General features: G+C 42.5%; 1 protein-coding gene across 1 annotated transcript; it reads left to right on the top strand.

The window, feature by feature from the left end:
• Positions 1 to 245: 245 nt before the first annotated feature.
• LOC311233196 (beta-galactoside alpha-2,6-sialyltransferase 1-like) lies at positions 246 to 75,096 on the top strand (the record flags this gene model as incomplete). Its single annotated transcript, XM_084320120.1, has 10 exons — positions 246 to 316; positions 442 to 560; positions 24,505 to 24,606; positions 62,716 to 62,922; positions 65,637 to 65,987; positions 69,781 to 70,045; positions 70,852 to 70,949; positions 72,739 to 72,840; positions 73,264 to 73,438; positions 74,825 to 75,096. Exons 2-10 carry the CDS (start codon positions 549 to 551, stop codon positions 75,094 to 75,096), a joined length of 1,584 nt encoding a protein of 527 aa, XP_084176246.1. The 5' UTR covers positions 246 to 316; positions 442 to 548.
• Between the last annotated feature and the right edge of the window lie 31,944 nt (positions 75,097 to 107,040).

The raw sequence follows: 107,040 nt of genomic DNA, 5'->3' as shown, positions 1-107,040 counted from the left end.
GATGCGGGTCCTGTGCCTCGCTGCTGGCTGCGCAGATGATGCGAATATAGGAATCTAGGGATTTTTTTGTCGCAGCGCCCGCCAACTCACTTGCGCCGCGGTCCCTTCGATCCGCCCGACCCGCATAATTATTTCCCCCAGATGCTGCCGACGGCATCCGACATTCGGGCGGATAACAAACCCGGGGGGCCGCGCAACTGACGAGGAATACGGTGCTATAAATATTGGCGTTATTATTATAGCATTATTAAATTGACGTCCATGCCCCGCGATGCGCACAGCGGTAACCGTGTACGGAGGAGCATCACTTGCATCGGTGAGTAGGTTAATAGCTGCACACAAAGACATATATCTCATCTGTTTATATCTCTGTCTCAAGCGGTCTGTCCGATCAGTCAAGCAGCATCTTAAACATAAACCTGACTGTGATTTTATCCACAGAACTTGAAGCCATGGGGACTGCTGCTAGCGGGGAAGGAGATATGTGAGACATCCAGGTAGAACTCAGTCACTAAGCAACAACAGTAACCCTGACCAGAGGAGACAACATGGGCTACAAGGTAAGGTGCACCTCATTCCCGTTGACCAGTGGTTCTAAACCTGTCAAGCCAGGACCCCCCGAATTGTTACACATAGGCCGTAGACCCACATTTGACAAGACGTTTGATGTTAAAATATCTTAAGTCCAGATTCTATGGCTGATATACCAGTGGAGAAAGTAACATCACTTTCTCCACTCCTCCCATTGGCTCAAACCTTTAGTGAATGAAATAGATCATTAACTATTCCATTTTTTTCTGGGGACCCCCTAGAACCCCCCCCCCAAGGACCACTGACTGAGGGTCCCTGAAACCCCACATTGAGAACCAATCCTGTGTGTAGACGACTGTGTACGAGTAGTTGACCTAACTCATTTTAGAATAATTCTAACTACCTTTGAAATACATAGGAGGCTGGGATCACTGAATACCGTGTCATCCTCAGCAAGATGCCCACTAACACCACTAATCCTTATAGCAAGAATCAGGTCATACATTATTGTTATTTTATTACATGGCGTTTTCACATTCGCCGAAATGCTTGCTTGTGATTGGTCAATAGCCCCCCGACAGCGGCCATTATTTTTCAATAATGACCGCTGTTTTTTCAATAATGACCGCAGTGCGCAGCTGTTGGCAATCAAGCCCACATCAGTGCAGCAAATCAGACACACCTGCCGCGCTGCACTGACAGCGGAGTGTCAGCGGAGCCAGAACAGGCTGCCCGCGATAATAATAATCACTTTATTTGGGCTGACAGAGCCACAGAACAACTGCGATTTGTCAAATGAATTAGGTATATTGTTAGTAAGTTAGCCATGTAATAAGCGGGATAATGTATAGCCTACTCGGTCATTGTCGCAAAATAATTGACCTTCACTGACGTTTAAAACACCTCGGCGCGGCGCCTCGGTATTTTAAACTACGTGTCGGTCAATTATTTTGCGACAATGACCTCGTAGCCATACATTATCCCTTACATAACGGACCTCTGCCGAACAATAATGACCGCTGTGCACAGCTGTTCGCAATCAAGCCCACTGACACTGCATCAGTGCAGCCAATCAGACACCTGCCGGCTGCACTGACAGCGGAGTGTGTGTTAACGATGACAGCGGGAGCGACAGAACAGAACTGCGTCTGCATTTGATCTCGTCTTGTCGATGTAAAATGAATTGGGTATATTGTTAGTAAGTTAGCCATGTAATAAGCGGGATAATGTATAGCTATACTCGATCATTGTCGCAAAATAATTGACCTTCACTGACGTTTAAAACACCTCGGCAAGGCGCCTCTGTATTTTAAACTCCGTGTCGGTCAATTATTTTGTGACAATGACCTCGTAGCTATACATTATCCCTTACATATATATTTTTAAATACCACCAATATAAAGTGTGATATAGGCCTATATATTCTCACACAAATAAATAGCCGTACGCTTCAAATAACATCCACGTGAGATATTGTGTCTTTCAAAGATAATTAGATTAGATTAAAATGTATTGTCATCATACAGCAAAAGTACAACGAAAATAAAATTGGCATCCAACCAGTGTGCAAATGTAACAGTAAAGTGCAATAGTATTATAGTAATATACAATGTACAGGTGATTAATAAACTGAGTATGAAATATATAAATTAGTACTACTGTAGTGCTAATCAGATGTATGTACAGAGTTGTAACAATAATATGTACAGTCAGTCAGTGATACAGGTAAGACACTATGGTAGTAGTCATACTGGCCAGCAGTGTAACTAGTAAGAGTGGGTAAGGGATATGTAGCTACAGATATAAATATAGATATGTAAAATAATTATGTGCAGGTATAGACAGGTGGATAGATAGATATATGGTAAGAATAAATATATATATACGGTATATACAGCATTATTGTACATTCTATCATACAGAGGGGTTATGTGTATAAATAGTATATAGAATTATTTGGATTATATGCAGACAGACATGGATATATAGAATAATAATAGAAAAAATTATAGAAAAGCATTAGAATTTTGAATTAAATCATGAAACACTGTTTTAAAACTGGCCACACAGTTATGCATTCACTTTGCTGCCATTGTAAGGAATTCCTTTTATCAGTGTGCTATTGGCTGATAATACCGGCTGAGTGAGTTTATACATGTGCAACCCTAGATTACTGCTGAGGGGAAGCGCACACACAGCACACACATCCACACGCACACACTCACTTTAAACAAACAACACACTGCAGCACCCACTCTCCACACTTTAGAACACCTAAACACACTTTATATTTATTGGTAAAGAATTTGCACTACAACTCGTACACCTTACTGTAAATTGTACCTAAATTGTACCTCATCCCATTTCTGCTTTGCACTATATAGTATTGTATATTAGTAAATTGCATAGTATATTGTATATTGTATGGTAACTCAGTTACTTCTATTCTGCATCAAACATTGTACATATGTCTATACTGAACACTGTGACTTCTATTTTTACTTCTATTTTACATGCTATACTATTTTATTTCATACTTATCTTGTCTAGCACAGTCTCTGGAGCGTAACAGTAAGAAGCATTTTGTATAAAAGTATTCTGTACTGGGGCGGTGAGGTGGCGTAGCGGAGATTGCGTTCGTCACCAACCCCGGAGACGCTGGATTCTCCTGTTCGAATGCAGCTCACAGCTCCGGGGTTGTCACCAGCTTGGCTGGCCGTTCATACTAATACAATTGGCAGTATTAGAGGGTGGGAGAAGCTGGCGGGGTGGGTCCGGGTCGTTGTAAACAGCGACTCCTACAGTTCGGTCGGGGCGCCTGCTAAGCGCGGATAGGATCTAAGTGGGATAGTGTGATCCTTCCACACGCTACGCCCTCTCAGTGAGAGTCCGCGCTGCCAGGTGAAAAGAAGCGGTTGATTGGCTAGACGTGTGTCGGAGGAAGCATGTGATAGCCTCCACTCTCCCAGACCGACTGTGGGGGGTAAGTGCGCAGCGACCAGGAAGGGGATTGGGAATTGGCATAACGACTAACATTGGGATGGGAGAAAATCAGAGGAAAAAGGAGGGGGGAAAAGATTAAAAAAAAAAAAAAAAAAAGAAGTATTCTGTACTTCTGTATGACAACTATTAAAGAAACTTGAACTTGAACTTGAACTCTGACCCAGCCTAGGTACGTGTATTTCAGTAGCAGTGGACTGACACACTATCATACAGTCAGTTGGTATAATACACTGCAAATGCCCAGGGTGAAGGCGGCTGAGTGGCGCAGTGGGCAAGGTGCTCGCCACTAACGCAGGAGATGCTGGTATCGAGCCCAGCTCTGGGCGTTGCTACCTGCTTGGCCGGCTGTCATACTAACACAATTGGCAGTGTTAGAGGGTGGGAAAGCCGGTGGGTGGGGATTGGACTCCTACAGGTCGGTTGGGTGACGCCGGTGCGGCGGAAACAGGAAGTATCGGGGGCTCCCACGCGTTACTCCTCGCCACTGAGAGTTCGAGCTGCTGCGGTGAAAAGATGCGACAGGCTGCCTCCTTGTGTACCGGAGGGGACACGTGATGCAAGGCTTCTATCCTCACTACAGCCGACCAGTGGGAGGCATAGTCTAGCAACGTTCAAGACAGGGGAGGGAAGAATTGGAAATACGAAATTGGGATGGGAGAACAACTGAAAATGGGGAGAAAAAGTGGATCAAAACAAATGCCCAGGGTGAAGTTGAGTAATACTAGGATCAGAAGTGTCAGCTGTTGTGTGTTGAGTGACCCGTAGTATAATTGGGCATTTGACTACAGCCTGGTTTCATACAGGGCTGACCAGAAGGGCCATTATCTCATGTCACTGAAGGAGTTTCACGCCTTTGGTATTCTGCCGTTAATGGAAATTATTTAGTTGACTAGGCAGTTTCAAATAGATTAGATAGAATAGATTGATGCCTTGGGAATATTTCAAGTTGCCCCGTGGAAAAGCCCCATTTGGGTTTGAGTGAAAGAGTGGCTATTGTTCCTTCACATAATTAACATGGATGGACAGGGTGGAACTGTGAGCATGTGGCTGTCAGGATGGCCGAGTGGTCTAAGGCGCCAGACTCAAGGATATAATCCTTCCATAGTAATGGCTATTCTGACACATATTTTCCCCCAAGGGGATTAATAAAGGAACACTTGACTTGACTTTGACTTTGTTTATTACGCTATGTCCACACAGCTTATCTGTGCATGACGGCTACCCTGCTGAACTGCTACCCATGGGGACATTAACGTGTGTTGTCGGGCCTTATAAATAAATTTGATTTGATTTGATTTGACTACCTCGCTTAACTGCTGTGGCTTGTAGCACGAGTGTTGTAGCAGAGACAGCATTACTCATCTTTCTACATTGAATTTACCTTTGATAATGTGCATTCATAATAGAATGTTTATTATGCCTCTTCCTAAATATGTTTTATTCATGTTTTCACAAAGTAAGAAAGTTGTAAAACAAACATTAGTGTTCTGAGTATTTATACCTGTAACCGCCAAGCAGTTACACAGACCTCTATATCTGCTGTTGCGGTTTCATGTGTGCTATTGGTATCAGGAATTGTTTTATTTTTGACATAGGATAGCATAGGGAGTATAGCGTGTGGATATCATGGGGAAAGGGGCGCGCACACACGCACGCACACACTCACACACACATGACCTTTTTATTTTACCACTATGAGTAATGTTTGATAAGGGGATTGGGTTTCTTCATTGAGCACTTATCCTTATCATTAGGGCACAAGTATCTTGTGTTTTATTATAAATATGATAATTGATACCTATAACCACCAAGCACAGTCACACAGACCTCTATATATGATCATTTATACCTATAGCCACCAAGCACAGTCACACAGACTTCTATATCTACTGTATATGATAATTTATACCTATAACCACCAAGCACAGTCACACAGACCTCTATATATGATCATTTATACCTATAGCCACCAAGCACAGTCACACAGACTTCTATATCTACTGTATATGATAATTTATACCTATAACCACCAAGCACAGTCACACAGACCTCTATATATGATCATTTATACCTATAGCCACCAAGCACAGTCACACAGACTTCTATATCTACTGTATATGATAATTTATACCTATAACCACCAAGCACAGTCACACAGACCTCTATCTTTGTATGGGAATTTTCAATATAAAGCAAGAGTTTTGGTTTCGGCCTCTTTGTTTCTTCAGTGCCTGCCATATTCAGCCACTCTCTGTCTCTCTGTCTCTCTGTCTCTCTCTCTCTCTCTCTCTCTCTCTCTCTCTCTCTCTCTCTCTCTCTCTCTCTCTCTCTCTCTCTCTCTCTCTCTCTCTCTCTCTCTCTCTCTCTCTCTCTCTCTCTCTCTCTCTCTCTCTCTCTCTCTCTGTCTCTCTGTCTCTCTCTCTCTCTCTCTCTCTCTCTCTCTCTCTCTCTCTCTCTCTCTCTCTCTCTCTCTCTCTCTCTCTCTCTCTCTCTCTCTCTCTGTAACACCTGGTGCTGTCTCCCTCCCTCCCTTTTCTCTATCTCTCTCCACTCGCTCTCCCATAACGCCACTCCTCTTTCTGTGTGTGTGTGTGTGTGTGTGTGTGTGTGTGTGTTTCTCTGCGTTCCCCTTTCTGACTCCTCATATCATTTTTATCATAACCCAATCTAAATAGCCCAATGAAACGGCAAGTCGGCGACCTGCAAACCATATAGGCAAAGCTGCCTATAATATTCTCACAGAGACAGCAGGTAGGCCTACTCGTGCAAAAACAAATATTGCAGATTATCACAGATTATAGCAGATATAGCAGATATAGCAGCATGCAACTTGGAAATGTTGTTGACACAGCAGGGAATATGCTCATAATATTCCTAGATATGAACACTTTTGTGTTTGAACTGAAAGCATTCACTGCCCTTCTAGGCATGTCGGCTCCGTGGTATCAGTGTGGGATTGATTGATTGATTGATTGAAAACTTTATTAACAGATTGCAGAATGGGTACAATACAGTACAGCTCAATACACACAATGGGGGAAACTGTACAAGCAAAACTGTACATTGGAATATCGACGAAACCTTACTTGGTCCCAAGAAGAGGGTCTCATGTATGATTGGGTTAGGACATTTACTGTTCATTTACAGGGGCCAGTTTAGGATTGCAGTCTCCCGTAGGTGCTCTTTGAGAGTGGTTTTGAAAGTGGGTAGTGATTCACATTCCTTTACAGCTTTGGGTAGGGCGTTCCACATTGATGTGGCATAATTGCGAAATGTGTTTAGTCCCTTGTTTGAGCCGAATCTGGGTTTAACATGATTTGTGGAGACAAACCCTCTGGAGGTCGTCCTGTCCACTATGAGCCTGAGGAAGGGGTGTGGGTGCAAAGCTTTAGCCCATGGCACGCCATGCGCCCTCAGCGCTGACCTTAGTTGAAGGTAAAGAAAGAAGGACTCGCCGGGAAGATCATAAAATTCTCTTAAATCCTGAAACGCACGGAGGCCGTTCTTATCATAAATATCCTCCAGAGTATGAACTCCCCTCCCTCTGGTGTTGTGGTCGTGGTATTCACTGACCTTTGGGAAGTATTTTGACATGTACATGGGTACCTTAAATGGGATGTTGACAGCTGCTGCTCAGGAAAGTATAAGATCATGTTTTTCAAGGAACCATGGCTTCAGAGAAGTGTTTCAACTTTCAAGTGTTTACAGATAGGAGCGGCCCCACATCAGCTGACAAATTAAAGACCAGGATATGGAGTCACAGCGGTAGATTTGCAAGGAATGCCAACGCATGTTACAAGCCGAGGCAAAGCATGACGGTAGATGAACAATTCACACAGATCATATGGGCAAGTATGCCTCTAGAACACAAGAGGAACCACAACATAGATCATATGGGCAAGCATGCCTCTAGAACAGCGGTTCTCAAACTACGGGTCGCGACCCAAAGTGGGGTCATGGGTAGATGACAGGTAGATAAAAAAAATAAAAAATAAATTAAAAAAACTCTGATCGAGTTTTCCACCTGGCAGCTGTGTGTATTTGCTATGTCTCGCCCTTCATCAATGGAGGCCGACACATAGTATTCCAATACACATCTCACTACATCCTGCGCATTTATAATCGCGGGAGGGGGGTCTGGTCTTTTGTGTGTAACCTGGACTCGCAATGGATAGGTTTGTTGTCAGAAGCGGTGCCGTTTGGCCGCGATGAAATGGGCTCTGCGCATAACCAGCTGCTATACCACACTGAAGTGAGGTGGCTATCTCGAGGCAGAGTATTAAATCGCCTTTTTTAACTCAGAGAAGAAGCGCAGATTTTCCTTGTAGACAAAAACAACCCATTGGCAGAGAAATGTGCTGATAATGAGCTGGATTAAGACTCCGTTAGTGGCACTCCAGGATAATCAGCAGATGGGTATTTCCTGCTTGATGGCTTTTTGTAGGAACAGAATGTTGCAAAAAACTATTTTGTAGCCACTACAAAGGGCTCATTGAACAATTTCGGAGAGAGAGCACGGAAAATTTGGACAACTGGATCAAAGATCCGTTCATTACGCATGGCGCATAGCAGGCCACTGTCTGAGCAGGAAGCGCTCAATGGGCCAACAGATTTCCTCTTATTTTGTTCTTAACTAGCATTTTTTCTTATTTTGTTCTTACCTGGGATTCAGCAGTCTTTTCTTAGTTTTGCTTTTCTCTTAGGCAAGACCAAATTCTAAGAGTGGCCGAGAGCACTCTTACCCAGATAAGAAACTCTTACCCAGATGAGGGAAAAAAAAGCCTACCATTGGTCAATTGCCCCCAAATACGACTTAAAAAACCCCAGAACTCTTATGCAAACAGTAAAAATGTATAAATAAACAACTGACTTTGACCCGCGTCGCACACACTGTGTTCCAAATGGATTTGAGAGAGAGAGGGAGAGAGAGAGAGAGAGAGAGAGAGAGAGAGAGAGAGAGAGAGAGAGGGGGGGAGAGAGAGGCGAAAGGATGAGACAGCTTACATAACAACACACACGAGTGATGTGAGATGACCAAACATGTGATTATAAACACACGCCGGTTAAATCATATGCCTCCACACCTACAAGTTCTGAGCGCACTCTGGGTTTTAGCCACAGGGACCTTTCAGAGAGATAGATGACAGGTCTGGTATTTCCCACCACATGGACATGTGTGTGTGTATGTGTGTGTGTCCGCAGTAGGTGGCCAGGAGCGCGCAACTAGACTGTATAAATATGGAATATTAATGCAGTCTATTCCACTATATAGCTCTAGGTGCTGTATGATGACAATACATTTGAATCTGATCAAATTTTGGTAGCGTGCCAGAGTTACCTGTTGAATATGGGGATCCGCTCATGCAATGCAGACCCAAGTTTTGCACACGGCTCTCGTATTATAATGAGCTCGTGGGGCGTGTCTGTATGGAAATTAATTGAGCGAGAACGCGCAATTCAGTTTAGAATGAGTGGGATTCATCATTCAACACACCTGGGTAAGAACAGATTTGGACGTTAAGAACGGGTTGAAGAATGCGGCGGTGGCTTTTCTTATTTTTTCTCTTAACACATTGGGCGGCAACTATGAGTAAAGTCGGGTTATCTCGCCATGCGTTGAGCGCCAGGACCCCCGAAAACCCGAGTATACTCGGTTTTTCATCGTTATTTCTTTTATTCGATATTTCTATTCATTACAGGCACACGGACGTCGGGGTTAACATGGGGAATCATCCTGAGATTGCCAAAGTGCAACACCGGCCGCATCCTCCCAGGTGGCGGTATCGAGCACCCTTTAAAACCTTGTATCTTGGCCTGTGCGTTGATTAAATGTCTCCGGGTGGAATTTTCTTTGTCGGGCAAGTGGAGCGGTTGTCCCGATCGGATTGAGAAGCGTCAAATGCTCCCGATGCATGATGTGTGGCAGATTATGTTGGCGACACGATCGACACCAATACTGGGACTCGTGATCAGATAATTGGAATTTTCTTTTTGGGGTACATCCTAGTGTAGGTAAGGGCTATAATATCAATCCTGCTGTGATCCAACTATGACTTCACCTCAATCGCAACATGTGTAATGTTACTCCACAACGTATGCCATTGGTGACGATCAAAGTATCAAAAAACGCCCCAACCTTTCATGCATTCATGATGAAACATAATACCTATAATATAGATTTGATTTGAGAATAGTAGCATGTCCAGGCAAGAAACGGCAACGCTTTTAGTGAAATGCACGTAGTGCTGCATAGCGTTGTTTTCTGGGATTAGACAGGATCACTCTAAAACTATACTCATATTCACCACGGTATAAAACGGGAATGTATGGATGAATTTTTTTTTCTTTTTCACATATTGAACGATAGATAGTTGATGTCAAATGGGCCATAGTATTGTATCCATAGCTATAATATAGAATATAGAATCTACAAACAAGGTGACGCACACCTATCTTTTAAAGTGGGGCAGTGCTCATTAATCCCCAGCGGTCAATGAGTTAAGAGAACAATAAGAAAAGCCACCGCCACATTCATCAAGCCGTTCTTAACGTCCAAATCTGTGCGTACCCAGGTGTCTTGCATGATGAATCCCACTCATTCTTAAACGGACATGTGCATTCGCGCTAAATTCATTTGCATACAGACATGCCCGCCATCTCCTTATAAGGCGAACAGCCGTGGTTCGGCATCTGATCCCTTCAACAGGAAGTGATTTGCGACTGATCTCAAAATGACACACACACACACACACGTCTCACGACACGTTGTAAATATGCGTTCTATCCTGGGCAGCCAGCATCTAACTGTTCTAACAGCAATATATAATCCATTTCAGAAGCAGAACGCACGCAATAAGTTATAATAATAATAATAATTATTGAAAAGTTCTGGGTTTATAAAGTCGTATTTGGGGGCAATTGACCAATGGTTTGCTTTCAACCCATGAACTCCTTCCTCTCTCACCTTTTTATATATATTTTATCTACTAAAACTGTATTGTATTATATTGTTTGTTTTGTAAAGTGTCTTTGAGCATTAGGAAAAGCGCTATATAAATCTGATGCATTATTATTATTATTATGAATGGTAGGCTTTTTGAAATGTTTCTCATCTGGGTAAGAGTTTCTTATCTGGGTAAGAGTGCTCTCGACCACTCTTAGAATTTGGTCTTGCCTGAGAGAAAAGCAACAATAAGAAAACATTGCTGAATCCCAGGTAAGAACAAAATAAGAGGAAATGCTAGTTATTGACCGCTGGGAATTAGACGTGGGGCCAGCTCTAGCACTGCCACGCTTTAAAAGATAGAAGTGGATCACCTTGTTTGTAGAGCTATAACTATATTCTATATTATAGCTATGGATACAATACTATGGCCCATTTGACATCACCTATCATCATTCAATATGTGAAAAAGAATAAATGTTTCCATCCATACGTTCCCGTGTTATACCGTGGTGAATATAAGTATGGTTTTAGAGCGGTCTAGGGTAATTCCCGAAATGCTGAGTTATAGCCATATACGTCAATTCCACTATAGACGTTGCCATTTCTTGCCTGTACACGCTATTATTCCGAAATCTGATCTATATCATAGGTATTATGTCCCATCATGAATGCATGAAAGGGGGGGGTGTCGTTTCTGATTATTTGATTGTCAGTAACGGCATTCGTATTGAACACTAAAAACGCTGATCAGCTGGATCGGTATGAAAACCTTGCACAATCAAGCCAGAATTTACGTCAGATGACCCTTACCTGTGATCGGGAGTATTCCAAAAATAATATTTCAATTGTTTTATCGCCATCTGCTCCATCCGATGTCCATTTGGCACACGACATAACCCACCACAACATATGCATCAGATGTCCCGTAGACGTTTGGATGTGACCAATTGAACCTCTAGCCTTCCCTCTACTGAAAAACTGCGCCCGGAGACATTTGAGTGTAACACAGGGTCTGGAACAGGGTTTACTGCACTCTCGATACTGCCACCTGGGAGGATCTGGCAACATACGGGTCCCTGACATTGAATAGGATATTAAAATCGAAAAAAGGAAAAACTATCCAAAAACATAATATTACGTGGCCTGGCACTCAACCGCTGGCGAGCAAACACGTAATATTATGTGGTTGGCACTGACTGTGTTAATGCATTGCAACAACAGACACATTCTACAACAGGTACATTGGTCAACTAACATTACACCGTACAATGTGAGAGGTTATTTTCATTGTCTGGGCATATTGGGGGACAGACGCATACACACAAGAAATGCACATCAGTAATTCAAATCTACTCAGAAATGTTTGTCTGAAGTCTCTCACCAAAAGGACATTTGCATTTTCTTGATATATGAACTGGTATGACTGAGGCCTCGTTTAGATGTGCCTTTCGTTTATACGGAAACGGCGTTTTTACGGGGTGAAACCGCAAAAAAGTGAGACTACCTTCCAGGGTGGAATTCCTAGAAACGATATACCTTTGCGCTCTCATCTAAACTGTCAAACCGCATAAAACGATGAGGAAAGGGTTGTCAAGGCTCTCGTTGCGTGTACTGCTTACATCACATCTAGAAGCGTAAACAAAGCATGTCTGATTCTATCCATGGCGATCACCTGAAGGCTACATTGGCAGTACTTTTAAATACACAAGAATCTGTCCCGCGGCGTGACTGGACCCACTGTCTGTGAGTGACTCTGCTTTGGTCCAATCACATTCCCCACCCACAGTCGAATCAGAGGCAGAGTAGGGCGGGTCTTCACAGCACGTCATGTGACATATGCGCCAATCGTGTGACAGCGGGGCTCAGTCGTCTGGAGTCGTTACAGCCTCGTCTGCACGGAGAATTCCATCCCAAAACGATAGTCTAAACGCAAAATTAAAAGTGAAACGTAAGACGACTCTTGCGGTTTCTGTTCAGACTCTCTCCGTCTAAACGTAGCCTGAATGTGTGTACATATTTACAATTAATATATACAGTATTTATTTTGTGTAAAAAATTTGTGGTATTAATACGCCATTTGTGTTAACACACTAACTTTGACAGCCCCAATTTAAACAAAATGAGTTGTAATACATAGAATGTTAATTAAATATAGCTACAGGGCTAAATCTGGGCTATAAAAAGATACAATACATGGAGGGGTCTGTGTGTGTGTGTGTGTGTGTGTGTGTGTGTGTGTGTGTGTGTGTGTGTGTGTGTGTGTGTGTGTGTGTGTGTGTGTGTGTGTGTGTGTGTGTGTGTGTGTGTGTGTGTGTGTGTGTGTGTGTGTGTGTGTGTGTGTGTGTGTGTGTGTGTGTGTGTGTGTGTGTGTGTAAGCATTTTCCCACTTTGTAGATCTCTCTGGCTCTACGCTGTGTGAGATGCTCACTGCTAATGAACTACTTTACACGTCTGTCATCCAGACTACTGACTGCCTGGGGGGGCTGCTACATTACATCATGCATTGAGGACAACAAATTGACTCCAGGCGCGGTTAGGCCCGGCTGAAACTAGAGCGAGAAAATATTTAAATAAAAACATGGAAAATGAGGGCATCGTGAGGAGTTCTGGCGCTCTGGACGATCCCGGATGGCACAGTGCCAGCTGGGTACAAGTCACAGAAATTAACACTTGAGACGAAGAACCTACATAACTCTTGGATAACAGCATGTATTGGCAACTGTAAAGTCAATCCAACTAACTTGGTAATATCACGAGAAAGTACTCCACCTCTACTGTAATAATTATCGTTAAATCTAAATAAAACAAAATTTATGGTGTTTGGAAACCGCCGGATAAAAACAGACATTCAGGTGATAATAGATAATAATAGAATAGAAAGAGTATATGAAAATAAATTCCTAGGAGTGATTTTAGACCATAAACTCTGCTGGAAACCCCATATAGAATATGTGAGAGCTAAGATGGCAAAGAACATTATTAGTAATGTCTCACCTTATTAGTAAGGTGAGACATGTACTCAATCCCAACTCATTGCACACTCTGTACTGTGCAATGATCTTGCCTTACCTTGATGATGATCCGACCCAACCCCCCCCCCCCCCACCCCACCCACCCAACCACCTCCAATGTACAGTCCCCCCCCCCCACTCAACCCCACCCCACCTACCCAACCTCCTCCAATGTACAGTTTCTATGTCAAATGTATATACTCTTTTCTGGACTCTTTTTGTATCACAAACAGTACTGTATTTGCAAATCTGGTATGTCATAAATGTATAGATGTAGCAGTACTGTCTATCTGTATGTCGTGTATGTCATATATGTTATGATGAATTGAAAATGGGGGACCCTGATGTAAACAAGACGAAAGTCTTTCTCTGGTCTGCATCCCCTTAACAATTGTATGTATTGAGCTGTACTGTACTGTACCCATTCTGCAATCTGTTAATAACATTTTCAATAAATCAATCAATCAAAACCATTACTGCACACAGAGGTATGGGGTAACACATACAAAACAACCATAAATACATTGACTATCCTACAAAAAAGAGCAATAAGAGTAATAAACAATGCAGGATATCGGGACCACACACACACTGTTTCTACAATCACACATTTTGAAGTTCTGCAAGTTATGTACAAAGCAAGAAATAATCAATTACCGGTAAATGTAAGAAGCAAATGTCTGGATAAGTTAAGTCAAGTCAAGAGTTTTAATTGTCACGGCATACAAGTATACAATGAAATGCGGGTGGTCTTGCCCGCAACGATGTGCAATACAGTGGTACAACATATAATAGAATCCAATAAAAAAACAACATAAAGAGGGGGGGGGGGGATACAACCTCAGAGGACCATTGAACTTAAAAAACCTGTGATGAAAACCAACCTGAAAATAATGTGTATCTCCTCTTACACCCTGTGGAATGGGCTAGAGGATGAACTAAAATATTGTGAAAACATAAATCAATTCAAATCTAGACAATTTTATTTTTTTCGATAGGTACAGAAGGGAAGAGCAGCTTTAATTGCATATTAATAAAAAAATACATATGATACTGTATTGTATCATATTATAATTAATTTGTATATTATATTAAACTATATTATTTACATTATATACTATGGTACTATATTGTATTGTATATATCATGTACTATATATCTCATATCACATTATATATGTGTTGTATACACTATTATGTATTATATATACTATTATATACTGCAGGTATACTATACTGTAATGTGTACTGTAATGTGTACTATATGTGTGTACTGTAATGTGTACTATGTATGTACTATGTATGTATAAAAAAACAAATAAAAAAAAACGGAACGTAAGTCTTCAGGGGTAGGGCCCGACAAGCCTAGTGCTTCTCCCTAGCCCTTTTTGGACAATTGGACAATGCTGCAATAGCAGCTGGTAAAACGTTGGCGATTTATGGAATGACCATTGTTATGTGTCCAAAACCCAAAATAAAAAATAACTGAACTGAACTGAACTGTCTCTGTGTACAAAACATTCCAATTCACGGATTAAGTTATCATTAGGGCACAAGTATCTTGTGTTTTATTATAAATATGATCATTTATACCTATAACCACCAAGCACAGTCACACAGACCTATATCTATCAGTGTTCCCCTAGGATCTTTTTCAGGGGGGGTGGTAGGCCCCCAAAACTACTAGTGTTTTCGCGGGGGGCGCGTGTCACAGATACGTGGTGTCAACAGTGTCGTCATAGACGCGCACCGCGCAGTAAGGCGGTTGTTAGTATCGGTGCATTTCTCTACTGAGCTGGAATGAAACGATTGCACATAAATTAGGTAAATAAATATTAACAAGGTGATTGATTGAATGAAAATGTTATTAACAGATTGCAGAATGGGTACAATACAGTATGGCTCAATACACACAATTGTTAAGGGGATGCAGACCAGAGAAAGACTTTCGTCTTGTTTACATCAGGTTTCCCCATTTCCAATTCATAATGAATTGTAAGTAAGGGTGCAATTAGCACCGTGCAATCCATTCTTTGTGGATCTATCCCTGAGACTTGTTACGCGCGATTCTAGTCAGTCTCGGAGTTGTCTAGGAATGGATTTGGTAGTTTTTTTCTGCGTCTCCGTAGACCGTGCCGCACCACCGTTTTAATGTCTTAGTGAAGATTGATTTATATGAAAACCGATTTATGTATAATTTAGCTAGCTCACCAACGTTACTGTGATTAAAGCAAACTTAAAAATATATATATATTTATAATTTTATTTTATTTTTTATATAATTTTTTTTTAATAATTATTTCTGGAGGGGCGGGGCATCCCGTTAGCGGGGCGGGCCGTCCTGCCAAGGCAATGGTAGGGGAAACACTGTCTATATATGATCATTTATACCGATAACCACTGTGAGGATGTGGCCAAGCGGTGGAAAAATATACTCTAGACAGGTTGTCATCACCCGGTGGTTGGTTTTTATTCTCTCTTTATTTTTTATTCTTTCCAGTGGAAAAAATTGGCAAAAACGTATTTAACATAATTAAATAAGTGTTAAATACATCAGCAACCATTATAGGGCATGGGATAGCCCCATGACAACCACCAAGCACAGTCACATAGACCTATATCTATCTATGATCATTTATACATAACCACCAAGCACAGTCACACAGACCTCTATATCTATATATGGGAATTCTCTATATAAAGCTTTGTTTTTTTCAGTGCCTACCATATTCAGCCTCTCTCTCTCTCTCTCTCTCTCTCTCTCTCTGCATTCCTACTGTCTCTGTGCACAAAACATTCCAACTTACTGAAACAAGTTTGAAAAGATTGTACCTCTGAAAACTTAAATCTTCAATTAGTATTCTCGAGATTTTAAATCGTATTATGCAGGCCTAGGTTATTAAAAGGGGAATATATAAATCATTGCCATTGATGGTTTGTAGAATTTGTGATTTTAGCCCATCTTTTCGCCAACATCGCCTATATTAATATTATACATTTTAATTTGTCGTATGGGCTACATTTTTTATCAAACTGAAAATAATACAAATTAATTATATCTTTTCAGCGATGGACCCATAATGTATAGGAGCTTTGCTTCTGTCGCGGTGCAGGCTGTTGTGGGCCTGTGTTCAAGTTTAAAACATAATTTGTCACAAGAAAAGAGGGATATCATTCCAGGCCTAGTGGTTGAACCTTATAGAAAATGAAAGTTATAAGATATAAGGCAACCCCTCGTCCCTGGTTGTCATCCATTTCACCCCTAGTCCTACAAATGGAAATATGCAAAATGCTCTCTCTCTCTCTCTCTCTCTCTCTCTCTCTCTCTCTCTCTCTCTCTCTCTCTCTCTCTCTCTCTCTCTCTCTCTGCATTCCTACTGTCTCTGTGCACAAAACATTCCAACTTACTGAAACAAGTTTGAAAAGATTGTACCTCTGAAAACTTAAATCTTCGTCGGAGGTACTCAAATGTTCTCAATACTTTTTTAGCGCAGCAGCTCGCGCAGGTAGGGGGCAACTTAGTCACGTGACTCAGTTGGTATTGCTGATTGGCTCGAACACGGTATGTTTATAAACAAGAAACACGTCTATTTCTTTCATATTTTGAAAGCATTCAAGCTACTATTACGCCCCCTAGTGGAATCAGCTAGGCCTATTGTATATATGGCTCAAAAAGTGTCTACTTCTTGATAACGCATCCATTCAGGACGGTTGACACAGCCGTGGGTGTAACGCCTTGGATCAGATGCCTTCATATCCTGCTTCCAATAGCACTTCTTCATTATGTTACACCTCCACTCAAGCCTGAGCACAAGGGATAACATCTTGTTGTGAGGCCAAATTGGCATCAAACCGAATATACACATGCACACACACACACTCAAACAATCACACACAGTAGGGATGCACCGATATGAAGATTTTGGCCGATACAGATTCCCAATATTAACATTTCTGTTAGGGCTGATAACCAATATTACCGATATTACCAATGTCAATATGGTCTTTATAATAAAGTCATAATTTTTTCATCCATACATTTCCGTTTTATACCGTGGTGAATATGAGTATAGTTTTAGAGTGATCCTCTAATCCCAGGAAACTCCGGCAAACAGCGCTTTACTGCATTTCATTATAAATCGTGCCATTTCTCGCCTGATTATTGAATCAATCTGAAATCAATGCTAGATTATCGGTATTATGTTTCACCATACATGCACGAAAGGGTGGGGGGAGATCGTTTTTCTATGCTTCGAGCGCCACCAACGGCATACATTACACAGTACATTACAGACACACGCTGCGATCGCGGGGAAAAAAAATCCGATCAACGCAAGATTGATAACATATAGTCCTTACCTTCTCTCTGATGTACTGCAAAAAGAATAATCCAATTATCTGACCGCCATTCCAAATATCCACAGCGATCCTGTGTCCAACGTTATCCAGCATTGCACATGAACGGACGGGCGGGGACCCTTGTCGATGCCATCCCTATAAGCGCTTGTTTTGCCGGAGTGTTTAGAACCTGCCCCCACGCCGCAGCTCGGCCGAGAAAACAAACCACATCATTTCAAGTGGAGTGCAATAGCGGCCGCAAGACGTTAGGCGGCGGTATCGGACCGTTGCGGTCTCAGACAGAGTGCCACACAGTCCTACAGCATAGCAGGATGAATTATGAATGGAAATAGCGAATAAAAGAAATAACGATCCAATAATGAGTTTACTTGTTGGCAGAATTCGATTGGCGGGCTATAGCGAGTTAACTCGTTTTGTGCCGGTGGCAATCAGGCTCCACAACCAGGCAGGGCCAGGACGGGCTAACTGCCGTGGACTGGAGGAGCTGGGTTGTGGACTGTAACCAATTAATTTAATTATTTAACATGATTGGACTTGTTTCTTTTTCTTTTCACCACTTTTAGCTCTATTTTAGCCCTATTTTTTCTATATTTTATCCCTATGTATTTGCCCATCTTGTTTTTAACACATACCAATAAGTGTATGTTATGTATTAACTGTTTCCATTAACTGTTTTTACTGTTTTTAAATTGCTGTTATGCTGTGATGGACATCTGAATCTCCCCTTGGGGATAAATAAAGGTTTTCAATTGCACTTAAACCAAACCCAAACGTGAGTAAGTGAGAAATTCAGCACATCCAAACTTCGGCACAGTCGGCTCGATGTGTCAGGGGTTAATACCCAGGGAAAGCCTTGTGCCCCCACTGGTCAAGCTTTACACCACAGTAGCCTGAGCCTCCCTCTCTCTCTCTCTCTCTCTCTCTCTCTCTCTCTCTCTCTCTCTCTCTCTCTCTCTCTCTCTCTCTCTCTCTCTCGCTCTCGTTCTCGGTCTCACTCTCTCTCGCTCTCTCTCTCTCTCAGCTCCGATGGTTTGGTAGCTCTTAGTGCAGCGCTGCATGCTGACACATACATAATAATCTAGGCTAATTCCCCCTCACACAGCTGGGCCTTCCGTCTTGGCCAGTGCACTTAAATACCAGATTAAAACCTACTCACATGCCATGCAGCAACTCACAGAAACAGATACACACACACACACACACACACACACACACACACACACACACACACACACACACACACACACACACACACACACACACACACACACACACACACACACACACACACACACAGATGTGGCTAACAGGTGTGTGTGTGTGTGTGTGTGTGTGTGTGTGTGTGTGTGTGTGTGTGCGTGTGTGCGTGTGTGTGTGTGTGTGTGTGTGTGTGTGTGTGTGTGTGTGTGTGTGTGTGTGTGTGTGTGTGTGAGAGAGAGAGAGAGTGAAGGAGATTAAAGGTGACATCTTTAAGCAAATAGTAGGTGACATCACCATCTGTCTCAGACTCTGTTAGCCTCTAGGCTTTGTGCTGTGTCATGGTTTGGTATAACCATAGTAATATATAACTGACTGGACTGTATGCATCACTGCTGTGGCATGAAGACTTCCTGTGTTGCCAATTGTCCTGTCTTGTTTAAACTAAAAGGCTTTTTTTAAACTGACGCTTAAAATTCTAAATCCCCTGCCTTATCAGAGAGAGAAATGTATATTAGAGGACTTTGTTCACGGGACCACAGCTGCATGAACCACAGATGAAGCTAGGAGCGATCTATTAATAGTCCATTAATTTGACTATACCTGCCTCAAAGACTAGAGATTCGAGAGCAGCCGCAAAATACATCACCAGTGAGAGGTGTATAATAAGAAGAAATCAAGTCCAAGTTTCAAGTTTCTTTATTAGTTGTCATACAAAAATACAGAATACTTTTATATGAAATGCTTTTTTCCGTTTGCTCCTGAGAGTGTGCTAGGTAAAAATAGATAAAGTATAAAATAGAAAGTCAAGTACGTAAACAAAGTGTAAACAAAAAGTGTTCAATATACATATATACAATATATAATACAGAGTAGACATTTTTTTTTAACTGAGTTACAATACAATACAGTATACAGTACAATGCAAAAATGGGATGAGGTACAACTTAGGGTAAGGTGCAATGAGGTATGAATTGTAGTGTAAATCGCTTTACCAATAAATATAAAGTGTGTTAACACTTTCACTGCCCAAGCTTAATTCCTTTTTACCTCCTTGAATGCCCAGCACCACTTCAATGTTAACGTTAATATCGCCTAATCTATGTTTTAAATTATGGCTGTGTCTAATCTGCCCGTCGCTTATCAAAGACTCATTTTCCAGTCAACATTGTCGTAGCAGATTGTTTCATTTCCGTTTTCTAGCATTTTGAAAAGCACTCGTTTTCATGGAAAAATTAAGACATTCCATGATAATCGCCCTTTACTGGAATACTCTGTCTAGAACGTTGTCATTCCTCGGCCCATTCACGAATAGTTTTCAAATAAAGTCTAGATCATCGATAGTACATGTGTACGCACGCACGCTCTGGCCGCGAGCTGAAAATCGATTCTCCTATTTCCTGACCGCTCGCACAGTCAATCAGCCATATCACATAATCACATAAAAGCTTATATCTCCGTGAAAACGAGTCTGATTATCCTAAGACTGGTAACATAGATTCCTTACCTGAGATCAGATGGTATCCAAATGCATTATTCCAATTCCTGATTGCCATTCGAAAAAACCGATCCTTTTATTGATTCACCGTGTATACTGTAAAAACACATAATCCCCGCTGCTCTGAGGCTCACTAGTGGAGCTGATCGACCCCGGCTGCGTGAGTGAGAAGTAAAATGTGGAGTCAGGGATTTTTTTTCTCATTCATTTTCATTGAGTTCAATCCAAAAGGGTGAATTACCATCTGGGAGACGATAGGGGGCTCTTTTATCACATCTGAACGCCTGGAGTGGCTGAATTTCCAACGGTAGACTCGGTTGATGATCGCTAATAAAAAAAAAACAAGAAAATACGAGAATTCTCGTGAGTGGGCATTCAACCCGCGGGGGGTAAACCAGAGAAAACTCGGGTTGGGCAATCAAAGTGTTAAAGTGTCTAAAGTGGGTAAAGTGGGTGCTACAGTGAGTTGTTTATTTAAAGTGAGTGTGTACATGTGGATGTGTGTGCAGTGTGTGTATTTGATGGTTTGTTACATAGTGTTATTGTCGTTGAGCATCCTGATGGCCTGTGGATAGAAGCTCCTTCTGAGTCTCTCTGTACTGGCCATGAGACTCCGGTATCGCTTGGCTGACCGCAGCAGTTCAAAGAGGCAGTTGTTTGGGTGACTAGAGTCTTTGATTATTCTCTTAGCCTTACCCCTGCAATGCTTGTTGTAAATGTCTTGGAGAGTGGGAAGCCCACCTCCAATTGTGCGTTCGGCTGAACGGGCCACTCTCTGTAGTTTGCTACGGTCTTGTGCAGTGCTATTCCCAAGCCAGGAGGTGATGTTACCAGTCAGGATGCTCTCTATCTGCATGAGTAGAAGTTCTTAGGATCTTCTGACTCACTTTGAACTTCCTTAGGCGCCTATAAGGAAGTAGAGGCGTAGGGCACGAAATTGGAGCCCGCCACCCGCCATTGGCGGGCAGATTTTCGGTTTGGCGAGTAACACTGAGAAGTCTGTCCACCACATGACGGGTAACAAAATGAAAATAGTAATGTAAAATAATTTTAACTGCGGTGTGTTTTGGTCTTACGACAGTCGCCTTTTAGCAAATCGCAAAGCCTGCGATTTGGGATACGTTATACAGCGAGTTTGATTGAAGTTTTTTTCTTGCGTGCCAGTCATGCATGTGACACAAAAATGCGTCTTTTTTTTGGCCGGTAAGAAATATGCTTGGCGGGTAGAATTTTCCCATCTACCCGCCACTGGCCGGTGAGTCAAACAGTTAATTTCGTGCCCTGCTGTGCCTTCTAGACTACACTGTCAATGTGTGTGGTCCATGTCAAGTCCTTGGATATGTGGACTCCGAGGTACTTAAAACTGTTCACTCTCTCGACCGGCGCCCCGGCGATGCTGAGGGGGCTGTAGTCCCTGGCCCCTGACCTCCTGAAGTCTACAATCATCTCTTTTGTTTTGCTGACGTTCAGGGAGAGGCAGTTCACTCACAGCTGTTTCCAATCAGGAGGAGATACTGTAACACACACACGATGCTTCAGTGCTGTTGTTCTTCTATCTATGTTCATTTGGGAAATGTTTGCTGATCTGGAGCTGGGAATTACATTTGAAAATGACCCAGTGCAAAGAATTGCCCGTACTGAACATGATAGTGTGTATCATGAATGCAGCTTATAGCCAATAGCCAAAATCACCTACAGTACCATATTTCGGTCATCTGATAATATCAGTCCTGTGCGAATCGGCATCTCAGTAATTTGGGGTCGTAATTTGTCTTTGGTCACATGGGTGAAATCAATACAGGAAGGTTTTAAATGCATTTTCAGTGCAAACGTCAAATCAATCTGCCTCACCTCAGCATGGAGATTGACAGGCCTACAGTTCCATCTTGAAAAATATATTTCCATCCTAAATTGGTGCACATACTGTAACTGTTATTCAGGTCATTCTTTTCCCCCCCTGCTGGATTGTCATAGATTTGATTTATCATTGAAAACATATTGAAGTTCTCTGCATGATTCCATTTTCCATTACAATTTGAAACAATAATGTTTGATAACAGGTGAAACTATAGGCGTGTCGAGTTCAAACCTCATGCGACACTTCTGTAAAAACGCATCCTGTGCGAATGTGCATCTGGAGATCACAAAGGTTGGGGGGTAATTTTCTACATATTACTATTCCCATGCGGATAGGGCTTATGAGTGCAGAGGTCAGCAGGGTCCTCTTATGCTGCTATTTTGATCTCTGCTCAGCTCTTCGTTCTAGCTGTTCTGTCCCATGTGTGACTGAATCTGAAGGATTTATTCATCATGTTTTCATCCATACAGATTTTCTCTCTCTCTCTCTCTCTTTCTCTATCTCTCTCTTACACACACACACACGCACGCACGCACGCACGCATACACACACGCACGCACGCACGCACGCACGCACGCACGCACGCACGCACGCACGCACACACACACACACACACACACACACACACACACACACACACACACACACACACACACACACACACACACACACACACACACACACACACACACATAGTTTAGGGATTAATACAAATGTGTTTTCATGTATGTGAGAGTGATTGAGTGAGAGGTAGAGGATAAAAGAGAAGGAAGGAGAGAGTAAAGAAAGAGAGAGAGAGGGAGATGAAGTGAATGAGGACGACATGGCTGGAGAAACCCTGAAGAAAGGAGAAAAATTATGAGAACGGGGAGGGGGGGGGGGGGGGTGAAGAAAGAAAGCAAAGGAAAGGAACAGAGGTGAGGGGGGTGAAAGGGAATGAGAGAAAAAGAGAGAGGGAATGAGTGATAGAGGAAGAGAGTCACGACGGGAGAGAGAAAGATAGAAGGAGAATGAGTGCGTGTGTGTGGGCGTGCACACCCACAAGAGGGTAAAAGAGGGAGAGAGTGAAAGAGATGGATGGAGGGAGTGAGTGTACATACATGTATGTGTGAGTGAGAAGGGTGGGGATACAAACAGCTGTCTCAATCACTCAGGCCTCAGTGCAACCAGCTGTTTCTAAATCCATCTTTTACCATATTTTATGTCCTCATTCATTTCATCCATATCTGCGCGAGTGGAGAACCTGACTAAGTGCTTTTAATCTAATCTTTTTGGAAAGATTTGACCCAAAAACGGAAGGCAAATGATGCTTACTGTATACAGCAGTTTAGCTGGTAAACAAACAATAGGAGGACTTTCGAGGAATGTTTAGAATGGCCCATTTGTTCTTAATTTTGGAACAAACAATGGTTGTTATGTGCTAGGAATGCACAATATATCAGTGATCATATCGGTATCAGCCAATGATAGTGATTTCTTCATATATTGGTATCTGTCCGATGAGCAAAACTGGCCAGAGATATATCGCTAAACGTATACTGTATCAGCTGGTGATAGATTTCTTTATTGATTGGTCCGACGAGCAAAACTGGGACGATGTGATGATTATTTCTCTATCTAGCTGCCGTTTGTGTGTGTGTGTGTGTGTGTGTGTGTGTGTGTGTGTGTGTGTGTGTGTGTGTGTGTGTGTGTGTGTGTGTGTGTGTGTGTGTGTGTGTGTGTGTGTGTGTGTGTGTGTGTGTGTGTGTGTGTGTGTGTGTGTGTGTGTGTGTGTGTGTGTGTGTGTGTGTGTGTGTGCGTGCGTGCGTGCGTGCGTGCGTGCGTGCGTGCGTGCGTGCGTGCGTGCGTGTGTGTGTGAGAGTGTTTGTTTGGGTAACAGTACTTGCATGTGACAATGACGCAACACAGGATTGTGGGCTAACATTGTTTCAGTATGTAAAAAATTTGATTATCATAGAAATTGGTTTTATTCATACAGATCATATCGACATCAGTAATAACAGTTATCGGCCATAACAGAAATGTTAATATCGGTATCGGCCAAAATATTCATGACAACTTAAAAAAGTCTGTTTTCAGCTGCTTTTTAAAACTATTTACAGAAGGAGCCTGAAGAATCTCTGGAGCACAAGGACAAAAGGAAGACACTCCTCGTGTTCCCACGGCGACGCAGCGCAGCCGTGGGTATGCATCAGCAGATTCAGGTGACTCACTTACTACCTATCTAACTAACTAACTAACTAACTAACTAACTAACTAACTAACTAACTAACTAACTAACTAACTAACTAACTAACTAAAGCCACACTTCGACCAAAATTACCCTGAACTTTTAGTCCCAGGATGGTACTTTTTTGTTCCTTCAGCCCATTGCGTTTCCACCACGTTGTAAAGATATGAGCTCAAATGTATTCCAGTGTTTCACTAGAACACGGAAGGACAATGTTCTCCGATCAGATCGTCACGGTGATGAGCCACTGAGTCATGTGCTTACCTCACGTTTTGAGAGGTGTGATTTCAACTCAAAAGATGTGCATGTGCATTTTGTATGCGGAAACGAGTGTTGCCTACAACATTATGTTAAAGACAGAAAGGTCTATACAGCAGCGAGGACCTTTTGGCCATAACCATTAAATGACTTATTTCACAATTGAAGTTGGTTTGAGTCTACATGGTTCTCATTCCAAGCAACTAAATATCTTACTGATTGGACCTTGAACAATGAGGCAGCTAATAGCGATCTATTCAGTCTGTGTAGTATCTGCACTTGATTTATAATTTACTGTGGGAATTATAATTAGAATCTGTTTATTTGCAGAGTAAACTTTTTTATTATTATTAATTAATAAATGTTTACATATACCAGGACTTGATCCTCTGCATTTGAATGAAACCTTTATAGCCCCATGGGGGAATACACCATACAGTACATAAATGAAAGCACATAATATAACATAAATTACAAGTATCATAAATAATACATTGTAAAAATTAGCATAATAAATAATGAAAAGCCGATCCTAACTATTTAGGACCAGGGGGCAGCAACAGTCTGGCACCCACCTGGGGGACCAACTACACTCCTAATACCTTGGTCACGAGCAATGGCTGGAGTACCCAGCATGCATGTTTTATGCCTTAGTAAACCAGTGTTGCAATGGTATTTGAATGGGTTTCACTGACCCTAGAGCGATGGCCACTATTCAGTTTATTCTTTATTCACATTTCCCACCATATTAGTTGAGTGATGTAATGAGGTGGTTCGACTTGGAAGGACCTGTTCAACGCAATGTTAAAACATCACCACATAAATACTACCAAATCAACCACTAAACCAAAATTAATCACAGGCTATCATAATTACAGACTTGTCAGTACCTGACTCTGATTGTTTTAAACCAATGGATGTTTGTGCGTTCTTCAAAGTCAACGTTAATTTGTCACATACACATTACACATGTACAATGGCAGTGAAATACTTCCACTGCACCCGCCCCCCAAGACTGTGAGCATAAAAAAAGATAAATAATATAAACATATAAAATATAAAACTGATATCAGGAATATAGGAATAAGTAACAGTAAATTAGGGAATAGGAAAGGAGTGCAGTGCAAATGTGCAATAGGTGCAAATTAATAGATGTGAAAATGAATGGGTGTGCAAATGAACATGTTTGCATGATGCAGTCAGTGAGTAGTGTACAGGTAGTAGAGGGAGTCCTCATGGAGGATCTGGATGGCTTGGGTAGGTGGCGCTTCTCTTGAGCATCTCTGTGTTGTGGCTGGGGTAGCGTTCTCCTGACCTCAGCAGAGAGAAGAGTCCCGTTGTTCGGATGGCTGGCGATCTTTTATGATTATCTTGGCCTTAAGTCCTGCACAGCTTGGAATTATGTCCTGCAGGTTTAGGGAGTTCACCTCTGGTGGTACAGTGGGCTCAGCTGACCGTACCGCTCTGTGCGAGGCCTTTCAGTCCCGCGTGGTGCCGTTCCCTAAATCAGACAGGTGACGTAGACGTCTGGGGTGAAGCCCCTTCTTCACCAAGCTGTCAGTTCACTTCAGGTCCTTTGTGCAATGTGTATACGCTAGCGCTGTGGAAGATGTTCACCCTCTCCGCTAGTGCCCCCTTAATCCTGAGGTTGTAGTTCCTCTCCTGTGTCCTCTGACAGTCCACTATCAGCTCCTTTGTCTTGCTGATGTTCTGGGAGAGGCTGTTCTCCTGGTTCCAGGTTCTCCACCTCCTCCAAGGTAGGCCTTCTCGTCGCAGCTGTGTCGTCCATGAACTTGACGACAGTGTTGGAGCCTGTGTGTACAGGGTGTACAGGAGAGGGCTCAGAACACAACCATGTGTGTGTGTGTGTGTGTGTGGGTGTGGGTGTGGGGGGGGGGGGGGGGTCTGCCTGTCAGAAGGTGGAGGACTCACTGACACGGGGGCGGAGTTCAGTCCCAGCCAGGTCACTGAGCTTGGGGGTGATTATGATTAGGGCTGTCGCGGTATGACATTTTCTAACCACGGTTGTGTGTGTGGCTCATCACCGCAGGATGCAAGTATTAATTTGTTTATATATAAATGTTTTATTAAGACATGCAAGTTTACCCGCGATCGTGATAAGAAAATAATTCTAAGGTCGTAGGAGTCCTGAAACTATTTCAAACATGTTTGATAATCTATCCATTTGTCCCTCAACATTCTGAAATGTGATAAAAGTAGATGTTGCCTGCTCCTTTAACACGTTGAGTGCCACTCACGGCTTTTCTCTGGTTTACGAGGGTTAATTTTTTTTTATTAGCGATCTGAAATCATATTGCATCACGCGAGCCTACCGTTGGAGATCCAGGGACCGCCGCCGCTCTGATCTGAAAAAAGCGCCCCCTATCGTCTCCCAGATGGTAAATCACCCTTTTGGAATGGACTCAATGAAAGTGAATGGGAGAACGGATTTCTGACTCCACATTTTACTTCTCACTGATGCAGCCAGAGTTCATTCTGGAGCCTCTGAGCCGCGCGGATCATGTGTTCTACTGTATACACGTTGGATCTATACACTTATCGATTTTTTCGAATGGTGATCAGGAATTGGAATATACCATTTGGATACCATCTGATGTCAGGTAAGGAATCTATGTTATCAGTGTTAGGATAATCAAACTCGTTTTCACAGAGATATAAGCGTTTATGTGATATGTGATATGGGTGTTTTGACTGTAAACGCCATGAGGAAATAAGACCAGCGATTATCAGCGCGCGGCATGAGCGTGCGTGCGCACACATATACTATCGATCATCTAGCGTTTATTTGAAAACGATTCATAAATAGGCAGACAAATTACAACGTTCTGGAATATTCCAGTAAAAGGCGATTATCATAGGCATGTGTGGTTTTTTCCGCGAAAACGGGTGATTTTCAAAATGCTATCAAACGGAAATGAAGCGATATTAACGTTAAAATTGGCCGTGGATGGTGGCACTCAACGGGGTAAATAGGAAAACACGGCCCGGCACTGAAAGTGTTAAGAGTGATGCGTTGTGGAATATAATGGTCCACGCAAGCAGCGAATAGTCAGTCACACATCCCTTCTCCAACGTCTGCAAAACAAAGCTAACGTTATCCAGTTGACATTACAGATCATAATAGCTATGATAACGTTAGCCTAACGTTAATGAAGTGAGAGTAGGGAAACGTTGATGTAGTCAGAGTATGGCGGGGACCGTAGAGAGAGGCAGCACTTAATTTTTTTATTTTTATTTTTATTATCTTTTTATTATCTTTTTCCGATTTTTCTCCCATTCCACTGTTAGTTGTTATGCCAATTCCCAACCCTCTTCCTGGTTGTTGCGCACTTTCCCCTACTGTTGGTCCGAGAGGCCGGAGACTGTCACATGCTTTCCTCCAACGCCTGTGCAGCCAGCCTGGCCGTGCAGATTCTCACCGGGAGAGTGTAACGTGTGGAAGGTCGCACTACCTCTCTCCAGATCCTACCCTTGCTGAGCAGGCGCCCTGACCGAACTGTAGGGGTCGCTGTCCACAACGCCCAGGACCCACCCACGGCTCCCCTCCCCCTAACTCAGCCAAACGAGTTAGTATAGCGATCAGCCCGAGCCAAGGCAATGCTGACTCTCCGGGAGTCGAGACCGCAGCCTCTTGCATTGGTGACGAGCACAATCTCCGCTACGCCACCTGACCGGCAGCACTTCATTTGCGTGTAACATTAGTCAATAACAATATCACAACTTGTGTCATTGTTCATGGTGGAAAACGAGCTAACGTTATAGATAGCGAACAAAGCTAACGTTATCCAGTTGACATTACAGACCATAATAGCTATTGTTGGATTCTGGCAATCAGCCAATCTCATCTCATCATATCATTCGTCTCTCTCTCTGTTGTGCGTTGTGTTTTTTCTTGCAACCCCTGATAGTACATCCATAGTCATAAGAAACAACACTGCAACTTGATCCTTTTCTTGGAAAAACGTTGTTTATTCCATAAACAAAGCCTCGTCATCAGATGTAAACCAGTTCTGTATTGTCATTGTTCAGTCTTAATTCTCTTCTCTCCGTCTCCTGTCATTAGTCCGATGGTTCTGGCCTTGTCGTAGCCAACCACCATATCTGCTAGTGATGATGTGTCATCTTCTCCATTGCTGCACCCCCCCCCCCCCCCTTTGCGAGGGGAGGAGGGAGCCGTTTCAAAGTATCTGATCAACGCTTCTCCTCTGTGTGTCGTAGCTGAATCTAACTTACACCCGGAAGAACTCACATTATATTATTCTTGCCATAGCAACGACAGGCCCGCCCCTAGTAACCACTACCACGTGACACGCCCTGGCTCTTTGACCCACATCACTATAACAACGGCACCTCTGTGGTTACACTGCTATGTGACGACTGCCCAGCGCTGCTGTAGACACTTGACCTTGATGCTGTGGCTATCAGCTGTTGATGTTAAACAGCACAGCCTCATCTTTGGTGTTAGTCTGCTGCAACACACTCTCTGACTGCCAGCTACTTTTAAGATCTATAGATCCGTCTGAGTAGATGCTGTCACCCACCGATATATATACATTATATACATATTGAAAAACATAGACATCCTTCACTATGATAATGTTAGCTGTGGAGATGGTGGACTCATACAAGTTCCTTGGGGTACACCTGAACAATAAACTGGACTGGTCAGACAACACAGAGGCCCTCTACAGGAAGGGACAGAGCAGGCTGTTCTTCCTGAGGAGACTCAGGTCCTTCAATGTGTGCAACAAACTGCTGCAGTCTTTTTACCAGTCTGTTGTGGCCAGCATCCTCTTCTATGCTGTGGCATGCTGGGGAGGCTACATCAACTCAAGGGACACCAACAAGCTCAACAAGCTGGTGAGGAAGGCTAGCTCCGTGGTGGGAGTCGAGCTACCTAGACTTGAGGTGATGGTAGAGAGGGGGATGATAAGGAAGCTGGATGCCATCATGGAGAACCCCTACCACCCCCTCTACGACGAGCTAGTCAAGATGAGAAGCTCGTTCAGCCACAGACTCATTCCCCCCCGACACTCAACTAACCGCCTCGGACAGTCCTTCATACCAGCGGCCATCAGGCTCCACAACAGTGGGCAGCGACTAGCAGCCTCCAGGCTCCACAACAGGGGGCAGCGACAGCGACTGCTACCAGACATTGACCTGGGACTTATAGGAACCCAAGGAGGACAACCTACACTACCTTAGGCTTACTGCACCCTATGTGGATACTGTGATACTGTGAATAATGTATATTTCAGTGGATACCGTGATACTGTGAATAATGTATACTCAGTAGATAGTAAATTATAACACTACCTCATGCATACTGCACCTTATGTGACACTGTGAATAATGTGAATATTCCTCAGCTAGTCAGATAGTAAATTATATTGACCATATTGATCAAATTGTTTGCCTGTGTTGTTTTTTACTACCTGTATACTGTGTTGTTTTACTACCTGTACCCCCCCCCCTCCCCCCCATGCTGCTATGATGCCTGAATTTCCCCAAGGGGATCAATAAAGGAATATCTTATCTTATCTTATCTTATCTAACGTTAATGAAGTGAGAGTAGGGAAACGTTAATGTAGTCCGAGTGTGGCTGGAACGGTAGGGTAGAGAGAGGCAGCACTTAATTTGCATGTAACGTTAGTCAATAACATTAAGAATAGAGAGCTGCAAACGGAAATAAATGCCCAGTCCTTGAGAGAACGGTTTTCTGGTCTACTGTCACCACCTTACAGAGGGAATTACCCCCAAGTCTGGCTAGTTATAACAAGCAAGTTACATGACCGGCACTTCGGCCCTGGAGTGTTAGGAGAACACTCCCCTGTACTCTACTATGGTTCAGATTAATACAGGGAAATGTATACATGATTAGGGGCTTGAGTCCGGGATATGAAAATAAATCCTGATTTCATCTGTGAGTTGTAAACTGTATGGAAACGTGAAGTTAGCTCATGCTACTGGAAAACGGACGCACAAGGCAATCTCATCATTAAATGAACTGAGTTAAAATGATGACGGCCCCATATGGGTTTTATTTTTTTTTACCACGGTCGTCGCGGTTGTTTGTTCTTCATCCGCGGGTGCCTTGATAACACGCGGTATTGCGGTGATGTGGTTACCGCGACAGCCCTAATTATGATATTGAACGCAGAGCTGTAGTCAATGAACAACATTCTCCACACAGTTCCCCCTGCGTGTTAGATGGGATAGGGAGGTGCGCAGAACAACGTAGGCTGGCCACGGCATCGCGCACGGGTCTAGTTGAGTGGTAGGCAAACTGCAGCGGGTCTTGGCTGCTGGGACACGAGGAGCAGATCATGGGAATAGTCTGAGCCTCTCGAGTCACTTCGTAGCTACAGAGGTGACGTTGTTCAGGCAAGCTGGCTTGGTTTTCTTGATGAACAGGGACAATAGTGGACTTCTTTAACCCTTTCACTACCACATTACAAAGGGTTAATGCTTTCACTGCCACACTACAGAAGGTTAACCGTCTCCAAAATCTTTCCGGTATCACGCTCAGCCAGACAGGGTTGCCCTCTTAGTCCCGGACTATTCGATCTATCATTAGAACCTTTAGCACAATTTATAAGACAATCCCAACACATAGAACCAATAGTAATCAAGGGCACACAACATAAAATTAGTTTATATGCGGACGACGTAATATTGTTCATGCAAAACCCCAACACCACATTGCCGCATCTACTCAAGTTGATAGAGAACTTTGGTGATTTATCGGGATTTAAAATAAATTGGCCGAAGTCGGCTTTTCTTCCTCTTAACATCCGTGCAAAAAAAGACACAACCCTCCCAGGCGCGATACCCATGGTTAAACATTTTAGATGCTTGGGTGTGGAAATATTTCCCACCATAAGACAAACGGTGAAACACAATTACACAAAAATACAGAACAAAATCAAAGACGACCTGGACAGGTGGGCAAAACTTAAAAACTCAGTACAGGCAAGGGTATTGTGGGATATTTGTGGATATCCTGATGAAGAATGTCTCAGTCAACCGAGGCTTGGATAATAACAAGGGTTTATTAACCAAACAGATAGAATACATAGAGAGAATGGCTGAGGGGCTCTCCCCAGGTAGTCAGCTGAAGTGACCCAGGTAAAAGACCTTGATTGTGGTCGGGAGGAGCCCTTTATAGTTCAACAAAGGGGGTGTGTGGTCCCATTTGATAGGTCAGATGGGGGGGAGGGGGTACAGGTTTGGGGACACAGGGGAGGGGGGTGATTCCACAGAGAGGGGGGGGGGCACAGGTAAGGGGAACATATTTACATGAGGACATATTATACCACAATACTCACTTTTCTTTCTTATAATGTGGGTGAGATTAATGTATAATATACCAGGATTGTTTGGAACAGGTAAAAGTGGGGACCGATGTAATCCATCGGTTATCAGATAATGAAAAAAATAGAAAATAATTAAAATAATGAAAATGTTGGCCAATGTGTTCTGTTGGTTGGCCTAATAATTTAAACTAGTATTATTTATATACATGATTCATGACATGATCGACTGGACTGCGGTCTGTGTTATTTTGATATCAGAGATGTGGGAATAGATGTCACCCTTTTCTTTTATTAATCGCTCAAAATACCTATATCAATGAGTGGTCCTCATCTCTGATATCAGACAACAATTAACATAATCATTTGAAGCTATCGCTGTGCAAATATCTTGGCATACCTTCAGTCGTTCATGTCGTGACTCTGGGGAGCTAATGTGATCGTTGTGCATACAGGCATCGTAATAAACCAATTAAATACATGCACTGTCTGTGTGGTCAGAGTGCACAGGGTGAAAAAACAAAATTGTGTGCATAATTATTAGGAATAGGATTTACACATAAGGCTAATGTGTACAAAAACATTTTAACAACCGTTAACCTGGTGGTTAATAAAACTAACATGATTGATTATGGGAAACTGTTCAAAAATATATATATATATATATTTGCCCATTTTATGATGATTCTTGATGAAATTACTTAGGATCCAGTTGTATTTACCCTGAGTTTGAGTGTCACTTTCATCTGTGATTGCCTCAGTTTTGTTGGTCTTTACTTAGAATCAGGCAATTTTCTCCATTTCTTCTCTATAAATGAGGAGATAAAACGTCTTATGCATCGCTTCTGTATGTAATTCTAGTGCATATACTATCAATGGTTCACCATACAGGTGCAAAACAACGTTACATGTCCTCTTCTATGAGAGAATAAAACAACTGATTCTTTCTTGTCTGACAATACAATTTTGTAACCTAAGTAATTCAAATGTGATGTAATGTGATCATGTGGTCACTTCTTCCTTCAGCAATACATTTTAGCTCATTATTACTAACCATTGTTAATGCTTTCTCATTGATTTCTTTTCATCACATCCCTAGTTCATCGTTTTGCAGATACATACAATTGTGTGAAAAGTTTCCTGCTTGTGAAGGTATTAATCTGAATGATGTTGCGTCGTTGTTGACAAGGTGTTCTCTGTCGGTCGTGTGGCAGGGCCAAACAGTAACACATAAAAATTAAATAACTACATACAATAGACATTACCTTAGTGGCTAATGTGTCAAAATAAAATTGAAAACCGTTAACCTAGTGGTTAATATAAAAGGTGATTATGATAATCGTTATGCATTGTTCTGTGGTGCATACTATCAATGGTCAAAACAAACTTGGTGTCTTGGAACAATCCAACTGGTTCTGCCCTGTTTAACAATACCATTTTGCAATGTGACTCTGTGATCATTTCTCATTGTCATTATAAAATTGGTTAATGCAATCTTACTGATTGTATTTCATCATATTCCTAGTCAATAATTTTCCAGATACATATGAACTCTGTGAAACAGTTCTTGTTTGTGAATCTGACAGTTGCTGTGAAGTGTTGATCATCTGTTCTCGGTCTGTCGTGTGGCAGGGCCAATACATACATAACAATGTGGACAATGTGTGTTCAGAAGTATCTTGTTCCACAGGTCTCTGATGATGTCTCTTCTTGACGATGCAGTCGGGAACATTCACTGGTCGTCGTTCATTCAGAGGGGCCTACAGGAGGTCGCCGTCCGCTCCCTGTGTACCTTGTCAAGGGTCACCGGTAGCAGTCAACTATAGTGGTCTTTTCCTGCAGCCTATGTTGTTCTCCACCACCATCACATGTCTGCCACTGTGCTCACGTTTGGCCCCTATCAGGCCTAGAGACATGGTGGTCAGGGCGTTCTTGAACGTGCTGTGTGGTGGTTGGTCCCCCCCGTTCCTCGTCATCGCGGTACTAGAGGGGCGAGGGGGCGGGCGTTTTTGAATGTGTTGTGCTGGTTTCGCTGTCCTCTCCTCGTCATTGCGGTACCACTTGATGGAGGGCGAGGGCCCGCCGGTGTAGTGGCTAGTCAGTAGGACGCTCTCTCTCACACGGATGACAATCTTGTCATGGGAATCCACCTTGATGGTCGGGGCTTTGGTTCCCATCTGCAGGTGATGGGTTTGGTCTGCCGTGGTCTGCAGTGCCGGGGTGGAGGCCGTGGGTTGGATGGCGGCTCTCCCACGGTTGCTGTCGTCGTCCTGGTTGTGTCCGCAGCTCCTTGGCGGCGTCCCTGGTGGTAGTATGCTGTCGTGGGTCGCTCAGGTCCCTGGGTTGTGTTCCTCCTTGCCTGGTCGCATCGTTTCTCGTGGTTCAGGTCACGCGTCGTCTCACTCGTCCTGTCCTCTCACCAATTCATAATCTGAGGATGATGAAAACTGCCTTAGAAAACTCCTCACATAAATGATTCAACGCCTTTCTGCTACAGAGGAAAATCATTTAGGGTTAATTCAATTTATTGTAAATAAAATCACTTAATTGAAAATAGGAAATGCAAGCCAATTGCATTAGCAGTGATTCCTTGTGTCAAGAAGGTCACATTCACTACAATCTTATCAGATCTTGTATCTAACTAGATCTACCTAGATCTTACAGCATTAGGCTTTAAATAAAATTGTAAATGAATGGCCAAAGTCTTGAATTAGATAAAATAGTCTGTGATGTTAAATTGAAGTTGATCTTACCTCAGGATGCGTTGGGTGTGCCTCAGGATACTTACCTCGCCATGACTTCTCTGGCGTTCTTCACATCTCAGTGTGGCTCATCATGGCATAGGGGGAAAAAAACATAAAATCTAGACAGCCAGTTAATTTTGCATGAAAAACAATCATTCGTTTTGTCATCTAACCCTAACTAACCTTACTGTCATGCATTTGTCCTAATAAACTAATCTACACTGTAGCACTCAACACTAATAAAACTAACCTACACTGTGGCACTCAACACTTTGATGAACATTGTTACTCAGCTGATAGAGTTGTGCCCTTTTTGATGTCCTGTCATACAGTGTCAGCTAAATGATCAATGTACGTGTATACCTTGTACATTTAGATAATTGTGTTTCAATTTTGTGGTTGATATTTTGCAGTCATGGAAATGTATTAGTTGTTACAAGAATAGTCTAAGGAATAGTCATGCATGTTATTGGTTATAAACAGAGAATAGAATGAGGGGATTGTAAGTAAAGTTGTTTTCATCATTAATCTTTCATCTCGGGCACTTCTCTAATTCATGTGCCTCTTGAAAAGAGATGATGAAAACGACTGGTTAGTTATTGTTAGTATGGGAGTTAGGTAGATTTCCATAACTGCAAATTCATCACCTGTGTCTAATTCATGTTAATTAAGTGGTTCTCTGTTGCCATCCACCGCCAGGTGAGTTCATCAAGTCTGTGGTCACGAGTGTAGGCATTTGCATTGCTTTGTCTCCCAAGTGTAAATCTGCATCTAAAGCGATACTTCTTACTATACTAAGTGGAGATACTAAGTTGAGTCTCTATAGGTGTGGTCAGACTGGCTATTTGCATTGTCTTTCACTCCACATCGTCCTCAGCTGGTTTGAGTGTTCAAATGTAGATTACTTTGGGGTCTCAATTTAAATGATTGTAGCTGGTCTCACTTTGTGTCTTGTCTGTGTTCAGATGCAAATCACTGGAGTTTCAACTTTTGTGATACAATGTGTTTACACCCATTCTGCATCTTGACCCAGAGCCAGATCTCTTGGTTGTCTGTAAATACAAACACATGTTAATTTCCCACTCTTTTCTTTTATTTTGGGTGAATCCTCTTTGACTGTCTGTGTGCTCAACTGTTTTGCATCTCGCCTCAGAGCCAGATCTGTAAATACAAACACATGTTAATTTTCCACTCTTTTCTAAGACCATCTGAGTGGGTTCTCCTTGATTGTCTGTGAGCTTAACAAAACATCAGCTATTTCTCATCCATCCCGTCCTAGGATGTAATGATAGTGTTATCATTTATCAATCATATCGCATATGTACACAAGCATCATATGAATGTGGAACCACACATTTTGAATCATGTTTAAAAATGTCTTACAATGGAAAGGGCTAGTTATCTTTCATTGGTTCTTTAGATAAACACATTAACTCAAGTGAATATAACCTAAACATCTTACTTTTAAACATAATCTATGTTGTTTGTGTTCCAAGTTTTCAACATTGAAAGCTTATAAAGTCTAATCTAACGCTGTTTATGTGGACTACAATTCCTGTACTGCCATATACTGGGAACCGGAAGTGTTTGTTTAGCTCCCATGGTCAGTATGACCGGTACGCCCACAGATGTATTATAATTCTGAAACAGACATTGTAATTAGCTTTATGTGACTTATAATGTGTAAATTAAAGCACATAAACACTCAAGTGATCTGAGATAGTTGTAATTTACTGTAACTGAGATGATAGTTGTGTATGTACAGTTTCTACGTCAAATGACTCCCTTTTCTTGACTCCTTTTTTATCACAACCAGTACTGAATTTGCAAATCTGGTATGTCATAAATGTACAGATGTAGCAGTACTGACTATCTGTATGTCATGTATGTCATAATATGTCCTGATAAATTGAAAATGGGGGACCCTGATGTAAACAAGACTAAAGTCTCTCTCTGGTCTGCATCCCCTTAACAATTGTGTATTGAGCTGTGCTGTATTGTACCCATTCTGCAATCTGTTAATAAAGTTTTCAATCAATCAATGCATCTATATTTATGATTTTCATACTCACCGGGGACAGCTGTTGTGTTGACGTTGGATCCGTTACGTGTCGTCAGCAACCCGCATCTCGCCACCGCAACTCAACATTTTCCAATAGCAGCGCGCACATACATATACAAATAAAACATATACTACACGTGGATTTCACGCACCCTTGGCCTTGGGCACATTACACTTTACGTTTGCTTATGGATAGTTTAATATAAAATAATAACTTCACGGCGCGCATAGCGTGACGTCATCGCTCCATGCGACGTTCGTGCGTTCTCATTCGCCTCGGAAATAACGCTTTGCAATTCATACAGTATTTTTCCCACGAGCTCTCAATAGCCTGGAATTCCTAAACCAGCGTTTTGTTACCGAATGAACGCGCCTATGCATATGTGAAACGTAAACAAACTGAAACGATAAAACTATACTTCCCCAAATGGTTGTTCCCGTGGGCCGGTTCCGGAAATTACTATTCTAGTTCGTCGCGTGAACTGCACTTCAATGTTATTACCTGAACTTCAATGTTATTCTCTATATAACGGTAATAGTCTCTCAATGCTCGTCGCGCTATCCGCAGCCGGTTCTTGACTCAATAAAGCAACGCGACGGGTCCTATAATACTTGTGCACATACAAACGAGACTTAAACAGACAAAACAACAATAATACATATAAGTTAACGTGTGTGTATATCTGACTGTATTGGATCGCTGTACGTTTAGTCGGCCAACATCTGTTGCGACAAGGCATTTATCCCTTGATTTAACTACACATCGTTATTAAAGTCATAACGACCGAACCTGACTTCGAAATTTACCAGCGATATATTAGATTATATATACCTTTTAATCATACTCTCGGCCCCTTCAACCCGCGATTAACGTCCTGTTTAATGTACTTTCCGCGACTGATGTCCCGTTTAATGTACATTTACGTACTTTCGGGACATCGCGTAATCATGTACTAACTAGGACATCGCGTGATCATCTTCCCGCTATCTGTATTGATCAATTGGTTAATTTAATCCAAAATACATCGTTTTCAGGAATGGAAGAGATTGTGGGCTTAGTTTGAGGTCGAAACAATGAATATTATGACGCTACTCTGGTAATTTCTAATTATGATTCCATCAGCTTCTCGGTCCTACTTCCCGCCTCTTTGCAAAGGAATCACAGAACGTTTTTAACAGAGTAGCGTTTTCCAAGGATATCACATCATAATAAGCTCACGTATCTTCTTTTGTTGCCTATATTTTTAGTCTGCATCAGCTAGACTAGGGGTAGCAATCCAACAACCTGTACTGTGTGCCTTAGCTTTTGGTCGGCTCCGACTCGACCAGGAATAGCACTTCAACCTTTGTGCCTAAACTTTTGGGACTAGCACATATAACCCATCCTTTCAGAACCGCCTGATAAGGACCCAGGTGCACGCGCGCCCTGGTAACGATTCTCAATACAGATCAGATATATTAATGCACATTATTCTTACTCAGCCATGATCTCAATATTTGACAACATTCTGTAATATTCACCTGGCACAGAGAAAAGCGGGAAGATTTTAATTCCTTTCCATACATTTTTGGTCGACCAGTCTATTATACTCACTTTTCTCTGTATAGCTGAATGATACAGCACGCCGGGAGGACGCAAAAATCCGTCACAAGTTCGTAGACGCCAATTGTGGGATATTTGTGGATATCCTGATGAAGAATGTCTCAGTCAACCGAGGCTTGGATAATAACAAGGGTTTATTAACCAAACAGATAGAATACATAGAGAGAATGGCTGAGGGGCTCTCCCCAGGTAGTCAGCTGAAGTGACCCAGGTAAAAGACCTTGATTGTGGTCGGGAGGAGCCCTTTATAGTTCAACAAAGGGGGTGTGTGGTCCCATTTGATAGGTCAGATGGGGGGGGAGGGGGTACAGGTTTGGGGACACAGGGGAGGGGGGTGATTCCACAGAGAGGGGGGGGGGCACAGGTAAGGGGAACATATTTACATGAGGACATATTATACCACAGTATCAATAGTTAAGATGGATGTATTACCAAGAATCAATTTCATCAGCTCAATGCTACCGTTACCTCCTCCAGAGGGCTACTGGAAAAGATTACAATCCTCCACATACAAATTTATTTGGAATAACAAACCACCTCGCATAAAAAGATCCACCGCACAGAGAAATAAAGCAGACGGTGGCATGGCAGTTCCAGATTTTTTACAATATTTTAAGGCTTTCACATTAAGACCATTGAAAATATGGTTTGATCCCCAGGCTTTGGTATCTTGGAGAGAATTAGAAGAAAACATAGTAGCCCCACAGAGACTGAAAGACATAGCACACACTAAACTTTCAATCAAGCATTGTGAGCGGGAATTTGGCCCCATAATTACCCATGCAATCAGAACATGGCGGGAAACACAAAAGAAATATCCTAACCCTCAAAAATGGCATAATCACACTCCCATATTCAATAACAATGCACTCTTAATGGGAAAACGCCCTATAAGATTCCCTATATGGGAAGAGCAAGGCATACACTCATTAGGGGATATTTTTAATAACCAGGGCTTCTGCAGTTATGTCGAAATATGCACAAAGTTTAACCTCACCGAGTCCACATGGCTTTTTTACATACAGTTAAAGCTATGTCTGAGGTCTCACGGTGTTCCATTACTCATACCAATCGAACACCACAGATACCACAAATTTTTCTATGAAAGAGAAACATTGGGAGGTTTTGTATCAGGTTTTTATTATCAATTACTAACGTCCTCGTATGAAACCCTTCAACTAGACACTGTCTGGAGGAGGGATATACCAGACCTGGAAAATGACTTTGATTGGCAAGGAGCCTGGGCAAATGTCCGACTTACATCAAGGAACCCGGATCATCAACAAATCAATCTGAACTATATTCACAGGACATACTTGACTCCTATAAGGCTGTGCAAAATGGGGCTTAAACAAGACTCCAAATGCTCCCAATGTACAAATGGGGACGAAGGAACATTTATGCACATGTATTGGGACTGCCCACCAGTTAAGGCATTCTGGAAAGATGTGTCCCAACAATTATCAATACTCGTATCTTGGAATATACCTGTACACCCCTCGGTATTACTATTGAATGATGTTTTTGAGTTTGCAGTGAATCCACAGCTAAAGAGATTGGTTTTATCGGGTATCACAGTAGCTAAAAAGCTGATCGCATCACGCTGGTTTCAACCGGAAAAAATGTGCCGGAGAGTTTGGTTCCTTACATATCTCGATGTGATATATCAAAAAATATCTACAGCAAGAATTCTGGGTCTCAATGAATCCAAAATGTCAATGTGGGTAGAAGTGGTGGAGAGAATAAAAGCTAGCTTATAGTGGTAGTGTCTGGTTAGGAGTGAGGGATAATGGAGGTACTATCCAAGAGGGGGTCCGGGAGGGGGGGGTTCGAGCTGGAGCATATGTGTGTAGGGTTTTAGAAAATAGGTATTAGGGGTATATTCTATACTAACATTTATATAATAGTAATTTCGCGGGATATACACTGTATACGGTCAAAATGTTATTATAGACTATTTTTGTTTTATCTTGTTTCTGTACTTGCATGTATTTTAACCACCTTGACTGAAAGTTTCATTATGCATTGTGTGTTGAGTACTGACTTTTAATAAATTTTGTTTTGCAATAATAAAAAAAATATAAAAAAAAAAAAGAAGGTTAACCGTCTGTAGTGTGGTAGTGGAAGGGTTAACCCTTTGTAATGTGGCAGTGAAAGGGTTAAACGTGTGGGTATGAGGGACCGGGACAGGGATAGATTGAATATTTGCAAGCTTTGAAATATATGAGTGTCGTGACTCGTGAGTTAGCCGTCTGCTCATTATTATGTGCTCAGCGATTTGAATAAACTAAAGCCAAAAGGTTATTCAGTAGTATTAGCCATGTGATTGTAGTTCCCGGATATTATTTCCGCCTGTAATTTCTTTTATATTGAAATTGATGACTGAATTCATGTTTTTTAATGAAACAGTCACACCATGGAAAATGCACTGCCTGGCTTCAAAATGTAATATGGGATATATATGTTACAAGAATAACACAAATTCAGCACTTAAAGAATCATGTCATCTTTAAGCTCAAGTAAAAATAAATAAATAAACGAATTAATTAATTAAATAAATAAGTTACACAGTGTAAAAGAAGATGTGGTGAAATAACACAGGTGGCAATCAGGAGGCCCTCCTACCACCATTACGACAATATTGACCAGTTTTCATATTTGTGAATAAATGTTTTGCAAATTGAATAACGGACATACGCTTTTGATTAAAATCTTTGTGACAATTATACAATTGAACTGTTAAGCTGTAGCCCTATTTTCAGAAATTCCACCTAAAGGTACATGCCCAAGTAAATGGAAGATTGCTCCAGTTCTACAAGGTTAATTAGCATGTTCTTAGGTATCTAGGAACATCTAGGGACCTGTGGGTATGTATTCCCAGTGTCAGAAATATTGTGTCTGTTACTAGGCTTGAGTAAATTGTGATGAAACAAAGGAGAATATAAATTTGCATCAGTTAAAAATTTGCATCTTTGCCGGTGAATAACACCATGAAAACATTGAGGGTCTTTTGATTACTCCCTGAGCTCATTCAGCACCTTCTTGAGATCAAGTGTACAAAGAATCTAAGCAAATGAATAAAGGGAAGATGATTATACAGAAGGATTTGTATATACAGTAATAAATTATAATTCATTTTAATTATAAATCCATATTTGACCTTGAACTTGACCTTGACCTTATTATGGCCAGGGAAACAGCTCCTCTTTCCAATGGCAGTGTTAAATCTGGATTTAGTCATTTCCTCTTGGTTTTCAGATAAAAGAGAGATAGAATTAGCATTTTTTTGATAAATTCTTATTTTCGGTAAATCTTAAAAACATCGGTAAACGGGCGGATGGGTGGCACAGCGGACTAAGCGCTCGTCACCAACGCGAGAGACACTGGTATCAAATCCGGCTGTCAGCGGTGCCTCCGGTTTGGCCGGCCGTCATACTGGCTCGATTGGCAGAGTCAGCGGGAGGGAAGCTGGTGGGTGGTTCCGGGTCGTTGTAAACAGCGACTCCTACAGTTCGGTCGGGGCGCCTGCACAGCGAGGGAAGGATCTGGAGGGAGGTAGTGTGACCTTCCACACGTTACACTCTCCCAGTGAGAGTCCGCGCTGCCAGGTGAAAAGAAGCGGTGGGCTGGGCACACATGTGTCGGAGGAAGCATGTGATAGTCTCCGCCCTCCCGGACCGACGGTATGGGGTAGAGTGCGCAACGACCAGGAAGGGGATTGGGAATTGGCATAACGACTAACATTGGGTGGGGAGAAAAACTGAAAAAGAAGGGGGAAAAAGATAATTCAAAAAAATATATACATCGGCAGTGTTGGGCAAGTTACTTTAAAAAAGTAACTAGTTACAGTTACTAGTTACTTCTTCCAAAAAGTAACTAAATTACTTACTCAGTTACAAATTATAAAAGTAACTAGTTACTTCAGAAAGTAACTATTGCGTTACTTTCAAGATTTTTTTTTACATAAACAACATACACAAATCTAAACTATTTTAATGTTGCTGTGGGACAAAGTGAGACTAGCCTCCAATCAAATGCCATGTAGGCTATGTAGATATTATAATTACTATGTTTATATAGTGGATCATACAAATACAAACAGAATAGATGTTTTGGAACTTTTGATATGTATTGCCCCTCAACAGGCCACAACTGGGCAACATTAAATTATGCTTGTTAAGCACTATACCAAAAATAAATAACAAATATATACTGATTGATTGAACATTTTAATTAACAGATTTCAGAATGGGTACAATACAGTATGGCTCAATACACACAATTGTTAAGGGGATGCAGACCAGAGAAAGACTTTCGTCTTGTTTACATCAGGGTCCCCCATTTTCAATTCATGACATTTATGACGAAAGTCTTTCTCTGGTCTGCATCCCCTTAACAATTGTATGTATTGAGCTGTACTGTACTGTACCCATTCTGCAATCTGTTAATAAACTTTTCAATCAATCAATCAATGACATACACAACATACAGATATAAGAATCTAATCGAATCATCTAAACTAATCTAATCATTACATTTAAGACATGCATGACATACAGATATATTATATCTCTGAGCACCTGAAGCCTATTAAACCAGGAAGTGCAGCACTGTTGATAAGGCTGTCAGCACTGCAGTAGGGCCACTCAGTGCCCTGCGCTGCAAAGAGTGAACACAAAACGCTCATGGACCCGCGGTCTCATGTTGACTGAGTCGCTTTTGTTGTTCGTTGGATTCGTTTTTGAGCTCAAAACGTACACTACACGGACCGCGCTCTCATGCTGACTGATCACTGATCAGTGATCGCTTGTCTTGTCGCGCTGTGTGTCAGACTCTGGATGCTTTAGACACCCGCCCACCTCCACCTCTGATTGGCTTACCATGACATTGTATTCAACCTCAGCCAATCGTCAGCATGTATGCTTGGCTCGCGCACTGTCCACTAAACAAGGAAGAACATATTATTGCCTCTCGGCGCAGAGATATGTCTGATGAAAGAAACAGGTTCATTCATAGTAACGCGCCGCATTTTTTTGTAGTAACGGTAACGACGTTATTAAGATTGGAAGAGTAATCCGTTAGATTACTCGTTACTGAAAAAACTAACGCCGTTAGTAACGAAGTTACTTATAGTGCCGTTATTCCCATCACTGTACATCGGTAAACAAACGTAGTGCTGAAAATATACACGTTGACTGCTGTTTTGATAGGGTTAAGGTCTTTACTCTTGGCTACATTTGAAAAAGAAACACAACATTAATTAATACGGTCTGTATTGATAGATTTATGATAAAAACAGCAGGGTCCCCTAATTAGGTTAACCCTTTATTCGCCAAGGACGAGTTTCCACGTCATTCTCCGCCATGCGTAATCTGCCAATGACACCACAAGGCGTCTTTGAGATCAATATTTCAAAAATCTGTGATGGCAATCATATTTTACCCACAGAGTCTTGAGATCCCCTGTTGATCTCCTCTCAACTCTGCAACGGTTCAAGAGCGCCATCTGGTGGCCGATCGGCGGATCGCCCAAACTGAGCGGCAGGATGTGGTGCTCAATGCTCGAGCTCGACACAATGGATAGCGATCCGTTGCCAATAACTCGATAAACAACATGATTTGGACGTATATACTATTATACAACCTGGAAATGGATCGCATATATCAACATCCCATAATAGCAATCTTTTTGCTCCACGCTCATCACCCAACGCTACGAGGAGACTGGGGTGAGTTTCAGCCTGTTTGTTTACCATTTTCGATACAAACTGGTATGATCAATATATCACCCATACTACATGATTCATTTAACGTCGGCCACGGACTTATAAACCCCCCCCCCCCCCCCCCCCCTCCGGTCACCAGCAGATGATGAGGCAAGACGTTTAGGACCTTGTGCAATTGAAAGTTTTATTATGACGTCAATCGGTATCAAACTACATTTGATGATCTAATGTATAGGGCTATAAATCACGTTCTGCAGAATGCTGCAGAAAACGATAAAAACATATTTATACTTTAGACCGTATTTTAGTATGAATATGTGAATGAAAAATTAGAACGTTGCTACATCCTAAACGATAGATAATTGACATTGAATGGGCCATAGTAATGTCAATTTAGCAATACAATTTAAAAAGTTATAGCCCTGCAAAGAAGGGGAACTTCTCCATAGACAAATAGAGCTGGCAGAGGACGGTATAAGGATGTACATAAGCGTGGCAGAGAAATAATAATAATAATAATAATATGAAAAATCTTTTCCAGAAACCCCCTCAAAGGTTTGCTGTTGAGGCCTCAACTGTCAATCAAGGGCCCCCCCCCCATATTCCACACCGTGATCGTGCCCCTAAAGTAGAGTGTTACCACATTCCATTACAGATTATTTTATGTGTAGTTTTCTTTCCAAAACAAGAGAAGTACTACAGAATATTGAGTGCATGGTTATCACATGGCCAGGGTGGTAAACAGAGAGGGTCGTCATGGTTGTATAGGCACTCTGATGCACTGACACGCTCGGATCAATTCTGCCCCGCTTCTGCCCTATTTGACAATTATCTATAGGCTTGTAACTCTCTTTTGCTCTCACTCAGTCACATAGTCGCGCGTTGGAACATATAACGTTCTCTATGGAAAACTCCCAGCAACCTGTGTCCCATGTGTTACAAAGATGAACACTAAGTAACATTATATTTAAAGGAAACAAAGGGATGAGTGTCTGGCGGAGATTCTAAATGTCGAAGTGTCCCTTTAAGGGCGGCCTTGCGCTCATTCTAGCGGGAGAAAGGGGAGTTCAGAAAGGTCAACCAAGTCGACCTAGTTGTCGAAAAGGACACGGAATTCAAGAAAACGTCACAAGCATGTCACCATAGCAACAGCAGCAGACACTAAAGGGACAAAACTGTGACTTGCGGGAAAATGAGATTGAGAGGCTTTTATCTCCTGTAACATGAAATGAGGATTTAACAGTGGTCTAACACCCTACAGATTCCCTGAGACAAACTCTCCCCCTGGCATGATGATGTCCCTCTTACCTCCTAGTTGTCTCAGTGCTGTTCATGCTGTAGATCAATGCTTCTCAAAGTGTGGTCCGGGGACCCCCAGTGGTCCTTGGGGTGTTTCTAGGGGGTCACCAGTTACATTTTTACTATTATTTAATTCAGAAAAAGCCAGACCAATGAGAGAATGTATCGTCATCCTTTTCCAAAACAGGAAGCTCACAGTATAATCAGATGACAGGAAGCTCACAGTACAATATGTATATTCTATAGAATATATATAGAATATATACATATGAAGACACATCTGATTATACTGTGAGCTTCCTGTCATAGTTTTTTAAGGCTAAGACACTTGCCCCCATTGTATTGTATTGGAGCCTGGTGAGAGGACGCAGCACAGTCCTCTATGTTTCTCAATACCAAAGCAATCAGTGAAATGGTGGCCTGTACCGGTCAACATCATGCCAGATAATGTCTAAATAGGGCCTGGGTTAAAAAAAATAAACAAGGGGAAACCATCCTTTAAGTCTCAGAGACCATTGAGTGAACAGGCTGTACACTACTATGGCATGGCATTTTGATTGTCTGTGTGTATACTGTGATATATCCTGGTCTGGTTCTGAAGTATATCCCTAGGATAAGGGCATAAGGGCACGTCCATAGAATGGGAGCTTCTTGTATGCTGGTATTTCAGTCATTATCCCAGGAGGAGGAGTCTGACAGCAACACTTAAAGCTTTCTCCTCCCTCTAGTCCTCTTCTTCTCTCTGTTCCTTCTGTCATTTCATCTTCCCTCTGGGTTAACTGTATTCCACGGGTAGCTCGATTATGGCAAACATCATAATCATTGATTGAGATCACGATTATTTAACACGATTACTCGTTGATTTTGGAGACATCATGCATTTATTGAACTTTTTTTTTTGGATCAAATCCTTTTTAATTTTTAATTTTTCAAACAAGAAACAACACAACTCACAACACAATAAGTAACAATAATACATAAAAGACATCCAAGAACATAAACTAACACAACAATGATTAGACAATAAATTAGACAGATTATACATTTACATATATAACCAGTCAAAATAAGTTGTCACAAAGAAAAAGGGAAATAAAATATTTACTATAAAGGCGGGCTTACCGAGCCCCCTCCACCTCCAGGCCCGGCAACCGCAAGCTACAACCCCGGAGGACCCACAGCCCGGCCCCCCAGCGAGCCAAAGCACCACGCCTCTTTAGTGCCTCGACCCGCAGAGACCCGAACCACGGCCCCCCCCCAGTCCGAGCCCACGACCACCAGACCCAGATCAGAAGGGGGTCAGAAAATATACATAGGATCACAAGGTATGAAAAATAATAAATAAAACAAAAACACAAAAGACACCAAAACCACCAACATACATGAATATCGCTCGTTCTCCCTCCCACCCACCCCCCCCCCCCCTCTCGCCCCAGGACCCCAACGTGAGACATTCATATAATACCTTATTCAGTACTCAATTTCCAGAGTCATATCATGCGTTCTTTTAGTTTTTCTACCACAGCCAACCAGGCCGCGATATTGGCTTCATTAACACCTATGACACGTGCAGTGGAAATCTCCAAATAAATAACATCAAGATAGGTGAGAATCCATACCTTCGGACATAACTTATCTGGTTGTATCCAGTGTGAGGCAATCAACTTTTTGGCAGCCGTCAGGCCAGCCAAAATAAGTCTCCTTACATGTACAGAGGCTGGCAATTGAGAAACATCATTCAACAATAAAACAGACGGCAAGGCCGGTATGGTTAGAGAGAAAATCTCTGATAACTGAGTGGTAACATTTCCCAGAAGATCTCAACAGGAGGGCACTCCCAGTACATATGCATATATGTTACAATGGCACCGTTTGGATACAAGGTACATCGAGAGTCAGGTCTGAGACCCATTAGGTTAAATCGCCTGGGGGTCAAATAAGTCCTATTTCCCAGACTGCATCCCAATCAAAATCTATATCCAACTCAGGGATATCCTTTCTCCAAATCGTATCTAAGGGTAGGTCTTTATATGAGGACGTAAGTAAGTGCCGATAAAAGTCAGAGACGAAGCCTCTCGAATTCTCTCTGTCATAAAATAATTTGTGAAACCGGTCCCATGGAACTCCATGAGCCTTCAGAGCTGCCCTCATTTGTAAATAAAAGAAAAAGGAGTTTCCGGGGTGATCAAATCCGTTGGATAGGTCCTGAAAAGACCGGATACCAGAGTCATTGAAAATATCCCCCAATGTATGGATGCCTTTCCCCTCCCATCTAGGGTATCTAATGGGTCGTTGTCCAATAAGGAGCCAATTGTTATTGAATAGTGGGGAATGCGTGTGCCATTTATGGTGGTTAGTGCGTGCTCTCTGGGTGTCACGCCAAATCTGGATCACATGTGTGATCAGAGGGCCAAATCGTAATTTGCATTGCTTAATTGAAATGTTGGTATACACGACATCTTGAAGTCTATGTGGGGACACCATCTTCTCCTCCAATGGTCGCCAGGACACAGCTGCTTGAGCGTCAAACCAAGTGATAAGAGGTCTCAAAAGGTAAGCTTGAAAATAATACTTGAAGTCTGGAAATGCTAAACCCCCGTCTAGTTTACTCCTCTGTGCAGTGGATCTCTTTAAGCGTAGGCGTTTGTTATTCCAGACGCATTTATATGCAGCAGAGTGCAGTTTTTGCCAGTAACCAACAGGGGGAGACAACAGTAGCATGGAGCTGATAAAATTAATTCTGGGTAAAACATTCATCTTAATTATTGAGGCGCGGGCCTGTAATGAGTTCTTTAATTTGGACCACCTGTCAAAATCCTTCGTAATCCTGTCACCCAAGCTGGAGTAGTTATACTTTACTGTCTGGTTAACAGTTGGGAATATTTCAATCCCAAGGCATTTAAAGTGCTCTACCATGAGTATGTTTGCTGGAAGGATGGTTGCCTTCACAGTCTCGTTGAGTGGAAGGAAGGCTGATTTTGGCCAGTTGATCTTAAATCCAGATAGACTGCCAAAGTCATCTATTACTTGGAGAAGATAGGGCAGAGACGGCTGGGTTCTGCATAAATAGGAGTACATCATCCGCGTATAAGCTGATATGGTGATGTGTGCCCTTAATTGACACAGGGGATATAACCCGGGATTGTCTTATGTACTGAGCTAGAGGTTCGAGTGATAGAGCAAAGAGTCCTGGGCTAAGAGGACAACCCTGTCTAGAAGAGCGCAAAACAGCGAAGAGTGGTGAGCAAAGCTTCCCTGTCAAGATCATGGCAGAGGGACCTGTGTAGAGAACTTTGATCATGAGAATGAAACCCTCGCCCAATCCCATCCTTCCTAGTACTGCCCATAAATACGACCACTCCAATCTGTCAAAGGCCTTCATGGCGTCTAAGGACATGACAGCCGTAGGGGTTTCAACATCCTTACTGGCATCAATCACGTGCAGTAACCGTCGTATATTATCCGTGACCAGTCGGCCTCTTATAAAGCCAGTCTGATCGGGGTTAACCAGAAATGTCATATGCTTTTGAAGTCGGATGGCTAGCACCTTAGCATATAGCTTGAGATCGGCTCCGAGGAGACTTAAGGGTCTATAGCTGCCACATTCGGTGGGGTCCTTATCTTTCTTGAGTAGAACAGATATAAGTGCCATATTGACATCCCTGGAAAAATTGCCCTCCTCGACTGAGTGTAAAATCATTGAAAGTAATAAGGGACAGAGTACATCCCAGAACGCAGTATAGAGTTCCGGTGGAATGCCGTCCCAACCAGGAGCCTTGCCCCGCTGCATGTCAGCAATTGCTTCCCTGAGCTCATCTAGTGTGATAGGTTCAGCTAACCGTTTAGCGTCCTCCTCTGAGATTTGTGGTAGGTTAATTTGACTAAGATAGTCCTCCAGCTTGGCGTGATCAAAGACTCGTACAGGTTGGAATAAAACGGGCGAAATGTATCGTTGATTTTGTTGGGGTTGGTGGTTATCTCCCCCTGTTGGTTCTTAATGGCAGGGATATCTGCAAATTGATCGCTGGCCCGTATCTTCATAGCCAGTAGGTGACTAGGTCTAGAGCCATGAAAGTAGTAGTGTTGTCTTGTTCTGTGCATTTGAAATTCAGACTGTTGTCTTAAAATGGAGTTCATCTCCTTTTTCACCACTTTAATTTGGAGTTCCAGTCGGCTAGAGTATCTGTGCTGCATAGAAGACACCATTGTTTTATGCAGCTCTTCCAATTCTACTAACTTGGAGAGATGCCCCTTGCGGAGATTGGAAGCAAATAGAGTGGTATTACTCCTAATAAACCCCTTAACCGCATTCCACAAAGTTCTGGGGTCCTGTACCGATCCAGCATTAAACTGCAAGAATTCAATGAGCTACTCCTTAAATTGTAGGTTAAATTCCTCGTTCTTCAGCAGCGTTGAGTTAAAGCGCCATCTAGGGGCACGAGACGTCATTTTGCTGAGTGAACCCTTAAGGAGGATGTATTTGTGGTCTGACAGTGCAATGGGCTTCAAGTCAACGTCAAAGCTATCGAATAGTCTAGGGGAGGAGAAAACATAATCAATTCTGGAGAAAAAAGAGTAGTCTTGCGAGGTTGGGTTGAGTAACCGCCACATATCAATAACCCCTGTGTCTTTAGACCAGCCACATAGGGCCGCGGTAGCTTGCTTCTGATCATGGGTTTCAGCATCTCCGGATTTATCAATCAATGGATCCCACATGGCATTGAAATCAGCACCCACTATGAATGAGTACTCAGGTAGTTTCAGCATCTCTGTAGTGAGTGCAGTATAAAAGTGCGCGTCATACACATTAGGGGCATAAGCAGCTATAAGAGCAATTTTCCTGTTAGTGTATTCCATCTTCGCAATAGTAATTCATCCTTCCGCATCAGACCACACGTCTAACAGTTTAATATTCAACTTCCGCTTAGCCACTATGGCCACTCCCCGGGATTTAGTGCTAAAAGAAGAGGAGCTTATATTATGATACATTTCTTTTGCAAGTTTAGCATTGTCAGCTTTCAAAATATGCGTTTCACTCAGCAAAGCCACATCAACCTCCTGTCTTTTCAACCATGTTAGTACACTTGTGCGTTTATGTTGAATATTAAGCCCCCCTGAATTCCAGATCAAGATGTTTAAATTAGCCATAGTCCAACCAGGTTGCAGTATGACTGACATAGTCCAACCAGGTTGCAGTATGACTGAAGTAGAGCACCACAACATATACACATCCCCACGCTAAGGTCCTGTTGGGCGAGAGCAGACATACAGTAGAGCGAGCCAAAAGAAATAAAAAACAAAAATCCCTGTATCCCCCCTCCCCTCCCCCCCACCCCCCCATCAAATATCTTGTCCGATGTCGATCAAACATCATTTGGCACTGACCGGGTCACAGCAACCAAAACCACATTACGTAACTTAACCATTCTAACCAGAATTGTATATTGTAACGATTTAGGAATAGGGGAACCCCCCATTGCTCAACAGAGAGAATCAATCTATATCTATATAGAGCTCAGTGCATAGAACATTATGCAGACGATAAAGGCACATGAAACACAGTTCGTCCGAGCTGAACTTGAGTATAGTGAGGTACTCTTAACACATGTCGAAATAATACCACTGTGGCAATAAACCCCGATCATTACCGTGCTGCTATCGTTGAGGTAATGCAGCGTCGGTGACGGTCTTGTGTTCTGCTGTGATAAGAAAGAGAGTTAGAAGCATGCATTGTCCGCAGCGGTAGGATAGCCTTGATCTGCCACCCGCATACAGTTTGTTGCAAAGGGGGTCATCCCCCTCGGTTGAACGGTTCATAAGTGCATTTATTGAACTTAAAAAGAAAAAGGGGAGGCTGCGGTCTCGACTCGCGGAGAGGCAGCATTGCCTTGGCTCGGGCTGATCGCTATACTAACTCGTTTGGCTGAGTTAGGGGGAGGGGAGCCGTGGGTGGGTCCTGGGCCTTCCACACGTTACACTCTCCCGGTGAGAATCTGCGTGGCCAGGCTGGCTGCCGGCTGGCTGCACATGCGTCGGAGGAAAGCATGTGACAGTCTCTGGCCTCTCGGACCAGTAGGGGAAAGTGTGCAACAACCAGGAAGGGGGTTGGGAATTGGCATAACGACTAACAGTGGGATGGGAGAAAAATCGGAAAAAAAGAAGGAGGGGGAAAAAGATAATAATAAAAAAAATAAAAGGGGTATTTTTTTTTTACATTGGATTTCATTGAACCTTAAATATAATTCAACTGAAAAACAAAAACATGACATGGCTTAAAAACATGACCAGGTTGAAAGTCGATTATGTTATTTTCATAATCGTAAAAAAAATTTGGTTAATTGCCCAGACCTAAGTCAGTCCCGAAACGACCTCTCACTTCAGGGTCGGGTCAAATTGGGTCAATTCAGTTTGAATCGAATTCATAATGTACCCGGAAGGTTAAATGTTCATTCTCAAACATTTACAATTATTCATTCTAAATAATGATCATCATCACCATCCATTATCATCACCAATATCATCAATGATGATGACATTCAAAATGTTTGCCCTCATTTATTTCTTACAGTAGTAGGTTGGATGTGACAGCATTCTCGTGTTTTGTTCAATACCACCAACTCCTGTCTACTGATTTGATTGAATTGACAAATAATTTAACCCAGTTCTGTCTCTGCCTCTCCAACCATAGTCCATACAGGTGGTGACAAATTCTTAAAAGAGGCTCTTCAGATTTATTTACGTGGAGTAGAAAGTGACATGTTTTGGTATTCAGACCATCGTCAGCAAATCTTCTTAGGTCACACAACTCATATCATGCATAATAATGTGCATCAGCATACTGATTATCAATTTAACTTCTATGGAAACAATATTTATAAATGTACTATGGTCACATTATAGTCGCAGCCCAGTCGGTCTCTGAAGCAGCTTATGCCAGAGACACCATGAGATGCCAACCAGCAAACTTGTGCTGTGGGAACCAACACACGGGCATCGATCACGAGGACGTCCCACGTTAACCTACGCGGACGTACTCAGGAGAGATGCGGGAACAGAAAGCACCGGCGAGCTAGCCAGATGCATGGAGGATCGGGATGACTGGAAGCACCGATGGAGAGCCCGTCCGAGGACGACCTAGATAGATAGATAGATAGATAGATAGATAGATAGATAGATAGATAGATAGATAGATAGATAGATAGATAGATAGATAGATAGATAGATAGATAGATAGATAGATAGATATAGAATAGTTCCCTTCTGTCTTCCTCTTTGATCGCCCTCCTCTCTCCTCTCTTTCTTCACTCCTTTCTTCGCTGCAGAAAATAACGTGTCAAGATTATGTAAGGGATAATGTATAGCTACGAGGTCATTGTCGCAAAATAATTGACCGACACAGAGTTTAAAATACCGAGGCGCAGCGCCGAGGTGTTTTAAACGTCAGTGAAGGTCAATTATTTTGCGACAATGATCGAGTATAGCTATACATTATCCCGCTTATTACATGGCTAACTTACTAACAAATATACCTAATTCATTGTACACCATCGACAAGACGAGATCAAATGCAAACGCAGTTGTTCTGTGGCTCTGTCAGCCCAAATAAAGTGATTATTATTATCGGCAGTCGGCAGGTCTGTGGTCTGATTGCACTGATGACTGAGTGCAGCTGTGCATATGCTGAGCAGCACTGATACAGTGTTGTAGTGGGCTTGATTGCGAACAGCTGCGCACAGCGGTCATTATTGCTTGGCAGAGGTCCGTTATCGTGTGATAACGGACCTCTGACGCGCGCTATTGACCAATCACAAGCAAGCATTTCGTCGATTGTGAAAACACCATGTAATAATATTTCACGATATTGTTAAGTCAAATTATATCAGTTAGATATTCCTGCTGGTGTCGATATATTTCACTTATGAAATGGTTTCAAGAAATAAGATGAATCTCTTTCACTTGCTTCAAGTGAATGCCTTCAAATAATGAAATGTCTTATCTGCAAGTCAAGCAAGATATATATCTTGATAGTATAAGCAAGACAGACTTCATGCAAGATAAAAAAGGTTGTTTATGGTAGCTTATTATTTTTTGCAGTGCTGCCCTCTCCCTAGTTACATCCCGGCCCCAGGGCAGTCGCAGTCGAAGTGCCCCCCCCCCATATCTCCCTTTCTATTCACCCATTCATTCATTCCTTCTTGTCACAGCTCTCCAGTCCCCCCCCTTTCTCTCACAGCCTCTCTCTCTCTCTCTCTCTCTCTCTCTCTCTCTCTCTCTCTCTCTCTCTCTCTCTCTCTCTCTCTCTCTCTCCTCTTTCAGGGTTTGATACTGTATATGTTCATTGTTCTGTTGACTGACAGAATGGGAAAATGCTAACAGCATGGGGCAAGATCTTCATCAGAGCAGAGAAAGGGGGGGCTGTGTTCACTTTGGCAGCTGGTTTTGATTTAGGCTGCGGTTACACCTTTCGTTTCATTTTCGTATCATTGTCATATGCGTTTCGCCGCGACGTCGTGCGCCTCGAGTCACACTTTCGTATTTTTTTTAGTTTTTGTCACCTGAGCACACTGATGTAGTACACTGCCAAAGCAGTAGGTGGCAGTAGGTGGCAAACATGAAGGCAATTTCAACCAATCAGAACTTGAATGTGCCAATACACTTCCTGGAAGCTCCAGCAAAGAAAATGTCAACAAGGCAGGCGCCTATGGGCGCCACCATCTTGCCTATTTACTCAATGCAGCAATTCTTTTTCAGCAAAGCCTAATAAAAGTGCAATAAACAAAACGGATACATTCACTGTGTGTTCTGCCTGTCATTTGTTGATGAAACAAAACTAACATCCACACAAGTGACCACCAAGAGTGGATAGTTTAGTCTAAAAAAAGATCGGTAGCATTGTTAGCTGCATGCTAACGTCAATGGAATTTGCCATTATAACAGTATAGCATTGTGGCTAGAAGCTAACGTTAGCTCACGCTACTTAGCCAGCACCAAACTGATGATATCGGGAGCTATCAGTAGTTAGATAACATTAGAGACAACGCTGTGTGTATTAAACAAAGGTGAATAGATGACTGGGCCATTTTGTTTAATGCTTGTTAAGTTGAAAGATGAGCTTTGAGCTAACAGGGTTTGATAGCTAACACTAGCTCATGTTATCCAGTGGCAGTGCCAATCGGTAATGCTAGCAGAATGAATGGATGTAAACTTTATTTAACATATTGCATATGGGTACAATACAATACAGCTCAATACAAACAATTGTTAAGGGAATGCAGACTGTTGTAGCTTGGACTGGGGTCCTTATAACATAACAATAACTTGACAACACATAGTAGCTGCAGCTATTTGGTTTGGGACAGCTCTGCTGTCACCGGAAGGGCACGCAGATGGTATCTACTGCGCATGGGCGTTTTCGCAACAACGGCTCCGTGCTGACTACACGCTGTTGTCGGCGCGTTTTTTAGGGTTTCTCCAAAACGCAAACACAATTTCGCGTTTCAGCCGTATCCACAAAAAAACGCCCTTTTTATAAAATCATTGCAGTAACCTTTCAACAAGCACACAGATGATTATAGATGCGCTTCACTGCTTACATTTTTTCAGGGCTAGATCCACAAAGAATGGATTGCACGGTGCTAGTTGCACCCTTACTTACAATTCATTATGAATTGAAAATTTGGGACCCTGATATAAACAAGACGAAAGTCTTTCTCTGGTCTGCATCCCCTTAACAATTGTGTGTATTGAGCCGTACTGTATTGTACCCATTCTACAATCTTTTAATACAATTTTCATTCAATCAATCAATCTGCACGGTGATTGATTGAATGAAAATGTTATTATTATTTTATTCTTCTTTCCTCTCCTTCCTCCTTCTCCCCCTCCCCTCTTCTCTCCTTTCCTCCCTCCTTCATTCTCTTGTTTCATTTCCTCCTCCCCCCTCTCCCTCTCCTTCCATCTCTTGCTTCCTTTCCTCCTTCCCTCTACTCTCCTCTCCTCCCTCCTTCCTTCTCTCGTTTCCTTTCCTCCTTCCCTCTCTTCCTCTCCTCTCCTCCCCACTTCCATCTACTCTCCTTTCCTCTCCTCCCTCCTCACCCCTCTCCTCTCTTCTCCCCCCTCCTCTCTTCTCCCCTCTCTCCTCTCTTCTCCCCTCTCTCCTCTCTTCTCCCCTCTCTTCTCTCCTCTCTTCTCCCCCTCTCCTCTCTTCTCCCCTCTCTCCTCTCTTCTCCCCTCTCTCCTCTCTTCTCTCCTCTCCCCTCTCTTCTCCCCTCTCTCCTTACCTCTCTCCTCTCTTCTCCCCTCTCTCCTCCCCTCTCTTCTCCCCTCTCTCCTCTCTTCTCTCCTCTCTTCTCCCCTCTCTCCTCTCTTCTCCCCTCTCTCCTCCCCTCTCTTCTCACCCTCTCCTCTCTTCTCACCTCTCTCCTCTCTTCTCCCCTCTCTCCTCCCCTCTCTTCTCCCCTCTCTCCTCTCTTCTCTCCTCTCCTCTCTCCTCCCCTCTCTCCTCCCCTCTCTTCTCACCCCTCTCCTCTCTTCTCACCTCTCTCCTCTCTTCTCCCCTCTCTCCCGTCACTTCCCATAAATAAATGTATTTGGGGCGGACCACCACAATATTAGATAGACCCACCACAAATAGATAGGTGTAGCCTCCCACCCAGCCTACCACCACATATAAGCTAGGCTCATAGCCAGGCCTCTCTGCACACAACATTTAGCGCTGTGCCGGGCAGCACAGGAGAGACATCTCACAGGGCCCATTATCATATATCACTAGCAGGAAAAACAAACACACATTCTGGATTGTTCATATTTCTCAAATCAGTCACGGTGGCGCTAAGCCCAAAATGCACATTGCATAATGACGTTGAGGGAGAAATGTTTCTTCATCAAAACTTTCCATATCCTGAGAGTGTAGCTTGCTAAGTCAAAGACTTGTTGTTGTTGATTCTAGTGACAGGGATTCTAAAAATGTAAAGTGGGTGAGAATGCAGACGGAAATAGTCGGTGCTAATGGGAAGCTTTTATGTGAGTTTCTGAAGCTCCATTAACTTCTTCCGCCCGTGCGGTCCGTCGGCGGACTGCAAATGACATAATGGTCATAAATCAATATTTCAAGACTGTTCTATAGAACTAGCGATTTTAATTTCAAACGTATTTAAGTATAAACATCATGAACATGTCACAACAGCATTTAGAATGTATATTATCATCATTATGTTAGTTTAGGAATAGGTTAAAGTGTTATATAGATAGATTTTTTGGAATGTCTGTATATTCCGTGAGAGGCGACCATTTTGTAAAACCGGGGGAATGGGAATTGTAGTTTTTTTTTGGCCATTTTGTAGACATTTTTGAAAACTACACTTCCTGAAAGATTCTATTGGATTTAAGGTTCATAGTACTTTATGAATTATTTCAATAACTGCTATTATTCGGGATAATTCTACCACAAAAGGTAACGTTTATGACAAATATTGAAACTTAGTTAGTTTCTCTTCCCTATTGTTAGCATGTAGCAACAATTATATCTGAAATTAGTTTCAAAACGGTTGCACCCTAATCAAAATAAAAAAGCGACTTACAGTAGATTTCATTATCTGTTCTTATGCACGCCTGGTGATACTAAATCCAAATTGAACTTGGGCATTTGAAAGATAATATATGTATATATATATATATATATATATATATATATATATATATATATATATTAAGGCTGTCAAAGTTAACGCGGTATTAACGCGCTATCGCCCGATTCTATTAACGCCAGTATTTTTTTTAACTCACGATTAACTTTTAACACATTCAGGGCCATTTGGATCCGTCTAATATCACTCTAGACGGCCAGCATTTCTAAACAGACTTGCATAGTCCGTGAGGCTGTTTGTAGAGCTAAATCTATACTTTATAGTATTGCTATCTGTCCATTCTCATTGTCAATTGACACCATAAACCGTCCCTTCAAAATGGCTTAAAGAAATAATTTTTTCATCAATACGTTCTCATTTTATAGTATCTTGAATATAAGCGTTATATGGGATTTGGGCTAGTATATTTCCTGGAAGGCGAGATACAGGGCACTAAGCTACTAACATTAAATCCAATGGTATTTTGGCTATAGAGAAGCTACAGTTAAAAATCAAACAGCATATGATCGGTATGATGGTCCACCATGAATGCATGAAAGGGGGGGGGGCGGGGGACGTCGTTTCTGATTATTGATTACCAATAACCGCGTTAGCCTCAGTAGCCACATTCGCTGATCGGGTGGATGGCTATCATAACAAGGCCTGATCAGCGTGTAATTTACGTGAAAAAGATCTTACCGTGGGCCGGTTGGATCCCCCAAAGGATTTCCCAGTTATCGATCGCCATCTGGTAGACAGGCATTAAAGCGTTCCGTCTTGGGACGGATATCCGTCCATTTGATTTGGAGATTCCGTCATTTGATTCGGAGTCGTGACGGATTTTAACCTGAGCCAATCAGAGGCGTCAAATATCATTTTTTCCCCTACCGCGGCCGCACCAAACAGTCATTTGCGAGCAATCGGCAAATTCTCAGGCAAATGCAACCAACCAGAAGGCGAGATTGTTCTGAGTTTACAGCCCTTTCACCCGCCTCCGCTGTGCTCAGCACCAATGGGAAGCGCCCATTTTGAGACTCTCTAGCGTCTAGCTCTACTCGCGAGTAAACTTGACTCATCAACAACATGCGGCAACTTTTACGAGACCGTAAGTTCATTTGACTTATTCTAGTCTAAAGAAACATATATATTACTATTGCTATTGATACATCTAGGTAACGTGAATGCCACAAAACGAATGCCTTTTGTTAATCAGAACGTTATTTACACGACAAGCAGTGTGTTGTTGTCGTTGTTGTTGTTGTTGGTGGTGTTTCGTGTGTGTGCTTGCGCCGCTCGCTTTCTGATAAATGTATGAATGTTGATAAATCTAGATAACGTTAATGCCACAAAACGAATGACTTTGTTAATCAGAACGTTATTTGCGTTATCAATTGTTTTTAAGCTCAATAAACGTCTTTCTCCCATTTGTCCGGGAGATCTCTGGGTAACAGTACTGTATATTTGCATATCATATATGTCACAAATGTAACATTACTATATACCTGTATGTCATGTATGTCACTATGAATTGAAAACGGGGGACCCTGATGTAAACAAGACGAACGTCTTTCTCTGGTCTGCATCCCCTTAACAATTGTGTGTATTGAGCTGTACTGTATTGTACCCATTCTGCAATCTGTTAAATATTGATTGATTGTTATTAACAGATTGCAGAATGGGTACAGTACAGCTCAATACACACAATTGTTAAGGGGATGCAGACCAGAGAAAGACTTTCGTCTTGTTTACATCAGGGTCCCCCATTTTCAGTTCATCATAACATATATGACACACATGACATACAGATAGACAATACTGCTACATCTATACATTTATGACATACCAGATTTACAAATACAGTAGCCTATTGTTTGTGATACAAAAATAGTCTAAAAAGAGTATATACATTTGACGAAGAAACTGTACATTGGATGTGGTTGGGTGGGATGGGGGGGGGGTTGTAACTATACATTGGATTATCGACAACCTTACTTGGTCCCAATAAGAGGGTCTCGTGTATTAAATAAAGTTTTCATTCATTCATTCACTCTGGATCTTGTAAATCCAGTAGCAATACACACAATTGTTAAGGGGATGTAGACCAGAGAAAGGCGTTTGTCTTGTTTACATCATCAGGGTCCCCCATTTTCAATTCATAGTGACATTTATGACATACACAACATACATGACATTTATGACATAGGGACATACATGCCTTACAGGTATATAGTAATAGTACTGTTACATTTTGTCACATATACGATATGCAAATATACAGTACTGTTACCCAGAGATCCTAACAGTAAATATATACATATGATGAGGAGGAGACTGTACATTAGGAGGGGGTGAGTGAGTGGGTGGTAAATAAATATATACAAACGGTGGGGAGGAGACTGTCCATTGTTGTTGTGGCATAATTGCGAAACGTGTTTAGTCCCTTGTTTGTATGATAACAAGCCGTTTAGTTCATGGTTCAAAGTGGGGAGGGGTGCTAGCTCGCCATCAATCAGAAGCTAGCCACAAGACTTGCATTCACGCTCTCCAGCACACAACAGTAGGGTCTATAGTCACAGTCAGGACAGTAGGCTCGCTCTACAAGTAGGCTCCCTTAAAACGCTAACACTATTAAAAAAAAATACAGTAGAGGTTAAAATAAGAATATGACTTGGCCAGAAAAAAAGTTCAGTCAGGAGATTTTTTTTTGCTTTAATCCCTGGGTAGATCGATATGTCCATTGGCTGATCATATATATTCTTTTACTGCACACTGAAATCCGCATCCCAAAACGTATTCCGTGCTACATGCTATAGGCATAGCTTCAGGTTAGCAGAAAACTACATTGGAGATCCAGAAAAAATAAGACAACTTCTGCCACAGGAAACACTGCATTGTCGAGATAGCGCCCCTAAGAGGATCTGGCCGGTAATGCACTTTTTCGAATTCAAAGAGTAGGGTACTTCTGCAGTGCTGCTCGGTGACATCAAGTAGGTTATTAAAATGGAATAAAAGCCAAAACAACCTTGCCATGGACATGTTCGTGGATGGCCGGGAAACGGTTAAGAAATCTTTTTTTTAAACTTTTTTCTTTTTTTAATCTTTATTTTTTACTAGACTTCACTCAGGTGTATTATTGATGCTCTCATTGATACTATGTTTGTTTCTGAAGTGTGTGTGTGTGTGTGTGTGTGTGTGTGTGTGTGTGTGTGTGTGTGTGTGTGTGTGTGTGTGTGTGTGTGTGTGTGTGTGTGTGTGTGTGTGTGTGTGTGTGTGTGTGTGAGATATATAGAGAGAGAGGGGGGGTGAGAGAGATGAGGAAGGGGCAAGAGAGAAAGAGAGCTGGGAGAGTGTGTGTGAGAGAGAGAGGGGGGGGGTGTGATTAATCAGCCCCTGTGTGGGTGAATGTAACAAGTTCCTAACGTTTTATTTCCCCTATTATTTCATGCACACTTTATTCATTGTTTTAAATTATTATTTTCTTTTAAGTTATTTTGTGCATCACTCTTTTTTGAATTTGATGCAAATTTGCAATGCATGAGGATCATCCTTTTGTGTTAAATGGCTGCATAAAGCAAGCATTTGTTGACTCGCATGTTGATAAGAATATTAAAACTTGGAACTTGAAAAAGATCTGTTTAAGGTAAAACAAATATAAATTAAAAATAAAAATTAAATATTTTTATCGATTGACAGCACTAATATATATATATATATATATATATATATATATATATATATATATATATATATATATATATATATATATATAAATGTGCGAATTGGCTATAATAAGGTAATTTATAAGCCTGCTATTCTATATATATATTTTTGTATCCACTTTTTCTCCTTATTATCTATTTTTCTCCCATCCCAATTTCGCATTGCCAATTCTCCCCTCCAATTCTCCCCTCCCCTGTCTTGAACGTTGCTAGACTATGCCTCCCACTGGTCGGCTGTAGTGAGGATAGAAGCCTTGCATCATGTGTCCCCTCCAGTACACGAGGAGGCAGCCTGTCGCATCTTTTCACCAGACAGCGCGGACTCTCAGTGGCGAGGAGTAACTCGTGGGAGGCTCACGCTGCCCCCGATACTTCCTGTCTCTGCTGTACAGGCGTCACCCAACCGACCTGTAGGAGTCGCTGTCCACAACGTCCAATCGACTGGCCCAAGCCGCAGGCAACGCTGACTCCGCTACACCACCCAGCCGCCTGATATTCTATATTCTATAATAATATTTCAAATTGCATTGGTCCGGATGGGAGAATTCAGTACTGTATCTACAGAACCTTCTGTTTAATCATCTTCCTTTTATTCATTTCCTTAGATTCTTTGTACATATGATCTCACATTGAACGAGATCAGTGGCAGTTTTTAATGTTTGGTCATTATTAGCATGGTGTTATTCACTGTCAAAGATGCAAAGAAAAATCATAATTCATATTCTCCTTTGTTTCATCGCAATTTAAGCAAGCCTAGTAATAGACACAATATTTCTGACACTGGGAATACATTCACTGAGGTCCATAGATGTCCCTAGATACCAAGAATATTATGGACCTTGTAGAAGTGGAGCAATATTCCATTTACTTTTCCATTTATTTTAGGCGGATTTTCAGAAAATAGGCTCCAGGTGGAAGAGGTTAACTCACACATTAAAGGAATTCTCTGAAGCTCCATTAACTCACACACTAAAGTACTTGTCTATAAAGTTCCATGAACTCACACACTAAAGGATGTCTCTAAAGTTCCATTAACTCACACACTAAAGGATGTCTCTAAAGTTCCATTAACTCACACACTAAAGGATGTCTCTAAAGTTACATTAACTCACACACTAAAGGATGTCTCTAAAGTTACATTAACTCACACACTAAAGGATGTCTCTAAAGTTACATTAACTCACACACTAAAGGATGTCTCTAAAGTTACATTAACTCACACACTAAAGGATGTCTCTAAAGTTACATTAACTCACACACTAAAGGATGTCTATATAAATATTGTAACCTGGAGCTCTTCTCTTCTCTCAGGCTCCAACTTTGGTTTAGTGAAATAAAGCAGTACAGATCACTTTTCTTTCACCATATAAATGTGGGTTATATTCACATATATTCTTGCATAGTTTGAACTGTAGATGGAACACAAGCATTTTGGAACGTGCTTAATCCACCAGAAAGCAGAATATAATGTAGATAGAATATAAACAAACCTTTTACAGCCACACAAAATACAGCAATGAAAATGTCATATTCACCTGTTGTCTAGTGTTAGTACTTACTAGTTAGTACTGAGTCAGTCAAAATAGAGAATTAAAAGATGTCTCCATTTTTGGACCATTGATTGGGCCTGATTCATTAGACATTTTTGGGGGGGGGGGGTTCAGAGACAGTTTTATGAAGGATTTAACAGATTCTGCTGTCCCTCTCTCCTCCAGATACCCGGGGCGGCGATGGACAGAGTGAGCCTGCTGTGGCGCTTGCGTCGCCGGGCCCGCCGCGGAGCTCTCTGCATGGGCTTCTTCTGCGTCTCCATGGCGCTGCTCTACGCCCTCTGTGCCGAAAACAGCGTTCCCGTGACCGACGCCATCTTCGGCGTCCGCGCGCGTACCCGCGCACAGCCTCGTGCGCATTCTGTCATCAAGGTCTGTCTATAAGCTTGGTTTCATGTCGGCAGTAAGTACAGTAGTAATAATTTTGACAGTGACATGACAGTAGGTAATCCTTTGATGTTGTATTTCTGTACATTGTTTATCGTAAGCCGTTCATTCCCTCTTTGTGTGTGTGCCTCCCCCTGTCTCTCTCCCGCTGTGTGTGTGTGTGTGTGTGTGTGTGTGTGTGTGTGTGTGTGTGTGTGTGTGTGTGTGTGTGTGTGTGTGTGTGTGTGTGTGTGTGTGTGTGTGTGTGTGTGTGTGTGTGTGTGTGTGTGTGTGTGTGTGTGTGTGGCTGTGCATCCCCTAATTTCTATCTCTCCCTGTGTGTGTGTGTGTGTGTGCGTGTGTGTGTGTGTGTGTGTGTGTGTGTGTGTGTGTGCATGTGCCTTGTAATAGAATAATTGTGATCGAATATCAATTAATATGCTTGCATTACATGCCTCAAGAATACATTGGCCTTGACACTAACAATACTGTGTCTGCCTTCGTGACATCTTGGCATCCTGTGTTTTATCATGTGACCTCGACACGACCACAGGGTCTGACTTCGTTTACATCACTTTGCCCATGTACCATATCTGGGACCTTAATCTGTTTACAATTCGTATGACACCTCAAATGAGATAAACCTTTGATATACAACTAATTACTGTGTCCATAATGACCGCATGGCCCATTGTAATGCCTGTACACCATGGTCTGTGTATATTCTCATGCTAAGCACATAATGTCCTTTTGTTCCTATGATGTGAGATATGTACCAAGAGGTCAAACTGATGACACGAGACTCACATTGCGACACAAAGGTTACAACACAAGGCAGACTTGACCTTTTTACAATCTCTGCCAAGCAGAAGCATTCTACGAAACCCGCTGACTATAAGTGTTTTTACGACCCTCCAACTGTCAAGTTCATAGCTTTCACATCGGGCCACCTTCACTTCCTGAAAACACACACATAGACACGCACACACATGCACACACATGCATGTGCACGATAATTGACCCTTATGCGATCTCTGACAAACAGGGACTTCCTCTATGAAACTAACTGACTACAAGTGTTTTACGGCATGTCAACTGTCTCAAGTTCACAGGTCAAGCGATGTTGCGAGACAATGCAACACCTCACTTCCTGAAAACACACACACACACACACGCCCACACATATGTAAGCACACACACATAGCCGTGCACACACGCACATACATACACAAGCACACACACACACACACTTTCACTTCCTGAAGTCACACTCACACACACACACACTGTTGGAGAATGCTATATAAGCTCTGAAACTCCATCTGTCTATACACATGTTGGCATCTTGCTTTTGCTGTCTGTCAGTGTGTGTCCAGCCTTGTGTGGCTGCCCAAATTAAACCCAACGAACGTCCATTTGTTTCCGTGTTAATCTTTATTTCAACAGCTACACTTAAAAATTCCAATACAGCCTCCCCTCTCTCTGTCTCTCCCTCCTCTTATACTTCTATTTATTTGCCCTGAGACAGTTGTTTAAACAGACAAGCTTGTTTACATTGTCAGACGACAGGGCAGCTTGCTTCTTCTGAACAATATGCCCAGACAATGAAAATAACCTCTCACATGTACTGTGTGAGAGGGGGAGAGAGACTATACTGAACACTGTGACCTCATTTTCTACTTCTAATTTACATGCTATACTATGTTATTTGATACTATCTTGTCTAGCACAGTCTCTGGAGCGTAACAGTAAGAAGCATTTTGTATGAAAGTATTCTGTACTTCTGTATGACAACTATTAAAGAAACTTGAAACTAAAGAAACTTGAAACCTTCACATGTACTGTGTGAGAGGGGAAGAGAGACCTTCACATGTACTGTGTGAGAGGGAGAGAGAGATTTACATTGGACTCCATTCAGTTGGATTAGTGACACTGTGTTGATTCCACATAGAAGGGGATGTTTTTGTGACCCTTTATTTTTACCCATGTGAGGTTGGACACAATTACATTGTGTGATTTGCTTTAGAAGTGCAAGGGATCCAGGGAATGATCTTTGAGTAATGGAACATTTTGCTTACCAATGTACCTGTTGTACAATGTGTCTGTTGCGATGCATTGATGTCCATCATTTGGTTTAATTAGGGATGTCCGATATTATCGGCCTACCGATATTATCGGCCGATATTGGCATTAAAATGTGATATCGGAAAATATCGTTATCGGTTTAAATCTTTAAATATTTTTTTACATTTCTATAACCTTTATTTACCCAGGCAAGCAAGTAAGAACAGATTCTGATTTTATTTATTGTCAAAAGTATGCATAATGTTGTGTTAATTCCACAACAAGAGATATGTAATGTTAATTACCTGAAATTATTCTGTTTTTTGGGGGGGGAAACCCTGCATATATCGGTATCGGTTGATATCGGTATCGGAAATTAAGAGTTGGACAATATCGGTATATCGGTATCGGTAAAAAAGCCAATATCGAGCATCCCTAGTTTTAATGCTTAAAAAAACAGGGGATGTTTTTGTGAACCTTTATAGGAGTAAAGTTGGACACTACATTATACCAAATGCAATACTTTTTTTTCCTGAACAATATTTGTAATTTTTGTATATATAATGTATGTATGTATATGAATCTTTACCATCAACTGTGCATTAACTGCAGGTATTTGGGCCTTGACCACTGTTCTGTATGTCTCTCCCTCTCAGGTGCTGCGTGGTGGGGCCAAACCCATGTACATTGACCCTCAGAAGCTCCCAGGTGTCATCCCGGGCAACCCCCACCGTCCAATCCCTGTCCTCTCCTCTCCGAACCACACCCAGGAAATGAAGGACCCTGTCAAGAAAAAGCCCAGGGAGCGGGAGCCCTCAGGGTTCTTCGCTTGGCTCCTGCCACGCCCCTTCAGGCATGCCATGGTGACCCTGTTTGGGGGCCGTCGTCGAGGCAATGGCGACGCCGACTTCTTCGGGCCCCAGGGGATGCTGGGGGAGGTATGGGATGACGAGATGACCAGCAGCATGCTGGGGAGCCGTCTGAGGAAGGTCGTCCAGGGATATCAGGTGAGAGAGAGAGAGAGAGAGAGAGAGAGAGAGAGAGAGAGAGAGAGAGAGAGAGAGAGAGAGAGAGAGAGAGAGAGAGAGAGAGACAGACTGAGGAAGGTGGTACACAGCTATTAGGTGAGAGACAATGAGACAGAGAGTATAAAGATGCAGAAGCCCTTTTCACACAGAAATCCTGCAGTAATGCCGCAAAGAAGAACCTTCATTCTGCCAGATTTGGTTGTTCACATTGAACCACCACATGTGCATTTCGATGCGTTTAGCCGAGTCGTAGGCGGATAGAAGCAGTGCGTCTCGGGTTGTGGTTCTGAAATAGGTCTCCAAAGGTGCACGCATGCGGTGATAAATGTAATCAATTTGACATGCATAACTCATGATGGTGAGTTAAGACAAGCTTAAGGCAAGCTTTCTCTAGGCTTTTGAAAATGTAGGGGAGACCATGCCGGTCTTTTTTCCGGAATTTTCGCTGGCGCACTTGTCTGAGGACGACCAAATGATTAGAGACCAGAGTGTAATCTTCAAGTACATGGTGCTCTGTTTGAGCACAAAATTAAATTTTTTGTGTGGAGTCTACCACTATTTCAATATCGGTTAAGATTTGGAATATCTTCTCTAGTGTGTGCCAGTTGCCATTCCGTGTTTGTACCTTTCACACAGAACGTCAAGGCAGAATAATGGGGTAAGATATGAAAGGGGCTAGAGAGAGAGCCAAATGAGGAAGGTGGTACAGAGCTATCATGTGAGAGAGAGACAATGAGACTGACAGGGAGAGAGAGAGAGAGAGAGAGAGAGAGAGAGAGAGAGAGAGAGATCGAGAGAGAGAGAGAGAGAGAGAGAGAGAGAGGGGGGGGGGGCAGAATGAAGAAGGTGGTACAGAGCTATCATGTGAGAGAGAGACAATGAGACTGACAGGGAGAGAGAGAGAGAGAGAGAGAGAGAGAGAGAGAGAGAGAGAGAGAGAGAGAGAGAGAGAGAGAGAGAGAGAGAGGGGGGGGGGCAGAATGAAGAAGGTGGTACAGAGCTATCAGGTGAGAGAGAGAGACAATGACACTGATAGAAGAGAGAGATAGAGAGAGAGACTGAGGAAGGTGGTACAAAGCTATCAGGTGTGAGAGAGAAAGGGAGAGAGAAAGAGAGAGAGAAAGAGAGAGAGAAAGCAGCTGAGGAGTTGTGCACATAGCTATCAGGTGAGAGAGGGAGAGAGAGAGAGCAAATGGGGCACAGAGCTATTAAGTGAGCGAGAGAGAGAGAGAGCAAAATGGGGCACAGAGCTATTAAGTGAGAGAGAGAGAGAGAGAGAGAGAGAGAGAGAGAGAGAGAGAGAGAGAGAGAATGGTGCACAGAGCTATCAGAGAGAATAATAATCTGATATCTGACACCATTCTAATACACACACACACTCAGCGTACACAATATTAGGAACACCCTCCTAGTATTGCACCGCATCCTCCTTTGCACTATCCATATCTCCATTGTCTCAAGGTTTAAAAATCCTTCTTTGTCTTGTCTTATCTCCTTTATCTACACCTGTGGTTCTCAGCTGGTGGGTCGCGGATGTGTGTGTGGGAAAAGGTCTACAATATTTCTGAAGATGTGCTTTTATTTTGAAGGACATACGTTTGCTGCCAGCATTGTCATGACAGTAACATGTTCATTCAAGCATTTGTAAAATGCAATGACACCGAGTACATTAACTCATTGACTGACACGCTGTTTTCCCAAGTTTACTCCCTGGCATCAGCGTTTCAGACCATTTTGATGATGTTTGTAGACCCATCGTATATTCTATATTATAGCTACAGTATGGAGACATACTATGGCTCATTTGAAATGCTTATATTTATACTCCAACAGGGGACAAAACCGTTTATTTCTACATACATCCGTTCCTGTGCAATCCCAGTGGCCAGTTTCCCAAAAATCCCTGCTCATTTTCTAGTAAGAGAGATATCACGTCTTTTGTGAAGCATGCGCAGTTCATGCTTGTCAAAGGGCTCATATTGATACTAGGGGTGCACGATATAGATTTTTTGACCCCGATACCGATAACTTTCTGCTCCTCAAGGTCGATACCGATACCGATAACCGATAATATATATATATATTTATTGTATTATAATTTTTCTTTTTAATGTATATTCCTGTAGTTTTGACCTAACCAGATTTAGCATGACATGAGCGTTACTACTATGAACAAAACAAAGCCAAGAGAACAGTTGTGACTCTTCAAATAAAGTGACTATATTTATTTTTCCAAATAAATATAATTTGAGTCAATCACAAAATTCACAATCCGTCAATGTCATTAACAATGTGTTTCCCTGAACAATGAGTGAACTAAAAACCAACAGGTATTGTGCTTTGTCAGCAGATAAAACATTTGACGCTATAGGAGAGGAGACTGTTGTGGTCTTGGTCCATGAAACAACTATTACTTGGCATTTATAGGACAGCACTTCAGGTGACTTATTAGGTTGGATGTGTTATAGCTTGTTGCCCCTTTCCCTCCTCGTGGAACTTCTGCATTTGTTACAAATAGCAAGCAAACTGTTTTCCTCTGAAACTTTGAAAAAGTCAGACGACGCCATCTTTGTTTACTATCTGCTGCCTCTGAATGTCACGTGACTACGGCACAGCCAAGAAAGGGAGCGCTGGATTCGTGAAAAACTCCCTCTTCCTAAACCACACGCTATCAGTCGTACCACAGTACTGGCAAAACGGGAGGAGCCTATAATAAAAACAAGCGCCCTTTATCCCAATCCACCCACACCGGATTTCTTTTAACCAAAAAATGTATTATATATTATCGGAGCTATCAATAATGTTATCGGGTTTATCGGGATGACGTCATAATTGCTGATATCAGCCCGATAATTATCGTGCATCCCTAATTTATACATATTATTGTTCTATTCACAAAACCACCATGGGTAATCTTACCTGCTTCTCGACTTGGCATCCATTCCGGCTCATCAGGATTAGATCGTTGTCACAGGGTTACCATATCCATACACAAGGTGCGCCAGTGTCTTGTATCATAATAAAGAAAAATACATACAACAAATATACTCGTTATTGGCGTTCAACGCATGGGTGCAAAAAACGAATATACTTGTTATTGGCAGTCAATGAGTTCAATATGGGATTTCTTACATTGAGATCAAGAGAGAGGGACCAAAACCTCAGTGTGTTGTGTGCAGCAAAGTGCTGGCACATGAAAGCTTTTCGTTTTTAACAGTGCATGAAGCCATTCTGTATTACTGCTCTATTTTTTGTTAAATAAATTTGAGTGGTTAAAACATTTCTGAAATTTGGGAAAAAGATGGGTGCTGAGGCGAGACCAGTTTAGAACCACTGATCTACACTACAGCTCCCTTTCATGATATATGTGGATTTTAAAGGGATAGTTCAGCATTTTAGAACCCTGGCCCTATTTTTTACTTAACAACAATGTTGTTCATCGATAGAATCCTTTTTCAGCACAATCCATGCTGTTCCTCATACTAGCTCCGGCTAGTTAGCCACAAACCAATGCAAAGTCAATGGGATCAAGCGCCTGTCTGTACTTTACAAGCTGACTGAAGACATTTGAATTCTACTTTGTGTGAACTGTAGAGTAGGTTTCAGTTGAGGATCAAGACTTTCACCTGGTCAATCTGTTTCCTTGGAAGAGCAGATCGGTGTTAATAATGTTGTACATGATTAACTACGACACTTCCCTGACCACATCCCCCCTGCCCCCCCCCCCCCTTTCTTCTGTTCTCATCTCCGCCACTTCTCTTTTTTTCTTCAGGCGATGAACAAATACGGGGTTGAGTTCTCCGGTCCAGGCGGTACGGCCGGCCGTCCTAAGGCGAGCGGTCCTGAGCTTCTCTGTCAACTCAAGGAAAAGGTTGAGGTCCTGACCTTGACCCCTGACCTCCAGCCTTTCTCCACGCTGCCCTGGGTCTCCCAGCTGCCTCCTCAACAGATCACGTCGGACCTCGGACCGTACAAGAGCTGTGCCGTGGTGTCGTCAGCCGGTTCTCTCCGCTACTCTGGACTTGGCAAAGAGATAGGTAAGCAATGCCTAGGCTATTCTACCATAGTGTAGAATTTTACCAGGCAACTTAAAAATACCATGAAGTGAAACATTTCTTACTATCTCAGGTGCCTAGATGTCTTGTATAGCTATGTACAAATGCATGCAATACAAAAAAAATAAAAAATGTATTTCCTTGTATTTCTATATAGTGTGATGGTGGTGTTCAGACTCGCCAAGGTTCAAAAACAAACAAATTCAAATGGCCACACAAGTGCAATATCAATCAATACGAATATTTATTGATTTCAGGCAGAATATAGTTCGATGAGCAAAACAGGCTCTCGTACAAAAAGAAGGATTGTTCAATACTCAGAGTAGTCGTCCGCTACAGGGTCAGTACACAAGGGGGTTTCTCAGCCAGTCTAGGGTCCAGTACACAATGAACACCTTCCCGCCTTCACCTCTCCTCTCAATACCTCTCACCTTACACAACTCAATCTCTCTATCAATGCAACAACTCCAACCTCACCTCAACTCACCTCTCACTAACCTAGTGTATTTGTAGTGTGTGTGTCTGGGGTGTGTGTGCGCGTGAGATGTGGGTGAACTAATGATGCACAGGTGTGTTCTATCAGTTCTAATCAGCTACCTAATTGTTTCCACTCCTTCCGTGGCAATAATATCTCCCGTCCTTCACATATCCATGAGAGGGGGGGTGATATCTGCCACAATAGGAATTAAAAACTTGAACTAACCGATTAATTGATTGACTGATATGTGCCTAACTTTGTCTCACATCATTGATTTCAGTAGTTGATCCAATGTTTTACTGACTTGCAGACTCTCACGAGGCTGTGTTGCGTTTTAATTCTGCTCCCACGGTCAGCTATGAGAAGGACGTCGGCTCCAAAACCACGGTCCGCCTCATCAACTCACAGGTAACCTGCATAAATCCTGCATCCCCGTTTGGAAGGGCTGTCAATTTATGTACATTTTATATTTTAAACATGTAGGGAGTCTCCACAACCACTGCATGTCCCTCTTCGTACGGTGCCTGTTGGATTTAGCATTAAAAAAGGCTTAACGCAGTACATATAACGGTATTACAGCAGTGGTTCTCCACTGGTGTGGTGAGACGCACATTGGTGTGCCTTGAAGTCAGTTCAGTTGTGCCTTGATGTTTTGTTCAAATGTATCTTGAATGGTCCTTTACTTTATATGACATGTAAAGGCAATCCTACGAACCAAAGTTGCCTTGAGGCTCCAGGTAATGCGTTGTTAGTCCGACACGCTCCGAATTGCAGTCCAAAAGAAAAGATGATGCTGATTGATTGATTGATTGATTGATTGATTGAAAACTTTATTTACAGATTGCAGAATGGGTACAATACAGTACAGCTCAATACACACAATTGTTAAGGGGATGCAGACCAAAGAAAGACTTTCGTCTTGTTTACATCAGGGTCCCCCATTTTCAATTCATAATGGCATGTACTTTGTCAAATAAACGGGATTTATTGGAAAGCTAATCACAACAGCCACAATAGCTGCCTACCACTATAAAACAAACAAAAAGGGTTTTGTAAATTAACGTAAACTGTCAATCAAGTGCGAATCAAGTGCGGTCAAAAACTATATGGTACCACTCTACCTGGGCCTACCTGAACTCAAAACTACCTGCCATGATATAGGAGTGGTTAGGGGGAACGTGGGAAAAAATTGTGGTTGACCAGGTAAGTCTCCATCTTGGAATTCATTATGACATATATTAATAAACACAAAGCACAAAGTCCATAATAAACTATATGTATAATGGGGCAATACAGATACAATTTATCATCATAGGATTTGGCTCCTACATGACATTTACAAGCAATGTACTAGGTGTACAGATATCTGGTTACACAATTTTTTTTAACTATACTCTTTATATTCTCTTTCCTGGAAAAACAGCTGGGTATGTCTGAGTCATCCGTACGTTTGCTTTGAGTGAGCTGTGGGTGGCGAGCAGCAGCAGCCTGACCTCTGACTCAGATGTGTGTGTTGTTTGTAGGCATTCTCGGATGTTATAGAGAAGCTTTTCTGTGATTCTAGCTCTTCACAGGAATCCAGAAGGCCGGAGAAGCTTTTAGCCCACGAGAGAAGCTTTTTAGCCCATGAGAAGTGTTGTATCAAGGTTTAGTCGTTCTCAAGTTCAACAGTTAATGCATAACTTTTCAAGCACCCTTGAAGAAACATTTATATGAAGTGATATAAGAGTGTTATATCATGGTTATTGGCACTGGTGTGCTGCGGTCGTAGAATCAGCTCACCAGTGCCAGTAAACCACCATGTAGCACGACCTCGAGATACCCTTGTTATTGCCTATACAATGCCTTTTACATAATCCTTTCATTCGTAAGGTTAAACAAAGACAACAAACAAAGGTTTGAACCTCCACCAACAACAGTTAGCTCAGTTGCAATGTAAGGTACAAGTATCTTGTTCCTATATTGTGGACACTCATGGAATGTATCTCGTCCAATCATGTGTGTTTGGAACTAGATGTTATATAACAACCAATACTAAACAGTGCTGAATATCCATTTTGAAACAAGTAGACTGACCAGTATGACCAATCACCAATATTTATTTAAAGGAACATTATGGCTCTCCAGAGTTAGACAAGAAGATAGATTTGCTCTCTGTGTGTTTATAATGAATGATGAATTAATGATTGTGTTGTAGGTGATGGCGTCAGATGACCATCGGTTCCTCTCCAGCTCTCTCTACAGCACAGGTGTTTTGGTAGCTTGGGACCCCGCCCCCTTCTCAGCTGACCTCTCCCAGGTAAGGCTGAGGCAAGAAGCAGTGGTATAGTCACCCTGCTTAGCACACACTTAACAGCCTAATTGTGATTGGCTTGTTGTGGCCATGGCCCACTGGCATGATTCCCCAGGTGGACAATTCCGCTTTCAATGAATTTTCTATGGAAAGCGAGCGATTCACTGCTCAGAGCATGCTGGGATAGCTTGAGGGGAATATTGTGGGACAGAAGTTGAGCTCAAGTCAACTTTATGCAAATGACCACAACGTTCAACCTTTGTTTTTACAACATGGAAAATGCCTGAGCGAAACTGGTATTGTACACCATATGCATTGATCACAAACTATACAAATTGATCGCATTGAATTGGGCCATTGCGGCGTTATATTAGATGACTCACCTGCTCATCACCCATCTATGAATGAACAAATCTCTCCATCCTTCAGTGGTACAACAAGACAGACTACCCCATCTTCAACCAGTACCAGAGATACAGGAGGCTCCACCCACTCCAGCCCTTCTACATCCTGCATCCACGCTTCGAGTGGCAGCTCTGGCAGCGAATCCAAGAGAACATGGCGGAACCCATCCAGAAGAACCCGCCCTCCTCTGGCCTACTTGGTATGTAAAGGCCAGTATCCATAGCAATACGTTAGAGCCAATGTCGCAGGAAAAGAGAGAGAGAGAACATTATTTGATATATAACATACACTCAATGTATAAAACACTAGGAATTAACTTACATTTACATTCCTTCCTATTACTGAATTGCTCCCCTTTTTGCACAAAGCTAGACTGAATCACATGCTATCAAATGGGCCAAATGTTGTTTTCTGATGGAATCTTTATTCCAAAAAGGATTGTGTTTTTTTACAGTAAAATATTAGACGAAAGCAGCATAGTGACAGCAATGTTTCCTATAATAACATTAATAATAAAACACAAGATACTAAAAATAAAATTGCTGTTCCATTGTGACTTGATTAAAGGATCTGGTAATAAAACAGCAATTTATAAAGATCTTGTCAATGTATTTCTCATAATATCTTTGCATAGTAACCGTTGTTCTTCACATACAGATACAGCACTCAAAACTCAAACCTCTCATGCCTCTCTACCACTCTCTACCACTCCTCTATTGTTCTTGACCGGGCCAGATTTCACACCTCCACTTCCTCCCACAGGCTGGGCAGATTTTCATCTTAAATTTTTATTCGTCCCAAATGTCCCAGCCCCATCAGATTTCTTAGCTTTTTTCACTGTTTACTTATCATGCATTGCAACACTAATATATGGTCAGTACCCCAAGTCAGACTGCTCATATAAAAATTATTTTGGGGGTCTGTGGGCAGTAGCCCCCGACCCCCTCCCTGGGGAAGCACTTAAGTTAACTACTCTCCCTTTGTTCCCCCAGCCAACACCCCCGGAAAATTAACACCTGAGTAGACTTAAGTGGCACACAAGCAGCAACAAGCAGCAGACAAGCAGCAGAATTGGTTTGATTTTTGAGCGCTGCGTCTGTAGCAACCATTGTCTCCCCCAACGTGTAGGAAAAATTGCCATTCAAAACATTCTGCGCAAGGCCTCTATTAAAGATTCAGTAGGACTATATTGCACCTCTTGCACAAATTCCAACAAACCTCTACAGTACCTTTCTGCTTTTCTTTCCTCCTTTCCTTCTTTCCGTTCCCTTTATCCTTCTTTTGTTCACAGCAAATCTATCTCATTTATTTTTTAAATAAGGACACAAATTACATTTAAAAAGAAAGCTAAAGCTAGAGAAAACTAATCATTTACAGTTTTAAGATGAAACGACCAAGATTTTACAAGTGTGTGTGTGTGTGTGTGTGTGTGTGTGTGTGTGTGTGTGAGTGTGTGTGTGTGTGTGTGTGTGTGTGTGTGTGTGTGGGTGTGTGTGTGTGTGTGTGTGTTGTGTGTGTGTATGTGCGTGTGCGTGTGTGTGTGTGTGTGTGTGTGTGTGTGTGTGTGTGTGTGTTCTCTGCCCAGGTACACTTCTCATGATGTCACTGTGTGAGGTGGTGCACGTGTACGAGTTTCTGCCCTCGCGGAGGAAGACGGAGCTGTGCCACTACTACCAGCGCTTCTTCGACGCGGCGTGCACGCTGGGGGCCTACCACCCTCTGCTCTACGAGAAGAACCTGGTCAAACGGATGAACCAGGGAGCCGACCGGGACATCTACACCCGCGGACGTGTCAAACTGCCCGGGTTCAGCAGTCTGAACTGCACCCGAGCTCCCGGAGGTACCCCCAGACCCTGATGGCCCTGGCGCCATCCTGAGACAGCTCAAATATGCAGCAAAGGACATATTTTTTATTTATTTATCCAGGGAAGATTTCCTGAGCATGTACAGTATGCTCTTTTTCTGCAACGCCGCGATACACGCTCATGCAGTTCCACAAACTCACCCCTGGGAGCTGTGCCCCGGTGCCCACCACAGTCTGACACTTGTTGCAGCCGAGTGGAACAGATGGGTGGTTAAATACCTTGCTCAAGGGCACGTTGTGATGGTTGTTAAGGGAGGGGAGAGTGGTATTCATCCAGTTGCTCTGCTCCCAGATTTCCCTGCCAGTCCGGGTGTTCAAACCCACTTGTCTACCCTGTAGATCACCACTCATCAAGAGAAACTAAACCCTGAATGCAAGTAATGCATGGAGAACGTGTAATAGTAATAGCTGATGTACAAGCTTAAGACAATCTACATATTTTCTTTTAATGCAGGTTGGTGACTGCAAAGTCCTATTTTCCTGTCGACACTAAACTCCACCTAGGTCAAGACTAAACTCCATCTACTGTACTGTAGGTCAACACTAAACTCTTTTTAAAAAATTGGGAGAACTTTCTGTTTTTAACAGCTGTGAAGACGTCTCGGTGGACAGCAGCAGGGTTGGGTTCGATTCACTTTTCAGTTCAATGAATAAGTGAATTTTCTTTAAAATTATAGTACGGTATTGAAAAACCCATGGCACGAAATCAACTATTGATGAAGTAGCCTAAATATTGAGGAACATATGAGGAAATAAACAGCAGTTTACATTTTGTATCGATTGAATTGAAACTGAATCGATTCCCAAACCCTGGAGGACAGACATGTGGAAAACACTCACAAGTACTCACAAAAATATGACAAACATTATACATTTCTCCATGCACTCCATGCACACCATGTAACTAAACAAGAAAGACATTGCATGCACCTTATTTTTGACACTGCCATTTCGAAAGACAAGCTCTGCCACCCACTGTTTATTGTCACCGTGATGCGATGATCAGATGATATACTGCCCTTCAGAACGTGTATCTGTTCCTTTTTGGTAGCACAGACACTGGATAACCTTTTTGGACACAGGACCCCCAAGAAATGGCACGGTACACAACAAAAGAAATCGACAATGAGAAGGATGGATTCTGCCTGACTTGCTAGAATGTCCCAACATCATTTATTAGTATGTCAATGTTTTTCGACCACACTGGACTTTCTCACGACTTGACATATTTTCCAGAGATATCAGGAGTGAAAAAAGCTGTTGCAAACGTCATCTTATTAATAAACCAACGTTCATGAGTTGGGATGAACTAGTGAGGAATAAAACTCTATGATAGCAGTAGTACAGACACTGAAAACCCTACCTGCACTCAACAGATGTGCCTGCTACACAATACACAAAGGCCAAGGACAGAGGCTTGGGTTGATACATTTTTTATTCAGTCAATTCAGGAGGTGGATTATCTTCCCTATTTAAACTCTGAAACCTCTTGTCACAAATACCAGCCAATGAATGCTCTATCATTAGTACATTTCAATTTACATTTTGAATTGATTGAATGGAATGTTAACCACCCTGAAACCCCACCATAGAGAAAGGTAGCCTGTATCTTTAGTCATGAGTATTATGTAAGATGTAATGTATTAGTCACTCCACTGTGAGGCACTACAGTCCTGCTCTCTCTCTCTCTGTGTCTCTCTCTGTATGTCTCCCTCTCTGTATGTCACTCTCTCTCTTTCTCTCGCTCACTCTCTCAGCTCCTCTCTCTAGATGCACATATCTGCTTGCCTGCATTCAGCTGCAGCCCATACTCACACACACACACACACACACACACACACACACACACACACACACACACACACACACACACACACACACACACACACACACACACACACACACACACAATGTAAAATATGAAGACAAAAACATATACACGTAGGTGCAAACGTCAGTCATGAACATAAATACAAACATACAAGCAAGCTACATAAAATATACACAAGACAAATGCAAACACATTTACGCATCCATGGACACACCTGACCTCCTCCTCTATGACACACCTGACCTCCTCTATGACACACCTGACCTCTATGACACACCTGACCTCCTCCTCTATGACACACCTGACCTCCTCTATGATGACACACCTGACCTCCTCCTCTATGACACACCTGACCTCCACCTCTATGACACACCTGACCTCCTCCTCTATGACACACCTGACCTCCACCTCTATGACACACCTGACCTCCTCCTCTATGACACACCTGACCTCTACGACACACCTGACCTCCTCCTCTATGACACACCTGACCTCCTCCTCTATGACACACCTGACCTCCTCCTCTATGACACACCTGACCTCCTCTATGACACACCTGACCTCCTCTATGACACACCTGACCTCCTCTATGACACACCTGACCTCCTCTATGACACACCTGACCTCCTCCTCTATGACACACCTGACCTCCTCCTCTATGACACACCTGACCTCCTCTATGACACACCTGACCTCCTCTATGACACACCTGACCTCCTCCTCTACGACACACCTGACCTCCTCCTCTATGACACACCTGACCTCCTCTATGACACACCTGACCTCCTCCTCTACGACACACCTGACCTCCTCCTCTATGACACACCTGACCTCTTCTACGACACACCTGACCTCCTCTACGACACACCTGACCTCCTCCTCTATGACACACCTGACCTCCTCTATGACACACCTGACCTCCTCTATGACACACCTGACCTCCTCCTCTATGACACACCTGACCTCCTATATGACACACCTGACCTCCTCTATGACACACCTGACCTCCTCCTCTACGACACACCTGACCTCCTCCTCTATGACACACCTGACCTCCTCCTCTATGACACACCTGACCTCCTCCTCTATGACACACCTGACCTCCTCTATGACACACCTGACCTCCTCCTCTATGACACACCTGACCTCCTATATGACACACCTGACCTCCTCCTCTATGACACACCTGACCTCCTCTATGACACACCTGACCTCCTCCTCTATGACACACCTGACCTCCTCTATGGCACACCTGACCTCCTCCTCTATGACACACCTGACCTCCTCTATGACACACCTGACCTCCTCCTCTATGACACACCTGACCTCCTCCTCTATGACACACCTGACCTCCTCTATGACACACCTGACCTCTATGACACACCTGACCTCCTCTATGACACACCTGACCTCCTCTATGACACACCTGACCTCCTCTATGACACACCTGACCTCATCCTCTACGACTCTCCTATAGTTTCTCCCTTACAGTATGTCATCAGTCGACAGCATCAGGATGCAAATAGTGGGGAAATGAGACAAATTATGTTGCATATTACACACAAGTAGTTACATGCATTGTACCCACAATACAAAAACTACCATCAGTAACCAGTGACTCTGTAGTGTCTGATTAGTGTAAATCTAGGCTCTTATATGTGAGCCAGGCTGCTTGCAAGGACATTTAGTAGTTTAGTCTTGCCTGAGGCCTGTATAGCGAACCTTAATATCTCCCTGGACTACAGAGGGGAAGAGGAGGGGAGGTATGATTTAATTGTTTATTTTAAATGTATTTGACATATCAAAAATATATAGAAAAGGACAAATACATATTCAATGAAAGATGTTGGGGATAACCCAATAAAGTAGGGATAACTTATTGTTCTCTGTCCAGGAAGAGATAGCAATACAAGTCACAGATGACTATGGTACCATCTCATAGGCTATTAAAATATACATACATATACACATATACATCAATGCATATGCTTACATCAACACACTTACTGTACATACATACATAGGTTACTTACATACATACTTACACACACCCCCACCTATTACATCCATATATATACACACATATGAGGGCTATTAGGTGCTCCCAACAATGTGTCATCTATACTGTACCTATATACGGTACATACACACATCTACATACATACCGTACATACACACAGATCTACATACACACATACTTACACATATCTACATACATACCTACATAAACACTTACCTGCATACACACCTACATACACCCTGATACATTTATAGGTTATTCTCTAATTTTCCATTTCCCACATGCATGTTTAAACTTGTGACAGGACTGACTTGATTTTATCTCTACTGGAAGTCTATTCCACTCTACCGCTGCCATGTACAGATTACTTTGCTTGACCTGCTCCCACCTACAAAAGTACAATTTGCCTTTGTTTGTTTTTTCGCCAATATACGTATACAGCAGGAGATATGGGTTCACCCCAGGTGTTGGAAAAACAACAGGACAAGGATATTGAAAACATTTAAACAGACTTCTGATGGACTACAGAGAATCAGGAATGTGAACAAAACAGCAGGATGTATTTGGAGAAAATCGACAAGAAATCGACAAATGTGAGTCGTATGTCAAAAAAAACTAAGCACACAAAAAACATCTGGATTACCTGAAATCCCAGAGGAGCGGAACTGAAAAGCTGTAGTCTACTTTTCCCACAGTACAAAGAAAGTTGGCAGAACACTTTTAAAGATATTGTTCTTCTTTGGCACATGATGATAAAACTTCACCTTAGTTAGTCGACTGAGTGATGTGGACGTCGCACCTGGAGGAGGATGCAAGAACCAAATACAGCACTTCTAGTTTTCTGAATCATTTTAGGTTAGTATATTTTTACTGAGATGTTGATTTATTTCTTTCTTTCAGGACGCAATATAAGTACATGATTGATGTCATGTTTTGAGAAGAAACAAAAAGAAAAAAAAGATACTGTTCTTCCTTACACTTTTAACAGTATGTGGTGATGTATCACAGTGTGTTATGTTCGTAAGTAAAATAAATAAATAAGAGGTGGTTTTTGTGTTGGGTTGCTCCGATGCAATAATTTATTTTAATAAAGAAATTGTCAGGGTTAATCTGAAGTCAGTAATTGAGTACCTCAGACGAAGAACCATAATAACTCCGTTTTAAGTTTTCAGAGGAAATTCTTTTTCAAACTTTATGATCTAAAGATGGTAACTTAAGAGTGTTGTTCACTCGTAGTTAACTCATTCAGCGCCAGCGTGTACCCCCATCCCTGCTGTCTGCGCCACGCTTTAAAAGATGGTCATTTTCATGGTGCGTCACGATGTTTGCAGAGCTATATCTATATTCTATGTTATAGAAGTTTTTCATGTTCGCATGTTATCCCGTGGTGAATATTGTATTGTTTCAGAGTGATCCGGGCTAATTCCTGGAAGCTGAGTTATGGAGCGCTATGTGCATTTTGCGAAAGTCGTTCGCGTTGCTCGCCTGGACACGATACTATTTCCAAATCAAAGGTATATAATAGGTATTATGTTTCATCATGAAGGCATCAAATGGGGGGGGGGGGGGGGTCGTTTTGTGATGCTCTGATCGTCAGCAACGGCATTAGTTTTGGAGTACGTGATATATGATCGTTGCGACCGATGTGAAATCATTGTAGGATCAAAGTAGGATTGATGTCATTATAGTCCTTACCTGTGCTAGGAGGTATTCCAAAATGAATATTCCAATGGTCTGATCGCGATTTCCAGTATGGATGTCCATCGGGTCCTTGACATGAAATGGGACAAACTATGCATCAAGTGTGCTGGACGCGTTCCAAGTGGCTCGAATGAAGCCTTTCACTTGCCCGGGTCCCATTTCTCCACCCGGACCATATAAAATGTAACACACAGTGTGAAATAAGGTTTCAAATGGTAGGCGATACTGCCACCTAGCAGGATTCGGCCAGCATTGCAATCTCGAGGTCTCAGAATGAGTCCCAATGATACACCGATGTCCGTGAGACTGTATAGAATATTAAAATCGAATAAAAGAAAAAACTTGGAAAACGATTGAAAACCCGAGTATAGTCGGGTTCTGACGCTCAACCGCTGGCGAGATAACCCGACTATAGTCGTGATTGCCGCTGAATGTGTTAATAACCCTTACAAAAAATAAGGGTGCTCTTCAGTATAACAGAGCACCAATCCCTGAAGTTCAGTAACAGAGTACCGATCTGATCCCTCATTTTCATCCAGCAATGTAGAGTTATGGTGATATTTCAGCTTGGTAGAACTTTTTTTTTTTTCGGGGGTTCATGAATGTGCACATGCACACAGACACACACACATCACGTTTGTATTGATTTATCTGTCGACATTTCGGTCACAAGGCCTTTCTTAAGACATGTCAGTACACAGTAAAATTCGCAGTGTCAAATATGCAGTGTCAAAGTACATTGACTCTTTCAGAGTTATTACAACAACAGTTTGAGTAAAATGCAGACAGTGTTGGTGAAATATTTCGTAGTTAATTGGCTGGTGTCATCACTACTCTGGGAAGCTCCGCCCATCTCCTTCTCTTGAAGAACGTCCAAGACACGCCATTTTCTTCACGTCGCGGCAGAGGTAACTCGGCAGGTAAGTTTCTCCTAATCACATATTAATTAATTAATTCGGTAGCTATTGGCTTCCAGCAACTTGCAAGAGGTAATGTTAATGTTGTTAAATACAATGTGGAGGGGTGATTGTGAATTGTATCGTTTGGAAAGAAAGATCGATAAAAACACATGGCGATACATTGGCTTATAGTAACAAACATTTGCACGCCATGTTCTGAGGTAAATGTGTGTACAGTATGAAATCAATTAACAGTTATTTGGCATTTGACCAACATTATTATTTTGTTAAGTCCACAGATTTCGGCGACAGCCAAGAAGAGTGCACGCACGTGCGCCATTTCACATTGAGTGAGGCCTTGAACGTGAGCCAGCCCTTCGTGAGTTTTTTCAAATGTGTCTTGCTAGCTAATGTTAATGCGGGGAAATACCCTTGAATGATATAAGTAATCTGTACTATGAAATGGTGTGTTATGAGAGTGAGTGCATTAGAATGCATACAATATGGTTGATTGAGTTTATTGGAAGAAACACAGGGCGATACATTGGCTTAACAAACATTTGCACGCCATGTTCTGAGGTAAATGTGTGTACAGTATGAAATCAATTAACAGTTATTTGGCATTTGACCAACATTATTATTTTGTTAAGTCCACAGATTTCGGCGACAGCCAAGAAGAGTGCACGCACGTGCGCCATTTCACATTGAGTGAGGCCTTGAACGTGAGCCAGCCCTTCGTGAGTTTTTTCAAATGTGTCTTGCTAGCTAATGTTAATGCGGGGAAATACCCTTGAATGATATAAGTAATCTGTACTATGAAATGGTGTGTTATGAGAGTGAGTGCATTAGAATGCATACAATATGGTTGATTGAGTTTATTGGAAGAAACACAGGGCGATACATTGGCTTAACAAACATTTGCACGCCATGTTCTGAGGTAAATGTGTGTACAGTATGAAATCAATTAACAGTTATTTGGCATTTGACCAACATTATTATTTTGTTAAGTCCACAGATTTCGGCGACAGCCAAGAAGAGTGCACGCACGTGCGCCATTTCACATTGAGTGAGGCCTTGAACGTGAGCCAGCCCTTCGTGAGTTTTTTCAAATGTGTCTTGCTAGCTAATGTTAATGCGGGGAAATACCCTTGAATGATATAAGTAATCTGTACTATGAAATGGTGTGTTATGAGAGTGAGTGCATTAGAATGCATACAATATGGTTGATTGAGTTTATTGGAAGAAACACAGGGCGATACATTGGCTTAACAAACATTTGCACGCCATGTTCTGAGGTAAATGTGTGTACAGTATGAAATCAATTAACAGTTATTTGGCATTTGACCAACATTATTATTTTGTTAAGTCCACAGATTTCGGCGACAGCCAAGAAGAGTGCACGCACGTGCGCCATTTCACATTGAGTGAGGCCTTGAACGTGAGCCAGCCCTTCGTGAGTTTTTTCAAATGTGTCTTGCTAGCTAATGTTAATGCGGGGAAATACCCTTGAATGATATAAGTAATCTGTACTATGAAATGGTGTGTTATGAGAGTGAGTGCATTAGAATGCATACAATATGGTTGATTGAGTTTAATGGAAGAAACACAGGGAAAATGCAAGGAAGGCCCTGTTACCAAGCTGCTAACATTGGCTTAGTAACAAACATTTGCATGCCATGTTCTGAGGTAAATGTGTCCTACAGTATGAAATCAAGTAACAGTTATTTGGCATTTGACCAATGTTATTATTTTGTTAAGTCCACAGATTTCGGCGACAGCCAAGAAGACTGCACGTGCGCCATTTCACGTTGAGGGAGGCCTTGAACGTGAGCCAGCCTATACCCTTCGTGAGTTTTTTCAAATGTGTCTTGCTAATGTTAATGCGGGGAAATACCCTTGAATGATATAAGTAATCTGTACTGTGAAATGGTGTGTTATGAGAGTGAGTGCATTAGAATGCATACAATATGGTTGATTGAGTTTAATGGAAGAAACACAGGGAAAATGCAAGGAAAAAACCCTGGGTTATATAGCTCTCCTTTTTTTGTCTGTTTGCATCTGTGGGAAATTAGTGTCAGGCTTGAATATTCAGTGACTTTGTACTTATTATTTACCTTATTGGGGACATTGATCTAAGTAAAACATTTAATAATAACTTAACTTAGATCAATGTCCCCAATAAGGTAAATAATAAGTACAAAGTCACTGAATATTCCAGCCTGACACTAATTTCCCACACTTCCCTGTGTTCAAGTTGCCCACTCGTTGGTAACTCTCTTGCAGGCTTGCTGCAAGCATGCTGTTGAAAGTCCAACTGGGAGATGTCCAAAAGTTTGTTCGGATTACAGAAATAAATCTGATCGAGTTTCTGAGTGCAGGTAAGAAATTGGGATCATTGGGAAATTGTCCTCAATGTGATACTCAATGGTTATCCACTGGGTGGATCTGTGGCTTCATCTATTGTATTGCAGACAGCAATTATTCAAGATTAAGTGAATATTTAGTGAGTAGATTTAGAAATCACTGGATACATCCAATGACATTTCTGTTTATGCTTTTGTGCCCGTTTCTAGCATTTGCAAAGTTTGGTGTCCCAGCTGTAACGGAAGGTGTGAAAGTTTTTGACAGTTCGGGGACCGAATTGGATGACGATGTTTTTGAGGAGGTAGCAAGAGATGCATCCACTGGGGTGCTAATCATCAAATATGACACAGGTTTGATTACATTTGTAATATATATTTAATGAATAAGTTATTTGTCATGTGAAGCTTACATTCGATTAGATAAGGGACATCTTTATGAGGAAACTGTGTATAATCTTTTTATTTATTTATCCTGTCTCCACGCTAGCCTCATCTGAGCAGTCTGTCTCCACGCTAGCCTCATCTGAGTGGTCCCAACCATCATCCCTGGATTCGTCAGGGTCACAGCCATCATCCCTGGATTCGTCAGGATCACAGGATACTGTCATCATTTCAGAGGACCCTTCACGAAAACGCCATAGGCTGGATACAGAGGCCAAGCAAGTAAGAGTTGACACACATGTAATATGTATGCATCACCCTGTGATTCACAACTCAGAAATGCATGTTTTTTACTGTCAATGTTATGCCCCCATCTTTTCCATTGTACTGGTCGCGTGCCTGTAAGAATATTGTAGCTCACTTGAGATTGGATGGATCTCTCAAATTATCATCTCCACGAGTCAGAAGCATGCTAGACAGACCTCAGATAGGGTTAAAACTGATATTAAGGATACTTATCCTTTACCTTAACTTTGAATTGCAGTCTACAGTATATTCCTAACACTGAATTGTTTTTTGTGCATGTGCTTTTGTGCTTCAAGTTGGTGGAATCCATTCTTCGTGAGAAATCTGGTGGAGAACGCATAATAAATGAATACAATCGAACCAAGTCCTTGCACGATGACAACAGAAGGAAAATGGTGAACCTATTGGCAGCTGACTTGACAGAGAAGAATGGGTAATTAGCTCCTTGTTTTTAGTTTGTTCTCAATCTAGCTTTCCGATTAATTTGAAATCTAAATGAAATCCAGGGAATATGACTGAGAAATACATTCTTCTTTAATCTTAATCTTCCAGTACTTCACCACCCAGACATCTGAAGGAAAAGTATGCCAGAGGGATCGTGACCTTATTCCCCTACCTCAGTGACCCACACTCTAAGAATGGCTATGTGAGTTGCACACAGTAATGGTTGTGGCAATATTGATACATTTTTAATCCTACCAGAGCATGCTGTTTTTCACTTTTAAATGTGAAGTGTCTGTTTTTATTCCACCCTCCAAGGAGCATTATTATGATGGCCAGAGTGGCAGTGGATACTTGGCCTGGAGGATTAAAACTATTCAGAGAACCGCTGCTAAAGACAAACGATCATCATTTGGAGGTAACACTAATAATGCATATCTTGAGTACAACGAGTTGATTAACAAAACAAGCAGCATTATTGATTACTGTATACAGGGCCGTAGCCAGGGTTTAGAAAGTAGGGAGGTAATTTTTTTTTTATACAAACTTTATTATCTAGAGATCAACTTAAGGTCAGTCACTCACAAAGTAATTTACAGGACGTGGGGGCACTTACAGGTGAGTGGCCTAAAGAGTGCACCAAAGCCCTGTGGTCTCTTATGCATTTATAATTTGGTGAATGGGCTAAATGCATACCAAAATGAGTTATACAACCCAACCTATTCATTCAAAATGCATTATCTATAATAAAGTCACCTGTTGTTGGTAAAAAAAATAATTTTACTGAAGTATTAATATATTTCTCCACTTCTTGGCTCACTGAAAGTACACAAAATAAGGACAGACAAAGACAGAGACACAAAAAGCTGTACAATTTAAACAATACCATACTGGTAATGAGCAAATATGCGCAATTAATGCATGGAGCTGTTCCATCTTATTTCATTTGATACTAACTACTCAGTTCATACAGATTTCAAGTATCCAAATATCCATGATGAATATTGCATAAGGTTTACACAGTAAATAGATCACCTGTTTTATATTCATGCTCAGAGAGGAGTAATAGTTAGATCTTTATGTGTGATTTATATGTCAATTAAATCAATGGTGTGCTTGTTTGGTTGGGGAGTTTGACCTCGGTGGCCTCATAGCTGGCTACGGCCATGACTGTGTACCTGCAGAACTCCATCAATCAGGCCTTTGGTAGATTCTTTTTTTTTGTGTTTTTCCCCATATTCTGTAGAATCCTGTGGAGAACCATCTTGTGGAGGAGGACCAACTGCCAGACGAGATTCCCATGTTGTTGCAGAGACTGCCCTGAGCGAAGAGGAGTGCAAGGAAGCGATCTCACTAATGAAACATTCAGCTGATGAGGACACAGTGAAGAACAAGATGAAACTGACATTTGACTATAGGCACAACAAGGTCCTCGACCCCCAGCAGTCAAGCAACATACTGTCTGACTTTCCACGTTTCCAAGACGTCAAGGGCTTGGTAATTATCTATAGTTAGTAGAAAAGACTCACGCACATCCCAAGTGTATAGTCACGGGTGCTAGACTCAAAATAGATCTGTAATGTTGTGGAAAAAAAGTCTGCACACCGTCTGTAGTGTTCCCAAGTTTTAATATACTTGAACACAACGTTTCGGCCTGTGGTAATTATCTGCCATTATTTTGACCATTTTGTGACACTTGAATGATAGACTGTAGATGTATTGTACCTCAACTAGCACCCACTAACTTTGGTTGGCTGTGAAATCCTGAAATTGTCCCCCAATCACCCCTCTACAGGTTGAACAGGATTTCGTTCTGATGTTTGGAGAAGGTGTATCGGGCAAGCTTCTGGAAAAGTGGCCGACCACATACAAGAAAAAGATCATCCAACAATGCAGACGGCTTCCATCCACCAGTGAGCTTCAAGAGCTCCTGCTGATAGCTGATCCTCCTGAGGATGACACTGAAGTGGATGCTGACGTTGGTAAGCTGCTTTTGAGCAAACCATTCTTGTTGTTTTTCACTGAACTTCTGTGAAAAATGTACGAGGCATTTTGTATTATCAACCAGTCAAAAGTGTCTTCCCATTCACTTGAATGAGTGCATCCAAGCTTTTTACTGGTACTGTATATTCATATTTTGAGTGGCAGAGCTTCTTGTGATGAACTGCTGTCTTTTATCTTATTTTGTAAAAATACTGCTAACATTGCAGATGGACTGAATTTTGTTTATGGTCTACATAATTCAAGTGTCTTAACATCCAACTTGTATCGTTACAGGTTGGGACAGTGACCTCTCATCGATTCTACTGCTGTTGCACTTGATCCCACCCTCTGCTCAGGGGCGGAAGAGACCAGGGAAGGTGTCGGCGTCCAACGCGGAGCAGCATCTTGTGATCTTCAAGAAGGTTGGTATTTTCTCCTAATGTACAAATTTATAATTATAATGCTACAATCATGTAATTATTATTATTATTATTTTTTATATTCCCCCCCTCCTTTTTCTCTGTTTTTCTCCCATTCCAATGTTAGTCGTTATGCCAATTCTTAGCCCCTTTCGTGACTGCTGCGCCACCCAGCCGCCACAATCATGTAATTCTAATTGTTTCTCCATGTGTGTTTGTCTTCTCAGACTGGAACAAGCATCCAAGAGCATCTTGATGCCATCACTACCAGCAATCAACCCTATCTCCTGGCTGTTGGAGTGAAGAAGAATGCGATCCACCGGTTCTACATCATTCTTGACAAGAAGGCCATACCTTGCAAGTCAATCTCTTCTCTTGGTGCTTTAGATGAACTCTTTAAGGCACATTATGTGTTTGGCACAGCATACAACACCATGCTGCGCAACATGTACACGTTCCTCCAGACCACTGTGTATAGTATTGATGTTGGGAAAGTCAAGGAGAGTCCTCGTGTTGCTGAAGTTAGGGCGAGGTTGCTTCATTAGTGCATGAGGCTTCTCCTCCGCCATGAAGTGTTTTGATTGTCGGAAGGAGTTAGGTTGTACAAATAGGCTTGTTAGGCATTTGCGAATAGTTCACGGTTACGTTCAAGGAAAAAAGCTTCGCCTTAAATGTGCTCAGACTGGATGTGGCTATAGGTTTGGTACGTTTTCAGGTTTTAGGAAACATTTAGACAACAAACACACTGAGTATATTGACCAAGAGGTTGACACTGATGTTAATGTAAACAGTGTAGGAGAGGCGGTGATCGCTAATGTAGATGAGACCGCCACAACATCTGATGTCGATGCGACGGCCACATGTGGACTGTTCAGAAACTCTAATAGGAGCACTCTCGATATGTGTGCAACTGCTGTTGCACAACTCAAGGCTGCTGGAACCAGTCAGTCTACTGTAAAAAGTTTTGTCTCAACCATGGAAGAAGTGATTTCTGAGATTCATAGTCACGCTAAAGATGCAGCTCTACAGTGCTTATCTCCACAGGACACAGAAAATAAGAACAGCTTAGAACAGTCATTCCAAAAGTTGGAAAACCCATTCACACACTTAAATTCTGAGGCAAAAATAAACAAACACTTCAAAGAGAAATGGGGAAAAGTTGAACCCGTTGAAAAGGTGCTTGGCACAAGATTTGACAGCAGAAGAAACAAAACTACTGGGACATATGACCAGGTCATTGTAACTGATAAGTTTGCATATGTTCCCATTTTGGAAACGCTGAAGAGCATTTTTAAAAACCCAGAACTTGCAGACATGTTAAAGCCCAGGCACATGACTAAGGAAGGTGTGTATGCAGACTTGAGAGATGCCACCTATTTGAAAGAAAGTCCCCTGTTTTCAGTAGAAAAAGATTCCTTTCAAATTCAACTTTTTTATGATGACTTTGAAACTGCAAATCCATTGGGCTCTAAAAAGGGTATACATAAATTAGGTGGTGTATACTTTACATTAAGAAATTTCCCCCCAATCTATAATTCCTCTTTGATTAATATTCATTTGTGTGCTCTTTTCCATGCACAGGACATTAAGCGTTATGATTTCAATTTGATACTTGAGCCACTTGTCAATGATCTGAAAGTACTGGAGACAGAGGGACTTAAAATTCCCATGTTTAGACACGTAATTCGTGGTACCATAGTTCAGGTCACTGGGGATAACCTTGGCTTGCATGGTCTGTTTGGGTTTGTGGAGTCATTTGGGGCTCGGTATTGCTGTCGTTTCTGTCTCCTTGAGAAAGCTCGTTTTCAGACTGTATTCTGTGAAGATGATCCGGCTGTTGTACTAAGAACTGTTGAGATGCACGCACAACACTGTCAAACTATACAGACAGATCCAACGCTACCTCATATATATGGCGTGAAACGCAGTTGTCTGTTGAATTCACTTGAGTATTTCAACACAGCCACAAACTTCTCTGTAGATATCATGCATGATATTTTAGAGGGGGTTGCTCAGTTTGAGGTGAAACTTATTCTCAAGTACATTCTTCAGGAGAAACTTCTAAATGCTGAACAACTGGCTGGCAGAATACATGCTTTTGACTATGGTTACAATCAGCAGCGAAACCGTCCGCCAAGAGTCAAGTTGTTGGATGAAAGTACGGATTTGGGGTTGAATGCCACACAGTCTTGGTGCTTGTTGCGCAATATGCCTCTGATATTTGGTGATTTAATACAGACTGATGATAAGTACTGGCATCTTCTGCTTTTGCTTCTACAGATTGTTAACATTGTATTTTCACCAGTCCTGTCATATGGCATGACCATTTATCTCAAACATGTAATCACTGATCATCATCGGCTCTTCAAGCAGTTATTTCCTAGAAGCAACCTATTGCCAAAGCATCACTTCATGATACATTACCCTCGTAATATAAGGAACATTGGCCCAATTCTGCACATGTGGTGCATGCGTTATGAAGCTAAACATAACTTCTTTAAGAGACAATTAAAAAGCTTTAAAAACATTACAAAGACATTAGCCCAAAAGCACCAAAGTTGTATGGCAATGTATCGGGAGTCCTTTACCAAAGAAAGATTAACCATAGGTCCAGGAAAGATGGTGGCACTTGTTGAGCTCAAAGAAGGTCCAGAGATTGCTTCCTTATTTGGAGATGTAACCAGTGTTTTTTCTGCCAAGTGGATAAAACATCATGGTACAGAGTACCGCTGTGACTTGATTATCTGTACTGAGGTAGCATTTGAGATGCCTGTGTTTTGTAAGATCAAGACTATTGCTGTGAAAGATGACAGTGTATTGCTCTGTGGAAAACTGATGGAAACCATGTGTTTTGATGACCATTACCATGCCTTTAAGGTCAGACTGCATCCAGACGGAGTTGTAAAGGTCTTGGATATAAAAAATCAGCTGTGTTACTTTAAACCATTTGATATTCAAATGAATTATCGAACGACAGATTGCTCAAAGTATATTGTTCCATATTGCCACTTTATGCAGACCTGCTAATGTGATTGTTTTATTACTGCATCCAGACGGAGTTGTAAATAGGGTTGGGTACCGAAAACCGGTTCTAATAGCAACCGGTTCCTAACATCCGGTTCTGGAACCGGAAGTAACATATTTGCATTTCGATTCTTAATTTTTTATTTTTTTTTACTTTGTTAATTAATACCATAGTTGCAGTACAGCAACCAAATTAAACTGTATCAAGTCAACTGAAAATGTGAATAGTATGAAAAAATGTACACATTTTCAAAAAAAATCTGAACCGGAATCGTTCAAATCCAAACGATGCCCAACCCTATATAGTTGTAAAGGTGTTGTATAAATCAGCTGTGAAGTATATTGTTCCATATTGCACTTTATGCAGACCTGCTGAGGTCAATGTATATTTATGTTTTATTTTTTTATAAGCCTGCCTGACCCTGCCTGACCTGACCAACAATAAAATTGTTGAAATCATTTTGTGGTAACTTGTGATTTTTTAATGTATATTGTATGTAAATGCAATTTCACAAGAGTAAATTAAGTGTAAAATTAACACCAGTGAGGTTTATTTTCACCAATATAGTGTCCGGTTTCATTGACACTGTGCAGTGTTAATGGGTGTTATTTGCAGAGCTGTTTTTTCACTACTAGTGAGTAAATTATCAACACAGTACTGTGTAATGGCAACACTTCAGCAGAGTTATTTGACCTCAGTGTTAACTTTTAATAACTCAATGCAGTGTTAATGAGCATTGGAATTCAACTCAATCAGAGTTAATTTGTTATCACATAAGAGTAAATTATCAACACTTCTGAGAATAATAATTACACTCTCAAGTGTTATTAAACCTATAGTGTTAAGTTTAAATAACACCATACAGTGTAAGCGAGTGTTAAATTTGTACTCTATTAGAGTTAATTTAACTCAAAAAATTTAACACGGGAGCAAGAGTCGATTTAAATAACACCATACAGTGTAAGCGAGTGTTAAATTTGTACTCTATTTAGAGTTAATTTAACTCAAAAAATGTAACACAGGAGCAAGAGTCGATTTAACACTATTCGTAGTTGGAGTCATATACACTCTGGAATAGTGTTAAATTCGACTCTTTAAGTGTTAATTTGACACTGCGAATTTTACTGTGTAGGCCTAATCACTATTTGAGCACCTACATGAATTCTATCCCACCTGTAAAGACCCTTTCAGTCATCCCCCCTTCCCCCAGCTACTGCTGTAAGAGTTCTGAACAAAATGACCTATGACCTTTTTCCCACAGAAAAATGTGAAAAGTATTTAAAAACGTTCATTGTGTTCATTGTGACACAAAGCCAATAGCATTTTGGTATTAAACCCCATAGATGTAAACATGAACTTTTCTTTAACTCTATGTTAAAACCATTGAGTTCTAACAATGTTCTAACCTCTACAGTAACAGATGTATCAGAGTATCACCTGTTTAGCCGCTCTCCCAGTCATTTGGGGGAAATGTTTTAGGGATATAAATGTTTTTCCCCATTTGACAGAAACTCAAGTTGCTTTCTCTGACTCGTTGGGTCTTGGTATTGGATTTTAGCACTTGGAAAATGATCTGATAACCTATTTTAGACCGGTATCAGTCTGACGTCTGATATCAGTATCAATAATATCGGTGCAACCCTCCTGATTGATTTGTTGTTGTTGTTTTTTACTAAGAAGGGAACATTTAGTTGTTTTTTTCATTTCCTTTTATTAATTAATTCATGTATATATTACTTTAAACCATGCATGAACATTTCCACTGCCTTGGATGTAAATAGTTTTTTTTTAATATAAAGATATTAGCGCTCAGCACTCACTTGCATTCTATGACGTTTTTGTTGCATTCCTCATTTTCAGGAGTTTGTTTACGAGTCAACAACAAGAATAGGCAGAATTATTCATATAATTTAATAGATTTTTATAAAAAAATTTACCTTTATTTGAATCACTAAGATAGATAAGTAAACTAAATTACATGTTAAAGTACATGTTAATAAAAGCAACAGTTAAAATGTGTTGGATTTAGTAATAGCATGCCAAAATATGTGTTAATATAGCGCTAAAATATTGAGCAAGTACAACTCAATTTCACAAGAAAAATCTATTAATATTTTTCAATATCTGAGGGAAATCTATTTAAATTTACTAAATATCTGGGAGAAATATTTATTCAATATCTAGGGAGAATTTATTAATATTTACTCAATATCTTGGGGAAATGTATTTTCATTTACTAAATATCTGGGTGAAATGTATATAACCTAACTAAATGTCTGGATACAAATTATTTGGATTTACTAAATTAAACACATTATTTAAAAATATTTTGTTGCTTAATTCAACACATTTACACAGAAATTATTATTTACCTGTACCTAAATTAATTATGTTAATTCAACTTTGTTCCCATAATTTCTTTATTTAATTTTCTAATGTACCCATTATCATGTATTCTTGGTGCCATGGTTTACTTGAATTGGGTCAACAGATTACCATGCATAAAAATAATACCAGGTAAACATGTATTTATGCTAAATCTAAACATGTTTATTATGCAAGTTGCAAAGTTTAAACGTGCTAAATTAAAATGGACACACAACATTGGACCTACAGACAGTCCAAACAGTCACAACATTGGAAAAGGCCCAACACCAACACTTGACCTTTCCTAAACCTTTCCTAGCGTCCTCCTGACCATCACTGGCCTCTGGTAGGCCTAAATCAGAATGGTCAACAGTCTTGGTCGCAAACACGTCTTGCTTAAAATCACTCAAATAATAGCATACATGTCTTCTGCTTTTGTGTTTGAGAAATGCATTGTATATATTTGTGCGAAGTCACATCCTTTAAATACACAACCGGCAGTTTTGTGGCTCTTCAGATGCTTTCCAATATGCTGAAAGTAGTCCTTCTCTGTAGGACAATGGGCACTGCAAACACTAAACACTTAAAATTTGTGATAATTCCTGGCCTTGGAGTTTCTTCTGCTGCATGGTATCTGGATAAAATGTGTGTGAAGGGCACCCTGTGTTTTGAATGTGCAAGGGCAACAGTCATGTAGACATGGCTGGGGTTGTGCATGACCGAATGTTGCGTGTTGTAGTCTGTAATGCTTTAGTAGATTCCTCCTTGTAGTAGACAAAGATTGGCAGATCTTACACTGCCATCCCATAGTCCACGCCTATAGATAAGGGGACGAAATCATTAATTTAGTATAACTGGAAGCCTATACATCTAATAGAACTAATAATTGCCATGACATGCAAGAGATTGGGCTTCTTTGATTTTAGTATTGGTTGTGGTACATATTACATTAGTGAGTTTATAGTTTGCCTGATATCTCAAGATTCAAGATGATTATTGTTGCCTGTCGATGGCCGTTTCAGGTGACAGAATCCGTTCAGCGGTTCTCCCGTTACATGCCAATATGTGAAGCGTGGCCGAAGTACACATATTGTACAAATACCACTCCTGACTCTTGAGCATCTTTCTCCGTCAATCAAAGATTATTGGACAGGGTTGTAGTCATTGAGTGTGGCTTTCCAATGATACCCCATGTGGGGATGTAGGAATCAGGGATCTAGGTGAAAAGTCACAAGCGAAAACAGGAAGAGAAAAAACGCAGAATGAATTGAAGTATATGAGGAAAAGGAAACCAGGAACGCTACACAGTTTACCAGAATCACTCCTTTCTGAATGGATTTTTATGAAATTTGGACATGTAGGCCTACTACACAAGACTTCAGGCTATGGACCCAGGGTGTATTATCAGCTAATTTTGGGGGAAATACTACTTCTGGACTACTAACTACTACAGAAAAACGTGAGTAACAAGTTTTTCTACAACTCAAGTTCAGACCTATGTTACTCTATTTCATTAGCACTAAAAGTAAATGTTCTTTATCGTATCAGAATGTCATCTTTCAAAAGTGACCAGGCTCATGCTATAAGTATAAAGTATAGTATTTTGGTTTGCAAAAAAAGTATGCAGTCCTCAAAAACGAAAACTAAAATGACCACTTTTGGGGCCGATTGTTAAGAGCATAAAAAAGGGAAAGTACACCGTTTTGTGGCTGATGTTACTGCTTAGCTAGCACGATAGCTAGCTAGCAAGAACTGGTTGGCTAATATAGCCTAGCTAGCTAGCAAGCAAGCCACCACAGGAAACGACTCCAGTTGTCTAACGCCATGGCTAACATTAGTGCTATTTAGCCATGTAGACAGCAGCTGCCTGGCTGTTTGCAAGCGGTGGCTCGCTTGTTAGCTAGCTAGCTAGTGCATTAGCCAACAAAGATAGTGAAGGGGAGTCGGAATTCGGCACAACACCAGTCTACTTCGTCACTACATCCACTCCTACAACAATTGTACCACACAAATGTAATCTGCTAAAGCTCGCGCAATATAGACTTTATTGGACACATGAAATGGTAGAAGCAATCGACTCGGTTAAATGAGCGCCTCGCTGCAATACACTCGGATTGCACTCCTTGTGCAGGGTACCTCAAAGTATTCGGACTCGAAACGTATTGACTAAAGAGGCACAATCCGCTGGCTACCGTCAGATACACGAAATAAATACAAAATCTCCTGAAATGTAAAACGTATTAGGCTACTTTTAGCAGTATTTTATATGAATAAAGACATAGTGGTACTGCATTAACTTGAGAACAGGCAACAGGTTAAATGTAACTCGTAATTATTACTCACCTGAGCAAGGTTTGTCCACTTGTGCACCACGGTCTCAAGGTCGCTATCTCAGAAAGGTGAAATTGTTCGTTCTACAAATACAATTGGTACGACCGCAAGTCCGCAACTTTTGAAATGTGTTTCACTGTCACTGTCCATGTAGCGCCAAATGCCTTGGGCCGCCTGTACCACTACACTTGTTGTCTTTAGAGACATAGTGGTATGATCCTAGTCTGTCCTCGCATGTTATTGGCCACATTGGGGTCGTAAATTTTGTTTTCACCGTTAGTTGGCCGGAAGTTTACAGTAAGGTGAACCAAAGACCTCCTAATGAGTCAAATCTATCAGTTTTCTGCATCTCTGACATTCCTGATAAAATATAATTAAATTTCAATGTATCACAGCTAATTTTATTCAACCAAAACTGCGTAAAATGCTATTAATAAATGGTTGTGGTGACCAGACATAGACATAATTCACACACGGAACTGTGGTTGAGAACTTTGGTTCCGCATGGATGTTATACACTGTGACCATCCTATTACATTTCGTTCTTGCTTAGCGTTCTGCTCTAGTGGGATATTTACCTAGTTACTTAATGTAACCTTGAAAGCTTTCGCTATATGCACCTTCATTTGCCCGGGCACGCCCATTTCCGCCTATGAATATAAGGTGAGGGCCGTGACCGTGCTTCTTCCTTCCCTCTTAATTCATCCGGAAGTGTTTGGCTACAAGCGCACTTTAGACAGTGAATTGTATTCGCTTTTTTCTTGAATAATCCACTTTTTTTCTTGTGCTATTCTTTTTTAGGATGGACCTCAGGCCTCCACCAGCGATTCTCCGTCGCGACCTCCACCGTTCACCGTGGGGGCTCCCTGCTCCCACGTTCGTGGCGAGAGGGTGAGCCCCCGCTGCGTGCGGCGCTGAGTGTGCATCACCCAGAGGCCGTTGAGCACCCCTCTCCTATGAGGAGGTCCTCCGGCCCTGGCGTCCCCATCAGGAGACCCCCGACCAGCCCAGGCGCGGTCTCTTTGATGGCGGATGATCTGCAGCGCAAACTTTCCGCCTCTGCTTGCTCCAGCCATTCGGTGGTGAGCGAGTGTGGCGGGTGGTCTGACGACGGAGAACAGTACGCGGGACCGGAGGCTTTCGGTTCCGCGGAAGAGCTGGTACCGGAGGGGGATCCCCCCATTTTCCCTCCATCGCATCTGATGGAAACTAAAGATTACATGGAGGGGGCGGGGGGATTTCTCTTCAACGCCCCGGCGGAATCGGGGCCCTGGTTCCACGCCAGGAAGCCTTGCTAACGGAGTCAGGGTTCGAGTCCCCAGCTCCGTGGCGAGATGCCTCTTCGGCAGTGTCGGGGTTCGACACCCCTTCCACAAGAGATGTGAGTGCTGAGGAAGAGAGACAGCAGGTGAAGCTGCTCGCTCTCTTCCCCGAGCTCATGGCGGGGGCTCATTCCATTGCCGACTCCCGCGCCGACACCTATCCCTGATGCCATGGTGGGCCACGTATTCCAACGGAATGCCTACTGTGCCTGGCCTTCCTGGCCATGGGCGCCTACGTGGCTCGGGGACAGGTGGTGCCCCGCATCATGGGCCTGACCCCCTCCTACCTGCCGTTTATGCAGGTAGAAGGTCTGGTCAAGGCTTAAAGGGCGGCATGCCGCGGCTTGACAAGCCGCTGGCAGCCGTCCTTTGCCCGGACATGGTGTGGGAGCCGAAGAAGAAGCCATTGCCGAGGGGGAAGTCGGCCCGACAGCTGGCTATGTGGTCCGACCAGGCCTACATCGCTTCCACACAGTGCCTGGCGGCCACCACCAACATCGTGCAGCTGACGGCTTTCCAGTCTGGGATGTTGACACGTGGGGGAGACCTGGGTCCCGACCAGCGTCACATCCTCGCCCAGGCATTGGGGACGACCTTGCACTTGTCGCAGCTCCAGGCCATAGCTGCGGGGAAGCTCCGAGTGCTGGCCACCCTGACAAAGTGGCACCTGTGGCTGGAACAGGCATCGCTGGACGAGCGGACTAGACTGCCCCTCCTCCTGGCCCCCCTCTCCGAGGACAGCCTCTTCGGCTCTGCCATAGATGAGGTGACCTTGGCCTGCAGGGAGATGGAGGAGCAGCGGTCGGTCCTCTGGCACCACTTCCCGAAGTCGGGGACCAGGGAGTGGCCCAACCTGCAGTGCCGCACGGCTGAAGCCGGCTTTGGATTTTTTTAAAGCAATGAGGTGGCCATATGCGTGCATATGTTTAGCTGTACATTAACACACGACTAAGGGCACTGCTTCCCCTTTCACCTTGTATGTTTTCTCTTTAAGTGGTAAGGTAGAAAATATGGCGGGCGGCAATTCTTGCTTTGAAATAGGAGCTGCTGGGACTCAGGTGGACATGTTTTTACAAACGTAGTCTCAGAGCCCACGGTTTTGGTGGTTAGCTATCATGTTTGGCTTTTTCAAAGCAATGAAGCGGGCATATGCATGCATATGTTTTTGGCTTGTAAATCAACACACAGCTAGTAACACTGCTCCTTGTTTTCACCTCGTATGTTTTTACGTTACGTGAGGTTGGTTGGGGAGGGGGGGTGGGGGGGGGGGGTAAACCCTCCCCTTGGGGTGTGTAAAAGTGTCAATTTGATGAAATACTGAGGTGGCTTAAAACAAGCGCTCTCATCGCTCGGGTATCCCCTGTACGATCCAGCGTGATGACGCATGTACGTGGGACTCTGCTCTGTCAGGTTAGACTGACACTCTCAGCTTCCTCGTGTCAGAGCAAACATTTACATATTCTGCTCGTCGCAGGGGGGGGGGGAGGGGTTCCCCAGGCCCGCCCACTCAGAAGAGTAGGGCTGGGGTTCCCTGCCGTAATAAACGTCACAGGTTTTGAGTTATCTTATTGGCCCGAGGGGTATACCCGTGAGTTTGAGCTTGCGTGGTTCAGATCTCAACTCATGTTGTTGAGTGAGGTCTCTGCGGGATAAACTAGCGTCTTGCCCTCTCGTGAGAGCGGAATTAGTGATGGGTGGTTCTTTTCCCAGGCTTTGTGTATAAATCCTGTGTCAAGGTCCTTGCGAGGACCGGTCTCCCCCCGGTTTACCTAAATAGGGGGGAGAGATGATGGGTTGGGGTTCTTCTTCTTTTTAGTTTTTGTTATGTTTTTGGTAGATTTTTATTTGTTTGTACTACCAGGCAGTCCAGTAGAGGGAGAGAGACAGGAAGAACAGGAGACAGAGCGGGGGGAAGACATTCGGCAAATGATGCCGGGTCCGGGAATCGAACCGGTTCGGCCGCTTCGCGACGCAGCGTGTTACATGGGTCGCCACTTGGGTGCCCGGGTTGGGGTTCTTCTTATCGAAATTCACCCAACGCTGTTCGCAGGTTTTTACGAGCCTAGCGCTGTTATCGGGACCAAGCAGAGGCCATTCTCTTTTGTCCTTCGAACCGGGACAGTTACAGCCCATTTTAAATAGGCATAAATGTAAGGGTCTGTTCCCCGTTCTTCGATATCAGTGCCTGGTCCCGGGCATGTTTCAAATATTTATTTGAAATCGCCATCTCAGGGGCACTGGTCTGTCCGAACGGTATAGCGGCGTTTAGGGAGTTTACCTCTGCCGAGCGCCAGGTGAGCACTGCTCGTGGAAATGTATCTGCCAGCTCGAAGGCTCGCGTGCATTTCCGGGGGGAAATGACGGGGTAGATCAAGCATCACAGGGGTGCATCGAGGTACTGTTTTTTAGCAGTCAGCCCCTCTAAGCGCTCCTGTGTAGCTCACGGTCCTCCAGGCACAGGTCGAGCCATGCTCTTGCAGCCTGTCGGCCTGGGTTAAGGGAGCAACCTTCTGTTTTGGGGTGGTTGTCTCCCTGGTATGCCGGTGGCAGAGTCGACTCACTCCAGGAGTCCGGGTTCAACCCGACCCTGCGAGAGTATGCCCCGCATGTTTTATGATGTCTGCCAATTGTGTCAAACTCTTTTCTCTGAACCCCGACCCCATGAGATACAGGCTTACTGGCAGGGTCAGGGTTCGTGGCAGAGTCAGTTCACTGGCAGAGTCGGGGTCCGGGACCCACGAGATTATGACCCCACAAGATTATGACATTGTACACGACGTGCCGAACTCCCTCCCCTCCCCCCCGCGCAGCGGGTGGGCCATCGGGGTACTGTTTTGACAGTCAGCCCCTCCAGGCACTCCTGTGTAGTTCACAGTCCTCCGGGCACGGGTCGAGCCATGCTCTTGCTAAGGAACCTGTCGGCCTGGGTTATTAGGTTAAGGGGTCAACCCCCTCTTTTGGAGTGGTTGTCTCCCCGGTATGCCAGCTGAACCCACAGGATTATGGGGGAGAGCCTCCTCAGAGAGCTACAGAGCCTCCTCCTCAGGGAGTTTCAGAGCCTCCTCTGGGAGTTTTCGGAGCCTCCCCCTCAGTGAGAGAGCCTCCTCAGGGAGTTTTTCAGAGCCTCCTCCTCAGAGAGAGAGCCTCCTTACAGAGCCTCCTCCTCAGGGAGTTTTCAGAGCCTCTTTCTCAGGGGGTCCTTGCGGCGTACCAGGCGGAGAAGGGCCTTCACCTGTTGTGTCCTGTCCGATGCGCTGGCGGTGTAAAGGGTGGTGTCACGAGTAAACGCCTGGAGAGGTCTCGATGCCACGGCCTCGTTGACCTCACCAGGTCCCTTTTGTCAGGTCCTGGCTCCTGGACTCTGTGGCAGACCTGCCTTTGAGTGGTCCATGGGGCTGGGACCTCCTTCACGCCCCGCTGCTAAGGCTTCGCTGGCAGAGTCAGGGTTCGGAACCCCGACCCTACGAGATGCCTCGTGGGCGGAGTCAGGGTACGTCTCCCTTGTAGCAAGAGGGACGCATGGTGGGGTAGACGTGGGTCCTTTCCCCCCACGGTCTACTCACCTTGTGAGTTTTTTGGGTGCTGTCACCTTTTTTCGCACAGTCGGTGTCCTGTCCCCCTCACTAGGAAGGGTGGGGGGGCCCGGACCCTCCCCAGTGTTCTGATGGTTGTTAAGGGGACCTCAGCTGGTACATTTGTCAGGCTCTCTGCGTCCTGCTCCGTTCCTGTGTCCCACTAGAGCAGAACGCTAAGCAAGAACTCATGTAACGAAGGTTATCCTATAACCCTAGTTACATCAGTTCTTGTGAGCGTTCTGCTCCTCACTCACTGAGGAGTGAAGACCCTTGACTGTCTTCCGAATGAAGGTCAAAGAGAGGGCAAAGACAAATACAAGAGGAAGTTGGAAGGTCAGCTGGAGAACAATAACATCAAACAAGTGTGGACTGGAATGCAGACCATAACCGGCATTAAACCAGCGGGGGGAAGGGGAGTGGATGGAGATGTGGACCGGGCTAATGAGCTAAACCTGTTTTACAATAGGTTTGATAGAGCGGCCCCGGCCAGTGGGGCCTGAGGCTACAGAGAGTCCCGACACTGTGGAAAACCTCCTGTGTGGTCCCTGTCCCTAAGTGCCCGCGTCCCAGCACGTCCAAGGACTACAGGCCGGTGGCTCTAACCTCTCACATAATGAAGACCATGGAGAGGTTAGTCCTGGAGCAACTCCGCCTGGTGACCAAACCCCACCTAGACCCACTCCAGTTCGCCTACCAGCCCCGACTGAGGGTAGAGGATGCTGTCATCTACCTGCTGAACTGAGCCTACACTCACCTAGACAAGCCGGGGAGCACTGTGAGAGTCATGTTCTTTGACTTCTCTAGTGCTTTTGATACCATAAGGCCTGGGCTACTGGGTGAGAAGTTGGAGGCGATGCAGGTAGAGGCCCCCCTGGTGTCCTGGGTTGTGGACTATCTGACGGGCAGACCACAGTACGTGCGCCTACGGAGCTGTGTGTCAGACAGACTGGTCAGCAACACCGGGGCCCCGCAGGGGACAGTCCTCTCTCCCTTCCTCTTCACTGTCTACACCAACGACTTCCACTATCGGTCAGAGTCCTGCCACCTTCAGAAGTTTTCTGATGACTCTGCGATAGTGGGATGTATAAAGGACGGTGACGAGAGGGAATACTAGGAACTGGTAGTGGACTTCGTCACATGGTGCGATAAAAGCCACCTGCAGCTAAATGTGGCGAAGACCAAGGAACTGGTTGTGGATCTGGGGAGGAGGAGGAGTGCACCTGTGACCCCCGTTTCCATCAGGGGAGTTGATGTGGACATGGTTGAGGTGTACAAATATCTTGGTGTGCACATCGACAACAAACGGAACGGGTCAAAACACGCAGAGGCACTGTACAAGAAGGGCCAGAGCCGACTCTACTTCCTCAGAAGGCTGAGATCCTTCAATGTCTGTACAAGGATGTTGAGGATGTTCTATGAGTCGGTGGTGGCGGGCGCCTTCTTGTACGCTGTGACCTGCTGGGGCAGCGGACTGAGAGCAGGGGACACAACCAGGCTGGATAAGCTGGTCAGGAAGGCCAGTAGCGTGGTTGGGGTGGAGCTGGACTCTCTAGCGAGGGTGGCGGGGAGGAGGAGCCTTGCTAAGCTCCAGGCCATCAGGGAAAACCCCACCCACCCACTATACACAGACTTGGCTGACAGGAGGAGCATGTTCAGTGCTAGGCTCACACTACCCAAATGCAGCACTGAACGGCACAGGAAGTCCTTCATTCCAACAGCCATCAGACTATACAATGCATCACTGTGCCTCACTGCATCACTGAGCACAGAGCGGCAGCTCCATAGTGGCAGGAGGCCGCGACTAGCGGCCTCCAGGCTCCACAACAGGGGGCAGCGACTGCTGCCAGACATTGACCTAGGACTAATAGGAACCCAAGGAGGACAATAACACTACCTGATGCATACTGCACCTTATGTGACACTGTGAATACTGTGAATATATATTTCAGTTAGTTAGATAGTTAATTATATTGACCAATTTGTTTACACTGCTTGTGTTGTTTTTACCACCTGTACCCCTCCCCCCTTCCCCCATGCTCAGTATATTTTTACTGTATTTATTACAGTATATTTTATTCCATTTTTATTCTATTATACTCTACTCTTATCCTAGGCAACTTGATTTGATTTGTGTTATTATTCTAATTTGTGACCTGTCCTGTCTAAATGTTTAAATGTTGAGCGATTTGCAGTGTCAAATTTCCCACGGGATAATAAAAGTATTTCTATTCTATTCTATTCTAAGTCTAGGGAAGGAAGAAGCATGGCAAATGAAGGTGCATATAGCGAAAGCTTTCAAGGTTACAATAAGTAACGAGGTAAATATCCCACTAGAGCAGAACGCTCACAAGAACTCATGTAACTAAGGTTATAGGATAACCTTCGTTACCTGTCCTCATTCGCGTTGTAACGTTACAGTGACATGTTGTGCTTTCCATGCATATAAAATATATTCCGTTTCCCTTCGAGACACCGCCTCCACTCCCATCTCTCAGCACTACATGGTTCAAAATAGTTGACTTTGTCTTATGATCAACGAGCTTGAAGGGTCATGTAATAAATCACTGCTGTTACGTGAGAACCTCAGCTCCTGTTTTGACATTTCTCACTTTTAACTTGATTTGAAAGTTTACATCTTTGCTTACAGAGATGGCTGCTAAACAACTCACACAGCTCAAAAGGAATCGCAACTAAAGCCATATCTTCTCGAAGGATTTGAAAAATAAATCCTTAAAATATGTATGGGATTGCGCGGCTGAGTGGCGCAGTGGGAAAGGCGCTCGCCACTAACGCAGGAGATGCTGGTATCGAGGCCAGCTCTTGGCGTTGCTACCAGCTTGGCCGGCCGTCGTACTAACACGATTGGGCAGTGTTGGAGGGTGGGAAAGCCAGTGGGTGGGGATTGGACGTTGTGGACAGCAACTCCTACAGGTCGGTTGGTGCGCCTGTACAGCAGAATCAGGAAGTATCGGGGGCAGCGTGAGCCTCCCACGCGTTACTCCTCGCCACTGAAAGATTGCGCTGTTCAGGTGAAAAGATGCAACAGCTGCCTCCTCGTGTACCGGAGGGGACACGTGATGCAAGGCTTGGTCCTCACTGCAGCCGACCAGTGGGAGGCGTAGTCTAGCAGTGTTCGAGACAGGGGAGGGGAGAATTGGAAATACGAAATTGGGATGGGAGAAAAATAGAAAATGGGAGAAAAAGTGGATAAAAAAAAAAGAAAAAACAATTATGGGATTACAGATAAAGAAATCACTGAAACTCACATAGGATTGTGCCAAATGATGTAACGAATAATCATAGGTTTCTCTTCTCGTTTTATTTACTAATGCTTGTTAGTCTAGTACAGGGGTGGCCAACCAGTCAGAGACTAAGAGCCACAAAAATTACTGTGGTACCACAAAGAGCCACACCATATACCAGCGTTTCTCAACCTTTTTTTTCAGTCACGGTTCTTCATGTGTTTATATGTCTCACCCTCTGGCCTCTGAAGTTGCTAATGTATTTTTTATTTGGGCCTCACAGGGTTAAAAGTACCCTGTGAGACCCACGGTTGCAAAATTACAAAATCACTTTTAGCCATTTTAAAAAGATTCCTTGCAGGAATCGCACCAGCTGGCCTACGACGAGAGGCTGCAACTCTCGCCCTAGCAAGGAAAGCAGTGAAGCATGACTGGCACACCCTACATAACACCACAACAATAACAGCACCTATGAGCAGACTCAAGTCCCGCCACCCCTACAACACGGCGGCACAAGAGATGCTCCGTTCCACCACTGAGGACCTATCCAGAAATGGATGGCTGGCGGCAGCCTGGAAGAGAGAGTGGGAGAGTGCTGGGCCAACTCGTATCCACCACTACATCTGGGATCCAGGAGATGGCGCCACAGGAGACGATCTTCCACGCCGGCAATGGGGTCTGCTGAACCGTTTAAGATCTGGGGTTGGTCGCTTTAAAGCAGCATTAAAGAAGTGGGGCCTGGTAGACAGCGCTGCATGTGAGTGTGGAGACCCTGAGCAGAGTGTTGACCACATCCTGACCATCTGCCCCCTATACAGACCACCCTCGGAAGCCAGCCTCTTTGATGTGGGACCAGAGTTAAGGGCATGGCTACAAGATACGGAGTTGGACCTCTCTGATGTTACACGAAAGAAGAAGGGTTAACCTCTTAAGCCCGAGATATACAGTAAACGTGTATATTTTCAGCATTACGTTTGTTTACCAATGATTTTAACTGTTATTAGTGAAATATAAGATTATAGAAATCTCAGGGCATTGAGTCGGACACCGCCGCATATTGACAGGAGGAAGTGAAGCAGCCAAAACTGAGTGTAGTCTTTTGAAGGAAGAGACTCAGGGCTTTCAAATTTAGAAAAACTACCCTACCCAGCTCACGCCAGCCCCTGTCAATCATCTGACTTCTGGATTTACTTTTTTATTTCTCTTATTTTTTGGGATTATCTCCCACAAACCTGAACGTTATTGCCATAAAACAGAACCCAGTTCGTTTCTCTACCTTTCTGTGAACGTCTAGCAAAAAACGGTGTTGCAATATGATGAAAAATGGTGGAGAAATTTACATTATAAAAAAGATGGCAGAATTCAGTACTGTATCTACAAAATGTATTCATTTGCTTAGATTTTTCAGGTCTGGTAAATTTTAGCATGGTGTTATTCACAGTCAAAGATAAATTTTTTATTTATTTTTTTATATAATTGATATTCTCCTTTGGTTCATTACAATTTACTCAAGCCTAGTAACAGACACACTATTTATGACACCTGAGATCCATAGATGTCCATAGATTCAGATAACAAGAACATGCAAATGGACCATTTTTAAAGAAATCTGTAAATGTTTATTCTACGTCCTTATGGAATGAGTGACATAAAAAAAATATATATATATTATTATTTTTTTTATTTTTTTTTTTATTTTTTATGGATGGAAGAGCCACACATTGACGGGCAAAGAGCCACATGCGGCTCGCGAGCCGCGGGTTGGCCACCCCTGGTCTAGTAGATAGAGGGGGGTATCATGCACCCCCCGGAAATATACTTCTAACCAGACTTTCTAGAATGGAAAAAAGGTGAAAAAAATGATAGACTATGTTAACAAATTGTCAGAGTGTCCCATGTATCATTTATATGCAAATTAAGGACGCAATTATCAGAAAATCACAAAAAAACTGTTTCATGATTCTCAGCCAATATAACTGATAACAGAATATAACAGATAACTGAACAAATGAGGTGTCTAGGCCCATGTTTTGAGGGTCAAAAATCACAATAACACTATCCCTAGAGTGATCACATGTTTCTATGTAATTTTTCCTATGCAAATCTGTGCCGTCAATACAAAATAATCACATTTTTACTAATTAGTTGAGTAGGAAAGCGGATACTATCATGCACCCCCTGGAGATATATTGTTAACCAGTGTTTCTAGATTGGAAACAATGTGGACAATGATAGGCTATGTTACAAATCTGTCAGAGTGTCCCATGTATCATTTATATGCAAATTAAGGACGCAATTATCAGAAAATCGCAAAAAAACTGTTTCATGATTCTCAGCCAATATAACTGATAACAGAATATTGCAGATAACTGAACACATGATCACATGTTTCTATGTAAGTAGCCTATGCAAATCTGTGCCTTCAATACAAAATAATCACATTTATACCAATTAGTTGAGTAGGAAAGAGGATACTATCATGCACCCCCTGGAAATATATTGTTAACCTGCAGTGTTTCTAGATTGGAACAAATTTGTAGAAAATGATAGGCTATGTTAAAAATCTGTCAGAGTGTCCCATGTATTATTTATATGCAAATTAATGATGCCATCGTCAAAAAACGAATGTCGCTATTTCAGCCAATATTGCAAATAACTGAACAAGTAGATTGTCTAGACCAGGGGTTCTCAACCTTTCTGCTGCCAAGGCACCCCTGTGTTCAATAAAATATTCCAGGGCACCCCTACATACGATAAAGTCTTTTACGGTCCTGTCTTTTTTGCTACAATGATGACAAAAGTGCTTGCTTTCAAAATAATGTTTATTTAAGAAACCGGGAAACACATTTGTGTGTATATGCAGGCTATATAATGCATTATTAACAGGTGTTTCCGGTCTAAATGGCTTAGTACTGTTGACATTACACTGCTTGTAAATCAAATAGCATATTTCTTTAAATAGAATTACAGAAAATTATCACTAAAGTGCTATCTGTTGCAGCTGCACACTTTTCCATAAAAATATCATATTTGGATAAGTGTGACCATTTCTCAAACTGAAAATCATGTATTTTTTTTTAAATACAGAAAAGGATCACTAAAGTGCTATCTGTTGCAGCTGCACTGTTCTCCATAAAAATAGCATATTTGGATAAGTTTGACCATTTCTCAAAAACAGAAAATCATGTATTTTTTTTTAATACTGAAAAGGATCACCAAGTTACCATTTCTCAAAAAATATAAATAAATACAGAAAATAAGCACTCGTTCACTCAGTGGACATTTCTAGCTCAATGCGAGGTCTGCTGCTGCTGGCTAATGATACGGTCAATACGTGGGGAGATTGATTGATTGATTGATTGATTGAAAACTTTATTAACAAATTGCAGAATGGGTACAATACAGTACAGCTCAATACACACAATTGTTAAGGGGATGCAGACCAGATAAATACTTTCGTCTTGTTTACATCAGGGTCCCCATTTTCAATTCATCAGGACATAATATGACATACAGATAGACAGTACTGCTACATCTATACATTTATGACATACCAGATTTGCAAATACAGTACTGTTTGTGATACAAAAAGAGTCCAGAAAAGGGAGTATATACATTTGATGTAAAAACTGTACATTGGAGGAGGTTGGGTGGGGTTGTGTGTGGGGGGGAACACTGTACAAGCAAAACTGTACATTGGGATATTGACAATCATACTAGGTAATTTACGT

Source organism: Notolepis coatsorum, assembly GCF_963971535.1.
Source record: "Notolepis coatsorum genome assembly, chromosome: 8".
NCBI classification, from domain to species: Eukaryota; Metazoa; Chordata; class Actinopteri; order Aulopiformes; family Paralepididae; genus Notolepis; species Notolepis coatsorum.
The sequence above is the reverse complement of the archived record's forward strand: the minus strand, read 5'-3'. Positions and strand labels throughout refer to the sequence as shown.